This window comes from Calonectris borealis, chromosome 11, assembly GCF_964195595.1.
Source record: "Calonectris borealis chromosome 11, bCalBor7.hap1.2, whole genome shotgun sequence".
NCBI lineage: Eukaryota > Metazoa > Chordata > Aves > Procellariiformes > Procellariidae > Calonectris > Calonectris borealis.
The window spans coordinates 21,931,848-22,053,421 of NC_134322.1; the positions used below are offsets into that span (position 1 = coordinate 21,931,848).

At 56.2% G+C, this 121,574-nt stretch overlaps 11 protein-coding genes across 27 annotated transcripts; 5 read left to right on the top strand and 6 right to left on the bottom strand.

The window, feature by feature from the left end:
* Positions 1-2,833: 2,833 nt before the first annotated feature.
* Positions 2,834-23,767, bottom strand: PPCDC (phosphopantothenoylcysteine decarboxylase). Of its 10 annotated transcripts, none has more exons than XR_012675265.1 (8): positions 23,590-23,767; positions 21,594-21,760; positions 19,874-19,933; positions 16,213-16,308; positions 13,698-13,826; positions 11,487-11,655; positions 10,043-10,119; positions 2,834-6,632 (listed from the first exon to the last, which is right to left on the bottom strand). XR_012675265.1 is itself a non-coding variant. In XM_075160489.1 (8 exons), the coding sequence occupies exons 3-8, from the start codon at positions 21,744-21,746 to the stop codon at positions 6,547-6,549; spliced, it is 693 nt and encodes a 230-aa protein (XP_075016590.1). In that variant the 5' UTR covers positions 21,747-21,760; positions 22,105-22,167; positions 23,590-23,764; the 3' UTR covers positions 2,843-6,546. The 10 variants fall into 10 exon arrangements, 9 of the variants coding, with proteins under 9 accessions (XP_075016593.1, XP_075016596.1, XP_075016594.1 ...); XM_075160489.1 differs by lacking the exon at positions 10,043-10,119 and adding an exon at positions 22,105-22,167 and having other exon boundaries at positions 2,843-6,632; positions 23,590-23,764; XM_075160496.1 differs by lacking the exons at positions 10,043-10,119; positions 23,590-23,767 and adding an exon at positions 22,105-22,162 and having other exon boundaries at positions 2,842-6,632.
* A 1,166-nt stretch (positions 23,768-24,933) lies between these two features.
* SCAMP5 (secretory carrier membrane protein 5) lies at positions 24,934-33,139 on the bottom strand. The gene is made up of 7 exons (XM_075160497.1): positions 33,027-33,139; positions 31,135-31,209; positions 30,698-30,826; positions 28,468-28,624; positions 27,604-27,705; positions 27,253-27,370; positions 24,934-27,133 (listed from the first exon to the last, which is right to left on the bottom strand). The coding sequence occupies exons 2-7, from the start codon at positions 31,139-31,141 to the stop codon at positions 26,939-26,941; spliced, it is 708 nt and encodes a 235-aa protein (XP_075016598.1). The 5' UTR covers positions 31,142-31,209; positions 33,027-33,139; the 3' UTR covers positions 24,934-26,938.
* Positions 33,140-39,622: 6,483 nt separating this feature from the next.
* On the top strand, positions 39,623-41,620 carry RPP25 (ribonuclease P/MRP subunit p25). Its single transcript, XM_075159532.1, has one exon. The coding sequence runs from the start codon at positions 39,960-39,962 to the stop codon at positions 40,608-40,610; it is 651 nt and encodes a 216-aa protein (XP_075015633.1). The 5' UTR covers positions 39,623-39,959; the 3' UTR covers positions 40,611-41,620.
* A 2,043-nt stretch (positions 41,621-43,663) lies between these two features.
* Positions 43,664-51,890, top strand: COX5A (cytochrome c oxidase subunit 5A). 2 transcript variants are annotated; one of them, XM_075160500.1, is made up of 5 exons: positions 43,664-43,874; positions 47,547-47,663; positions 48,819-48,940; positions 50,309-50,431; positions 51,724-51,890. In XM_075160500.1, exons 1-4 carry the CDS (start codon positions 43,793-43,795, stop codon positions 50,420-50,422), a joined length of 435 nt encoding a protein of 144 aa, XP_075016601.1. In that variant the 5' UTR covers positions 43,664-43,792; the 3' UTR covers positions 50,423-50,431; positions 51,724-51,890. The 2 variants fall into 2 exon arrangements, with proteins under 2 accessions (XP_075016601.1, XP_075016600.1); XM_075160499.1 differs by lacking the exon at positions 43,664-43,874 and adding an exon at positions 45,056-45,355.
* A 682-nt stretch (positions 51,891-52,572) lies between these two features.
* On the top strand, positions 52,573-57,609 carry FAM219B (family with sequence similarity 219 member B). 2 transcript variants are annotated; one of them, XM_075160509.1, is made up of 6 exons: positions 52,573-52,666; positions 54,480-54,582; positions 54,858-54,948; positions 55,365-55,442; positions 55,721-55,769; positions 56,326-57,609. In XM_075160509.1, exons 1-6 carry the CDS (start codon positions 52,592-52,594, stop codon positions 56,482-56,484), a joined length of 555 nt encoding a protein of 184 aa, XP_075016610.1. In that variant the 5' UTR covers positions 52,573-52,591; the 3' UTR covers positions 56,485-57,609. The 2 variants fall into 2 exon arrangements, with proteins under 2 accessions (XP_075016610.1, XP_075016611.1); XM_075160510.1 differs by having other exon boundaries at positions 56,329-57,609.
* Positions 57,610-57,927: 318 nt separating this feature from the next.
* MPI (mannose phosphate isomerase) lies at positions 57,928-61,829 on the bottom strand. Of its 3 annotated transcripts, none has more exons than XM_075160504.1 (8): positions 61,462-61,829; positions 60,918-61,045; positions 60,398-60,598; positions 60,173-60,314; positions 59,823-60,005; positions 59,527-59,700; positions 59,181-59,389; positions 57,928-58,728 (listed from the first exon to the last, which is right to left on the bottom strand). In XM_075160504.1, the coding sequence occupies exons 1-8, from the start codon at positions 61,475-61,477 to the stop codon at positions 58,510-58,512; spliced, it is 1,272 nt and encodes a 423-aa protein (XP_075016605.1). In that variant the 5' UTR covers positions 61,478-61,829; the 3' UTR covers positions 57,928-58,509. The 3 variants fall into 3 exon arrangements, with proteins under 3 accessions (XP_075016605.1, XP_075016607.1, XP_075016606.1); XM_075160506.1 differs by having other exon boundaries at positions 60,918-61,019; positions 61,462-61,592; XM_075160505.1 differs by lacking the exon at positions 60,918-61,045 and having other exon boundaries at positions 61,462-61,775.
* A 149-nt stretch (positions 61,830-61,978) lies between these two features.
* On the top strand, positions 61,979-75,085 carry SCAMP2 (secretory carrier membrane protein 2). The gene is made up of 9 exons (XM_075160508.1): positions 61,979-62,145; positions 67,459-67,539; positions 68,212-68,301; positions 69,302-69,419; positions 70,160-70,288; positions 70,812-70,971; positions 71,482-71,583; positions 73,285-73,402; positions 74,458-75,085. Exons 1-9 carry the CDS (start codon positions 62,089-62,091, stop codon positions 74,602-74,604), a joined length of 1,002 nt encoding a protein of 333 aa, XP_075016609.1. The 5' UTR covers positions 61,979-62,088; the 3' UTR covers positions 74,605-75,085.
* An 857-nt stretch (positions 75,086-75,942) lies between these two features.
* On the top strand, positions 75,943-80,656 carry ULK3 (unc-51 like kinase 3). 3 transcript variants are annotated; one of them, XM_075160502.1, is made up of 16 exons: positions 75,943-76,186; positions 76,485-76,625; positions 76,819-76,939; positions 77,054-77,158; positions 77,248-77,391; positions 77,491-77,573; positions 77,671-77,826; positions 77,908-78,013; positions 78,144-78,184; positions 78,304-78,406; positions 78,538-78,602; positions 78,723-78,801; positions 78,879-78,919; positions 79,000-79,047; positions 79,250-79,304; positions 79,573-80,656. In XM_075160502.1, exons 1-16 carry the CDS (start codon positions 76,085-76,087, stop codon positions 79,587-79,589), a joined length of 1,407 nt encoding a protein of 468 aa, XP_075016603.1. In that variant the 5' UTR covers positions 75,943-76,084; the 3' UTR covers positions 79,590-80,656. The 3 variants fall into 3 exon arrangements, with proteins under 3 accessions (XP_075016603.1, XP_075016604.1, XP_075016602.1); XM_075160503.1 differs by having other exon boundaries at positions 79,000-79,072; positions 79,201-79,304; positions 79,573-79,801; XM_075160501.1 differs by having other exon boundaries at positions 77,248-77,573.
* Positions 80,657-84,309: 3,653 nt separating this feature from the next.
* Positions 84,310-88,107, bottom strand: CPLX3 (complexin 3). Its single transcript, XM_075159533.1, has 3 exons — positions 87,297-88,107; positions 86,852-86,939; positions 84,310-85,458 (listed from the first exon to the last, which is right to left on the bottom strand). Exons 1-3 carry the CDS (start codon positions 87,455-87,457, stop codon positions 85,234-85,236), a joined length of 474 nt encoding a protein of 157 aa, XP_075015634.1. The 5' UTR covers positions 87,458-88,107; the 3' UTR covers positions 84,310-85,233.
* Positions 88,108-95,932: 7,825 nt separating this feature from the next.
* CSK (C-terminal Src kinase) lies at positions 95,933-107,359 on the bottom strand. Of its 2 annotated transcripts, none has more exons than XM_075160511.1 (13): positions 107,255-107,359; positions 101,447-101,524; positions 100,956-101,069; positions 100,014-100,126; positions 99,085-99,304; positions 98,572-98,665; positions 98,420-98,485; positions 98,174-98,273; positions 97,932-98,022; positions 97,609-97,682; positions 97,308-97,503; positions 97,016-97,102; positions 95,933-96,898 (listed from the first exon to the last, which is right to left on the bottom strand). In XM_075160511.1, the coding sequence occupies exons 2-13, from the start codon at positions 101,459-101,461 to the stop codon at positions 96,716-96,718; spliced, it is 1,353 nt and encodes a 450-aa protein (XP_075016612.1). In that variant the 5' UTR covers positions 101,462-101,524; positions 107,255-107,359; the 3' UTR covers positions 95,933-96,715. The 2 variants fall into 2 exon arrangements, with proteins under 2 accessions (XP_075016612.1, XP_075016613.1); XM_075160512.1 differs by lacking the exon at positions 107,255-107,359 and adding an exon at positions 106,111-106,129.
* Positions 107,360-116,395: 9,036 nt separating this feature from the next.
* On the bottom strand, positions 116,396-119,813 carry LOC142086865 (cytochrome P450 1A5-like). Its single transcript, XM_075160514.1, has 6 exons — positions 118,959-119,813; positions 118,405-118,531; positions 117,763-117,852; positions 117,551-117,674; positions 117,062-117,148; positions 116,396-116,840 (listed from the first exon to the last, which is right to left on the bottom strand). The coding sequence occupies exons 1-6, from the start codon at positions 119,796-119,798 to the stop codon at positions 116,534-116,536; spliced, it is 1,575 nt and encodes a 524-aa protein (XP_075016615.1). The 5' UTR covers positions 119,799-119,813; the 3' UTR covers positions 116,396-116,533.
* Positions 119,814-121,574: the final 1,761 nt, after the last annotated feature.

Consider the following 121,574-nt stretch of genomic DNA (forward strand, 5'->3'; position numbering starts at 1 on the left):
GCCTGGGCGCAGCGTCGGCGTCCCCAGCCACGCGTCCGGCGGGCACATGGCGCTGCCCAGCAGAGCGAGGGGACGAGGGGACGATGCTTCCCTCGCTTCCCACTCAAGGTTGCTCCCAGACCCCACGCCAGCTCCTTATCCTGGGGGAAGCGGTGCGGTGGTCTGGAGGGCGGCCGCAGCCCCGGGGGGGTCTGTGGAGCACCGCCAGCGCCGTGTAAACGCAGCAGGGCTCAGGTCATCAATTATTCCCTGTTACAAAGCATCCTCCTGCTCGGCTGACCCATGCCCGTGGCCTCAGAGCTGCAGCAGATTTGGGGGACGAGAGCCTGGGCAAAGCAGGGATGGGCGGTTTCCAGCTATTTTTGTGGGCAGATGTTACTGTTTTGCCCCTTTTTACGCCTGATCCCCCCTCCCGGGGCTTCTGCTAGCCGCAGGCTGGGCTTTCTACCGGTCGCATTCCTTTGGGTTGACGTGGCTTTTCTTTCTTTCCCCATCCTTATCACACTCGAGTTTGTGAATCATATTTCTCCAAAGCTATAAACCACCCAAGCGACCCGTGTAAATCAAGCGAGACAGAAAGCAGAGCCAGGCACGGGGGTTCGGGCTGCTCCGGGGGCACGGCTCTCCTGGGGAAAGGCTCTTCCAGCCGCGCAAGGAGCCATGCGAAAATCCCTTTATTAAAGCTTTTATCACTGCGCTCGGTCCCCCCAAGGCCACGTATTCTGCTTTCCCTCGTTTCGGTGGTGGTGGCAGGAAGACGGGGCGGCACGCTGCCTGCCCTGGCACGCTCGCCCGCTGTGCCAGCGGCGCCGGAGGGAGGGTGCGGGGGGATTTTCTGGCTACCTCTACCTTCGGCAGGGCCGGTGCCGGGGGGCTGAGCGGGTCCCGGGATGCTCATCCCCCTGCAGCCCCGTGCGGGCAGCCCGGAGCTGGCACCGGCCGTCGGTGACTTGCCAGAAGCTGCAAGTCGCCCGTCCAGGGGCTCGGAGGACACGGGGCTCTCCCGGCTGTCAGACTGGGTTTTTTTTGCCATCGCACTTGATGGAGCCTGATTTTATGAGTCTCCTTGGCAGAGCCGATCTCTCTGTACTGCCTCCAGAGAGCCCAGGAGCCTGCGGTCAGCAGCAGATTGATTTTATCTTAACTGCGATGACTACACGCCTAAAAGTCGCCTTTATTCTTCATCTCCCTGGCCAGCATGAAGGCTTTCTGCTGGTTCTGTCCCCTTTATCCTCTGTTTTCTCCCCAGGGAGTTGGAAAAGTGAGGTAACATGCCAAAGCCAGGATTCCCAGAGCAACAAAACCCAGTCTCCATCCGAAGGACAACATGACATCCCAGGAACAAAAACCCAAGCAGGGTTCCCCAAGCAGGCAACAATGCCCCGATCCCATTATTTCTCTCCCCTCGCTGTGCACCTCTGAGCATCTTCAGCCCCTGCATGGCTCCCGACAAGCACAGAACCACTGAGCAGCACAGCCCTGGGGAATTCAAGCTTCTAATTAAGCTCAATTACTCCTGGAAACAATTTTTAAACTATCCACAGAGGCTGCTGGCCAGGGCAAGAACACTGCACCTGCAAGTTTTAATTGCAAGGTTGTCACCGCCGAAGCCAAGCTATCAGCACGGTTGGTGCCAAGGAGTCTGTGCCGAGCAGTGCCGGGTCCTTCGGCACCCTCCTTATCGCAGGCTGGGGCGGCTCGGCTGCTTTCTAACGTCTCCCGACCCGGGAGGGCTGGACAGGCAGAAAAACCGATGCAGACGGAAAACAAAACCACGAGGGCAGAGGCCAGGACGGCCACGATCCCTTCGGATCCCTCCCTCCGGCTCTGCTTGCAGCAGAAGCACCCGACGCCCAAGGGGCAGCGGAGCAGGAGCCTCGGTGAGCCGGCAGAAAGGGGACTGTAGCCGAAAACCTCAAAGCATCTCCCCGGCGGAGATAGAGCGCTGACCCCCCCGAGATCCTCGGGGCTGCCGGTAGCACCGGCGGGGCTGCGGGACCTGCTGAACGTGACCAGAGACTCGCAGGGAGCTGGATTTACAGCTACCCCGGGCTTAGTCTAGGAAGAGATGTTGGGGAGCCGGGGGGTATCGTACCCCTGCTCGATGGAAGCAGCCGCCCGTGCGATACCATCCCGTCGCGGCGAGAGCGCTGCCGAATGTCTGAATCACGGGGGGCTAACCGGGAAGCGAGACGGCGGCTGATGCTGCGAAAGGCTCTGCAAAGGCCCCGACTCACCCATGGGCAGGTTAAAATCAAATATGTACGATTTTATAGCGACCTCTCTCCCACGCCCGGTGCTCACCCTGCATCTTTCTCAGCCCCCCCGGCCCTGCCACAGGCTAACGGGGTGGCTTTGAAGGGGGCAGGCTACGAGCTTCGGGGCGGACAGGATAAACCCCAAAGCCGGCTTTCTATAACACAACAGGTTACAAATAGGTGGATCAGCAGTTCCTTTGCTAACAGCAGCGCTTTGGAGCCTGAGCCCTAGGAACCACCTCCCTTTTCCACTAAAAAAGCACGGGCCCATCACTCAAAGAGAGGGCGAGGTCGCTCGGCTGAGGTCGGGGAGCAGGGCAGGGCTGGGGGCTGCAGCCCCGGAGGACCCTGCAGCTCGCCAAGCTCGCCACGGTCCAGCTTTGCAAGAGCGTAACAGTAATCCCCCGCTGCTAGAGTCTTGCAATCTCTCTATAATCAATAATTAGTCTTGCAATCTCTCTATAATCAATAATTAGTCTTGCAATCATCACGTAAACTTTACGGAAAGAAGATTCACTTATCAGGGGTTTATTTGGGTATTTTTAATTCTGCCAGAGCAGGGAAAGCCCACCTGTATGAGCACCCCCACGTTCTCACTTGCCACCACCCTCCGGCAGCCACTGCCCTCTCCCAGCACCCGGCCCCGCTGCGGTCAGGGAAGAAAAAATGCTTCCTGCCGCCCCGCGCTTTCGAAGATACGAAGCAGGCAGCGTCCCCGCTCGCCGGGCGGGCAGGGCGGCCGGCAGCACCGCGGAGGTGCGAACCCCGCCGCCCGGCTCGCTGCAGGCAGGTGTCAAATCCGGAGCCCCGGGTGTGAAGCCGCTGCACGCAGGCTGTCAGAAGCAGGCGCGTCACAGAGACGTGACTGCTTAAAGTCTAAAAGCGGGGAGGTTTTGTCACTTTTTTTTTTTGTTTTATTTGAGTTTTTTTCTGCAATCTGTTCACGTGCCTTTTCTCTTGCTGCAGGCTCCCAGGCCAAAGGCGTGGGATGGGACAGGCGCGTGGGATGATGCACCCCCCACCCCAAGGGACAGCGGAGGGACTTGACATCCGGGGAGCCAGCTCCCGACCAAAGCACCGCGCTCGGAGCCAGCCCACCCGGACGCGAAGCAGCACCACGGCATCTCCGTCCTCCTCCAGTGCCCCACAGAGCCAAGCAGCAAAGGGATCACATCAAGTCTGGGATGCGGGGAAGCAGCCGGAGAAATGGATGCTCCGAGTCACGTCCGAGCCCGGGCGAGGCTGGGTCTAAGCGCAGGAAAGGAGGAGGGCTGCTGCCTTAGCTGAGCTTTTGTCCCAGCTGTTTATCGCTCCCAAGCCAGTGCTGAGAGAAACAATTTCAAGCAGCATGAATGAAATTGCAACGCAGCGGGTTCCACAGGGATGCTGCCTCGGTCATCAGCGAGTTTCGCAGAAAAGCGAAACAAAAAATATGTGCGGCTTAAAAAGAAGAGCTGAAGGAAAAGAAAAAGCAGGCACGCAGCATCTCGGGCCTCCGCTGCAAACCTGAAACACACGCAAAACTGCAAGGGACAGAGAGGTCACTCTGCCTGCCTCGAGGAATTCATCACTCGACACCTCTGGGTGACCTGGGTGGCTGAGCGGAGCCCGGCCGTCTCGGCTGGGCGGCGAGGCTGGCAGTGCCCATTTACCGAGCCTGCACAAAGCCCTGGGCTTGAATCAGGTCCTTCGCTCATCGCCCCAAGCCTCCTCCTGGAAAGGCATTGTCCCAAAGTCCCCTCCTAAAGCCGAACGACTCGTGCGACGGCGGACAGGGCTTCCCCCGGCTTCTCGTTCTGCCGCTTTTCCGGAGCAAGCAGCCAGCGAAGCGTTCCTGCCCGCGGGCTGCCGGCGCCTACCTCGCCGTGGGTGGGGACGCGTGCCCGCGCTGGGGGTGGAAGCTGCTCTTGCTGCAGCCCTCTGCCTCTGAAAAGGAAGGTAACTGTTTCTTCTATTTGCCCCGAAGGAAAGGTGGTTTGGGCACGGGTTTATCCCAACCTGTAATGCTATCACGACGTGCCTCCAATTAGAAGTCACAGCACTTAGGCAGAGGATCATTTAGCGGCACAATTAGTACCTGCTTCTGCAGCAGAGATGGGACCGACCCAGCGTGGTGTCCTCTGCGGAGGAGCTTTCTCTGTGGGTTTTTCGGCCACTGTGAAGTGCTCCCCTCATTCCCTCAGGCTCTGCTCAGCTATACATTTCTATTGCTGCCCTATATATTTGCAGGAGGAAGAATTAGCTCCCTTTATTCAGGCATCTGTAAGTTCTTTGCAAGCCTTAATTTAAGCCTCTCCACAAGCCTGAGAGGCAACTCCGGAGTCTTGGCAGTTTCTTTCTGCCTTGCAGATCAGCCCGCTAAGACTGCTGTCAGCTCCGTGTGCTACCAGGCGACCCGGCGTAAGCTCTGGATCTGAAAACGCCACGTTACCCCCTCTCTGCTGAACCGCCAGAGCTCGCGCCCCGCAGCGTACGCTGTACACCTTCTGGTCCGCTCCCCAGCGCCAGGAGAAGCCAGACGATACCCGCCAACGTTTCTGGAGCAGCTTGAGCCAGCAAACCAGACTCATAACAGACGAACTCTCTTAAGAAGGACACGGTGTTTTGACCTGGTATGAGGAACCTTACTGTCGGGTTTTCTGCATTGCCAAGTCACGGACTAGGAGGAAGGATAAGCAACTCCAACCACACAAGATCTCCACGGCAGAGCCAGAGCAGAGCCCCAAGGCCAAGTTACGGTTGCAACTGCCAGAACACATATTTCTCTGTAATTAGGAGAAACGACGTTCACTACAAAACTCATGGAAACGGAGAAGCATCTCTTCTACTGCCTTCGATAAGCTTAAAGTAAGATCCTCTGATCCTTAGCTTTCACCGTGCTAAGAACGTGAGCAAACGACGCAGGTCACACCACAGAGACTTCACTGGCAAAATGCAAAGTTCACGACCACGGCACCGCTACGGCCCTTCGTGTGAGCCACAAGCGCTGCTCACACGAGGATCCTTCCGACTTGATCCCCAGAAGCTCTGAATCCCCGGACCTCTACCAGTGGAAGAGCCAAAAATGGGAAAGTTCAGAGGTTTTTATTTGTGTGGAATAGATAAGGAAAGCAAACATACCCCGATAACCTCTTCCCTCGTGCGCAGCAGTCTGAAGGTTGCCCCCATAGGCAGGATGCACATTCTGTACCGAAGGCCTTAAATTTGACTGGGTCTAGTTAAAAATAAACTCTCTGGGTCAGCAGCGCTCTGCTACAGCGACATGTTCAACAGCCCCAGTTTTCTCCCATTCCCCTCGGGAGCGGGATCACATTTCCAAGGAAAGGCTGGACCGGGGGAGCCCTGGCTGGTCTGGCCCACAGGGTCACAGGATTTCCCAATTTTTTGATGCCAGTTGGTTAATTTTCAAGCCGAAAAGGATCATCATAAGCAAAGTTTGACTTCACTGCCTTGGGAAACACCCACCCTGGCTTTCCACAAGGGCCCAGCCTGTTCATTTCCTGACTGGAGCACCCAGACGGGCAGGTGTCATTCTGGTTCACAGTTGACGTCTGCATCCCTATCCAGTCAACAGATACAAAAGGGCAAAGGCTAATTTGGGGACTAGATAGCTTCTTTCAGTCAATTTTTTTCCCATCTCAGATAAAAACCACACGCAGACACAACGATTTAGCAATGATGTGAGGTGCAAACACCCCCCCCAGCAGCTACAAGAGGCAATTCTTCAGGGGCAGAATTAAAAGCTCTCTTTTATTAAGTTTCCAGAGGGGAAATGCTTTTTGGACAGTGACTCCTGCTGGAAAGGCGAAGCCAACACAGCTACGGACCAGGCGTTGGAGAGCAGGGATGTCCCCACACCGACAGGCTGGAAGGGGCTGGCGTTGTCCCCAGCACCAGGACTTGCACAGCACTTTCCTCTCTAGCAGGTCTCGGGGGAACCACTGGACCTGAAATACATTGGCAATTCCTTCTGCAGCCTCCTCAGAAAGGAGCACGTGTGCAATACCGGGGGCCGAGGGGCCCAGTGGAACTAGGGTGGTGGATCTATCTGTCTCTGCGAGATACCACAGAGTCTTCCCACACTAAAGAAGCACGGTCTTGGCTTTGGTTTCTGAAAGCCTGCAGTGATGTACCACATTTCGGTTTGGCACCAGCTGGAAGTCAACCGTTTCACTCCTTCGGTTGAAGGGCACGCTATAGGCATGCATGCCATCTCGACTCAGCTTCCTGTCGGTTTTATCTTCAAATCATCAGGGAGGCACACAAATACAATTTCCACGCCAAATCATCAGCTCTGCCTTGGCAAGTCCCGTTCTTCAAGGATCCTTTTCACGCTCTCCACAATGGTCCACACTTCTGCCATGGCACCTCGACCTGCAGGGTAAGAGCAAAACCACACGGTGAAATCCAGGTCCCAGAGAGACAGCACGAGACACATGCTCCCCCTGTCCCACCACCCCTCCTCTCCACGCACCGCACTGCTGCGGAAAATTAGATGCACAATGGTGGCACAGCACAGCAAAGCTCACCGCGTATCCCCCCATGTTTCCTCGTGACTCGCCCAAGAGAAAGCAACTGTGGAGGCCAGAGGATCTGCTCAGTCCACCTGGTTCTGCAGGGGTTTTGTGGCACGGTTGAATGCCATCAGGGGAGGAGAGCGAGAAGAGTATTCACGCTAACGTAGCTTGGCTTGTAACTCAGAAGCCCAAGCAGGAGCACAAGCTCCTCAGACAGTCAATGGAGGGAGGCAGGAAGCCTCAAAGGGCAACTCATATGACCTTAATAAGTACCTCATGTTCTGAATCATCTCCAGAGGTGTCTGCATCTAACCCTTGACCACACAGGGATTTACTATCTCAGCTTACACTGCCCTGGGGGCAAGTGTGCAAAAGTGCCCCAAAAATACGTGGGTATTTTCACCTCCTTTCACCAGCGTAAACATTGTGTGTGTTCCGTACCTTTTTGAAATGGCCTTTGCCTATAAAAAAGACTTGCCGAATTCATACCATTCCCATGACTCTGCAGTTAGACACACATTAGAGAAAGCTGTCCTGGATTCGCACCAGCTTGAATCTTGGGAGTAATTCTTGGAGAAGACTGAGTGCTGGATAGAACAAAATGTAAAAGCTTTTCCTTTTGGACTGGTTAGTTGCCAGATGAACATCTAATCTACACTGTGCTGTTGCTTCCCTCTGAAATACTTTTTAAACTTAGGTTCAGAATTTTAAGGCCAGACATCATTAAATCATCTTGTCCAACCTTGTGTACTGAACTCAGCGGTCAGAACTTAGTCCATTCACTCCTGTAATTTGCTTGGGGCTGAGGAAAGATACTTCTCCCGGCAGCGTTTGTCTCCTGGAAGATTGAAAAGGTGAGGTCTCTATTCATCTTTTGTCCTGCTGGCTAATTGCTCTAATAATTTAAAATACGTGCCTTATGGGTCATCAGAAAGTAGTTCTGGGAGGTTTTGTTTTCCTGTTTTTTTCTGCTCTGCTGCCACAGCTGGGTTAGCGAGCGCACAGATGAACAGCTAAACTAGCAGCCTCCACAGAACAGTAACAACTTGAGGGCAGGCAAGACACAGAGGGCAAGTGGAAAGGCCGTCCTGACCAGCAGGGAGAGGTGCTCTCTTGTGGGCAGACCACAGCCCTGAATCCGCCCGGACCCTCAGTTTTCCAGTACAGATGAGCCACCCGAGCCTTGTCTGGGACAGATGGTGTAATGGGATATAACTGAGATTTGCGATGAAGAAGGATACTTTTGGAAGGTCAAGAAAATTGGGTTTCCCTGCAAAGTAAGGCTCATTCTCCACTACGCCTCTTTCAGACCTGTAAATCCCAGGAGGTCTGAAGCATCCTGTGGACAAGCTGCAGGCAGATTTGGGCCCTTCTGATCTCCTAACCTCAAGGAGAGGAGCTGCAGCTGACAGGTCCTGCTAAACAAGAGAAATTCCCTGACTGCTTCTGCACCGTTTGGCAGAGCTACACTCTTCGAGAACATTTCCAAGGCCTGCCTTTGTCCTCCACCACGCACTTCCTCAATCTTTGGCAATTCACAGCCAGATTTTTATGTTTAGCAGAGCAAAATCCTGCTAAGCAGCACGTCTTACAGCACAGCTCATGCCTACAGGTAGAAATCTTCCAGTGTACCAGGCTCCAGAAATCCAGCCAAGGATGATGAAGATACTGGCAGTTTGGAAACGCTTTTGCAAAGACAAATTGCTGCAGGCCCATGTGTGGTACAGCACCTCTCAAAGCTCTCTTTATATCGTGACACATGGGTATCATCAAGGCCAACAGCTGGTAGTTTACGTTTAACTATGCAATTAAGGAAACATTTTAATTGTCAACTCAATTTAATTTGTTATTTTAACTCTCTTTTAGCTGGACTCTATGTCTAAAAACACCCATTTACTGAGGAAGAAAAATTAATCAGGTAAAGCTTGTAAGGGAGAAACTCGGTGGCAGTCAGGATCTGGCCCATTTCAGGTGAGACCCCATGAGGTGAGGAAGATAAACCTCTCTTACAGCAAGGCAAACCACAACGTCAACAGACAAAACTGGTGCAAACTGAATCTCTTTTCTTCTGCACCAGATGTGTGAGCTTTGCTACCTGCTGCTTGGGTGGAAGCTGGGCAAACCCCTTTGTGGATGAAACCCACAAAACCGAAAGGAGTGTGGAGGAAGAGCCCTTGGGGTGAAAGGCCTGAAAAAAGAGGGGAAGAGAGGAAAAAGTCAGTGGTGGAGACTGTCTTGGGTCTTCGGAGACCTGGAGTCCATTACTGCTGTGCTGGTTTTGGCTGGGATAGAGTTGATTTTCTTCATAGGAGCTGGTGTGGGGCTGTGGTTTGGATTTGTGCTGGAAACTGCGTTGATAACACAGGGATGTTTTTGTTCCTGCTGAGCAGGGCTTACACACAGTCAAGGCCTTTTCTACTCCTCGCTCCACCCCACCGGCAAATAGGTTGGGGGTGCACAAGAAGCTGGGAGGGGACACGGCTGGGACAGCTGACCCCAGCTGACCAAAGGATATTCCATACCATATGACGTCATGCTCAGCAATAAAACGAGGGGGGAGGTTGGCAGGGGGGGCTGCTGCTCGGGGACTGGCTGGGCATCTGTCAGTCAGTGGTGAGCAATTGTTTTCAGTTGCATCACTTGTCTTTCTTGGGTTTTATTTCTCACTCTTTCTTATTTTCCTTTTCCTTACAATTTACTATTATTATTTTGTTTCCATCATTGAACTGTCTTTATCTCAATTCACAAGTTTTCTCACTTTTCCCTTTCCGATTCTCTCCCCCCTTCCTGGCTGTGCGGTGCTTTGTTGCTGGCTGGGGTTAAACCACGACAACTGCTTTGCCATAATTTTCCTACATACTGCCAGGAAAATCCTGGCATTTGCCAACAGGAAAATCACGTTGTGAATTGACTCACAAACACAAGCGGAGTCGAGTCAGATGTGGCTACCATTGCCTCGGCTGTCCGTACCGTCCCTCTCCTACAAGCTCCTTCAGGAGTTTGTTCTCACAGTAGAGACAGCTGAGCTGAATATGAAGCAGCTCCCAAACGGCTGCTGGTGTAATGAGGCAACTCCCGATCCACGCTGGTTTACTTTGCCATTCTGAGCTACAAACCACAGCAATTCACATGCTGCTTCTCATGTGGCTCTCGCATCCCTGTCGCAAGGGCGGCAACCCCCAGGAAAGGGGCAGGGCAGAGCAGCAGAAGGTGGAAACTGTGTTCACCATCCAACTCGAATCCATTTGGGCTGGTGAGTCAACTCACACGGCCCTTTTGCATCTCAGATCCCCATCTGTGAAACAGGGATGACAACAACACAGCTCTGCCTCAGGTGCAGGAACCTGCACGAATAAGCACATCGCCCATTAAGAGGCATTCAGCTGCTGACTACAGGAATAGAGATTCTATACATGTACTAAAAAAGATGAAGGGAAAAAATAAAGGACGAAGAAGCTATGCCAGATGGCCTTTCCACTTCTGCCAAAATGTCTGCACAGAATGACCTCTTTTGGGCGTTTTCCCTTAACATTAATGCAAGTACGTAAGATATTCGATGTAATCAGGTCTAAAATCCCAGCGGAAGGATAATTGTCCAGGATATTTCAACTGATGCCCGAGTTACTTGACTACACTTACCTAACCGTAAATATTTCTTAGTCTTCAGCTCCAAAAAAACATTCTCTAGAAGCACTGCATCTACCTAAGAATTCAGAAACTAAGCCAGCCCTAGAATTTAACCATGAAAAACATTTTAACATCCTGTCTTCGCTACAGACTTTTTATTGAACTATCTGACAGAGCAGTTGAAAGCCTGCTAGAGTTGGGTTGTTAAACAAAAGTATGAGTATACTACTGTGCAGTTAATAGCACATTTGCTATTATGGCTATAACTGGGTGACGTTTTACAGACAATTTGTCCATGAAAATTTTGATAAAAAGTGAATGCATTCATCCAAATTGCTTGTATAAAAACCCTTCTCAAAACCTCCCAAAAGTTAAAATACCTCAATTTAAAGCAGCTCCTAAAATACAAATGAGACCATTTTAGTAGAATTTCTTAGCACTGCAAGCTAAGTCTTTTGAAACTGAGCGTGACAACTTTCCCTACCCCGCTCTTTCACTTCACAGATAAGTCTGATGTCAAAACCCCAAATCAAAACTCGATTGGGAAGCTGAAAAGTAACCCAGGCAACAAACAACAACAAATGTTAAATGAACGTCCAGCTACACCCTCAGCCACGTCTGCAAAGCGCTTATTCTCACTGTCTGCTCTCAGGGATAAGATATTATCCCTATGCTAGAGATGAGGAACTGAGGCGTGATGAAAACAACCCACAGTCACAGTCTAGGGCAAGGTCAGGACACCCAAATCCCAGGCTGATAACGCTCACCACAAAGCCTTCCTTCTCTTTCACCTACTCTCTTCTTGAATGAGTATTTCTTTTAAATATCAGGCCTATCTAATGGCTCATTTGAAAGCCTGGCTTGGATGGTCTCTTAAGACTACTTAAAAATTAATGAACAAGAATAATAGATATCAGCTAGCACAGGGCAAAGCTTCAGTTTGTTTATATAAAACCTGGCAGCGAGCACCTGCTCCCCGCAGTCCAACATCTTGAAGACCACACGGCAAAAGAATGCACATCCCTTCAGGATAAGAGCAGCAGTCGTGCAGGAAACCAGTCAGAGGACATGCAAAAGGACTGACCTTCATCTCCACACACTAGTTTCTTCACCACGCAGGGGATCTCTGTGTAGCCAAAGCCTTTCAGCTGCTCCACCTGCTGAGCTGTGATGGGATGCTCCCACATGGCCGTGTTCATGGCTGGGCAGAAGAGCAGAGGTTTGCTCAGATCCCAAGCACGGATGACACAAGTCTGCAAGAGAAGCCAAGAGGTTCAGCTCTGAGATGGGTTGTCTTTCCTCATTCCTCCTCATCACTGCGCTGCACAGAAGCGCTTTCCCAGCCTGGGTGTCATTAGAGGGCCAAAAGCCTCAATCTGTCAGCGCAGCTGGACTAGCCCACAGGCAGATCCACAGGGCTGCTACTAATTTGTATTACATTCCAGCAAAGCTCATCTCTGACAGGCAAGAAAAATGCGGGAGGCTACAAAAAGGATAGATCCCGTCCTACTCCGGCTTGGGGCCAAGGAAGCAGCCCAATCGCTGGAGCAAACCAAGCTGGAACACGATGCGTGCAGACTGCCAGCCCATGTGGGAGACCGAGAGAAGCTGAGGGGTGGCCACAGATCGTATCAGCTACAGAGAAATCCCCAGGCAACACTTCAGATAAGCCAGCTGTAGAGCTAAACACAAAAAGTTGGCAAGTGAGTCTTTTTTAAATGATATGCCAACTGGATCCGTAACTCCTCACAAGGGAAGCTTCCAGGATACAAACAGAGGATAACACGAACACATCTGGGCTGTTGCAGAAGATGCTGGCAGATTACAAACCATTTAGCGGCTCTTGTGTGCTACAGGGAATCATATCTGACTCCTCAATAATACAGAACTTCCAGATAATCCAGTATCACCTCACCTCCCCAAAAGATAAATGCTGGTTGTTCTTAATGCAACGTCCATCAGTTTCCCTAGGCCTAGCAGCATTTCAATCATGCAACGGGAGCTTCCCAGGTAGCAACAGTCCCTGGTGCAGGGTCTCTGCTCAGATTGTAGAGTACTTAGGAGAACCCTGCCCATCCTTTTTTATGCCCTGTGATTTGAACCCTTCCCAGCACAGGAAAAGTCTGCTAGAATCTGTTCTAACTTGCCAACCAGCACCTCCAGCACTTGCTTTCCTTTGCTGGAGCTACCTCTTACCTCCACAAGGCTCTCCGAAAAGACTGGCAGGAGTTTGTGAAGCCATGCGTCCCTAACATCCCTCCTGAGCTCTTCCCTCTGCTACCACCATCACATCTGTAGTACCAAGGGGATCCAGAAGGACAAGACACTGCTTGTCCCTCCCACAGCTCTTTCTGGCTTCTCTCAGATCTCCAGTGATCTGCTCAGACAAATGAGGGCTGTTGCTCCGGGTGTACTTTGTTCATTTATATGCACTCCCTCTTGCCTGAACGACTAAGTTGGTCATGCAGGGCTGCCCGGCCAGGGCTGCTGCGCTGCCCTCCACCCCTAGTTCTAGCCTCCTTGCATTACTGAAGGGTGATGCACCACAGCAACACTTGCAGATCTGCAGCTTCCTGGCAGATCTTTTGGGTGGTTAATGCTTATGACTTCTCCTAATGAAGACCTAATGCCTGGACACAAAGCATTCAGCGCCGCTGAAGGTCCCCATCACCCAACAGAGAAGCACACTCTCTTTTAATACACTTTTCTGATCAGCCTTTGAGCCAGAGCACTTTTAATACCAGAAAAACAAGCCTGAACAAGCAAAATGTAGCTGAAACGGGAAGGTAAGTAAGTGTGAGCATGTCTGAATTTCTGTGCTATGCACTTAGGTGAGGGAGGAGGTGAGGTAGCAGGAAGTAAACAATTTTATCTGATCTCACAGGTGTCTTTCCAGATTGCATCTAAAAAATGCAGAGAGGAACTCAGAAGTGAGTATGCGCATGCGTGTGTGTGTACATGCATGACAGAGAGAGGGTGGAGGTAGAAAAAGAGAAATTCCGCCCATCAGAAAAAGCAGGAAAGGCACAAAACAGGGACTGGAAAATAAGGGAAGAGACTGACAGAGCCGAGGAATGGAAAGGCATGTAGGTCAGGGAAGGAAAGAACAACTGTTTGAGAAGGAATAGGGAACCACGCTGGAGGAAGAGAGAGACAAGCATATGAAGTGGGAGCAGAACATGCAAATCTCACTCTTCTTGATGCTGTAGAAGCACAAGAGTTTCCATGAAAGAAAGGTCAGACAGTCTAATGCTGGGAGGTGAGAGGACTCTCAGGCAGAGCTCCAGTTACGCACCAGCAGGTTGTCACAGATGCCATTCGCGAGCTTTGCCAGCGTGTTTGCATCAAGAGGTGCCACCAACATGAGGTCAGCCCACCGTCTGAGCTCAATGTGCAGGACGGGGTCTGAACGGCCTTTCCACAGCTGTGGATGAGACAAGATCCAGATTACCGAACCCTCACAATGAACGCTGTGAACAACAGGCACTTCATCAATCCCACATTAGTAACCACCACGTAAACTTAAGGGGAAAGAATTACTCTCATATCAAGCAGGATCTGACAGCGTGGGGAACCAAGGACTGCAGCCACACTGTTCACGTTTCTGACTTCCCTCCTCCTCCAGTGAAGGCCGTGTTGCAGCTACGTTTAGGAAGCACATTTAACAGACAGCACGTATCTGCTTGGTGCTCTACAAACGGGTATCCTTTCCCCACAAAGACAAGAATTCACATGTCCAACAACCACAGATTTCAACTCACAGGAGCGAGCTTTCCCCATTCACTTCCCATTCACATCATCCCTTAGCTTCAGAAATGTCCATAAGAGCTCCCTTTTAGCACACACAGCATATCTGAGCGGGGAAAAGAGCTCCGTCCTATCAGCCAACTGAAGCCAGACAGGACCAAAGCAGGGGTCACATTTCCTGAGGAACCCATGTGATTTAGACGCCTCACATTTCTTTAAAGTGAAGCTGTCCACTGGCTTTTAACGAGGTATAAACCCCTAACTGCACAAGTCACACTTCAATTAGGATGCACACCCCTACACATACTCACAGCAGCAAAGTAAACCCTTGTAACTACAGTAGGGAACCGTCCTGTTGGCTTTCTCTAGGCTGGACAAGGTTTACCCAACTGGGCACTTCCCTCCTATCTTGGCTCTTAAGTGAATATTTCTATTTTCACTAAAGCTCTGAGTTGCCCGAGAGAGTCCTGGTCTTTTCTTAAGAGCGCAGTTAACTGGGAAAGTGTCAAGAGAAGCAGGAAAAAGCATCAGGTGCTTAATCCCCAGAGGACACACACAACCACAGGCCAGCAAGAGGTGCATCAGGGCCACAAACTGTTCCTTCTTTGAGTCACTGGAAACCACAACAAAAAGACAGTATCTGGAAAGCCGGTGCTTCCTGACACCTTTCCCAGCTCCTCCACTTGCTTCTATTTTTTTCTAGAAGCACTGAAAATTTTAGTTTTATTTTCAGAATAAAATCTCTCACAAACAGATGCTGAGCTTATTTCCCACCCTTCTGTCAGAACGGCATGTTACAAGGGCTCCACGCCTGCTTTCCAGTGGGCCAGCAGACCTCAAAGCCTGACCCGCTCCTCTTCTATCACTCCACCGAGGGTTTCTCAGATGTAACTTTGCCTGGAGCTGTAGCACCCTGGGACCCAGCAGATCTCCACCTATCTCCTAGACCAGCCAGAAAGCTTCCTGGCCATTGCCATTAGCAGGCCTCCCTCCACGTAAAAGCAATGCTCGTGTGTGAGTGCATTGGCAAGGGTACTGGTAAAGAGTAGATCACCTTGTACTCAGATCAGTACTGCAAAGCAGAGATAAAATGTATCGAAAAACAAATGCTGATGTTTATACAATGAACCTCTTTATACTCGGGGACTCTCAATGCATGTCAGCAGAACTGTAATCAAGAGAAAAAGCCATTTTACAGGGTCTAGAGATGTTCACAGCCCTGACAACTGAGCTATGCCTTACTGGAATGGCTCTTCTACGTATGCGCACGAGCACAGATGCGGACAGCTCTGAGATAAACACCACTTCCACCAGGAGCACCCCTCTTACTTCCAGCCACCGATTACATGGTGCACGACATCTCCAGGTACTGGCCTTCCTCTGCACCGCTACACCAGGGTGGCCCTACCAGCACAAGGTTACCCGGTCAGACACCAGGCTGAGTTTTAAAGCAGCGTGGGTAGTTTTGTGAACGTCAGAGGTGTCTGTAGATTCAGAATACGTAGCGTTAAGGAGAATTTGTGACAAGTTTTGCCTTTGTGACAAGTATGACTCATGACAAGCGCCAAACACCTTCACCGAGACTCTGCAGTGGCTTTCTTGACATTTCCTGATACTCCTCTCAGAGAGCCCAGGGTGGTGAGAGACCACTTCTACCCTCATTGCCTGCTGCAAGTCTGCTAGGGCGGTACAAAACCCTCCGGTACAGTCAGGGCAGCCTTTCTTTTCTTCCTCATTGACAGCACAGTTAGAACCACGTTCTTTGAAAGTCATATTCCAAAGCATACATTACTAGAACAAAGAAGTGAGTCTTGGCCCAGGATTAAAAAATAAATGAATGTGGTCTCTCGCAAAGAAACTTAGAGGAACGCTTCTATTTGCTGTTCAGCACTTGAACAACTAAGTGAATCTCCCAGGGAGCCTGCTTTTTCCTGAAGCATGACCCATTGGCCTTCTGGAAGTAGAAGGCATGACTGCATGACAGAACTACTTGAATTACAAAACGTGTGGCTAGTGGGGACAGGACAGAAGCCCTTGCAGTCTCCAAAGGAAGAACAACTCACCTCCCATTCATCTTCATCGCTGTAGAGGGTGACAGGAATCTCCTGGGCATTGTAGAAATGCTTTGCTCTCTCGGTAGTGACCACCTTCACTTCAAGCTAATCAGAAAATAAAGAGAAAGATAGACTAATAGTTAAGACTGGAGGACAATCCTGTAAAGCTGGGTAGAGGAGGAGGGCTCGAGCGACAAAGATTTTGAAAGCTGTGCGGATTCTCAGAGAACTACCGTGCACATGTGCATAACTGTACCTATTCCCAGCTGAAAGGCCAGGCCGCTGCAGTGTTCACGGGAGCCAAAGACTCATTTCACTGCCACCCTCAAACGGGCAGGTGACTAGTCATCGCCTGCCAAACATGTTCACATGGCCAGTTCACAGCGGGGACAGCAGAGAGGACACAGCAGGTCAGAATGAGATGCAGTTCTGCACAGAACTTCAAAGAGACAGTAAGAAGCAGCAAACCAAAGCTCTGTGGAAGATGCCCTTTAATCTCAAAAGACTCCTGCCAAAGGGAGTAGGAGAGCAGTAGAGCATCTTGCTTCAGCAGATCCTCTTAATCACAGCACAGAGGAGTGCCGAGGGGTGGCATGCCTACACGGCACTTGCAGGATCGCTCTTCCCACACTCGGAGCCAAGAGGAAGCTCTCTGCCAAGAGAAAGCACAGTGCTGAGTGATCAAAAGTCCCGCTGAGGGACAAGCTGGCTAGCTGGGGCTCAGCACCACCAGCGCAAAGCAAGCCCACCTCTGCTGCACAAGGCTTCACAAGAAAGAGTGGCTTTGGAAGACGGAGTACGATTTCTTGGTCGAACGGACCATGTCGTGCACCTCTCTGTCTTTTTCTGCCCCTGCCTCTCTCTCTCAATGATCTCCTGGTGACAAAGGTAGGAAGGAAGCTACAGACTACTGGATACTACTTTTTACAACTGTGTTAATCAGACTTGCTCCAACCAGGGGTAAAAATACCAGAAGGGAGTCGGGGTTGTGTCTTCCAGCTATCCTTCCTACCAAGGTAAGGTGTTGGAAAGAGGAAAACCTCTGTGTAGGTATGTTCATAGCACAGGGCTTCTGTGCAGCCAAAACAGTAAACCAGTGGCTTCCACAAAGGTAAAAGAGACTGGGTGAAAATATACAAAGGTTCTCTCCGAAATCTTAGATAAACCTGCCTGTCTTGTTGAAAGCCAGGGGAACCTTCAGTTATATGGTATATACTGGGGAAATCCTATCATGTCCCTTGGACGTTTGTTTGACTTGCACACTTGTGAGGTGCTAAGATGCCCTACGACATGAGATCCTCTCATTTCCTCCTGCAGAAGTCTTAACAAGTGGAAAAGGGAGGGGTTTCCCTGATTTCTACATGTCGCATGACCTGCTCAAAGTTGTAGGTCTGACAAATGTCACAAGCAGCTGCTGGCCACGTGCAGTGAAGCGGAGGTGCTCTGCACACCCCGGGATCAGACGCAAAGCAGAGCCAGTATCGGAGCGGCTCTGCATGCGCTGATCGCCCACGTGGCACATGCAACCGTACTTCCATCCGCAATTCCTCCCAAGGATGTACCTTAAAACCAGGCAATAGACAGGCCAACACATGGAAGGAGTGCTCCGAAAAGACTGTTACTGTGGAAGATGCAGCTCAGGCCACCAATTACAGTGAAAAATAAGCCTTTTCCTCGTTATTGGCCACTTTTGACCACAGTCTGCTCCTTCAAGCAGTTCACAGTGCGACCCACTGCATGGTTCTATTAGCGGAGAGAGATGGGGAGAAACCAGCCTCACCAACAACTGACTGAGGTACAAAACTGATGAAGAACTCGGTGTGCGCACTCTTGCTAAAACAGACTGCCGACAACCTCCAACCTCCAAGAAGCTATCTTCAACAGCAGCGGTTGAAGTGACAAAACATATTAACCTATCTCCCCAACACTATCTCTTCGTCTGGGAATGGAGCAGTGTTGATTATCTGCACCCTACATGACTAGAATAACAGCTTGGAGCAGTGGAAAATCCCAGCCTTAGCATATCATGGTATTTGGTAATTTTTCCCATTTCCTGAAGAAAAAGTAATGGGAAAATATAGCTGCACATAACACCAGTATTTGGTACTATACGTTCGGTTCTTTGCCTCTTCTAAATGTCTGCTCTTTTTCAAGTGACCCTAACTTGGAATCACAGCTGTGTTTCTAGTGCTTTCGAGTGTGAAGATCATATTCACAGCAATCAACCGTATTGTTTCCATATTAACCTCACCTCACAGGAAGCTGTTTGGAGCCAAGCAGCGACACCCACGAAGGTGCTAATGCTGCTCTCTGCTATGCCATGGGCTTCAACGAGGTGTAACCTCGCAGTCTGCAAGATACTATTTATTTGGTGATTTTAAAAAGCAACGTGAAGTTTAAAGGGGCATGTCTGCTCTCTGAAATGGTACCAGTAGGCCAGGTCTGCATGAAAGGTTTTCAGCAGTAATGTTTGTTAGTGGTATTCTTATTTTACAGTCAGCCATAATGATACAAGGATTTTTAGGTGATCCAACTCTATCTATCTTATGACATATTTTGTCACTTGCTACTTCGATTCCGTAGCAAAAAATTATTCAAAATTTTCTAATCTAGACCAGAAATACCTATCTAAGGCTAAAGGAGACACAAAAATCCCCAAAAGACACTCTGCTTTTTTTTTTCATTTTTTTAAGATTGTTTCATAACCATCTCCAATCTTAAAAAATACATATTTCTTCAAAGCATAAGCTCAGGAACAGGGAATAGCTGGCTATCGAGTACTGCATCCAACCCACTAGAGCATACCAGAGGGATATATTCAAGGACTCTGAGTGGTGGTGTCTCCACCACTCCCCCAAGAAACTCTATCAGTTAGAACTCTATTAGTTAAATATTCTCCCTAATTAAGGTTTTCTGCTGGGGTGGGCTCCTGGATCCCTTGTTCTGAGCAAGTCCTTCAAGTCCCTCCAGCTACGTTGGAAAGAGATCAGTGTTCTCAAGATCACTTTAGCCTACATAGTTTTTTCTTTCTATTTACCTGGCACACCCTCTGTTTGCCTGTGGTTAGATCTCTGCTTAAACAGTAAAGTCAGTCTAGCCACACTCAAACTCCTTTACTGGAGACAGTTTAGACTAGTTAGAGTTCCTTCACTTGGACCATTTCAGCCAATTCTCCAGAATAAACTTTACCGCAAAACTGCTCTCCTGTGTTCACACAATATTGTTGGCCTCTGTTAGAGGATTCTGCTGTCACAGCTGTTTCTGCTTGGGGTAAGGGGGTGTGTGTATGATTTTTTTTTTTTCATACTTTCCCAGTTTTGACAGCAAAATCTTTACACACAGACCAATCTTCGGTAACAACTGCTGCAGCAGAGAATGAGTAGCTCCTCTGTTAAACGGCACCTACAAGCTGACATAGAGGCTACCTGGCAGGAGCGCAATGAAATGACATGACAATGTGATTTAAACCTAGAAGTCCAGGTGACATCCTGTAGCTTCAAGAGCAATACCTTTCACCCACAGAAAAGCGTGCCGTTTCCTTTCTTTATGACTAACCAATATCCTGCCGATATGATTTTTGTCATCGTCTTCCTGCCAGGCCATTCAAAAATCCTAGGAGTCAGCCTGAGACAACGTGTGTGAGTCTAGCACAACCACGAGAGTTACCCACCTTGTCCTGACGAGACACTGTGTGCTGGCTCCCCACAACACCAGGTGCAAGGGTAATAACCTGAAAGGCGTAAGCTGATGCCGTATAAATTTCCTAGATCTTCAAAGCGGTTAAACAAAAGGCAATAAGATGTAGTCACATCCATTACCACCCGCAAGGAGATGTTAAAGTTTAACGAGTGCAAAATCACACTGCCAAGTTGTTCACCGAGGATCATTTTAGCCAAAACATCAATTTAAACTAACAACTCTGGCTTCAAGCCTCTGACCACATCTCCTTTGGTATCAAAGCCTTCGTCTGCTCCTGCCCTGCCTCCACCGATGGCTTTTGAAAGTTCTATTCCATCAGTAAAGAAATTGATGCAACAGGCTTGTGCAGGACTTAACAAACTCAATGAAATAAGTTACACTGACTCAGCAGGCTTCAGATCAGGCCTTGAAATCACATCAGAAACAAGTAGATAAATAATTTTAATTAACAAATTAAGTACCAGAAGCTCCTGGACTGGATACTTCACTTTCACATTTTATGCAACGAAAGCCTAAAACCAGTGGGCGCAAAGCCTGCAACAAATGTCACAGAACCTACGGGCCTTCACAGAGAATTCAGGTCCAGCCGTCTGCAGTTTTTAATTATGAATCAAATGCTCAGAGAGAAGGAACGCGTTTGACCTACATTCCTACAGTGGATCATTTGCATTCTTCCTGTCACCTGCAGAGAAGGATGTTCCAAGCACCAAGAGCAAAGGAAAAGCGGCAACAGCGAAGTCAATCCGAGAGACAGAGGGTTAGGAGATGCATATCCTGCATCTCTTACTGCAGAGTTACTCGGGGATTGCACCTCTTCTGGCTCTGTGTTAATGTATCTACAGGTAAAGTCTCCTAAATCATCCAAAAGGATATCCCTTAAGCAATCTAACAAATATATCTGGATATGTAAATGCACCCTCTTGCTCCTGCCACTCTTTCATTTCACTGCTCCAAAACATTTGCTTCATTTCTTAAAAGCTCAAGGTTTTCTATGTCTTCCTCTAACTTTACTCTACAGCAAAAGGTAGCACATTCCCCTGATTCTAGTCACTAGTGGCCTCTGCTGGACACCTCTGTACTCCAGACAGTAAACTCTAGTGAAAAAGAAAAAATAATGCACAGACACATACAGCAGCTTCTATTTTCTATTTCTGTTTCTAAAAGATCTGGTTTCCCTTTGTTGGTCAGACAGCAGTGTCCATCTTTGCCAACTCCACACCTCAGCTATGGAAAACTGCAAGATCCTAATTAGAGATTTCAAGTTCCAGAAAGCATCCACCTGTGTCTGCAGCCATATCTGATAATTCGACGGACAAGGACATATTCCAGAAAAAAAAACAAAGCAAGGGCCTATTCAATCATTTTTGAGAGAATGAAGCAAGCTGAACTGAACAATGCTACCTTCACATTCCAGAATCTAAATGTCTGCCTATGGAAATATCCAGGAACAGTTACCGCCCTTAAAACCTGATTTAAAGCTAACGCTTAAGTATAAAGAGGTATGAAATGATAGGAAAAAGTATTAATTGATTTTTAAAACCAGGAGGATCCCTCCTCCAACAAATTTTCAAACTAAAGGGCTCAAAGCCCAAAGGAACTTCTCATTTCAACAGAAGCCATGTAATCTCTCCTTGAAATAAGAAACAGGATAAAACCAACTTGACGAGACTTCTACCGATAGATTTACTCACCCCAGGTATTTTCAGCAATTCCGTGACGAGGAGAGGCAGTTTCAGGGCAGCCACACTTCCAGTCACACCCACCAGGACACGGGATTTTTTCTGCAGCACGGGTGAGCTCTTTTCTGCAGGAAACCCTGGTTCTGGCGGCGAGAAGGGCTCCATGCTCCGATCAAGCTCTACAAGCACAGAAAAACAAAGCCACTTGACTACCGGTGCCTCCGACCGATGCTAGGACAGCAGGGCTCCAACACCAATGTATTCCCGAGGGCACGGATTTAAGACTGTGCAGGACCCAGAACAATTCTGTCTGAGGATGAACACAGACTCCGAGCTGCAAAGCTCTCAAGCATCAGCAGTAGCCTACTCCTCCTGTTTAATTACAATTTTCTCTCGGACACTGGTAAACAGAACGCTAAAACCTGCACAGGGAGGCCACAAGGATTCTGGTAAAGCCCACAGCCCCAAAACAAAGATACACTCTCAGGTGTTGAACGTGGTCCAGAATTCACAATAAACGTACCTTTTACTGTGACTGCTGGGAAGACATGCAACCCCCGCCTGAGTCGGTCTCCCTTCACACTCTCTGTTGAGTAACAATTGCAGGGAGACATTTTAATAATTAAAAATTTTGGGGCCCTGAGGCAATATTACCATCTTACTTCCTATTCTGTCACTACATATTTACAGCAGCGCTAGAAATGACTCCCTAGCAGACGGGGAAAAACCCAAAACAGCGAATAGGAGGTAGAAGACAACAGCCACCGAGTAAAAACACCTTCTCGGGGACGTGAAAGTCAGAACCGCTCGCTCCCCCGCCAGCGCTGAGCAAAGTGCTCCGCAGGCTGAGGCAGCCGCTTCCGAAGGCAGGCCGAGCCAGCAGCTTTATCTCAGGTCTCCCGCCCCCTCCCAGCTTCCCGGAGCCGCTGCCACACCGGTAAATCAAAAGAGACTGTTCCAGTCAGGAAAAGCAGAATCGACGCAAACTTCTCTGCTTAATGAGTAATTAGCAAAGAATAAATTCAATTCTTAAAAAATCTGAAAAATGTGTTTCTAGCGAAGACACCAGGATCCAGTAAAGTTTGTTCGATGTTACCGACATCCGTGTTAGTCGGAGGAAGTCGCCTGGAAGTTTTGGGTAGAACAAAAAGGAAGAGAGAGACGTTTACGCTGCCCTTATTTTCCGTATCAACTCGGATGTTGGAGTGAGGGGGCTGGATTCCCGAGAGAGAGGAATTTACCCCTTCGGCCGCTCCCCAGGATGATTCAGCAGCAGGTTTAATTTAGGACCCTTGGCGGGGCGATTCAGATCACGCTTGTGCAGCAGCTCCGCGTCAGTCTGACCTCCGCACCCAGCCGCAGAGACGCACGAGCAGAGACATCCTTTCTAACCTCCTCGCACCCATCAGCTGCCACACAAGGGCAATAACATGTTCTTTTTCCACGCTCCGCTTGGAATTAATACGTTTAACTCGGCCCATGAGGTTTCTCAGTGTGCATATAAAAAATTGCTAGGATAGGAGCACGTTATCAGCTTGAGCGTCTATGCACTGATTAGCATGCATATTGGCTAGGCGATTTCAACGCTACTGCAACACTTTACATGTTTATCTATACCTAATTATAATTAAGTTAACGCCATCACAGCAAGGAAAACACCCACTTCCCTTATGATTGCTAAATGACAATTAATTCACCGAAGCATCCACAGCCTAAAGCCTGGGGAATAAGACATAATTTTTTAATTGGCAGCTTTCAAAAAAGGCTATTAGTGATAAAACAAAAGTGCAATGTTCTGGGCCGCGCTTTCCTCTTACCCAAACACAGCTCTGAGGAATCAGCTAAGAAGCCATTAGAAAGCAAGCAGTTCACGGGCCTACTTAGTTATTTTATTAGCTTTTTAACTCGGCAGTTACGCTGCAAACAGCTTCAAGAGGCCGCTATGGCAGAGAACAGAACCGAGAGACCCTGGGGATTTCCAAAACGTAAACAAGCAACGTTTATATACCGGTAGAGACACGACGGAGCCCGGTCAGGAGAGCGATAACCCCCTGAGCTCAAGCCTCGGCGACCGCAGGGGCCGGGCCGCGGCCTGCTCCCGCGGAGACCTCGACCCGCCTCACCGCCCGCCGTCGCCCAGCAACGGCGGCGCGACCCCTGCGCGCCCCGGAAGGGGAAGGGCACGCTGGGAAGTGCCCCCCCCGCGCTGATTGGTGCTGGCTGCGCATGCGCGCCGCGGCGGGCGGGGCGCGGCCCTGAGGCGGCGGCATGGCGGCCGCGGCGGCTCCCCCCCCGGCCCGGGCACCTCCCTGCCCGCCCCGGGGCCCTTCCCGCCACCGCGCCCTGCCCCTCAGGCACCGCCAGGCCTCGGAGCGCTGGGTTTGGCCGGCTTCGGCTCCGCTGCCGGCGCCTCAAGCCCCGAGAGCGGCTCTCAGGCCTCGCATCGGGGGTGCTTGCTCCCCTTGGCAGCCCAGTAACACCCAGCCCACAGCGCTGGGGAGCAAGAGCCCACGCAAGGGATCTCTGCAAGGGCAGGCGGTGGTTTCAGGCTCCTCAGAAAGCTGTTTAAGGGAGGATCCTAGCTCACGGCAAGGTTTTAGAGATGTCAGAGGGCAACAGAAAACTAGGGGGAAAAAATGGGGGGGGGGGAAACAGGGTTAAGAAGAGGAGAGTGTCCGAGGGGTGCAGGGCCATCGCCTGCTCCTGATCCCCGCAAGAGGCGGTGGGCAGCTCCCAGTGACAGATGAGCCCAGGGAGGCATTACAGACCAGGAGCGAAACCCTTCCTGCAGGATTCAGGGCAGCCGCGGAGAGCTGGCAGGGGGAAGGCGGGTTAGAGGACTGCTGCTTCGCTGTCTGAAGCAGAAGCACGACAGATCTGGAGCAGCGCGTGGCGGGTGGTCCCCAGCCCTTCCCAGGATGCTCTCTGGGCATCTCCCAAATGTCAGCTACAAATAAGCAGCAAGAAAGGCAAGAGGCAGAGGGCTCTGCCTTGCCGACTCTGGGACATGAAAAGCAACAGCAGGACCTCACTAAAGCAGCGGAAGCCCATCAGTAAAACCTCAAGCGCGCTCTATCCCGGAGCTGCCTCCTCACCCAGCTGCAGGAACGCCCAGCATCGGCTCTCCCACCCTGCGGATCATTTCACAACCAAGGCAGCCCCCACCTAAAGCGGTTGCAGATGAAGAATAAGCGTGGTGAGAGCAGGGGTATGGCACCCTGCCCGGCTTTTGCTGGCAGGGTGGGAAGGCTGGAGCGACAGGGGCAGGTTTCAGCGGTCAGCACTCACACTCGCACGTTCAGGAGACAGACCGGAGAGGAGGGTTAGATGCTGAAGCAATGTCTGTTAGTTATAGCTTGTTACAGTTATTATTTATGCATCTTGTGGTAAATGCAAAAGGTGAAGTCACTTAATCCATCATTTCTCAGACATGGATGACAGCGCGCGTGATTTGGCATAGTAAGTTTTAGGCTAGCTATAAATGAATTGCACAATATTTAAACCTGATTAAGTACATAATAGGCTCAGCAAAGGATTACTTTTCTCCTTACATTTTATACATATATATATACACACACACACACACAGAGACAGGCATTTTATCATTAGCTGCATTTTAGTCTTGTCAAGAGAAGCGATATCCTTAAAAAGGAAACTATTCTTGGTGTGCTTTGCTGGAAAAGAGAAGTTCCTCTCTGGGGTGGTTCTCGTGGGTAGGAGTCACAGACAAGCATCACCGGACAGCTAGAGGGGCCGGGGGGCGAGGGGCCGGGGACTCGCACAGCTCTGGCTAGCTGTGGGCACGAGCGGTGGCACGCTGAGCTCGTTGCCTGCAGCAGGCAGGAGATATTTGAGCCAAGGGGCTGGATCGGATTCTGTTTGGGCTGCTTTTCTAGGACTTGGAGAAAGATTTGGCTTATTTAAAGTGCATTTAGAGTCTGAAAAGAATCTCTGAGAAGGAGCTTTCCCTACTCCTGCCCTGCAGCATCCATCAGCTCCCATTTACGAAGCGATCTTTTCCAGGGTTTACTGGTCACCTTCCCCTGCTGCCACAGCCCAAGAGGTGTTAGTCTGAGCTCAGCTGCCTCCCGCTAAGGTGCAAGATCATTATTTAAAGCCCGACCTCCCCTAACTGGGCAGGGGTTCGGGGCTGACAGGAGCAGAGATCTCTGCACCAGGAAAATACACGGCCACGTTTCACTGCGCTTTTTAGAAGCGCAAGTGAGCAGGAATCCTTCCCACCAGCCTGGAGGTTTCCTAAAGAGCCTTAAATTAGTGCACGCCTCAAAAGCTAACAGGGACAAATCTCGGCCTCGTTATTTACATGGTCAGTGAGACTGGCTGTATGTGCTTGCATACAGGGTGGCAAGATTTGACCCAGAGCCTTAGCCAAGAATAGGTCCTCTGAGAAACGCTCTGCCAATTTTACAGCCGCTTTTCAAAATAGAAGCCTTTAAAAAAACAGACTCAGGATGCAGAATCTGGAACGGGGCGGTTGTATCCTGCAGGGAAAACCTGTCTTCGCTCCCCAACACACGCACACGCACACGCACAGTGCGCCGGGGCTCCTGCCCCCAGTCACGCACGAATACTGGTCTTCCACGTCAAAATGTGAACTACTCATTTACAACACCACACACTGAGAGAGGTTGTAGATCCTGAGCCAGGGTGTAGATTAGGAATCTCTTGGCTTCCAGCATATCAACAGCAGGATTTAGGGTTTCTTTTTTTTCTTTTCCTCCTGAATTTTTTTTTTTTTTTTGAAATGCTAAATCAGCCAGCCACCTGCTAGTTAAAAAGCAAAAGAAAAGGGAGAATTCCCGGGATTGCTTGCTCTTGCTGAGACAGTGGCAAGTGGCTGGACACTACCAACTGAAAGAGAAAACTCACACACGTCGGAAACCTGTGGTTCAGCGCTTATTCCAAGAGGGGAGATGGGTGCTGGTTGCTATTTTTATCTTTCCCTTTTGTGGCGGGGGGGGAGGGCTTTTGGCTGATGTAGTTCTAACGTACACCTATCACCACAGTAATTAAAAAACCACCACCATACACTATTTCACAGGGAAAAAGAAGACACGTGAACGTACACTTACTACCACGCACAACAAGAGCCCTGCAGGTCAACTCACAGCCTTTTCAAAATGAAAAATAAAAGAGAAAAGAAGAGCTCAAGACAATAACGGAGGGGGAAAAAAAAAAAAGAAAAAATCCAAAACGATCTGGTTACAAAGAACAGGAAAAGAAGAACCATTATGGTACACTCTGACTTTCTGAAATAGCTGCAGAAACTCGGCTCAGCATCCTCCTCCTCCTCCCTTCCCCCCCAGATCTTTCGCCCGAGGACAGAGTCCTGCTGCTCACATCTCGTTGGAGTAGGTGTAGTTCGGGGTGGCCGAGTACTGCGTCTCGTGCTGCATCATGGCCCCCTGCGCCGCCCCCATCGCCGCGCTCTGTGCTGCCTGCTGGACTTGGGGGTTCTTCCACGCCCCCGTGGTCCACTCCTCCTGGGCTTTGCTGAAGCTCCCGCCGCTCCCCCGGTAAAACTTATGCACCTGTAGCAGGTTGGAAAGAGAAAATCCAGAGGTGCTGAGCGACTGCAGCTCGCGCTGACCCTCCAGGGTAGCGGCAAGGGCTCCCTGAAGCAACGCGGCACCCCCGTCCCCTCCCGTACCATAGTGAGAGCGATGAAGGAGAAGACCGCCATCCCCGTGAACAGGACGGTGGGGATCAGCATCACCACGGCCGACCCCACGTTGGTCCCGAAGAAGGAAATCGCTGCAATCCAGCCACTGCAAGGAGATGAAAACAACCGGTCCGTTCAGCGGCCTGGGGCTTTCCCGGCTGGCTCTGCACACCACAGCCTGCCAGCATCCCGCCCCTACAACCCTCCCAGCTCCTCCAACCATCTTCCCCAAAGAGAGAAGCTACTGAAGCAACGAGGATGTTAAAACACCAAGAGGCCACAGCACCAGCTCAATGGTGACGGTCCTTGCACCCAACACGAGAGCAGCATCTTCCTTACCAGACGCCCCAGCCAGGGATTCCCACTGCCTGGATGATGCTGATCACCAGCTGGGCCATGAAGGTGAAGAAGAAGGCCATGAAGCTGAAGGAACTGTCTGTCCTGCAAGAGAAGGCTCGGTCACTCCCTACACCTCCATCCCTGCTGCATTGCAAAGGAAGGGAGATGCTCCCACATCTCAGACCCTTTCGGGGCAGAAGCAGCTGTGGTTAGTGAGAGGGTGGTGAGAAGCAGAGCTGCCTGCAGACAGCAGGCACCGGAGCAAAACTATAGGCAAGGGAAAAACGGTGAGAGGCTGAAGGTGGTGAAGGGGCACCTGGCAAAGCCACGGGGCGTCAGACCCTCCCCACGGCTCGGCCAGCTCTGCGCATCAGGCAAGAGGGCATCTGTGTTCAGACACGGCTCTCGGCTCACACCGCCCCACCATCAGACTCAACCTTCCCGCACGGGGAAGAAATACACCCCCAGTTTTCTAGATTTGGGGGTACTGCTCTGGGGATTGACCTCAGCAGCACAGATAATCAATATAAGCACCTTGAGGACTCATGGAAAAATATAAAAGAAGTCTCAAGGAGGGGTGGGAGAGGAGGGAAAGTTGGCATCCCAACTGCATCCTCGCCACTCCCCGTGACGCTGCACAGAGGCACACGTAGGGTGCCTTTATATCCTATGCTTGGGGTTTTGGCCCTCAGGAAATCCCAAACGCCCTTGCTTTCAAGGTTAGAAAGTAAAGCTAAAGGGCTGGACAGAAAGAGCAGAAATTCCCCCAAATATTCAGGCAATGCCCCAAGCTCAGCGCTAACCGTTTAGGAAGGAAAACAAAAAAAAGACCATAAGAAGCCGGGCTCAGGTGTGACCACTTACTTGAAAGCTTTGTAAATAGGTCTAAACCAGCAGACATAGGAGCAGGGCGTAAAGAGAATGAGCCAGAGAATTGCCAGTCCAAAATTAACAGCTCCACCGCCTCCAATCAGCCATGCGAGGCAGCCAACGAGATTCACCGCCAAGGTGATGCTGTTCACTGCAAACACACACACACACACACAGAGGGAGCACAGTAGCGTGTACGCAAGGACGTCGGTGCGATACGAGAGACCCCGACCCCAGGGATGCCCATGCGGGGCTCACCTCCAGCGGGTTTGGCCAGCAATGCGTTACTCTAGCCGGATTTCCCTTAACTTAATTTAAATTAAGCTGGCTCAGTCTGGGGAGCGTCCCCAGGCTGGCTCAGCCAAAGCGGGTCTAACCTCAGCTGAAGGGGCAGGAGGAAAAAAAATATATGGCTCGGAGTTGTAATGCCTTAAGCAAGCCCAGGGCTGGTGGGGCCCTGAGGACAGGGAAGAGCCGAATCCTCCTGGTGAGCCAGGGCACGTTTCCACCAACAGAAGGAAACTGGAGGAATCGAAGTGAAGCTTTTTCGCTCGCCTCCAGCTACAGTTTTGCTGAAGGAGCTTGTGCAAGAGTTCCCCGAGCTAACACCCCCCTGAGCTGAGAGCTGAAGTCCTGAATTCCCGGCCCCTGCCTCGCCAGTTCACTGGGGTCGCGTGTTTGCTTCTCCCACCCCTGCTCGGGGTTAAGCGATACAAGGGCTATTACTATGAGGCCCAGCTTAGCAGACACAGGACAAAGCAGAGAAGGCTCATCTGCATTCTGACGCCTCCAATTTTTGAGAATGATTCATTATTCCGATGAGAATTAAAACCCTCCCACCGCCGCCTGCAAGAGAGCTGCAGCTGGCAAGAAAGGGAGCTCAGTTAGCCGGGCTGACCGGGCGCTCGCCGCTCCCTAAAGCCCCCAAGGACACCGAGGGGACCTTTCAGCCTCTCTGTGCTTGCGTCTGGCTGGGTGTTTGTGGGGGAGTTGGGGAGAAAATGATCCAGAGAGGAGCTCAGGAGACAGAAACCAACAGACAGGCGACTGGCTCAGAGAGCCGGTGCTTGTGTTGTGGGAGAAGCTGGAGCAAGAACTGCCCTCTATTAAATTAAGCGGAGCAAGAACAGCCTGATTGAGATGGGGAGGGGATTTAACACCCCCAAGACAGCTTCTCCAGGGAAGCACAAATTTCCCCCCCCCTTCATAGAAAAGCTACGCTAACCCTCCTGACGTGATGGGGGAAGTTACCCTAGGGTCACCTTCCCAATGGGACATGGTCCCCAAAAGCCGAAGCAAGGCACCGCCGCAGGGGTGCCAGCCTGGCGCCGTGCCGAAAGCAGAAACGCCCGACCTCTCCGGTGCCAGCTCGGCTCCTCATAACCTGCCTCCAAAGCACAGGGCACTCCCTGGGCACTGATTTGCTTCCAAAGTTCAGGGAAAACACCTGATTAAGGAACTAAGTTCTAAATAAAAATAAAACGATGGTGCCAGCTTGCCCCAAGCTGCACACAGCAATTAGCATCATCTTCAGTAACGTTTCCACATACGTTGGGGCGCAATCTGTCCCTCCGGCTCTTCTCCCCGCCTGGGGTTGGTAAGCAAGAGACATCTGGGCTAGTTTTAAGAGTTAGAAGACGGTGACAGCTCTGTTAGCACAGCACGGCACACAGAGGCATGCAAAAGGAACAGGCAAGACCCGGCTTCCGGGGAAGCCCCGGGCTCCCCGGTTTCAGGGAGCAGGCACCCTGGCCCTCCAGTCCAAGCGGCATCTCGGCCTCGTGCCGCTGCGGAAGGGCTCATGAAAAGCTTGGGGTGGCAGAGAAAGCCCTTCTCCAGCCCGGCTGCCCAAGGAAGCCAGCGGAGGCTTGGCAGCTCTCTGGCAGGGCGAGGCCAGCAGCCAAGCAAGGCAAAGAGGGGAGTAAATCCTTTGTCAGGAGGACGTGTGGGTGCTGAGCCATCTCCTCCTCGCAGCGGGCGCCAGCGGGACATCAAGGTCACCAATGGCCCTCAGATGCCAAGCCAGCTCCACACCTCCATCCTGGAGGCTGCTGCAGCCCTCATCCCATCCCCAACGGGTTTTAACAGCAGACACCAAGGCCTGGAGGGACAGAAGGACTTCCCCTGATCTTGCTCTGCTCTTTCAACCGGTGCCTTGCAGAGGAGCAGCCTTCGGAGAGGCAAACGCAAACCCACCCGAGCCCTTCCCTGCCGAGCGACTCACGCATCCAGAGGTAGTAAAGCCGCTTGGCCATGGTACGGTGCTGCGGCGGGATCTCCGCGTCGAAGTCCTGGTAAAAGCATGGCTTCAAGGGGATGAACCTCGGCAGGGGAGGGAAGTTGTTCACTTTTTCTGCAATAAAAAGTTTCATCAGCATTAGACACTGCACGGAGCTGAATGTAAATCAAGAGCCTTTCCAACTCGTCTCATTCAGAGCCAAGAATTGATGAGTTTCACGCAGGAATTAAGGATTTCCCCTCATAACCACCACCAACCCACCCACAAGCATCAAGACAAATCTAGCCCTCGCTGGCCATGTGGATCCTGCAAGCGTGGACACCCACTACCCCACTGGGGACTAACAAGGTGACGTTATGGCCAGTAAAGCCCCAGATGGGCTTCAGAGGCGAGGGGCAGCCCCACCGGAGACCTCCCCGTACCTGCCATGCCGGCACACGCTCAGCCTCTCCGTTTCACAGGACAAGTAGGGAAAAAACCTGGGAGCTTTACCAAAGCTGGAGGAAAACGAGAGAAAAAGTGATGTGCAGCGGTCAGGTACCTCCCCGAAGAGCCTTCACCTTCCCACTGCTCCAAAATAGCTCAAGGACAGCACTGTAACAGGGCAGTTTGCTTTGTTTATGCAGACACTTTCCTCTACAGTATTCACACGTCCAGGCTTACTGCCGGCACCTGGCTGGCAGCAGAATAAATCCCGGCTCCTACGGCCCGAGGCTTACGCACCAGTTAAGGCAGAAGATTAAGAGAAGATCCAGCGATGTGGGGCAGGGCACAGGCTTAACCTCCCACTCCCGCCTGACCTACATCCAGCCCCAGGAGAGGGGCTAGGCTGGATGGGAGCGATGCAGCCCTACCAGAGGCAGCTGTGGGCAGTTTGAAATCCTCAAGTTCATTACCTGGCCCAAAACCATTTTTTTTTTTTTAAATTTTTCTTTTTGCAAAGAGTTCCAGCACAGGGAACTACCTGGCTGCCTCCTGACGGCATCACAGCTCCCATCTCTACAACCCCAAGCCAGAAACCAGGCCAAAAGGGAGCAGGGAAATCAGCTGAAAATATCAGCTGGAAAAAAAAATAAATCAGTGGTGATTGTCACTAATGAGTCATTTGAGTGCTGGCTTAACGATTACTCATGTCATTTGGCACCTTGAGTGGTATCTTGCAGGTGGGAGACGAGAGCGCTCAGCATCCCAGGACAGCCCCAGCCCATGCCATGCTCAGCCCTGTTCCAGCAGCGAAAATTAAGCAAAATTAAAGCAAAAATTAAGAGCTGAGGTTTTAAATACAAGCGTGAAGATGGCCACTCTGCGTATCCCCACCTGCCCGCACGGCTCTGCCGGATCCTGCCTGCAGGTTTTGCCCTCTCCCAGGCTATCTCAGGCAGAGGAATGGCAGCGGTGAACAGGTTTCTCATGACGTGGGGTCGCAGCGGCCAGTGCTTCGGGCTCTCGGGAGGATTTGGGGGCCTCTTCCAGGAGAGCCCCCCTACAACCATCACCCAGCACCAAAGACACCGGCCAGGCAAAGCACACCCCCACGGCTCGCCGGCGTGCCGTCTCCCGACATCCGACGGCCCACGGACGACTCCATCCCCCCGGCGCTATAAATACGAGCTGCCTGCCTGCGCGGCTGACGTTTCCCCAGGCAGCGGCTCGGCGACGCGGCCCCCACGCACGTGTGCCGGGAGCGGGGACACGCGGCCGGGCGTGCCCCCCGACCCGACACCTGCCCCGGTGCTGCAAGAGCTTTGCAAAAAGAAGGGGCTTTTGCAAAATTTGAGGAGCTTTTGCAAAATGGGGGGAGGACTGCAAATTGGGGAGGTTTTTGCAAAATGGGGGGAGCTTTTGCAAAACGGGGGGATCTTTTGCAAAATGGGGGGAGCTTTTGCAATGCATCACATGGGTGATAACACCGAGGAGAAACTCCAACATCCCCTCCGGGTGCCTGGGGGGCCAGCCCTCCAGTGCGATGCTTAGGGAGGGCAAGCAGGGCCCGGCCCCGGCGGGGATTGCTGCCCGTGGGTTTCCACGGGCAAAGGGCCGCGTACCCCACCGCACCCCCCCCACGGCCGGGTGCTGGCCTCCCAGCAGCGGCCTGGCTAGGGGAGGACAGCAACTTGCCCCACGCTCGGGCCCCGGCAGGGGATTGCACCCACGCGGGTGCGGGTGGCCCCGTGGGCGCCTCCACGCCGCGCACCCCCCCCCATAGTGGGGTGCAGGGGGAGGGGTCGGTGCAGAGGGCGGTCGCTTCCCTCGGGGGGAGCATCCGACCGCTCCCCCCCAGGCAGCCCCCCCTCCCCACGGCCCCGGGACTCACCCGCGTGGCGTGGCGTGGCGTGACCCGTCCCGCGGCGGGTGGCGGCGGCCGCCCGCCCGCCTGGCGCTGCTCCTGCCGCAGCGGCCGCGTTCTCGCGAGACTACAGCGCCGCCGCCGGCCCGGCTATGGGCAGCCCCGAGATCTCGCGAGAGCAGCCACCGCCGCTGTCCAGGGTCCTGCTGCCGCCGGCGGGGAGGGGCGGGGCCGCGGGAAGGGGGCGGGGCCCCATAGGGTTGGGGGCGCTCCGTGGGGTCATGGGGTCTCTACGGGGCTGGGGTGCAGTAATCCCCACCTCGGGCAGGGTGGGCATGGGTCTGGTAAGCTCCACGTGGATAGGAGACCCTCTACGGGGCAGGGGAGACCCTCTATGGGGCAGGGTGGGCACGGGTCTGGTAAGCTCCACGTGGATAGGAGATCCTCTATGGGGCAGGGTGGGCATGGGTCTGGTAAGCTCCACGTGGATAGGAGACCCTCTATGGGGCAGGGTGGGCATGGGTCTGGTAAGCTCCACATGGATAGGAGACCCTCTATGGGGCAGGGTGGGCATGGGTCTGGTAAGCTCCACGTGGATAGGAGACCCTCTATGGGGCAGGGGAGACCCTCTACGGGGCAGGGGCTCTGGGGGACAGACCCTGGCAGGGCAGGCAGGCCTGGGTCAGCGCAGGCTGCCCGTGCCCAGAAGGCCAAGGGGAGCCTGCAGGTCCCCCCGGCAGGACCAAATTTAGGGGACCCCATGTCCACACCCTGCTGCGCTCCAGGCCGGGGTCCCACAGGACCAGCGTCTGCCCACACTGCCCTGCGCTCAGCTCTGTGTCACAGCTGTCACACTGTCCAGCATTTTGGGACTATTACTATTTTTTAAGCCACCTTTTTCACCCTTTAAGCACAAGGGAGCTGCAGCAGCAGGTAACACACCCACACGCAGCTCACACGTGTGCCCGGGGGCTTTGAAGCACGCACCCTGCCAAACACACGGGAGCCGGGCTTGCAGGGTGCGGGCTGTTTGCCATCGCCTGCAGGTGAGGTCAGGGTAGTTGGTATTTTAATGAGAAAACAGTCTAAGAAAACCCAGGCGGTGCAGCGAGCATGCTGGTGATACAATAGGGGTTATTTCTCCCTCTGGGTCACCACCAGTCCCACTCCCAGGGCTGCTGGAGGAGCTGCAGTGCTGCTGTTTTTCCCATCTCCCAGCTCAGGCATGCAGCTGCAGGGCTGCTCGCTGGGACATCAAAAATCCCACGTCACTTTTTCCAAAAGCAGGAAGTTTCCCACTGTCCCAGGCAGGTCTGAAGCAACCACCCCCATTGCCCTGCCTGGGTTCCCACGGTGGTCTGCCCCGTGCAATAATTAATCAATGGCTTGCACAAAGGGCAGAGGATATGTTGATTGCTTTTGCCAGCGATGCCGAGGTTGGGAGGCAAAGGGTCTGGATTGACTCGCAGGTGGGCTAGGACAGAGACAAAAAGTTCCTAATGGGGACATAAATCCCAAACCAGCCTGAGGACTCCAAGCAACATGAGGAGGACTCCGTAGGCAGTGTCCCTTGTCCTCAGTGTCATCGCAAGGGGCCCTGTGCGGACCACTTGGACCTCCTGCCTCAGTGCTTGTGAGCATGTCAGTGCAGTGTCACGAAACTGGCTTTATTTGACAACTAAAGCGTCTCCCTTCCCAGGGTCCAACCTCGAGCACCAGCACGCTGTCATGCTTTACTGGGCACGGAGGGTCAGCGAGGACAACGTCCCGCTATGGGAAGGGTGAAGAGCAGGGCAGGGAAGCAGCTAAATCTCTCTTTACACCAGCGAGCCCTGGCGCCAAACACCCTTAGCAGATGAACAGCATCGCTCTGTGGGGATGCGAGGAAGGAAACCTGGCAGAAACAGGGAAAACACCTATCTCACAGATGGTGAAATAGAGGGAAGCAGGAAAATAAGCGTGCCACAGATGACCCCGTATCCGAGGGCCCAGCTGTCCACTCTAAGCACCTTCTGGGTCTTGGACCCTGAGCTGCCGCTCCCTGCGGAGAGCGGGACCCCCGTGCATCCAGCTCCGTCCCCTGCACAACAGCAGGAGAGCCAGGGGCAGGAACACCAACAGCAAAGGGAGAAGGGGACACGGTTGTGGGTCCCCACTCTCGCCGAGCGTCGCTGCTCACCCGTGTGCGAGACCTCACGGGGGTGCTCTGAGACTTGGAGTGCTGCGCTGGCTCTGCCCTGCCTGCGGGCATCCCTGTGCCCTGCAGGCACTCAGCACCCCGGGGGTTTGAAGCTGGCCACAAACCCCAGCCCCGCTCCCTGGGGAGGATTTCTCGGCAGACTCAACCCTGATTTTACCATCCTTATTTCTTGTCTCTTGAGCTTTCTCCGATCTGGATTTGCTCCCTACCTGCTTCTTTGCCTGCCTCAGGTCCCTCAGCACCCTCCCATCTCATTGAGATTTTGGGGATGGCCAGCTGCAGAGCTGTTCCTTGCCCTCAGCACCACATTTCCATCTGCCTCTAGGCTTTACAAGAAGAGATATTCAGAAATTAAATGGCTGTGTGCTTCCCTTGCTTGTGGGGGATGTCTGGGGGGGCAAGGGAGTAACACAAGGCCAGGGTAAGAGCCTTGCTGGCCAGTGCCTGGCCCACACTACCTGAGCAGGACAGGCTGCGGAGGATGGTCAGGTTCAGCCAGGAGTCCAAATCAACCACCAAGTTCAAGCAAGCAGACAGGTTCAAAGCCAAGCCATGAAGTCAATTGGCAGGTCAGGGCCAGGGTCAGTCCGTGGGCTGGGGTCCAGGGCAGCAGGACCAGGCATGAAGATAGCTGTAGCTGAGCCAGACACCAGCCACAACATAGCTCAAACTAGGACTAAATGCCCTGGGCTGAGCTTAAATAGAGCTCCTGGGCTGCAGACAGGGTGTGGGTGCAGGGTCCCAGGTGGGGCTGGTCAGGACCATCAGGGTTTATTAATGCCCTCAGGGCCCTAAGAATGTTCTTCTGCTCATAGTGCTGCAGCTTTGCAAAGGGGCTTGTCCCATAAAAGGATTTTTTCCCTTTTCTTTTACTGCCTGCCCATTCAAAATGAAGATTACCTTGAGCTCTGCTGTTTATGGTAATGACAAGGGGTTTCTCTTGCTGGCCCAGTTAGTGGAGAGCTGGTGCCACCCTAGGATGCTCCTAGGGTTCCTCTGGCACCTTGAGACAGCCCCAGCACCCTGGGAAGACTGGGGTTGCATCCTCTGGGGGCTGGTCCCGGGAAGCAGCAGGTCCCAGACCCTGGTTAGGATCGGGGCAGGGGGGTCCCTGCAGCTCGGCACCCCAGGGATCCATCCGCATCCCTCCCTGGGGCTGCAATCAGCCCCGGCATCAGCCTGCCGGCGAGTGCAATGCGATGAGCGCCTGAGACCTGAGCCGGGCCGATGTGACGCAGAGATGGATGGCGGCGCCGAGACTTTCCTTGTATCGGATGCTTCGACTTTCCGACCCACTCCCATGCAGGGCCACCTTGGATGAAAGAAAATATAGAGAGGGCAGGTGGAGGACAGGGGCTCGGGTTACTGCTCCTCTCTAGCTGCCCTGCTCTCCGTTAGGAATATGTTTCTGGGGTTTTTTTCCCCCTTTCCCAGGCTTGGCTGGGGCTGCTGTCATGGTTCCGTGCTGTCCCCTGCAGCCCTCTCCATCCCCGCCACTGCCAGCGCTCCCCTCTTGGCTCCTCTGCCAAACGGCCCTTCCAAGCTCACACCTCCTGCAGGGCCAGGCAAGAGGGTCCCGCAGGGATGGGGAACCCCCACGGGATGGGACCTCCAGCTCTGTGGGGTGCTGGCAGCGCGCGGCACTGGGACGTGGGATGCTCAGAGAGAAACTGTAATGGGGAAAGGGAGGAAGAAACTGGTCCCTGGGTCCCAGTGTGACCAGAGTGGATGCTCAGAGAGGACTGACAGACAATACGCAGGGTGTGATTGCTTTATTCCTATTTTTTCTCCATTCCTGCCTCTACCATTTGCCTCTTCTCCATTTTAAATGACTCTCCATCCTCTTTCCCAGTGTTTCCCAGTTCCCCATCCTCTTTCTCCACGGCTGGGGCTGTCTGTGCCTTTGTGCCCCCATCCCCACTCTCCTCCCTCTCCCACCCCGCTGTTCGCTGCGGCTGAGCTCATTTCAGATATTCCTTCGCTTGGAATAACTGATCCACTCTGTTGTCCTCCACCAAATAAGCTGACAGGCTAATGAATGGCTTCAGATGGTAATTAGCAATGGAGTTGCTAATAATGAATTTCATTTACATTTTAAGCACTGCAGAGGAAAAGCAAGACCCTGTCATTAATGCCCCCCCGCCGCAGCCTTTGCCTTGGGGGGAGCGCACCCTCCGCAGCCCTTTGAGGGATGCAGAAAGGCTCGGCCGTGATTGCGCCTCGTCTGCCTCCATTCCAGAGGCTGCAATAAGCAGAGTTTGTTAAGCAGCAATTAGAGGCGGGGGGGGAGAAGCTGCTGCCGCTTCCATCATCCGATGGGTAGGGAAGGCGCCCTGACACCATGAAAAATGGGCCACGGGAGGCAGGAGCTGGTCCTGAGCCAGGAAAGAAGGGCTGGAATCCCAGCACCAGGGATTCATCCGGCTGCAGGCTCGGCACCGAGCAGCCCTGACTCGCCTGGGCTCACGTTGCCAGCCCTCGGTGGCCACGTAACCCTCCCGTGCTGCCGGCGGCTGTTTGCACACCTGAGTAACGACTCAGAGAGATTTCTCAGCTCCCTCAACCGCACACGCTCTGCGAATGGTTGCTAAAATCTTTCCCAATTATTTTTCTAGGGTTTTAGCATCTTTTGAAGGCAGCAATTTCCCTGAGAGGCTTAATCCATCCCTGCCTGCCCAAGGCAGGAGCCAGGCGCCTTCTGCAAGGATGCCACAAATTGTCATCAAGGGGAAAGGGGGAAAAATGACGTAGTTTTGTCTCGTACGAGCGAGGGATTCATGGTGGAAGCGCAGCGACTAGGCATGCTCGCTACTGCAGAGCGCCAGGCGGGACTTTGGGGGATGCTCAAAGCCTGAATCTGCCGCCGGTGCTGGGGGTGAGCCTGGGAGCGTCGCGTGCCCTGCCTCAGTTCCCCCCTCTGTGCCAAAGGGGCCGCATGGGGTGTTAGCTGGATCGGGAAAAGATGCTCTCCATCCCTTTGGGTTTTCCAGCACAGCAGGGCACTGCTCGTAGGTGGAGCATCCCATCCCATGTGGGTGAGACCCCGGGGTCCCAGTCTGCTGGTCGGATCAAGGGGGTGTCCCATACCCGCCCCCCATTTAGGGCAGCGGTACCCACAGAAAGCTGCTTTGGGGACCACAGGGATGCAGGGGTTTGCCCCGGCCGGGAGGGGATGGCCGCATCCTGCCTTGCCACAGCCTTCACCTCTGCGGGCATCGGATCGATTGATTTATTTATGTATTTCACTCCCTGCTCGGAGTGAAAACAATCCAGGGGCCTCCAGAGGCCAATAAGATTTGACTGCAAGTCAATACTCGGCATGTCTTTCCACTGTGCAATGATCCCCCAGCCAGCGGGGCGGGAGGCTGGAGGTGCCGGGGGCGGGCAGGGGACAGGCAGGTGACAGGGGCAGGCAGAGGGCCAGCCTGGGGCAGCGACACTGCCTCTGCCCGGGGAAGGGATTGGGGGCAGAAAGGGGAGATCTTCTGGCCTGCAATAGGTATCTCCTGGGATGTATTGCCAGTAAATATGATGGTGACCCCCCAGCAGGCAGCTCCACGTTGGGGACGTGGAGATGAGCAAGGGACAGGGTCTGGGAGAGCAGCGGGGAGAGGGAGGGATGGGGAAGGAGGAGCAGGGAGAGAAATCACCCGTGAAAACCAGCTCTGCCGTGACATCTGCTCCTCGGGGCTTTTGGGACGGAGAGGTTTTCCTGCGGGGAGAGCCAGGGCTGAGGCTGCGGGGTATCGGGGGCAGCAGAGCCCCAGCACGCTCGGTGCATGCCCTGGCCCCACCGCCGCTCGGCAGGCAGCCGGGCATGGCCGCGATGCCATCTGCCAGGATTTCTCCTGCCTGCGGGTCCCAGGGCTGAAGTAGCTTCTCTGGTGGCTGATAAGGATTGAGTTGGGGCTGCCGGCTTTCCCAAAGTACCTCCTGCATCTCCGTGCCATCCCTGGGACTCCTCATCCCTCTGGGGATGCTGCCGGGGCGAGGGTGCAGGGAAGGCAGGGAGGCAGGCAGGCAGGCAGGCAGGCAGGCAGGGAGGCCGGCTGCCCGCACTCTGCTGACATTCCCAGTTAGCAGTTGGCGTCCTTGAGCGGAGCAAGCGCCAAGAGAAGGGACCAGGTTCTCTTTAAGGGGGCAGGACTCCGGGAGCATCATGAAGGCAGGAGTGAGCTTCTCCCTCTGCCTTCCACCTTCCCATCCCTTCCCTGCCCTGCATGCTCCCGGCCGGGGACCCGGGCTCCCTGCCCTCCCCTTCGCCTTCCCCGGCTCCTGCTGGGCAGGGATGAAGGCAGGAGCTGGGTGCTGGGATGGGAGGCTGAGCGAGGGGAGGAGGAGGAGGAGGGGAGGAAGGGGAGGGAGAGGGGGAGGATCTGCTAATTACACAGAACAGCTCTGGGGGCTGCTGAAGTCCAGAATGAAGCAAAGAGCAGCAGAAGCGAGTGCTGCAGTGGGAGCGGAGGAGCCCAAGCATCACCGAGAGCCGGAGCCGGCCGTTGTCCCCACCGGGAGCAACCGGGGGCACCCAGGGGACCCTGCAGCCCGGCCCCCCCGGGGCACAGCCTCTGGCACAGCCACCAAGCCCGCTCCCGGCTCCTCCGCAGCCAGCCCCGGGCGAGGAGAGGGGAAGGGGCTGGTGGTCCCGGGGACACAGGGACCAGCCCTCCTGCGGGCTGGGCTGGAGGGCAGCGGAGCCAGCCTTGCCATGGTCCCGGGGGGCTAGGAGTCCGAGAGGATCCGTCGGGAAAGGGCGAAGGATGGCTACCGAAGGAGGGGAAGCCAAGCCCATCACCCAGTCCGGGATGGAGAACTTCCGAAAGGTGAGGACCTCGGAGGAGGAGAGCCCCTTGCCCTTCCCCGACCTGCCCCCAGATGTGGTGGAGATGAAAGTGAAGGAGGGCAGCAAGATCAGGAACCTGATGAACTTCGCCATGGCCCAGATGGAGCTGAAGGGCAGCCGGCAGATCGTCTTCAGCGGTTGCGGCAGGGCGGTCACCAAGACCATCACCTGCGTGGAGATCATGAAACGGAAGCTGGGAGGTCTTCACCAGGTCACCAAGGTGCGCTACAAAACCTTGCTGGAGGTCTGGGAGAACCAGGACCCACTGCCTGGCAGCCCAGCGCAGAACCTGACCGTCCACAAGAACGTCCCCTCCATCTGCATCCTCCTCTCCCGAGACCCCCTGGATCCCAACCAGACGGGCTACCAGCCCCCGGAGCCCCGGCATGCGCTGGGGACGCAGCTCGGTGAGACAGGAGAAGACACATCCAGCTCCTCCACCAAGGGGCTGAAGCGGCCCCTGCCACCTCCCCGTGAGGAGCTGCTGACCAAGAAGCTGCAGGTACAGGTACCCGACAGTCCCAGGGGCTCGGGGACCACGGACCGCCAGCCGGACCACCACCACTGACCCACCACCTCCCGCCCCGACCAGCCGAACGCCGCGTATATAGGCAGGAATATGCCCTCTATATAGGCGGGAGATCGTATGCTGGAGAAACTCTGGGGTTTTTAGCTGCTTTGCTGTGGATAAAGGCAGTGCCGTGCTTGCTGCGGGGTCACCGGTGTGCTGCAGGCTCCCCCCGACATGCTGCCGCTGCTCCAGGTGATCCCCGTGCATGGGGGCTTGCTGCTGGGGGGGGTACCATGTCCCCAGATTTGGGGTGAGGGTTAAAGGGTTAAACCTGCCAGCCCTTGGTTATGGCCTGAAGCTGGGGGGACATGTTGGGGGGAGCTGCTGACCCTGCACTCGGCCACCCAGAGGCAATGCCACCACCAGCCACATTTCTGCAGTGACTCCCACGGAGCCAGAGCACCCGTTGCCTTTCAGCGCGGGGTGCCCGGGCCGGGGAAGGCGGCTGCACATCATCGCTCCCCATTGCGATGTCTCACCCATCAGGAGAGACGGTTTTGCCCCAAGCCCGTTGGAGTAATACCTTCATTATCAAAACCGCTGCAATTACACCCGGCGAGGAGCTGTCACGTTTATTAATGCCGGGCTCAGCGCCCCGCGGCACCGTGATTCATCCCGAATAAAACACGCAAACAAGCATACGCGTCGCTCCCTCCCCGTGCCCACGGAGCCGAGCGCTGCGCTGCCTGCCTGCGGGACAGCAGAAGAAAATAAAACAACCCTTCTTCTTCTTCCCGCATCAATATTCGGGTGTTTGCTCCCCCGGAGGGTGTTTGTAGGGTCTGGAGCCGGGGTGAAGCCCCGACGTCGGGAGCCGGGGGCAGTGGGAGCGTTAGGTGGGTTGTTGTCATGGCTGGATGCGGTGCCCAGTGCAGGACGGGGAGGTTTTGGGATTGTGGGCTTGGCTGCAGAGCCCTCGCCGTGGGCTGGCTCCTTGGGAAAGCCCTTGGGAGCAAAATCCCTGCTTCTTTCAGGCGGTAAAAGAGAACGAATGGAAAATAAAAGCTCTTTAGAAATAGTTGAAATATGTCTATGGGAAAATGGGGGGATCATCTTGGCTGCCAAGCACGGCACAGGGAGGATGGGACTGTCGCTGTCGCTGAGCCAGGACGAGGGGATCCCAGCCAAACCCTGTCCCACGGGGGGACGGGATCGGGACCAGTTTCTCCTACGTGCCCTGGCAGCAGCCCGGCCCCTGCCAGCACGGCAGAGCCTGGCAAAGCCCCCGTGCCAGCCCCCCTGGCCGGCACAGCGGGGACCGGGGCGATGGGAGGAGGGCAGGGGACCCGTTATGGGAGGCCAAGCAAGCCCCGATCCACCTGGTTCCCCTTGAACCCAGGCAGGCCCCAGGCGCACCGCAGGATGAATTAAATCGGTATTAATGAGCGTACCCTTCCCAAAAGTCGTCCAGGAGAGATGCTCCGGCTGCAGCTGCGTTACCTCCCCGCCTCGTTCCCGCTCTCGGGGGATGGCAAACATCCCCTCTTTTGTCAAGGGCTTGCTTGGCAAGCGCTTTGCTTGGCTGGGAGCGGGAATGAAAGGAGACAAGGGGAGAGAGGAGCAGGAGGAGGAGGAAGCAGGGGGCTGTTTTGTTTGGCAATGACCTTGTTATCTCCCTCAGCAGGCAGCTGCTCCTCCGGGCCGAAGGCTCGCACTTATCTGCCCTGCCAGAGATTGATTCACTTCACTTATCTGCCACTGTATAGTTGAATATTAATTTCCAATTGTTATTTTTTTATGATTGTTTTTTGTGAGTTTGGGGCTGGGAAAGCTTTGGCCTCCGTCTCACCCAGCGATCGCTCTTGCCAGCCTCCTCTCTCCGGTGCAGACACCATTCAGGTTCAACCCTCTGCCCCGCATGCAAGGGGAGCACCGAGTACGGGCTCCTACCCCAAACATACTAAAAATCATGCTAATAAATAAAACTTTCTGTAAACGCTCTGATCAGAACCTAAAGACTCACGGCCACGCAGCTGAGAACTAACAGCCCTTCACCTCCCCGACCCTGCCCCGCTGTTACCATCTCACATTGCTCCCAGCAAGGAGAAGGAGAGGAAGAAAAGATTAGTCATTTCTCCTTATTATTTTGTTAATGTGCAAAATTATTTTTAATTGATTTTAGATGCAGGCAATTTCCAATCTTGGAGGCAACAGGAGACTGGGTATGGTGCACTCCTCACTTTGTTGGCTGTGGACCAAAGATTTCCTGCATGAGAAAATGGTTAAAAAAAATAATGACTGTAACCCAAAACATGAAGCATTTAAAATAGCATGATGGCATCTGGCTCCACAGGGTCCGAAGGGGACATGGTGAGCAAAATTACCACGATGATCTTGTGCTGCATTGCTAAGGCACAGCCCCAGGCGCCTGTGAACAATTTTCGGAGTAATTTTGTGAGCCCAGCGGTGTCCCTCATGGCAGCCCGACAGCTGGTGGCTTAGTCAGCCCTACCTTCCTGCTGGGACATGGGGCATTGGAGGCTGAAGGCAGCACGCTGTGGTCAGGGTCCACAAGGTTTGGGAACAAGGATGATGGAGATTACCATGCCAGGTGCCAGGGCTGGCACTGGGGCAGAGCCACACAAAGCCTTGGAGAGCTGCTGGATACTGCGGCCAGAACCAAGCTGGGTCCCATTTTCTCCTCACTCACTGGGAAAAAGTCAGGCAACTTTCCCTTGCCAGAGCTGGTGGCAGGCAGTGATCACAAGCAGGGACAGGGACGGGCCCCCCTCACTTCCCTGTGGCCCCGACCCATGAAGGGACATGCATGGGAGCCCACACCGGGGCCATGCCCACATAAACTCGGTTAACGGGGCTGCCAAGCCCCACCCGGCAACAGCGGCAGAGCAGGTGCCGCAACACCACACACACACTAACCCTAAGACACCCCGAGGGCCGCCGCTAGGGCCTTTTATGAGGCGGGAGAGACCGACAGCGGACCACCACCCGGGAACAAAATGGCTACAAAATGGCGGCCGGCACCGCCCCGCGGGCGACGCGCTAAGCCCCGCCCCCTGCTGCCTTCCCGCCGTCACGCGGCGGCGCGGTGTGTCCCCGCGGCGCCGCCGTAGCCGCCGCCGCCTCCCTCCCTCCCTCCCTGCCCGCCCGCAGCGCGCGCGGTCCGGTGCCAGGAGCGAGCGGCGCGCGCCCCCGCTGCCCGGTGCTGCCTCCCCGCCGCCATGCTGGCCGCCGCCGCGCTCCTCCGCCGCTGCGCCGTCTCCGGCCTCCGCGCGGCCGTCCGCCGTCCCGCCGGCCCCGCAGGTGAGCGGCCGCCCGCGTCCTTCCCGTCCGCCGCCGCCTGTCCCGACCCCACCCCGGTTCGGCTCGGCCCCGAGGGGCCCGGCCTCGGCGGGGCCCGGCCGCTGGCGCCGTGTCCTTGTAATGACCCGCCGGCGTCACTCGAGGGCAGGCCGCGCCTGCGGCCTGGTGTGCGCCGCCTCCGCCGGGGCCCGGCCGCTGCCCCGCTCCCGCCGCCCCCGGTGACCCCCCGCCGCTGTCGGCCCCGCCGCCTCCTGGGGGGCGCCGGGCCCCTTCCCGGGGGCTGTGGCGGGGGGGCCGGCGGCGGCCTCCGCGGGCCTCCCTCGAAGGTGACATTGACGGAGGTCGGCGGTGACCTCCGCAGCCGGGCAGCTCAGCCCCGGCCCCGGGGGCGGTCGGGGCGGGCAGCCCTGCTCCCGCTCCTGGCCTCCTCTCGCCCTCCTTGTTAATGCCTTAATTAATAGGAAGAGGAGGAAAAGCAGCCACAGACAGTGCGGTGTGAATGCTGACCAGGGAACCAGGGCTAAAATACCGAGGCTGCAGAGAAGACGGCGTCTGTGCATCACAATTAAAAGCTAATTAACAGACAGTGATCATGTTTAAAACGCTCGGGGTCCTGTGTGTGCCTCTCCTGTAGCACGCGTGAATTAAACAGTTGCTGTAGGGATTGCTGCATTTTTAAAAAATGCAAAGTAATAAGTGGTGGTCGTTCTGTTTGCATGCTGGGATTTCTTGGATACCTCTTAAAAACTCTTTTTTTAAAAAATCCATTAAAATTCCTTGCTCGCAGTGCCTTTGTACTCCTGCTGCTTTGTACTCCTTTGAACCCCGGCTGGTCCTGGCCCTCACTTCTCCACACCTTTGCTAACGAGCAGCCTCCATGTTCTTCTTTTCTAAGGTCTTGTATTACAAATGCCGCGCTTAACACCTCTGACCCAATTCGCCTTTGCTGGTGGCCTCGGGGGTTTGTGTTTGGGCAAATGTAACGCGCTGGGTTCATCTCGCGAGCCCGTGCTCTGCTGCTCCGCTGTGGGTTTAGGTTTACATTATGTAATGCTGCAAAACGTTCTGCATGTAATGCACATGGGCTTGTCATTGCCAGTCTGGCCTTCTTCAGTAAATTAACGCTCCTCTTGATGCATGTTTTTCTTCTGTGCTCGTTAGCAGGGAAAGCTGGCAAATTCTGGCACTCAGGGAAGATTTAACACGAGTTTGTGTAATATCAGATGATTTTAGGCTTCTCGGACTCTTGAAGCTTGTTAAGTTCTCTTGAAAACGTGCCTCTGCAAACATACGTGCCCTTTGGCTCTTCCTTGAGTTGGGAATCTCCACACGGATGCATTGTGTGTGTGACGGTGACCTTGATGGACTCCACGTGAAACGCGAGGCACCCGGCTGGCTCCTGCGGCCCTTCTGCTTTGCCAGGGTGGCTGGCAGAGTCTGCTCTCCAGTAAATGCTTCCAGTCCAGTATACAGATGTAAATGTTAGTATGGAAAACAAAGGGTGGTAAAGAAACATAGCAGCAATTGAAAAATGCCTCCTGGAAATCCAGAGTTCAAATTCTTGTGGTCTTTTTTATTTTTCTTCAGGATCCTTTTATCTAACCAGGTCGTTCCGTTCTTTAAGACTAAAGGGAATGGTTTTGTTGAGCGCACAGTGGAAAGAGACTTTAGTTTTTCGACTTAAAGATGGCATTCGAGAACTTCAGTCTAGGCTTTTCTCAAACTGAGATTTGCTGTTTCTCTGTAAGATTTGCTTTGTGTTTAGGGAAAAAAGTATTCTTCCCCAAATGGCCAGCATCTGAGGGCTTTTCAGCAGTGTCCTCTCACTCCTGCCTGGGTGCAGGAGCATTCACAGAGGAGTGCCCTTGCTCTGACCTCAGTTGTGCACGTGATTTATTGGAGAAAGCAGGGTCAAAGATCTGTTTTGGGGCTGGGGAGAGGATGGGGAATCTCCCTACAGAACAGTAAAAGAGCATTATAGCTCTGGCCTGGCCTGTCATTTACTCTTCCCTTACCGTTGATAAAACAACGGAAAACATTTTCATGGTTTGGGAAGCATTGCATACACCAGAATTGCAGCTGAAATGTTGGACCACGTTAAATTCTGGTAAAAGTCTGGACTGCATTCTGATCGGGCTGTCATTTAATGAGACTAAAGCTATCCCTTGAAATTGTTGTGGTTTGTTCCATTCTATTTTGTGTAGAATTAGGATGCTGCTCACTGTGATCTTCAAAGTAGAAAAGTATATCTGTGAAGGATGCAAAAATGCAACCCAGGTTGGGGGTTTCTTCTTTTAAATAAAACTTCGTAGGTGGTCGGCGTGAGTAGTTCGTGGTAGGTTAAGAAAGAAAAAGTGACTAGCTATATCTGACTTCTCTGAAGTGGGGCCTCAAACTGGCAAGGTCCCGTCTGGTGTATGACCTCTCTGCAAATATTAGTGGTTTAAATTGCCAGCGGGGAAAGGAAGCGTTCCCTAGCCAGGCTTGTGTTCTGTGGGTAAGGCAGCTTGCGGAGCGCTCGGACTTCGCAGGGAGGACCCAGTACAGCTCTGAAGCGGGTGGAGCTGGCTGTACCCTAGGTTGTCGTTTCTTTTGGAAAACTTCCAACCTTTGTGGATAAAAGAAAAGACAAGACCAGCAAAAAAAAAGCAATTTGTGATAGTGTTGAGGGAGGAAATGAGTTTATAATCATATCAGCCTTGTTTGCCCATTGGAGTACAATCCACTTCTGTGCTTTATTAATTATCAAATATTAATGCAGTTAAAACCCTGAGATTCAGGAGTTTTATCTTGGATAGATACAGAGACAGCAGCAATTTTGGTTTCTTCAGCTCTTCAATAGCCTGTAATAGCTCTTGTCCCTTTGTACTGTTGAGAGCCTTTATAGTTGGGCTCAGCTCATTTTGCACAGATCCCTAAAACCACTCTAAAACAAGTCTTCATCAGCTCTGAAGTCATGGTGGAATCAAAGACCTGCAGCTCGTTGCTATTGAGTCATCCATCAAAGTCAGTCTGTTGGTTGGGAAATCTGCTTTTCCTGGATTACAAAATGAGTTATGGAGCAATTTCAGGAGTAGGAAATTACCCAGAATAAACCAGCATATTCATCTTGAGTGGCTAACGGTATAACTAACAGAGTATAGGATTTTATTTCCGGAAGGAATGCCACCGAAAAACTGATTCGCATAGCTAAACTCACTGCACGGACAAGTGCTGTGGTTGTGAGAAGGGTCGAACGTGGGGAACAGAACAATTGTGCTACTTTGGAGCGTCTGTTCATGAAGTACATGTATGTTTCTCTGGCTTGCTTGGCTCTGGAAAGAGGGAAAATTCCTGTATCTTACAGAAACAGGGATCCCAGAAAACATCTCTTAAGGACTGGTTGTACAGAATTGTTTTTCTCTTGCATTTCCCCCCTCCCATTAAATAATCCTGCTCTGACCAAAGGGTCTGGGAACACTTTGGGAGTCTGATGTAGAACAGAAAATACACGCTTTGCCACAGAACAAACCACTGGTATTTAATAAGCGATATTCATCCAGTGCTTATCCAGGCTGAGGACTGATCCAGACTGGCTGTAGTGAGTGAAATACATATTTTATGGCTTGGTCAGGAGTAAAGTACAGTTATTTTTTGTTTGCTCAAAGTCTCTTCCTTTCGTTTTGCTTTCAGCTGTACTGCATGCCCGCTGCTACTCTCATGGGTCACAAGAATCAGATGAAGAATTTGATGCTCGCTGGGTGACGTATTTCAACAAGCCAGATATTGATGCCTGGGAGCTCAGGAAAGGTATGTTGAATGAAAAGGGAAGAGTAACATGGACTAAATGTGATTGCTTTGGAATAGTTTTGTGACCAGAAATAACAACTTATTTTTACTTGTCTGTTGGAGAGCAAAAATAGTTCAATTTATAGAAGTGGTAGAGGCAAGAACCCACTGTTTTTGCAAACCGTGAAAACTGGGAGTTTGGTGTAGGAGAGCAATCCTGTAAATACCCAGTCGGGGCAAGGCACTATGTGAGCCTTACTTTATCTGTTCTGAGTCATCTGGCTGTTCCGCCTGTGCCTGTGGTTGGCGTGCTGCTGTTGGCTCAGCTCTGAGCCTGCTGCGGGAGGTGATGGCACCTCACCAACCAAACGAGCGGATTAGAAGGAACTACAGCATGCAGAATGCGGGAGAGTGGGGGTACAAGGTGGTGGGAGTCCAGGCTTTGTAAATTTTAGTGCCCCAGAATACGTATTTTAACATCTGGATGGGAGGGAGAGAAACGTTTGCTCTGAGGAAAGTGTATTTGAGCTCAACTGTTGCTTAGCGTATAACCACACACATTTTTCTTTGGACTTTGACTTCATGGCGTGGCCATAACTCACTGTAGACTGTTTGTCTGGTTGTCTCCAGTTGTTATTTGCTGTGGAGTTGCCAGCTCCTATTAAACTACCCCAATTAGGGCTTAAAAATGTGTTTGCATAACAGCCAGAGGGATCATTCCAGCATCACCTGGATGACTAGGTGTTGGACTCTTCCCTTGGAAAGGAGAGAAAGGGAATAGACAGCAGCTCGAGTTCTAGTTTCATTACACCTGTAGGAATGAAGTAATTTGGGTTTCTTAATGATTCCATAACTGATGTGCCGTGGTACAGAGAATGACTCCTTTTGGAAGCATGGATGAAACTGGCCCACCGGGACTTAATGAAATCCACTTAAAAACTTAAAATCTACAGGAGTGAGCAACAGTGAGAGGGAGAAGAGCAAAAGAAAACCCTTCGCTGCGTGTGTGTGTCCCCAAAATAGCACTGAACATTGTAATCAGCTTCTAGTGGCGACTGGTATTGTGGTAATGCTTAATTCTTTCATGAGGTGGAGCAAAATAATGCTCAGCAGGTTCCTTTTGATAGCACGATGAGCTGATGCCAAGTTCCTCTTGGTGTTTCCTTATATTCACAGGCATAAACACCCTTGTGGGTTATGACCTGGTTCCGGAACCAAAAATCATCGACGCAGCTCTGAGGGCATGCAGACGGTTAAATGACTTTGCCAGTGCTGTCCGCATCTTAGAAGTTGTAAAGGTGAGTGAAATGGCAGCCGAGGCTGCAAGTGCTGTGTTCGCATTGCTGAGAGCCCAGGAGCGTTTTTCTTGGCTTACTGTTAGCGGTGCAAAGGGAAACCGCTACTTCCTGCTGCCAGAATCAATAGCTTCATTATGAGCACGTGCTCTGTGGCTTGAAATAATTGTTTTGAGCTAAGAATACTCAACAGCACAGCTTCACAAGTATAACATTCTTTCTTTCATGTCTTCCTTTCCTGATGCTAACTCTGGCGGGAAAGTCTTTAAGGATTTTTCTTCCTTTTTTTTTTTTTAATAAGCATTACTAGAAATATCTCAAGCGAAGGCAGTTTACTGGCTTCTTAAAGTACTGAATACTGAGCTGGCTGGAGTAGTAACTCAGGAAGCTCCATAGGCTTGAAAAACAACATAAACCAGCACCCTGAAACCTGAGTCTCGCCTTCACTTAACGGGGAGTTAAAATGGGTGGGGATGGAGGCAGGAGTTCTTCTATTTCAGTCGCAGAAGCCAGCAGCTATGCTCTTCCAGCTCCTCTTACAACTGAGGAGGTCTTTGCTGCTAGCTGTTAAATCCACTTGCTTCAAACTCCACTCCACAATCAGTTGCTTTTCAGTTTGCCATTTCTGCTTTCTGCAGTCTTCTGTAGAACTGAAACTCTTTCAGTGGTTTTAGAGATGTAAGACCAATGGAAGAATCTTCGTATGTTTTTCTTATTTCTTTTCTTTTTTTCATGTCCTTTTGTCCCCACCGTCTAGGGGACAATTCAATTTATCAGAACTTGGGGACAAGTGTGTGCTCTTCCTGGAGCTCCACCTAAATATTACTCAAGAGGTGATGTTTTTCCCCTGATTTCCAAGCAAGTTAAATTTTCTCCCAGGTCTGCCCAAAAGCTGATTTTATTTTTCCCGATTTACTGATTGGGTATTATTTTCATTCTGTTTCCTAAGGTGTAAGCGGTCTTTGGGCTGGTTTGCAAAGCATCCCTTGTTCAAGGAGCTTGGCTTGGCCTGTAGTTTTGTGTGGTGTGACACATGTGTCACGGGTCACGTCAGCCTGATGTTAAGTGAGGGAAAGATGTCAAGTGTTAAGAATAATCTGCAAATCCCCCAAAGGGGAGTTCAGCATTATTCTGGGGTGCTTTTCAGCCGCGATCGATTTGTAGGAGGACTTTCCAGCAAGCTTTGTTTACGTGATGCACAGGTAAAGCTGGGCTGTGCTGTCCTGTCCGGCACGATCCAGCCTCGTCAGCAGTAGGTGGATCGGGCCACGGAGCGTTTGTGAACACACATCTTGATTGCAAACCTGGCCGGTGTACGGTGGGCCTTGACAACAGCTTGCTGCTGAAATAACGCCATTCTTTTTCATTTAGGACAAGGCAGGACCTCACAAGGAAATCTATCCTTACGTTATCCAGGAACTTAGACCAACTTTGAGTGAACTGGGAATCTCCACTCCAGAGGAACTGGGTCTGGACAAAGCATAAACCTTATCGGTAAGGGATGCGGTCACTGCCGTGGCTCTTGGCGTGGGACTTCTGTTCCCTAAAAATCTCCCGGCGAAGACAGAGTCCTCTTCTTTGCCTCCATGGGTCTGTGAAAGGCTGTCAAGTTCAGGCTCGTAACGTGAATCTCCAAATATCTCTACAGGTCTCCTAGAAAAGGTAGTAACCCTTTTCAAAGAAGGCTTAGAAAAAAAGAACAGTGCAGTTGCTTGAGAAGGGATAGGACACCCAACCTCCTGGAAATGTCTAGGTAGCAGGTGCCAAGACAACGGGTATTGCAGCACTTCGTTGGCAGCATGTCGACCTTTGCTCCTCATCGGCTTTTCCCCCAGAAGCATTTTTAGCAAATGGCAGGATCGTTTCCTCTGGAAATGCGCAAACTTTCATTTCGTTGTCACAGTGTAGCCAATTTAGAAAACTGGGAGACACTAATTACTAGCTTATGCTAGAAAATGGGCCCCACTGACGGTAGTCACCCAACAACACTGAAGTTTCTTCAGGTTACACTTAAAATAGCATCTTTTTCTGTAATTAAACACTAATTTGGAGGGCCCCTTACAGAATAAACAGATCAGCTGTAACATAGCCGGAGCTTAACTCTCTGTGCGCAGAACACTCCTGAGCCTCAGGAGATAATTTCAGGAGCAGCACATGTAGTATTTCATCCCGATTGCAGCGGCCTCAAGTCTTGGAAAGCCGCTTGTTTTACTGTCTTTTTAGAGCTGAACTTCTGAGTACTTTCTAAACTTGAAAACAACTATAACTAAGATGTTTAGATCTACGTCATAAATACCAGGCTCTTGCATCAACCGCAGCGTATGACGGCATTGTTACTAAGCAGTAGCTTCTCTGGTTAATTGAGGATCTGTCATTAAGTGTAGGCAAGACCTAATGTGCTATAATCCCAGGCTAAAATGAAGCCCTAAATAAAATCCTCATGGAAGTGAAGTTATGTAAAGGCAGTCTCTTAACTCGGTTCCTTCAGGAGATGGCCAGTGTCATGTTTCAGCCTTTTTCTTTTTTTAATATCATGCTTAGAATAGAGCTATCAAGTGTCAGACTGCATATAGTACTGAATTCTGGATCTTTAAGTTCCTGCCCTTCTTCTTGCCCTGGGATATGAAGTTGGGAATGCAGTAATTGCATTTGGAAGCTGTGCGTGGTTAAATTGGGCTTTGAGTGTAAAAGCAAGCAATGAAAATAACACATCTGAGACCCCATGGAAACTTTGTGGAGGTAATGGGCTGCTGCTTTAACGGCTTTTCTGTTCTTTTCTGTTCCAGGTGCATTACTCGAGCATTTTACTGATGCTACCTGATTGTACACAGTCACCTGGAGACACAAATGTTAAAATATTACCTTATTTGAAATAACTTCTTCCTTTATTGAGTCACAATGTATGTGATGTGAAGTTGGACCTAATAAAGGAAAAAAAAACTGGTTTGACTGATGCGGTAGCGGTGGCTTCTGTGATTCTTTCTTTTTGCTTTTACGGGGAAAAGGAAGAAACAAACGGTAAATGTGCTCTCCCGAGAGAGGAGGTTAAGAGCTTATACATGACGAGTTGTGTCGGTGGCCTTGCCCCGCCTTGGGGAAGGGAAAGGCAAGGACCTGGAGGGCGCGGTGGCCCCCCTGCACGCACAGCTTTGGGGGGAGGAGAACCCGCCCTCGCGGAACGCTCCCTGCCCCCGCAGGAGCCATTTCCCTGCGATGGGGTCGGGGCTTAACGAAGCCTCCGGGGCGGGTGGGGGGTGCCTGGCGGGGCTGGGACTCCTCTGGGGCGGATGTTGCTCTGAAGAGCCGGTTTTGCACCTCGGCTCCCGCGCGGGCAGGGTTTTCAGCACAAAAAGGGGGAGAAAAGGCAAAACTCCCGTTATTTTAGTTTATTTTTTCCCCCAGGAAAAGGGAGTTTTTCAGGAAAAACATGAATTCGGGCGGGGAAGCGGTTCCCCGTTGCACAGCCGGTTCAGGCCGTGCGCGGCGGGAGGCCCCGCTGTCCCCGCGTCCCGCTGCCCCGGGGGGGGGGGGGGGGGGGGGCGCACTCCGCATGCGCGGCGGAGGGCGGTGCCACCTCCCCGCCTCCCATTGGCTGGGCCCCGCCGCCGCGCGCTGCCATTGGCGGGCGGCGCGGGGGCGGGGCGGCGGGCGGCCATGGCGACGGGCGGCGGCGGCGGGGCCGCTCCCGCTCCTGCTGCGAGCAGAGCCGGCGGGCGGCGGGGAGCGGGGGTACGTGCGGGGCTGGGGGGAGTATGGGGGGTGCAGGATGGGGCGTGTGCCTGGGCAGTATGTGCATGGGGGGTATAGGGCTGGGGTTTGTGCCTGGGGCAGTATGGGGTATATGCATGGGGGTGGTATGGGGCGGTATAGGGTGTGTGCGTGGGGGGTGGTATGGGGTATGTGCATGGGGGTGGTATAGGGCTGGGGTATATGCATATGGGGCAGTGTGGGGTGTGTGCATCATGGGTATAGGGCTGGGGTATGTGCCTGGGGCAGTATGGGTATATGCATGGGGGTGGTATGGGGCGGTATAGGGTGTGTGCGTGGGGGGTGGTATGGGGTATGCGCATGGTGGGGTATAGGGCTGGGGTATATGCGTATGGGGCAGTATGGGGTGCGTGCATCATGGGTATAGGGTTGAGGTGTGTGTATGGGGGTGGTATAAGGCTGGGGTATGTGCATGGGGGGTATAGGACTGGGGTATACGCATATGGGGCAGTATGGGGTGTGTGCATCAGGGTATAGGGTTGGGGTGTGTGTATGGGGATGAGATAGGGCTGCGGTATATGTATATGAGGCAGTGTGGGGTATGTGCATCATGGGTGTAGGGCTGGGGTATGTGCATGGGGGTGGTATAGGGCTGGGGTATATGCATATGGGGCAGTATGGGGTGTGTGCATCAGGGGTATAGGGTTGGGGTGTGTGTATGGGGATGGTATAGGGCTGCGGTATGTGCATGGGGGGGTATAGGGCTGGGGTATATTCATATGGGGCAGTATGGGGTGTGTGCATCATGGGTATAGGGCTGGGGTATGTGCACGGGGCCCTGCGTGGCTGGGGCATACGCACAGGAGCAATATAGGGGTAGGGCGCGTGCATTTGGCTGTGAGGGGGCGTGCTCATGGGGGCACAGCGTAGGGTAGGGGCAGTGCAGAAGCAGAGCACGTGCCGGGGGCTGCACAGGGAGGGGTACAGCACATACAGAGGGGTACGGGGGCGCGGGCAGAAGTTTGCTGCCTGCCCGGTTAATCCCGCTGGCCCCAGCTCCCTGCGCACAGTTACTCCCGCGGGTAAGGCTCTGCCCTGCTAATTCCCGTTTAAGACACTGACGCTAATCCTGGCTGTGCTGTACCATCACCACCCCAGGTCCTCTGCGTTGTTCCTCTAATTCCCCGTCCCTCCTGCACCGACTCTCTGCTCGTTTTCTGACTGTTCCTCTATTTTCTTTATTAGTTAGTGTATTTGTAGAACTTTTTTTCTGCCCGTTGTCATTTAGCAGTGCCGACTCTCCTTGATGATAAATGCCTTACAGACGGGGAGGCTTTTCCTTAAAGCCCTGACTCTCAGACCTGATTATATGACACTGCTTTCGTTTTAACGATTTGGTTTTATTATTGCATGGGGAGAAGCTTGAAAGGCTTAAAACCTGCGGAGAAATTAAAATAAAGTATCCTTATATTGTATTTGATGAACCCGCTAGTTAAATCTCCTCCATCGCGTCATCTCCCGAGTATTACTGGAGTTAGGCTTGCAAAGAAACTGCCGGTTGCCATGTGCGCTTTTAATTTAGCCTCGCCATTCCCAAATAATCCCTTCATCTGCTAATAGATCTGCTTATTCCCGTTCCTCTCCTTCCTCCGGCCGCAGCACAGGGCTGGGGAGGAGGAGCCGTCCCCTCCCACCTTTCTCCAGCCGACGCGGTGGCAGATTTCCCTGCTGATGTTGAATTCCCAAGAATGACCAGATGCTCTCCGAGATGACTCCGGTTTACTTCATCCCCATAGAGAGATGCTACTAAAATTGCTTCTTTCCCTTTTTTTAGCTGATTTGGACTGAAAACAAGAGGCTGAACACGGCGACGGATGCGGTGGAGAAAAGGGGACCGTACATCATGAGCAAGCCTCCCTCCATTCACGCCAAGCTGCGTAAGCGATGCTCGGTGTTGTCCCAGGGACTCTGCTGGGATTTGGGGAGACATCTGCGCCTCTCGCCCAGGGCGGGAGTGACCGAAAGCCTTTTTATTCCTTGGTGGGATAAAACCATTAAAAAAAACCCATAAAAACCCATAGGCGCTGCCTATGGAGAGCACTGCAATGCCCCCATGCTCTCCCTAGGACCTACCTGCAATGCCCCCCCAAAAAAAGAGACCCTTGGGGAGCACTCGGGTGTTTTTAGCTCTGCCCCTGTGCTTGGCTTTCAGAGAGGCAGCGCGAGCTGGCGAAAGCAGCGCTGCGAAGGCAGGGGCTGCTGGGGGGACCCGCGCCGCACCAGCCGAAGCCGGCGGCTAAAAGGTCTGTTCCCGTTTTTCTTTTCCCGGGATGTATTTTTCACATTTCTTGGGGAGACTGGGAAACTCGGAGGATTAAAAAATGAGTTTAGGACTTTAGTCCGCTGGCTCTGTTGAGGCCAGCAAGCCTCCGATATAATAAAAGAGAGCACTTTTCCTGCAAAAGTTAGGAGTTGCTCTAGCAGGGGCCATGCTCCTCCTTCTCTTTGTTTTGGGGATGGTTTGGTGTTAAGGATTTCATCGGGTGGCCTAGGTGCTTAGATGGAGTTTATTCTTAGCTGGTGGCGGCCCTGGACAATGCCTGGCTGGGAAGGGACGTTCAGGACCGGGATTCCTGCCCTGGCTCCTCAGTCCGTCAGCTCTGTGGCTGCATTTCCACACCAAAATATCTTACGGGCTCGTTCCTCTGCTTTCCGGCAGGTCGGTGAAGTTTAACAAGGGCTACACGGCGCTCAGCCAGACAGCGGATGAAAACCTGGTCTCCCTCGATTCGGACAGGTGGGGACTGGGTGAATATCCCGGGATTTTGGGTGGGGGAGTGCTGCAGGCTCAGAGCTGGCTTTTTTTGGGGATTGATTTTCCTTATCCCTTGTAACGCATCCCCAATTGCACTGGGCACTTCTCAGCAGCAAAACACTCCTGTTGTCCCAAATTTAACGAATCCCTTGGGGTTACGCTGCCGGCTCCCTTTTTCCTCCCCCTGAGATTCCCTTGTCTGTATCCCAAACAAAGACGCTGCTTCCCAGCTGGCTCTGACCGTTTCCTTCTTCTCTTAGTGACGGGGAGCTGGGATCCAGATGTTCCTCGGGCTACTCCTCTGCCGAGGCAAGTCCAGGGGTTTGACCCCGACGGCGCGGTCCCCGCGGGTTCCCTCGCCCCCGTTACACCTCGGGGTCTGCGCAGGGGCTGAAATGAAGCATCCCCCCCTCAGGGTGTGTTTGTGTGGGTCCATCCCGCAGAGCTCTGCTTTGCAAACTGCTGCCTCTGCTGCCCGATACGTTTAAGCCGTGCACAAATCTCTCTTTTGCAAGCCCCAGCCGGCTCTCACTGCTTTACCCTTTGCACCTAAAGCATTGCCTACCCCCAGACCCTGCAGCGGGGCAGCTGAAGAGCTCCATTATACAAGGGTGTCGCAGCCCACGGGGTGTTTTGGGGTGCACGGGGTGTGTGTCGGGGTGCTGCAGCCCAGGAAAAGCTCTTTGGTCTTTTGCTTTCATCTTCTCTGCTCTGGTTGTGCTGCTTCTCCCCATGCAAAGGCACTGGAGGGAGGATGCGATGCCCTTCTTGCTCGCAACCCGACCCTTTGCAAGCCCCGGGACCTAAATTTTGACTAAACTGGGACTAATTTTAACCAGTTCTGCCTCCTTTGTTCCCCCCCCAGCAGGTGAACCAGGACCTGAGCCGGCAGCTGCTGCAGGATGGGTACCACCTCGACGAGGTCCCCGATGACGAAGATCTGGATCTCATCCCCCCGAAATCCATCGCCTCCTCTTCTTGCCCTTGTTGTTTTGGAGAAAATCTCTCCTGCGTGATCCAGTAGTCGCCGCTCGGCCAGGGCCGAGCAAGAACAGGTCAAAAGCCAGCACTTTCTTTGTCCCGTGGGATGGCTGTTGGTGTCCGTGTCCCATGCCGGACGGTGACACAAGTACTGAACGATGCTGCGATGCTGCTCGTGGTGAGCAGCAGCAGGCAACCAACCCCGAAGGACTTTTCCTTACACTCAGCAATATCAGGGGGAGGTGGCACGGTGACGTTGAGGTGGCCTGGGTGGGACCTGTGGCCTGGCTGGGGTGGGGAGGGAGGAGAGGCAGAGCCCGGGCACCTCCATGGGGGTATAAAGGGAAGGAATTGGGAGGGGCAGCAGCAAATGCTCCTCGGTTTGCCCGACCTCCTCTTTTCCTCCTTTAATTGGCCACGTCGAGGATTAGGACCTGGCCCCAGACGTGGGTTGCCCTCCCTAATGAAGAGGTGGTCGATGGTGGGGTCGAACCGCCGTGGTGTGGGACCAGGCTGGGAAGCCCTGAGACCCCTTTTCTATTTATTTTCTCTTTAGTCACCCCCCGTCCCTGGCTGGCCGAGGCCAAGCCGGCGAGGTTGGGCTGGCAGAGAGCTGCTTCATTTACCTATCTCGTGCTGCTTGCAATTAATTGCTGCTGGGTTTCCTCCTCCCAAAGCCTGGGCTGACCTGAACCAAAGATTGCTGCTCTGGCAGAGAAGATAAGGTGGGGAGAAACCCAACGGAGCAGACTGGGGCAGGCTGCTGAGCTTTAAGCATCTGCATTTGTTATATCCACCAGCAGCTACCGCTCGGGCTGGGACCTCCTCGCTTTCCGCCTCTCGAGGGACCCGTTAGGTCCATCAGTTCTGGGTTTGTCCCAGTTCTCCCCAAAGCTGCTTTGATGCAGGCGAGGGGCAGCCCAGACCCCCCCTGCCAGCTCTGCGCAGATCCTTTGGGTGCGGATTTGGGGTGGCTGGGGAGTCTACCTGCTGTGAACCTTAAAAGCTGCCTTAAACCATGGTCCTGCTCTACTACATAGAGGACAATCAGCTTCTTATAAAGAAACCTTATTTAAATATTTCATCTCTAAAGACCTGAACTGGGGTTTTTTTTTTGTATTTTCCTTGTTAAAGGGAGCACTCAATAAACTGGATCTCGTTACTCGGAGGGTGCGTCGGTGCGGTGGTGGGGGGCTGCGCCCCGCTCCCCCCGGCAGCCCCACTCAGGAGGGCTCCTTCACCGACCCTGCTGCATTTTCAGAGCCATCCCGTTTCCCTCGTCACATTTTACCCCATTGTCCTGTTTCCCTGCGGAGCTGCCACGTCGCCCGGGCTGATGCTGCCGCGGGGCGATGCGGGCAAGGTCGCAGCCGGCGCCGGGGGGGTGCCAGAGCCGCCCCCAGCCTCCATCTCTGGTCCCCAAACCCTGCAAAACCCACGGCTTCTCCCCATCCTCCTCCTGCTCCCTACACCACGCTGCCCTGCGCCCAGGACAAAGCCACCACTTTATTCACAGCACCGGAGGCTCTCCACCTCCATCACCCCCCCCAAGCAGCCCCTTTTTACAGCCGGGGAAGGGGTGACGTGGCTCAGAGGACTGCCTGCCATCGGCCAGGCTCGGGAAGAGCCCAGCAGGCACCCAGGAGCAGCAGAAAGCCTCAGCGTCACATTCGCAGGAGGGAGCAGCGGCTCCTAGAAGCCGGGCAGAGATGCGTGAGATCTGGGGTGCAGACCTCGGGCCTCCCTGCTGCTTCTGGGCGAGAAGGAAGGGGAAAAAAAAAAAAATAATAAAAGGAGTCTCCATATAGCATTAGCAGCACCCGGAGGGGATGATGCTAAGGGGACGTGGCTAACGAGCTGCGAGGGGAGACGATCTTCCTCTGCCCGCTCTGCTCCACGCCACGTCCAAGGAGTCGATTCATGGAATTGCTCTTGCTATACAGTGGGTGCGGGCTGGTTTTGGGGTTTAATAGATGGAGGGGAAACTTCCAAGCGAGATGACTTTGCCCAGGCCAGTTTCTATCTACTCAAACGTGGAGAGATGAGCGGGAAGCGTCCTGGGTCCTGCTCAGAGGAGGCAGCAGGCTCGGAAGAGCAGCATCCCGTCCGGCGAGGAGAGGTGGAGGGAGATGCTCTCGTTAGCGGAGATGAAGAGCACGGAGCCGCGCCGCAGTGTCATTTCGGAGGCTGCGGCTGTGGAGGTGCCCGTGGCCGTCCCTTGGATCACCAGCAAGATGCTGGCAGAGTCCACGGCGGAGACGAGGTAGAGCTTGATGGAGGGGGGGATCTGCAATGGAAAGGGTCACCGCGGCTTGAGTCTCCCCCAGCTTCGCTTCTCTTCGGAGAGCTGGAATGGGGACATCCCTGTCCCCAGCCTGCAGCCGCCTTTGCTGTGCCCAGGCCACCCTGCGCCTGCAGCAGCCCAAGCCCAGGGACCTCGGCTTAGCTGAGGACACCCGAGCTGCGCCCCTGAGACCTCCTCCTGGTCCTCCCTCTGCCCGGAGCTGCCGGAGAAGGTGAGCGAGCTCTAGCCAGGGGGAAGAGGGCAGGGAGAGGAGCCTGCAGTGCTGCCCAGAGGTGACACCAGCATCCCCAAGCATCCCTCCATCCTCCCTCCACAAGGGCGAGCAAACCCAAGCCAAGAAAACCCCAGCCAACACCGAGATGTCCTACCAAGAGCACAGCCAAGACGAGGGAAAGCCGGTGTTCCCCCCCCGCGTCCCCAACGTCACCGCTCACCTCTATCCTCATGATGGCGAAGTCTGGCACGGGCGGGTCGTAGAGGTAGACGCTGGGGTCGAGCTGGCTCTGCGCGGCCGGGAAGATCTTGGAGCTGCTGGGCGCCGGCGTGTAGTTGAGCATCTCGCACAAGGTGAGGACGTCGATGAATTTGGGGGTGAGCCCGGCGCGCACCGTGTTATCCGAGCACGCCATGCACTCCACGCAGTCTGCGGGGACGAGGCAGCGCTGTCAGCCCACCCCAGCCCTCCCGCCCGTCTCGGGGGGGGGGTCCAACCTTGTGCAGGAGACCGCGGCCACCCTGGGGGACGGTCCCTGGGTGAGGAAAGCCCACCGCGATGCTCACCTCCGTGCAGGTAGGCGTGGGGCTCGTTGGCTCCCAGGAACATGGCCTCCCCCGGCTCCAGCCTCACCAGGTTGAGGAAGTAAATGGTGAAGCAGCCGATGTCCCCCGGGTACTGGGAGTGCAGCCGCAGCAGCAGGTCCCCGTTACTCCCCGAGGTGTCCTTCCCTTCCGCCGCTGCGTGGGCAGAAACCAGGTGCCACGCTGGGGAGGGAGCTGGGGGGGTGCCCCGGCCCCTCCCCTAAACACAGCCCCCCCAAAACCGTTCTGGGGGGCCGCGGTGGGCGGAGAAGACCCACCTTCCTGGGAGATCCTCTTCACCAGCATGTTCAGCTGGTCGACGAAGAACTTCTTCTCGCTCTTCATCAGGCGGGTGAAGCAGACGCGGAGGGCGGCCGAGACACCGCGGGGGTCGTCGCTCCCGCTGCGCTCCAGCTGCTCCGCCGCTACCTCCCCGATCAGCGCCCGCAGCTCGGGGACGGCTGCCGGGGTGGCCAGCCCAAGTCATCCCCAGCGGCCGCCACCACGGGGGAGCCCAGCACCCCCATCCCAAGGTATCACAGCCACCGTCCCCACCCCGAACCCACCGCAGGGAGGGAAGGTGGCAGCGGGGTCCGACCTCGCGACCGCCCTCCCTCGCCATCCTTACCCTGGAGGAAGGAGACGATCTCCTCCACCGGCCGAAAGCCGCACAAGCCCTCGAAGGGGGTGAGAGCGATGGCCATTTCGGGCTTGTGGTTGGCGTCAGGGTAGTGCTCGGGGAACTGGGTGTGCAGCTTCGCCGCCAGCTCCTGGAGAGGGGAGCAGAGGAGCTGGGTGACCTCCCCAAGGACACAGGGTCCGGCCGGGGCTGCCCCCCCGGGGTTCTCCCTACCTTGTTGGGGTGCGCCTGGATGGAGAGGGCGGTGTTGACCGACAGCACCTTGAAAAGGAAGGGTAGGTGACCCTGGAAGGCGTCCTTCACCTTGGCCCCCAGGCAGGCGGGGTTGTCGGCGATCCACTGGCCCAGGGTCTTTTGGGGGATGCGGTTATCCCGGATGACGGCGTCGCCCCGGGGGTGCGCACCCATCCAGAGCTGCGGGAGACAGACAGACAGACGGAGCCCTGAGCCGGGCAGCCAACGGGATGACTTGGGCTTTTCTGGAGGCTGTTTGGCCCCGGAGACGATCGATGCAGCCAAGGCAGCTCCCTCGGGGGCTGAGTCACGCCGGGCTTCTCCTCTCCTCCCCCCTCCGGGCAGCCCCGCAGCCCCCCGGGGCTATAGGGGACTGGGGACGGGCAGGGGAGCCGCATCCCTCCCTGGGCCACCCAGGATGGGGAAAGCGGCAGCCGGTTGGGATGGACAGAGGGATGGGACGGACACATGGCCAGGACGGACATACGGACGCACTCACCTCCGCGTAGGGCCGGTCGGGCTGGATCTGGACCAGGGGGTCACTGCTGGCCAGCAGCTTGGCCACCTCGCTCTCCAGCCCCACCTTGCCCCAGGAGTAGCTCTGCACGGCGCAGGAGAGGGGGAACACTGCGGGGGGAGGCCAGACGTTGGGGGGGGGGCAGGAATAACCCTCTGCCCCCCAAAACCCTCCCAGGCACCCCGGCGGTGGGGCCGTGAGCTGGGCAGCCCCAAGCCCTTTGGGAGGGAGGGTGTATTTTGGGGGGGGGAGGCAATTTAAAATCATCATATAGGGGGGTTTGGGGATCCCCGGGCTGCGGGCAGGGGGTCTCGGTGCCCCTGCCCCACCGCCATGGGAGTCCCGGGGGGGGTGTCTCCATCCCGGGGGGGTGTCTCCATCCCGGGGGGGGTGACATCCCCCCCCAAGGGTCCCCATCCCCAGGGGGGTGCCTGTGGACAGCCCACGTGTCCCACTCCCCCCCCCCCGGGGAGGTGCCCCCCGCCGGGCGGCCCCCGCCTCCCGCCGCCCTCCGGGCCCCGCTCACCGCGGATCTCCGCCATGGCTCGGCCGGCAGGGCAGGGCAGGGCAGGCCGGGAGCCGTAGTCCCGCGGCGGCGGCTCCAGCACCGCCTCCCCCGGCCGGGCCGGGCTGGGCGGGGCAGCGCCCTACGCGCACCCTATAGCGGCCATAGGGGTATGGGGCTGCACCGGCGCTGCCCGCCCGCACGGACCTCCGCGGGACCTGGGGGGGGGGGGGGCTAGACAGGCCGCTATAGGGAGTATGCTATAGGGGATATGCTATAGGGGACGGGCTATAGGGGATATGCTATAGGGGACGGGCTATGGGCCCTATAGGGACACTCCCTGCACAGCCTGCCCCTCCTCCGCCCACCCCATAGGCCCTTCTATAGGCACCCCCCTATAGAACGCGGCCCCGCCTATAGGGTAATACCCTCCCCTCCTCCGCTATAGGCGGTGGCCGCGGTTGTGACGTCACGCGGCCCCACCCCGCGGGCGCGGCGCGTCCCGGCGGGGTCAAAGCGCCTGCGCGGTGGGTGGGTCAGTCACGTGGCTGGCGGCGCAGGCGCCCCGGCTGACCCGGAAGTGCCTGGCGCGGCGGCGGCGGCGGCGGCGGGAGCGCGGAGCGAAGCAAAGCAGCGGGGACTGCGCCCATGTCGGGCTTCGACACTAACCCGTTCGCCGACCCGGTGGACGTCAACCCCTTCCAGGTGGGCACCGGGCCCGGGCGGCCCCTTCCTCCCCCTCTCCTGCCCGCCGCCGGCGGCGGGACGTGGCACTGACTGAAGCATCGCTGGCCAATGGCGGCGCCGCTTCTCCACGCCGCGGCCAATCAGGGAGAGGGGGTGGGATTAGGGGGGGCGTGCTGACCGGGACCGGGACCCCCCCCGCAGGGCCGTGCTGCGGGGCCGGGACCCCCGGGACCCCCTGGGGCCTGCCCGCCCCCGCCCCGCTTATCCCCCTCTGGCTCCTCCTTTCTCCGCGGCTGGGTGTCCCGGGGGGGTCCCGGGCAGCCCCGGGGGTCCCCGCTCCCCCTCCCCAGCCCCCCGCAGGGGGGGTGTGATCCAGGCGGGGTCCGCCCCAGCTCTGCCCGCTGGCGCTGGGAGCCCTTCCCGCCGTCGCTTGCTCGAAGCCCCCATTTCTCCCCTCCTCCTGTGGAGGAAGGGTCTCACGTCGTTCTCTGCGTCGAGCCTCAGCTGCCCCCCGCCTCTGCTGGCTTTGGGGAGGGGGGCTCAGCGCCAGCGGCCTGCCCCTGCCTCGGAGGATGCCGAAACGGTTGCGGATGCCCAAGTTGTAGAGGTCTTAAAAATAATGCAGCCAGAGACCTCTCTTGGCTGCGCTACACGGCGGTCTCGCCGACTGTTGGGTCCCTTTGGGGTCTGTTTTTAAGGTGCTGTAGCGTCGGCTCTTAAAACTGAGCCCGTAAGGCAAAATGCATCCTTTGGCTGTGGCTTTCAGGGGCCAAAGCCTTCGGGGTTCTCGGAGACTTTGCTTTCACCGGGTTTCTCCTCTATGGGATTAACCTCCGTGCTCGGAAACGTGGGGTCGTTTACGCAGGGAGTTGGCCGGGAACGGCGTCTTGGACCTGACTGATGTGGCGGTGGTGTGAAAACGAGTGTCCGGGCTTTGACTTTCATCAGCGAGCGGCTGCGGGTGCTGCCTTACCTTTGCGGTTTGGCTGGGACGTAATCTGCAGGAAGGGGTGATTTCCTGACCTCTGATTTCGTGGCCAAGCCGAAACGAAACTGTTTGTTGATCAGGCTCAGTGTTTTGAGGAATCAAAATGAAATTGGAAGAGAAAAATCCTTTCTCTTCCTCACCTTCATTTTAATGCGCTCCCGTGTGTCTCGGGAAGGGTTTGGATGACCGTGTTCCTGTAATATTCCCTCCGTGGTGGGGGAATATAGGGTGGCTTACACATACAGTCGCTGTTCCTGTGGGGATTTATTGCTTTGGCACTGAGGAAGTAAATATTCTGTTGGTCTAAGCACGTTATAGCTGCCCCGGTATCTGACCGAACAGGGCTGTGCTCGTGCTTTACTCACTGTTTAAACAACACAGATTGGACGCAATTTACAACAGATAACTCTGACGTCAGGCTCATTTTTTTGAGGACAAACCTACGTCGCACCGTGGCTGCCCCTGTGATTGTCTGACGGCTCTTTGCAGCTATAGCTGGTGGCAGATTTTGTATCCTCCTTCCGGGAGCGTGAGGTTTTGTGTTCACCTTTGTCCCTTTTTTTTTTTTGAAGAAAAATTTCCCCAGTCATCAGCAGCTGGGCGTGAGGAATCTCCGACTGCTGCTGCCCGCAGCCTCGAAGCTGTCTCTCCGATTTGAAAATGGTATCTCACGATGTAGGACGGCGCTGCCCCGGTCTAGTAAATCTGACGAAACGAGCCCGTTCCCTGCCGGGGTTTGGATCCACGTGCTGGCTCGGGGCTGTGCAGGGCTGGGGGGACGGTATGCCTGCCCGGCAGGCGCTGACATCCCCTTCCACACGCTCTGGAGATCTTGCTGAAAGACTAGAAGCGTCCTCACCCTCCCAGCCTTGTCAGGCTGATGAATATCTCTTGGGCAGGGTATCAGGGTTGTCTTTCCTTGTTGTGGATCCCAGTACGGCGCTTCATACTCGGCGAATCCTGACATAACTGGGGATCTTTGGCTTTTAAGGAGACTTTGTTCATGATGTTCAATAAGCTTGGTATAAAATAAGCTGGTTTGGTCCTGTTAAAAATATCTCTGGCTGTTCTTTCTGTTACTTATTGTAACCGGTTAACGAGAGATGGTTAACGGCCTTCGTTTATTCAGTAACCTGCTATAAGAGGCAGCTGCCTCCAAAACTTTGATGCAAGCTTCAGACGGGGCTGGAAACTTCCATCCTCTTTAAAGGTATCGATAATAAAATCCTTGAGGTTTCTCTCAATGCATCTTCCAGGCAGTGGCAGTGCTCTGAGGTCCGCGCTGGTGGCTGACTGCAGGACTGGTGATATTTGGGGCCATTACTGTGATGTTTAGACAACCGTGTTAAGTTCCAGGTGATTCTCGTTTGAGTTCTCTTGCCTTGATCTCATCTAGAGAGGCATCTCGGTTTGTTTTGTTTCTTTAACCTGTGGGAACGGAAAGAAATGGAAGAATATCCTTTCTTGCACAAACCTGTTGTATCAAAATCTTCCAGCAGCTCTGCAGGCTGGCACAGTGCGACAGCAACTTTGTATTTGCATTAAACACTGCGTTTGAAAACAGTTCTAATCTTCATGTCAGTAGCATTTGGTCCAAATACAAAATTATTCTGCACTGGGGAATTTGAAGTCATGAAAAATGACATCGCGTATCCCTGCCGCTTGTGGAAGCGATGGCAGGAAGGGCAACAAGCGGGGATCTGCTCGCTGGCATTCTGCCGATCGATCCAATAACTGACTTGTGAGCACGAGGTTTGTGGCTGGCTGTACTTATTTAATGGAACGGAATAGCTGGAGAAGTAAGAGAGCCTTCAGGTCCTCCTGAAGCAGGAAACAAGTTGAGAGGAATTGCTCGAGTCTAACTGGGGGTGCTAACAACTAAACCCTCCGAAAGGAAAGGCACGTGGGGCCTTTGGAGCAGAGCGCAGAGCGCCGTTACTTCCTCGGAGGAGGGACAGCCGGGTAACGTGGCTTCGAGTGGTTCAGTGGCTGAATTAAGTCCCCATTTCCCTGTCTCACAGCATAAAGAGTCAGGCTTGTTTCAAGAGGGTCAACTGTCCTTTAGTCTGTAGCTTGCAGAAAATAACTGTAAATTGTGAAGGTTGCGGGCAACTCCTCATTCATCTCCTCTGCGTTGCTCGTGCTTACTCATCCTTCACGCTGTGTAGTCCAGGCTGGCGGAAGCTGGTGCCTTTATATCGCCCTCAGTTTCACAGCCGCTGTTTTCCTTCCTGCCCTAGGCAGGGCACAGAGACACACGTCCAAGCACACTTCAGCTTTGTTGCGAATTCCCTGCTCTTTGTAGATCTATTTTAGACACGCTTGCGCAATAACAGGCAAGTTAAGCTGAGCTGCCTTGCCTTGGCCATACTGCCTGATTAATTTTTTTTTTTTTTTTCTTTTTTAAAGCTACGCAGTAAGATGGGAGGTCGTCTCCCTTTGGAATCAAACAGTTCTGCAGCTGGAAGCAGCGAAACGGGGGTGCTGCTCTCCCTGCCCTGCTTAGGCCACTGGCAGCCTGCCCTTTCGATAGCAGTGCTGCGCTGGTGGGCCTCCGCTTCGTTCAGGGGCTTTCTTTTTGAATGGAGGTGAGCGAGGGGAAGAAAGAAATGTGTGTTTTGCCTCAGTATTCTAGTGTTTCCCCTTATTTCTGAGCACTTTCCTCCCAGCCTGACCATTCAAGCTCTTAAAGTGGTTATGCAGCCTTTGCTTTCCTCTTCCTGTACCTTTAAGGGAGTTTCTCTTCATTGTGCAGTCGTCTTCTGCTGGACTTTAGTCAGGCTGGGACCTCGCCTGGTCTGGATTAAAGGGTATCGTGCTAGCACGCAGTAGCTATCATGCGTTAACTGACTTGTAAGCTTGTGTCGACGGCCCATGCGTCCGCGAAACTGGTTAAGCTAAAGCCTCCGGAGGAGTGAGTGGTGAAACAAAACCTGTGCCTTGAGTCCTTCCAGCCCTTCTTTCCAGCGTGGCCGTTCTGCTGGTGCTCCCCACTTCTTACAGCCCTGCCTGGCCGGGGAGTTGTACTTCATCCAGCAGCATCCGAAACATCGTCTGAGATCCCTCAGCCTGGAGTGATTCATAAACTAGTGCAACCTGTTGCGTAGGGAGTGCCTGCTATCGAGGAGATGTGTGAAGTTACTCATTAACTGTTCTGTACGCCTCTTGCTCAGCAGAAGGCTGCGCTAAAACCCCGGGGAATGGCTCCAGCAGGTTGCAGACAAGCCAAATGATTTTTCTGCAGCGCTCGGACTCGGTCAGCCTCTGCATGCCTCGATTGCTCACTCTTTCCTTGTCGCAGCCTCAATTGCTTCTCACCCCATTAATCACAAAATTAAAATGACTGATCTTCAGACACGAGTTGCTGGGGGAGGGAGGGAGGGATAAAAAGCCACTTTTTCTTTTTTTTTTTTTTTACCCAAACCCAGCTATCAGATTGCCAGACTCTTCTCGCAGTAGGATTTCAGAGTTCAGAAAGTACCTTGTTTCTCTAATAACTGGGGAGAGAAACGCTCCAGAGGTCCAAGACTGGCTATTAAAGAGGGATCTTTTATGGAAATAGAGTGTATAAAAGAAGAAATAAAAATAGTTACGTGCATTGCAGGTGAGGGAAGAAAGGCGTTTTTGGCAGAGGTGCAGAGCGCCTTTTTTTAAACAATCGCAGTGTTTGATGGAGACAAGTAGGAGATGCTGTGAGTACAGGTGAATGCAGCTGTTATGCCGGCAGAATTAAAACCTCCAAAAGTAATTGGTGTCACACCTCCAGCTCAACTTTCCTGGGTGTTTCGCCTTTTCGGAGCAGTCGTTGGCATTTTAGCTTGCTGGTCCAAACGCTCTGGGTGGCAGCTGACACCTATCAGCCAGGACCAGTCGTACCTGGAAACTCGTTTTGTGAGGCTCTGCTGTGCTTTGTGGGTCCTCACTCGCTTTGTGGTGCGGGTGAGGTTTGGGAGGTGGTCCCAGGTGTTCAGCACCTCTCCGACTGTGGGTGAATGAATCCGTGTCCCGCTTCAGGTCTCTGGAAATGAGGAATAACTTGCTGTAGGTAAGCGGTAGGAATCTGCAGAAAGGGCTCCTGTGCCCAAAGCTTGTTGTAGTTCTTCAAATGTACCTCTTGGCGGAACAGGAGGTTACTTCTGCCCACAGACCTTGCCTTGCCGATAGTCATTGCCTTGGTTATTTAAATTCCTTGCCAGCCAAGGCCATCCACCTGTGGCGGGGTGCGTTTCACCCCATCGTGTTCCCAGTTAACAAGTGGATGGAAGGCAGGCAGCGTGGATAACGTATAAGCTAATGATGACCTGTATCCGATGCTGATTTGTCTTTGCTCTCTCTCCTTTCAGGATCCCTCGGTGACACAGCTCACAAACACTAGCCAAAGTGGCTTGGATGAATTCAACCCCTTTTCTGAGAGCTCCCAGCTGGTACGTGCCATGTGTCTTTGCACTAGGTATCTTGGTGGTGGCTTTAGCAGTGTAGAAGGTCCCTTGGTAGGTGCAGCTTAAAAGAAGAAGAGTGAGGCGTTCGCAGCTGATTTCCCCACGGACAGTAGTTCATTGCGTGCGTGGCAAGCTGCAAGGAACGGCTCCTGCACTGGAGCACTAATAAACTCCCAGCTGGAGCTCTCCACTCACGTGGAACAGCTTCTCTCAAACTCGCTGCTGGCTCATAGTAAAGCTATATGAAGTGTGAAGGGGAAGATGTTTTGTGGCAGGACGCATCAATATTTATTTGGTTTCTGGGTTGGGGGCTGAACTACCGTGGCGATATCATTGATGGGTTGCCGCAAGAACTTCATTCTTATTTCCTGGCTGCTCTCGTGTTGAGATGGGGAAAAGGAGAACAGGAAACTAGCGTAAAGCAATATTTGCAGTTCAGGCAACTGATCAAAATCCCTTTTTGTTTGTCCTTTGCCTAATACCCGTAATCCTCAGGTGCTGCTCCCCCAGTGCATTAAGGAACTAACAGAATTTTGCAAGTGCAGAATTGCTTCCTGCTAGTGCTTTCTGGTTTAGTAGTGCTAAAACTTGAACTATCCTTTGCTAAAAGAAGCCATATGTAATGTTTTTGCCTTGTTGCTTGTGATTTATATGCAGACAAATGCAGCACGGACGACACCAGCCACGCAGCCCTCTGGCCGCTCGCAGCCTGCTGTTCTGCAGACGTCCGTGGAGCCCACTCCCCAGGTATGGCACCCCCTCGCTGCCGCCTTCCCAAGAGCTGGGCTGGAGAGCGTGAAGGGGCTCCCGTGGGCCTCTGGAGGCACGTGGGAATAGGAGGGGAATGGGATTCTCTGGGGTTGGGTGTGGGAAGCTGCACCTGATCTTTTAAACTTGCACTTGTACCTGCCCTCTGAAGCAGATCTCTGTAGGGAATACATAACGCAATTCTTTTTATGCCTTTTCCCTGTCCCTCTGGTGGCAGAGCTCACTTTGCCTTGTATCCTGTATGCTCTGGCCTCCCTCTGCAAACACTGAAACCTATCCTGCTAATGCTTTTAGCTCAGTTCTGGTGACTGGTCAGGCACGCTCGGTTCCAGGAGTGTAAATGCAGTCTAGCTATACGTTGCAGCCGTTGCTTAGACTGGCTAGCAAGTACCCGACTGCCAGGACCACCTCACCCAAAGAGCAGAGAAGCCGAGGCTGACAGGAGAAAGGATCGGTTCTAAGAATAGTAAACAGGTAGAAGAGATGCTTAAGAGGTGCGGTAGACAGCCGTCTTGCCTTTCCTTTGAACCTCCGCTCCTAGCTGGGAAGGGAATTGTCCTGGTAAACTCGGGAGTCCTGCTCACTGCTCTACTGCAAGGCACTTAGGGCGATGAGGCAAACCGGGAGATAGAAGAAGCCGCAAGAAAATCGTAGCTTTGCTGAAAGGGAAGGGCACAGAGGATGGGCAGCAGACTGGATAGCCTCTTGAGGACTCTTCCAGCCCTATCTTCCCGTGGGATAAGACAGGAACGTCTGGGTGGAGTTCTGCGTTGATCTTGATTTTTGTCCTCCAGCAGGTAAGGCAGAAAGCCTCAAGATGTCTCAGATCAGCCACGGGTATTCAGCTTTCAAGTTGTCCTCAACCCTTGCTATTGAATTGCCTTTGCTTCTGCTCCAGTTTGGCATCTGGTGTGTTTGCTGGTGGTATTGCCGCTGCCTCCGTTAGGGAAGGGCTTACCTTTTTCTCCCCCTACTTTAGGCCGTGGCTGCGGCAGCACAGGCTGGGCTTCTTCAGCAGCAGGCAGAATTAGAGAGGAAGGCAGCTGAGTTGGAGAAGAAGGAAAGGGAATTGCAGAGTAACGCAGCCAGCATTAATCGTGAGTAGCGTTTCCTGCAATGCCCTGCTCGCGATGAGTGTGATGCCCAGGGAAGCCTGGCTCGCTTGGTTTGTCAGGGTTTGATGAAGGCTCAGCCTGTCCAAGTATGTGCAGCTTTTTTAGAAGCTGTGTGTGTCTCCTCTAGTCCTTCGCAGCTGTGGCAACCCTCTTGGGACTGTACCTGTCATCCCATAACTTACAAGATGGGACGTGAGCTGAGAGATGAGGTGCTGGAGACCAGCTCTGGTGGGTCTCTGCCCTCGAGCGCGCTCTCAGCATCTGCATTTGGCCATGTTAAGTTCTTCAAACACCAATTTTTTTAGATGTGTCTGAGCTGTTGTGTGGTGCTGCCACGTTAAGGCTTTTCACTGAGAGCAACAAAGCTTTTTTTTCAGTCTCGAGGCTCTCTCTAAACCATATTTTCCCCTAATCTTGGTTTTAAATGACTGAATCTGGACTTGTGGTGCTGCGTGGCGATGGTTGTGATAGCCCTTTGGCCATTGCAGGGGAGTTCTGCCTCCCGTGGAGGAAAGCCCTCAAACTGGGCTGGTCTGCCTCGCGGCTGCCGGCAGAGTTAACGCGTCCCTGCTGCGCTGCCTGCTCAAACCTGCCGAGACCGAGCCTCCTCCAAGGCCTTAATGTCAGTGCGAAGGAATGGCTACTTGCAAATTATGGCGCGCGAATGAATCTTGCAATGAGAGAAGAGCAAGTGAAGAACTGCTCCTTTCTCCTTTCCGCAGCGAGGCAAAACAACTGGCCACCTCTTCCCAAGAAGTGTCCGATCAAGCCGTGTTTTTATCAGGATTTTTCTGCAGACATCCCAGCTGACTACCAGCGGATATGCAAGATGCTGTATTACTTGTGGATGTGTAAGTAATAACGTGAACTGCAATAAAAATTCTTTCTAGGAGATTCTGTATCAAATGCTGAGCTTTGCCCTTATAGTAAATTCTGTAGGTGTTATCTGCAAGGGTAAAATAATGTCTCCCTTCCTTTTTTACGAAGGCAAATGTAAAGGACTCCAAGTTTGTGCTTTGGGAACAGCTCATTCATGACAAAATTTTGCTTGTTGTTTAATGGAGACTTTAACAACTCTCCTGAGACTCTGAAAGACAGCGGATAGCGCAGTTCAGAGATTAGGTGCAAAACAGTCTCAACCGTATTTGTCCATTTTGGTGCTCTGAAGAGATTTAAGATTTGGTTGTAAGCAGCAGGATCAGATGAAGTTCTTAGGTTAAGCTCCGTTTTCCTTTCAAGGGAGGCAAGGAAATTAGATGGCCCAAAGTCTCCTTAATTTCTGCAGAGGTCCACGTGTTCAGTGAGAGATTAGGGATGCTGCTGAGTTTTCCAGGAACTTACTGATGGTTTTTCTCTCGCTCCCATGCCGAACAGTGCATTCGATTACCCTGCTCCTAAACCTGCTTGCTTGCCTGGCGTGGTTCACAGTCCAGACGGAAAGAGGAGTAGACTTTGGTCTCTCGATCCTGTGGTTTATTTTATTCACCCCTTGTGCCTTTCTCTGTTGGTACCGACCAATTTACAAGGCTTTCAGGCAAGTACTATTTTCTTCCATAACAGGGATGTATCTTTTAGTGGCAGGACCTTTGGTTTTATCTGTTCCGATTGTATATTGCCTGCAGGATTTTTCCAGCTCTTTGCATTGTTAAATAGATTAAACCCACTTGTTCCTGAACTTATTAGAAGTATCTGATGGAACTTAATTATGGTGGTCCTTTTTCATCTTGAAATCCAAGCCTAGCCAGTCATAGGGTCCTACTTTTTTATTAATTTCTGAGAAACTGTTTGGTACAGTGATGTGTTGAGCACAGCGCGTGTGTTAAGGAAGCTGTCTTCACCCCATCTTGTGCTGGGGAGAGCGGTGGTTTTGCGATACGCAGTGGACATGTTGTAAGCTGCGTAAGTTCCTCCCGAAATCGCCTCCCCTTCGCAGCTTTCCCCTGGAGAAAGGAGTTCGCTGAAATTGTTTCCCTCCCCTTAGAGAAGGGAGTCTGTGCAGGGATCGTGTCCCTGGGTTTCACTCCTGCTGCTGTCTCTCCTGCAGGTCTGACAGCTCCTTCAGCTTCTTCGTCTTCTTTTTCATCTTCTTCTGCCAAATAGCAATCTACATCATCCAGGCTGTCGGCATTCCTGGCTGGGGAGACAGGTAAGCGTGGCTTCGTGTGCTGCCGTGTCACAGCCCTGCACGGATGCTTTTTCTCACCAGGGCTGTGACTGTCGGCAGCTTCGGGGTCTGTTTCTGACAGCTGTCTGTTCGTTCTCCCGTGGTTTTCCTCTCTCGCCTGATAGGCGGCTTTGGCAGGTCCCAGCTGGGCTGCCTCTCTCCTCCGCTCTTCCTGTCCTCGTCCCAGCAAGGGCACCTACCTTTGCTGCTGCGCTGAAAGGAGTATCTGAAACCTTCCGCGCCTCCTCTGCTGCCTTCCCCCTCGCTTAATACACATGATACTTATCCCTTCTTGATGCTGAGCCTCTGGTGTTGACAGCGTCTGCCTTGTGTTAAAATAGAGGCTGTAGCGTGGGGGATCTCTGACCCGGAGTCTGGGTACGGCTTAACTCGATCCTGCTGCTAGCAGCCTGATTCTGTCCCCAAACTCTTCCTGAATTTCTCTCGAGTGCGTTGTCGGTGAGCTGTGCTTCAAAAAATAAGCAGAGAGGGTTTTATCCTCACCCGTCCTTGATGGCATTGTACAGAAGGGTGAGGAGCCTGGGCTTCTGGCGTGGGTCCAACAGGCCTCTTGTCAGCAGTTCTCCCCGGCAGCCAAAGCACTGGCTTTCTTTTCACCTTGCTGTGTTGATCAGATTCCCGAGTTACCGTGAACAGTGAAAAGGTTAACAGCTAGTGGTTTTCTCCCGAGGGGGAGCCTTCAGGTGATGAGCGCGGTGAAACTGCTGTCTATTTTTGCCTGCTGCCTGCAGAACGGCTCATGGGCAAAGCTGTCCTCGTGCTCCCTCCCCTGCTAGCTGCTGCCGCCTTAGTCACGGGGGACGGGGAGGGGGCAGTCCGTTTTTAGTCTGACTTCGGAGAGCGTGTGTTGAGCTTTCTGCTACATTTCCTCGAGCCAGACAGTGCGTTTATTTTTGGCTGTCGTGCATGGTGTGCCTTTCCGCTTCCTTATAATGAGCAAGAAGTTGTGCGGCACGTCGACTGGGATGGTTTGGCTCACTTGATTCCCTCTCTCCTGGTGGCACACAGCTTGCTTGGTTTAGCAGTTGGAAAGATTCCTTTCTCCGGCACCCAGGAGGGTGTTTTGAGTGAGGCATCTTGGTATTTTTACCCTCAGCCAAGTGCTGATAACTCCCAGCATCCGTCCGGCCCCTTCCCTTCAACAACTGCCAGTTTCCTTCTTTCTGTAGCTCTTTACTTCATCCCTTCCTTCCTTTTCCTCCCCCTCCCAACACTTACATCCCTGGCCACGCAGAGCTGTCACGGTGACATGTAGGTCTAGGCTCCAGATCTGCCAGCTGATCTCTTCCAATTTAGATGTTCCAGCCTATCCTCCCGCTACTTGGCTGAGAGAAGGTGCCCGTGGAAGTGATCTCTGACAGCGCCAAGGGGTTTGATCGCTGTTTAAGGGGGGGTGGTCCAGGGGCCAGGGCTGTAACGCGGGTGGGGTGAGCATGGTTCTCTTGTGTAGAGGTGGATTGCTTCTAAAAATGAAGCCCCCAAACGAGTGCCTGGATGAGCTCTGGGTCCCTGTTTCCACAGCCGTCATGTCTGGGTTTGCGCTTCCCTGTAACCTTCCCCCGAGGCTCTTGTGCAACCCTCGGTGCCTCTTCTCCCTCTGCTCCATCTCGTCCTGTGAATCGAACGCTCGCGGAGCTCGCCCTGCTCTCCTCTCTCTTGCAGCGGCTGGATTGCGGCGCTGTCTGAGCTGCACGGGAACCTGGCCGTGGCTGTTATCATGATGGTGGTGGCAGGATTCTTCACGCTGTGCGCGGTTCTCTCGCTCTTCCTCCTGAAGCAGGTGAGTGGCTCGGAGGCAAGGCGAGGTCTCGGCTGAATTGCAGATCTGCAGGTCAGGCTGCTCCCAGGGTATCCTGGGGTTGCCACCTCCTCTCATCTCTCTGGGGATTAGCTTGCTTTTGAAGATGTAATCGGGGCACTGTCAGGTCAAGAGCTTTTAGTGAAAGTATTTTTTCCTTGCGCTTCCTGCATCGATGCCAAGTTGCTTGAACACGAAGGGGACTTGCAGGTGGGAAAGTAGCCTTTGGGGAGGGAACAAGAGGCACGGATGTTCAGTAAGGCACGCCGTTAACCGTGCACGGTAGAATAAAGGAGGGGGGTAGTAAGGCTTGCTGCATTGGCTGCTGCCCAGAGAAGATGGCCAGCGAGGTCCCAAACATCACCCTCGAACACGGACATCAAATTTCTTGCGCCTCCTTTAGCTTGAGTCTGTCCAGAGTTGGCTGAGCAGAGAAGGCCGTTGCTTTGTTCGGGTACCCAGGGCTTTGCAATCACTGTTACCACAATGTTGTGGGACTCTGCAAAGCCTGGCGGGATCCAAACGGGTGCCTTCCCGCTGGCTCCCAAACACAAGCCCCCCTTCCTCCTGCTGATCGACCACACGAGGGTTGCATTTCTGCAATTAACAGCAGAAATGTAGCTTTGGGGAAGGCAAGGACAGGCTGAACTGGTCCTGTTTCTATTGCTTCCTCCTCCTTTTCTCCTAAATTATCTTGAAGGAAATACCTGATGCTTGTAGTTGCAGGCACCTCCAGGTCCTGCCCTGCAAGTGTCTGTAAATGCAGAGGTTGTGTCCATACCATCTCAGTGCGGGGAGAGGAGTTTTTGGTCTGATGCTTGCCATTTTGCTGAGAGCTCTACATTTTACCACAAATGAGGGTCTCCTGAAATCTGCAGCGTCGTGTGCTGGGTGAGATGGAGCCAATGGCTCCAGCCCACCCTCTCCAGCTGCCAAGAGAGCTGGTTAGCGACAGGGCCGAGGAAAAGCAAGCAAGGTGTGTGCAGCAACCCGTACCTGCAGGCTGATTTCCCCCCCCCCCCCTCTTTGTTTCCCAGGTGCATTCCCTGTATCGGCGCACAGGAGCCAGTTTCCAAAGGGCCCAGGAAGAGTTTTCCCAAGGCATCCTCACCAACAGGGGCTTCCAGAATGCAGCGGCTGGGGCGGCCTCCTCAGCCGCACAGAATGCTTTCCGGGGAAACTAGCCCTGCCCGGGGCTGCCTCCCCCTCGCTTCCTCCGCCGTCGTCACCCCAACCTTCGTTTGTTTTCTAAAGATGCACTTTTCGGGGGTACCATGTTAGCTCTGTGATGCCGACTCCAGATGAGAAGAGGTCTGGTTGTTGTGTTTTTTTTTTTTTAGCTTCAGCTGGCCTACGTTTATGACGATTAGTTTTCCCTGTCTTGTTTTAGGGTGTGGGGAGATAGGGGAGACATTCTCTGAAGCAAATATATTTCCCTATCCAGGACATACTGAGTGTCAGCCTCTCTTCCTCCCCTCGCCCCGCCTGTAGCAGGAAGGCGAGGGGAAGCAGGTTTTTGATTTTACTCTCTTCTATTGGCCTTTGCTATGAAGAATTTGATTATCTGCTGTTTTGGGGGGGTTTTGTAACTTGCATGTCGTTTATGTCATTAATTTTAAGAGTGGAAAGTGTACTTCTGGTTTATTACACTTACACGATGATGCATTTTGACCTCTTAACTGCTATGGCTTCCTGAGAGTCGGGGTAACGTGGCACGAAGGAAAACGCGGGAGCAGGGCGGGTTAGGGGGGGCGGGGAAACTTCTTTCTCCTTGTCCCCCTGTGCCAGATCCCCCCTCCGCTTCCACGAGGATCCTGCAGACGACGGCCCTCGGGGCTCCCGTGCCCTTTCGCCAGCACCCACGGCACGGAGAGGGGGAGAAGGGCTCAGCGGGGGCTGAGTCTTCATCATGGCCTTAAACTGGGGGAGGGAGGGGAGAAGGGGTGGTTGTTTGACTCGCCAGCTCTGCTGTTCGGGAGCAGCGGCGCTGAAGACGCCAGCTCAAACACCGCGCGGTGCCTGCCATGTCCTTCTCCGAGGAACCTTGAGCGCCTGCCAGCTGAGAGCGTGAATGAATTTGTCTCCAGGGACAGCTCCTCCCTGCCTTCCTCCTCCCGTTTTTCAGCTGGGAAGGAACTGGTTTGATGTGTGTTTTAGCTTCCAAAGCCGCCTCCCGAGCTGGGGGATGTCCCTTTGGATGTGGATGAGGCACCCGGGTTGCGGCAAGGTGCGATGGGGGAGAGTTTCCACCCCCCTGCTCTCCAGCCCTGTGTGGGTATCGATGCGGGAGGGGGTTTTACTTGCAGACTTGACTTTGTGCTGCCCCTTTCTGTCCCCCCTGCCCGGGAGGGGGGGCTGCGTCCTGGGCCCCGTCGCGGGCTGGCAGAGCGTGTGCTGGGGTGGGGGGGCAGCCAGCAATCGGCATTCGTACACACCCCTTCCTCCGGTGTTATTTTTTTTTTTCCTCCATCTCATCTTTTCATGTAAAAAAAAAAAAAAAATCAATAATAAAATGTATATGTGCTCAGAAGAAAATCCCCCTCCTGCCTGCGGGGGGCGTGGTGAGGGGCGGGGGGCGTGGCAGGGGGCGTGGCCAGGGCCGGGGCGCGCCGGGAAGGCGGAAGCGCGGCGGGGGCCGGGGCCGGGGCCGGGGCCGGGGCGGGCATGGCCGGGGCCGGCTGGGCCCCGCCGCGCCTGGACGAGTTCATCCTCACCGAGCGCCTCGGCGCCGGCACCTACGCCACCGTCTACAAGGCTTACAGGAAGGTAGGGCCGGGCCCGCTGCAGGGACCCCCTCCCCGGCGGGGTGTCCCCCTCCAGCTCCCCTAAATCTGCCCCCCCCCCTCCCGTAGGACCCCCCCCTTTTCACAGCCCTCCATATGCGGTGCCATCCCTATAGCCCCTATATGGGACCTGCTGCCCCCAGCCTGGGACCTGCCCCCTGTCTCCCCCTTGCCAGACCTTCCCACCCGCGACCCCTCTGGCAGGCTGGGGAAGGACCCCCCCCCCCCCCGGGGGGCTGTTTGGGTGGGTGGGGGTCTCCAGGGTCGGCTCCCCTGGGCAGAGGGACACGCGCGAGGTGGTGGCCATCAAGTGCGTGAGCAAGAGGAGCCTCAACCGGGCGTCGGTGGAGAACCTCCTGACGGAGATCGAGATCCTGAAGACCATCCGCCACCCGCACATCGTGGAGCTCAAGGACTTCCAGGTGGGGCTGGGGGCTTGGGACTGAGCCAGCATCTGTCCAGCTCCGGTCCTGGGGTCCATCCCGGCTCCCCGAGGGTGTATCCGTGGGGCTCAGCGCCAGCAACTGGGCAAACCGGTCCAGGCGGACCCTGTGTGGGTGGGATACGCGGCGAGACCGGCCGGGGCGGCGTGACGGGGTCCCCTTTGCCTCCCAGTGGGACAGCGACCACATCTACCTGATCATGGAGTTCTGCGCCGGGGGGGACCTCTCCCGCTTCATCCGGATGCGCAGGATCCTCCCCGAGAAGGTGGCACGCATCTTCCTGCAGCAGCTCGGTGAGGGCACCCTGCCTGGCGCCCGCACCGGCTCCGTCGGGCACCCTTGCCGGGGATTTTGGGGGAGCAGGGCTCTTGGCACCGGGGTTGCCACGTGCCCGTCTGCCTACCCAGCCTGCGCCCTGAAGTTCCTCCACGACCGTAACATCTCCCACCTGGACCTCAAGCCGCAGAACATCCTCCTGAGCGCCCCGGAGAACCCCCAGCTGAAGCTGGCAGGTGAGGGCAGGTCCCCAGGGAGGGGCTGGGGGTGGCAATTCCTTCTCCCCCCCCTCTCCCACGAGCTCTCCTCGTCCCTTCTCCGGCAGATTTCGGGTTTGCGCAGCACATGTCGCCGTGGGACGAGAAGCACGTTCTGCGGGGCTCCCCGCTCTACATGGCCCCCGAGATGGTGTGCCGCCAGCAGTACGACGCCCGGGTGGACCTGTGGTCGGTGGGCGTCATCCTTTACGGTGGGCTTTTGCTTTTATCCCCCCCGCCACCCCGGGGCTTGGCTCGGGGCCGGTTTCCCCCCCTCCATCTCCCCCCGCCGCTCCCTTTCCCCCCCACAGAAGCGCTTTTCGGGAGGCCGCCCTTCGCCTCCCGCTCCTTCGCCGAGCTGGAGGAGAAGATCCGCAGCGACCGGGCGGTCGAGGTAACGCGGGATGGGATGGGGCCGGGTGGGATCTCGCAGCCCGGCCCCGTGCCGGGGCTGCGGCGGGGCCGTGGCCTCAGCCCCCTTCCCTCCCCAGCTGCCCAGCCGGCCCCTGCTCTCCCCGGAGTGCCGGGATCTCTTGGGACAGCTCTTGGAGAGGGACCCTTTGAGACGCATCTCCTTCGAGCGCTTCTTCGCCCACCCTTTTGTGGATATGGAGCACGTCCCCGGCCCTGAGAGCCTCTGCAAGGCGGTGAGCGGGGTGCTGGGGTGCTGCTCCCCGGGGATGCAGGGGGGCCGAGCCCTGAGCCCCCCCCCGCCTTGTCTCCCCCAGACCAACCTGGTGGTGGAGGCGGTGAAGAAGGATCAGGAGGGGGACGCCTCCGCTGCCCTCTCCCTCTACTGCAAAGCCCTGGAGTATTTTGTGCCGGCTCTGCACTGTGAGTCCACCCCGGGGGGGCTGCGTGGGACCCGGGCGGTGCTGGGTGCATTGGGGGGGGGCCAGCACCCTGGGGGAGACCAGTTTGCAGCCCCCCCACCCCGGTGTTCGGTCGCTCTCCCCCCCCGCAGATGAAAGCGATGCTCGCCGGAAAGAAGCCATCCGCGCCAAGGTGAGCCAAAGATCCCTGGGGAGGTGGGGGATGGCATCCCCTCGGCTTAGCTCGGTGAGATGCCCCCCCCCCGCCCTCTGTCCCCCGTGGCGGGGGTCCTCACCCCCCGCTGTGGGCAGGTGGGGCAGTACATCTCCCGAGCGGAGGAGCTGAAGGCGTTGGTCACCTCCAGCAACAAGAACCTCCTGCAGCAAGGGAACCCAGCCCGAGAGCTCCTTAAAGGTAGCGGTTTTTGGGGACCCCTCCCTCCCCCCCCAGCATCGACGGAGCAGGAAGGGGGCACCTGGTGGGGTTTGGGGCTGAAGGGTGGCTCTCGGGGGGGGGCTCCCCAATGCAACGTCCCCTTTTTGCAGAGATGGCCAAGGACAAGCCTCGCCTCTGCACTGCGCTGGAAATGGCTTCTGCCGCCATCGCTAAGGTCAGTCGTGGATTTGGGGGTCCCCTCTCCCCTTGAGTGGAAGGGGAAAGAGCAAACCCGGGTGGGGAGGGAGCCGGCGTATCCCCCTGGCTGCAGCCCGACCTCCGGGGTCTCTGGCAGGAGGAGGAAGGCAAAGACGACGGTGACACCCTGGAGCTCTACCAGCAGAGCCTGGGGGAGCTGCTGCTCCTCCTGGCCGGTGAGTGGTGGCCGTGGCGGGTGCTGCGGGGCAGGGGACGTGGCTGATCCGACGGCGCATCCCTCTTCCCTCTGCAGCCGAGCCGGCGGGGAGGCGGCGGGAGCTGCTCCACGCGGAGGTGAGTGCCAGCCGTGGGACAGCGGCTCCGTATGTCCCCGTTGGGACGGCTTTGAAGGGACTTTCCTCTTTCTCCGCCAGATCCAGACCCTGATGGCCCGAGCTGAGTACCTGAAAGATCAGATGAAGGTACGGCTGCCTGGGGGGCTCTGGAGCATGCTGGGGGGGCTCTGGAGCGTGCCTGGGGGGCTCTGGAGCGTGCCGGGGGGGCTCTGGAGCGTGCCTGGGGGGCTCTGGAGCGTGCCTGGGGGGGCTCTGGAGCGTGCCGGGGGGGCTCTGGAGCGTGCCTGGGGGGCTTTACAGGCTGGAAAACCCTCCTCTCCGCTTCCAGATGCGGGAGGCGCAGTCCCTGGGCAAGGAGGCGCTGGCGGAGCCCGTCCGGAGCAGTGAGTCCCCATCTCCGTCCCCTCTCGTCCCTTTGGAGGGGGCTTGGTGGAAAGGGCCTGGGGGAAGCGTCCCCCCTCGTGGCTGCCGTCCTGCGGCGGGGAATGTCCCTGCAGCTGCCGCAGCCGTGGGGATATCCCTGCCCGTGGGTAATCCCGACCCCGCACGCCCTCCTCTCCCCCGGCGTGGGGTCACCCGTGCCCGGGACCCCCCCGGGCTGGGTGATAGCGTGTACAGCCGAGTGAGTGCCCTCTGTGCCCGCCGGCACAGCCTGTACTTTGCAGTGACGCCCGGGAGCCGGCCGGCGGGATGCCGCTGGGATGCCGGCGGGATGCCGCTCACCGCCCCGGCGCTGCCGTGCAAAGAGATGCCGACGGCGGGGTGGAGGAAAGATGAGGCTTTTGTCCCGACCGCTTCAGGGTGACCGCCTCGGGGGCTCACCCTTGGGCTTCCACCCCCGGAGGGTCCCACGGGGGGTCCGCAGGACCATCTGCCCCTCTGCCTGGGCGCTGGCGTCAACTCATTTCCCAGCCCTGCCTCGACCGTCTGCTGCCGCAGCCTCCCCCGGCCACGGCGGGCGGGTTATTCCACTCTAATTCCCTCCACTGGCTGCGACGGGCTGGGTATTTTTATCCTGGCACCGGGCTCCGGCAGAATATCCCCCCTGCCAGCCGCATACGTTTCTTGCCTTTTCGGCTGGATGTTCCTTCCACCTCCCAAATTCTTCAGGGGGAACCCAGACCCACAAAACCCCGCCGGTGGCTCCAGGCTGTCGGTGACGGCAGGGGGTCGGGGACGCTGCCTGCGCCTGCCCTCCCCTGTGCCTTTCTCACCCGGCAACTACCTCTCTACACCTCGCCCAGCCTCGAGCACCCGATTGCGCTCTCCCAGCCCAGCCATACCTCCCTCTCGCTGCTGGAGCATCAGGGTTGAGGCTTTTGCTTCCTAAACCTGCCTGCGCCGGAGCCTGGCAGGTAGCCTCTGCGGTCATCATTTGTGTCACGAGGTGTTACCGGTGCTCAGCGGGGACTAATTGATCACGCGTGCTCCTCCGCGGGTACAGTCGTTGAATAAAACAGATGAGCAGCAATCAATCGCCTTCAGGGACAGAGTCGCAGGGCTGCAAACAGCGATACCTCCCCGAAGGCAGAGCGCGGCCGTCCTGCCTGCTCTGCTCCTCAGGGCTCTGACAACCCCAATATCCCAAGTGTATTCCCAGGAGCCCCCCCAGCCCTGCAGAAGTCATTTATCCGGGGTGTGAGGTCCTGCAACGCCAGGGACTTTTCTCAAAATCTACTGTATTTCAAGGGAATCTAATTTATTGTCTTTAATAAACACTTACTTTGTTTTCTCCAATTACTCCAGTCTCGGGTTTGTGCTTTAAGACCCAAGAGGGGTCTCCAGCCAAGCCCAGGACCAAGAGCCAGCCCTGGGGACCCCCCATCCCTGTCCCCCTGCCCAGGCCCGGAGCTGGGGGGTCCCCTCCTCTCCCCCCGCCAGCCCTACCCCCCCGAGCTCCCTGGGGACGCCAGGCAGCCACAGCAAGGGTTGACCTTGTTTTCGCTTCAGAGCTGCTTTCTGAGCGTGCCTATAAAACATGGAGCGGAACACCACGGAAGATTATGTAAAATCACATTTTCTCCTATAGATTTTGATGGGGGGTGAGGAACGGCTGGGCTGGGGGTGGGGGGGAAAGGCAGAGGGGCTGGAGCAAATGATGGGGTGATTTTGGGGGGGGGTCCAGGGGTGGTCTGAGCCGTGACCCCAGCACAGCTCCTCCTGAGGCTGCCTTCGCCCCGCTGCTGCCCCGTAACGTGGTTGCTTCCCCCCGCAGCCCAGCCTTTAGTCTGTGCCCAAGCCGTCGGAGAGCTTCCCGGGCAGATGTGGCAAGGCATCTTTATGACTTTTTTTATTATTATTATTATAATTATTATTATTTTGAGCAGAGATTATATCCTGAGGCTTTAAAGAGCTTTCAAACCCGCTGCCCTCCCCCGGCCCGTGGCTAGCGGAGGGCCGCCGGGGATGGCAGAACCGGCTGGCTGCGGCAGCCGGCGCGGATAATCGCATCTGCCTTTACGCTCTGCCGAAGACGCGGCCGAATCCGGCGCCTTTTGAAGCGGGGAGAAGCTCCGGCGGCTTCCCCGGGGGCGATGGAGCTCGGGGTGCCTCGGCTTTGTGTCGGGGGGGGGGGATGCGAGTCTGTTCCGCGGCTCGCAAAGCGCTGCCCAAATGTCCCTGCCCAGGGTGAAGGGACGGAGGCACGGAGCGAGCAGTCCCCAGCCCGGCAGCGCGGGGCCGGCTCCGGGCTCTGTCACCCGGCATGGCTTCGGCTCCGGCTGCCTTCTCCCATCGGTGTCACGCCAAAATCCGGTGGGTGCCGAAGCGGTCCTGCCTCCTCCCGCCATCCAGCCCTTGCAAAGGGCTCTTCCGACCCGGAGCCTCCCGTGCATCGCCCACGGGGCGGCTCCTGGGTCCAGATTGTCACCCGGAGAGGGACACAGGGGTGGCAGATGGGTTTGTCACCCGCCACGTACCAGCCCGTGGGTTACTCAGTGGTGGGAGTTCAAAGGCTTTTAAAGAAAGAGAGGGTTGGGGAAAGCTGGGGCAGTGCGTGGAGCCCAATCCTGGGCTCTCCAGTGCTCCTTAATCCAGTTTAATCCCAATACCCGGACCAGCAGTGGGATGGATGGGGCCATCCCTTCCCACAGCAGCTCCCGGGCAGATTTAATTGCCTGCAAAAAGAAAAACGAAGGGTTCAGCGGAGATCCCCCCATCCTTTGACGGCGGTTCATTTGCTTCGGCGCTTTAACGATTGCTCGTTTAATGCTTTGGCCGTTGGGGAAACGGCTCGCACCGTCCCGCGCTCACCGGCAGAAGGGAGGCCTGATCCTGCCGCGTGATGAGGGGCTGGAAGGGGGGAGCTCCGCTGCCCGCTGGCCGGCTATTTAGAAGCTCCGCTGCCTGGCAGAGATCCTCCAGCACCCAGTAAGGGCTCGCTCGGACAACTCCACCCCACACCTGGCCCCATAGCTTGGGGAATTATATAGGGGTTTATAGTGTGGAAGAGAAAAAATAGATTTTCTGCTTTAATCCATGCTAATTCTTTGCTTTACATTTTTTTTTTAGCCTGGGTATTGATGCCCGGGGCGGTTGTATGGCAAGAGCTGGCGAGGGCGAGCGGGCAGCCGGGGGTGCTGGGCTGCGGGGCTGCTCAGGGACCCAGCGGCGGGGGATGCTGGTGAACGGGCCGTGTCCCGAGGGGCGGGGGGCCGGGCAGGAGGAGGGCTGCCCACCCCTGCTCCCCCCATCCCAAACTCTCCTCCCCTGTACGGGCACCGGGCCAGCGATGGGAGCAGGGCTGGGGGCTCGGATCATCCTCGGAGCTCAGGCTGCTTTGCCGGGAATGCTTTGCTGAGGTTTAACACGTTAGGGAGCCAAGCGGGAGAGCGCGTGCTGCTTGCTTTTCACATGCCTGGGGGTCATGGTGCCTCCTAAAATAAACCCGCCGAGCTTCACGCGGCCTTTCGTGGCGGCACGTGGGCCGGGAGCGAGCGCGGAGCGAAGCCGAAGGTCCGTGGCTGGGGGTTGCGGGGAAGGGGGGCAAAATAAAAGGTGGGCAAGAGGGTCCGGGCTGTGTCCTGGTGGGGTTACACCGGGTACGGGCCGGGAGGAACCAAAGGGCTGCATCCCCCAGCCCCATCTCCCTGCCCCTGCTCCGGCGGCGATGCCACCCACTCACCCGTGGGATGTTTTATTGATCAAGCCTTGCCATCAGGTGGGGATTTAAAAGCCAAGCCTGGCTGGAGGGCTTGGCTTGGTCAGCGCCTGCTCCCCGCTATCCCTTTCCTGGTGGGGGATTAGATGGGCTTGGGCTGATCCTCATCAGGTATGATCGCCTTTCAAAGCTAAAGCTGCTTCTGCCAATCTTCCCTCTCCGTTCTCGCCAGCCTCCAGTGCCGTGCGGGGCTGGGACAGGGCTCTGCCTGGGGCTGGGGTCCCCGCGGGGCTGGGTCAGGGCTCTGCCTGGGGCTGGGGGTCCCCGCGGGGCTGGGTCAGGGCTGTGCCTGGGGCTGGGGGTCCCCGCGGGGCTGGGTCAGGGCTGTGCCTGGGGCTGGGGGTCCCCGCAGGGCTGGGTCAGGTCTCTGCCTGGGGCTGGGGGTCCCCGCGGGGCTGGGTCAGGGCTGTGCCTGGGGCTGGGGGTCCCCGCGGGGCTGGGTCAGGGAGCTTTGCTCAGCCCAGCAGCCCCAGGCATGGCCTGATCCAGTATCCTTACTGCAATAATAATAACAGTAATAATAGTAATAATAATAGTAATAATAATAGTAATATTAATAATATTAATAATAATAATAATAGCAATAATAGCAATAATAGCAATAATAATAATAATACCAGCTTCCCAGCACCCTCCCCTGCGTTTTCCTGGATGACCCACCCTGCGAAAGCAAATTGCAGTTAATCAGCTCCTTTGGGATTTGGAACAGTACATTCCCAGCCTGTGCCAGCTCTTTCCAGGAAGCCTCGCTGCGGGAGCCCATCACCCGCCGGGATGCCGGCAGGCCGGAGCTGCTCCGGCTTGAAGTCACACCTGGACTTACCAGGGTCTTGTCCCTGCAGGGACGTGTCCTTGCTCGGAGCAGCGCTGCGGACATCCCGCAGTACCCATGAGACTGAGGCGGGGAGCTGGTGAGTGATCTGAAGGCTTTTTACTAAAATAGCCAAAAATCTGTGAAATCTGAGGGGGTTTGTTTGCTTTTAAACCCGGCTGCTGACAAAGAACCGCTCGTAGCATCCCCTGGGTACGAAACGTGGCAAAACCCACCCGACCACAACCAGGCGGGATGGTTTCTTCTGGGTGCTGCTGCAAGAGATTCCTCCCTCGAGCTCCCCTCGCCGCTCCCCCCTGCCCTGTAAAGGGGGTGCGCTTGATCTCTTTACACCCCTCCTACTTGGGGCACCCCGACACTTTTATCAGGAAAGCACTGCTCGAGGCGAGAAAGAAATGCATAGACATCTCCTGGTCTTTATTCCACCGGTTATAACGGTACCATGGCACGGGGACAGCACAGGAGGTGGAGAGACACGCGACCCAGCACAGCGCACGACTACAGCACGACAGCGGAGGAGGAGGTTTTCCCTTCTCACTTTGTTCTCCTCCTGGAAGGAACAAGGACACGAGTGGATCCCACTCCCGGGAGAGGGAGGGTGTGCCACCACCGCTCCGGGGGAGAGCGGCTGTGGGGCCGGGGGAGCACCGGGGAGGGGTTTTATTCCGCTCTGGCATTAATTCAGGCTTCAGCCCTCTGGTCCTCAACACCCCCCTTCCTGCTGGGCTAAATGGGATCATAGAGCAGGTCCTTCCCGGCTGACTCCTTCGAGAGGGGCCCTCGAGGGCAAAGTGCCTGCACGGATGGGATGTTGTTTCTCACGGGATGCGGGGCGGGCGTTTCGCATTGCGCCTCGTCCTTGCAAAGCAAATGGGAGCCTCCCTGTCATTGCTAGGAGGCTCGGTCGAAATGTGTAGGCAGAGACACGGCGTACGGCCACCGCTCCGCTGGAAAGCCTTCGCCTTCCCCTGCTGACGTGGTTCAATAACACCCCAAGGTCACTCGGGGCTTTCCTTCCCTGCCACCCCCCCCAGCTCTCACTCAAGACACCCACCGCCACGGGCAGAGGAGGAGGCGTTGGGGTACGGGGGGGACATGCTGGCTCTTTGCTCTAACCTCAGACCGGAGAACAAAACAAAAACCACACATCAGGGACATCTGGGTCAGGGACTCGAGGCTTCACACGGCTCGGAAGGAGGACCCGACTCACACGAGGCAAGGGTGACAACATCGGTGGGGTCCCCCCTGCAGCCACCCCCAGACCCTTCGCTGCGTCCCCTCCCTTCTCCCCCACGTTGATGGGGAGGGGGGGGCAGCCGGGTCACATCACGGCGCATTTCTCAGCCGTTTGCTTCAGGTCCTCTAGCGTGGCTGAAGCTTTGTCTTTCAAGGAATCAAGGTCCAGGTTCTGGATGTTGCTGAGCTGGCCGATAACCGAGTTCTTCTCCTCCTCCTCCTCGTTGTCCTGCTCGATCATCTTGGCCAGCTCTTTGGGCAGCTCCACGTCGCCTCCCACCAGCTGGATCTGGTTGTCATCCGTTTCGTTCTGAAACGGGCCAGGAGAAGGTCAGGCGTGAGATGCTGCAGGTGGGAAGGGGGGCTTCTGGAGGTACTAAAGCACGTGTGAGGTTCACAGCGGTGTCTGCGTGGGCTTTGGGCTGTCTTCCCATTTTAGGGTCCATGTGGGTTGGTCCCTGGGGCTCACAGTCACCCTCGTGCTGTGGGTGGGATGGTGCCCGTAAGCTCCATCGCGGCTGAGCCAGAGGGGACACGGCTGAGCGGCGCCCGGGCACACACCAACGGACACAGCAGGAGCTGAGATGATAACCCGAGTGTGCCAGCATCAGTATAAATTGGCTTTCAGCTCGCACTGGAGCGGCTGGGGAGGTTTAGGCACCCAATTAAGCTACACGGATGCTTAATGACTGCGCCCACCGGAGATCAAGGTCAGCTCTGCGCTGGAGAGCCACGGGGAGACTCTGCAAGAGGCAGCCCGGCTGCCAAGCGGGATCAGTAATGAGCAGAAGAAACTTGTCGAAACGTTAGAAGGGACATCTCAAGCATGAAAAAGCAGCAAAAGGATCGGGGGGCCAGATCTGAACAAATCCCCCTTTCCCCTGGAGAAAAAAAAATCTCCATCTCTTCTTTTTCTGCCTTTTCTTGCTTTTGGCAGGGGGAAAATAAATTCTCCAGCTGTTTATTTCCTGGCAATAAAAGTGGTGTGAGAAGCAGTGGGGTGCGCATCCAGGCTGGCGGAACAATATCAAACAATCTGAACAATATCACTTGGCTTAGCTGACCTTTCTGAACTAAAATTAGCCCGGCTCCAATTTAGACTATTCACCGCTGAGAGACTCTTGCTAAATAAAGGGTGGGTTTGGGGGGGAGAAGAGCTTGCGGCAAGTCCAAGAATGGCTGAATTATCCTTGATTAAATTGTTTCTAGTGAATCATTCATCATGTGGAAGCTCCAAAATAGGAGTTTAGCTGGGAAATATTTGCCAAATAATCCGGGGAGAGGAGCTGGCTAATCCAGCCGGGAAGGTGTAACTCGGGCTCCGCTCCCAGCCACGGGGCTGGGAGTCCGGGGTGGAGGCAGCTTTCCCTCGTCCAGCTGGATTTAGGGGATAAAAGGGAGGAAGAGGGGGATCAAGGTAGAGGGTGTGTGTCGGGGGTCCCACTGTTTTGGGGCTGGTGGCTTGTGGTGCTCAGGGGTGATAGGAAGGGGCCAAGATTTGGGTGCTTTTTAGGGGAACTGGTTTGCACTTGGGCTTTGTAGCTCAAATCCCCACCCAGCCCGGGGGGTCCAGTGCCCCTTCCCCTCCCTGCAGAGCAGGGGTGCTGTCTGTGCCCCCGTGGCCCCAGCCACCAAGCCCCCCACGAGGGCTGTGCTGGGGCTTGGCTCCCCGTGTGCCCCCCCGCTGCCCCCCACAGCCGTACCTTGGGGAGCCTGTACTTGTCTCGGAAGTGGGACCTGAACGTGGCCCTCTCCGCCTTGCGCTGGGCAAACTGGGCATCTCTTTCCATCCTGCGAACCACACAGGGCAGTTACCCGTTAGCTGCTGCCCCCAGCCCCTGGGTTTGAGCATCTCTATCACCCTCCCGCCAACCCAGGTACCCCGCATCTCCTCTGCAAAGTCCCGGTTCCCCACAATTTCCTCCCCCCACCGCAGTCTGAAAGGAGAAAACAATCCCATCTCCTGGGCGAGGAAGCGGATTAAGGGATTAGGGGGTTCATTAAACTCCCTCATGGTCCTGCCGCCCCAGCGCTGTCTCCCCCCAGCCTCCCATGCATGGGACGGGGGGCTGCAGAGGGAGCGCCCTGTCCCCCACCAAGACCCCGGGGGTCCAGCCTGCCCCGGTAGCCGGTGCCGGTCGCACTTACTTCTCCTCCACCAGCTGCCGCTGATATTCCTCATACTCCTCACGAGTCATGCCCTGCGCCTCGGCTGGAGACTTCTCACCCTCGCTCTTCTCCTCGCCGCCCAGGCCACCCGTCAGGTTCTTCAGCTGCCCCCCCACCATGCTCTTCACCATGAACGCCATGGTCGCAGTCCCGGGGGGCCGGGAAGCCTAGATGCCGGGGAGCTGGGGTGCGGAGTCACCACGGAGCTGGGGTGCTGGGAGAACTGGGGTTAATGAGGAGATGGGGTTCTGGGGTACTGGGTAGTGGGGCAGATGGGGATGCTGAGTTACGGGGAGCCCGGGGAATGGGGCTAAGAGTGAGCTGGAGTGCCGGGGAGCCGAGGTATACTCGGTGCTGGGGTGCTGGGAGTAGGGAGTTACTGGGAAGCTGGGGTGCTGCGGGTGCGAGTTCCCGGGGAGCTGGAGTACCGGGTTATCGAGGAGCTGGGATCAGCGCAGCCGAGTTCCCAGGATGCCAGAGTACCGAGTTCCCGGGGAGCTGGGATCTGTGGAGCTGAGTTCCTGGGGCGCCGGAGTGCCGAGTTCCCGGGATGCCGGGGTGCAGCGGGGCCGAGTTCCCGGGATGCCGGAGTACCGGGTTATCGAGGAGCCGGGATGCTGCGGAGGTGAGTTCCCGGGATGCTGTGGAGCCGAGTTCCCGGGATGTCCGGGCTGCCGGGGATCAGCGGGGCCGCACCGCCCCGTCGCCCATGGCGGGGCCGGGCTGGCCGGGGAGCGGAGCCCGAGCGGCGCGGAGCGCTGCAGCACCGGGGCGCGGACAGCTCCGGTGTGTGCGCGGCGGGCGGCGGCACCGCCTCCCGCCCGGCCCCCGCCGCCCCCCGCCCGCCCCCCCACCGCCCCCCGCCCGCCCCCCGCCCGGCCCCCGCCGCCTCCCGCCCGGCCCCCGCCGCCCTCCGCCGCCCCCCGCCGGCCCCCGCCGCCCGGCAGAGAGACGAAGCCGCCGCCGCCCCAAGCCGCTTCGGGGGCACAGAGCGTACCGGGATCCCCCGGGGGAAAATCTAGCGAGGAAGGAGCCCCCGGAGCCCCCAGCCCCGCAAGCAGCAGCTCCCGCATTACCGGCCCCGGGGCACCGGGGGTGGATGAAGGCAAGGTGGGAGCTGCCGTGAGCCCTGCCTGACCCTCCCAGCCGCCGGGCCCTCCTCTCCTCCTGTTTCGGGGACAGCCAGCGATGATGCCTGGCTGTTTTATCCCATCGAGGGGCTGCGGTGGAGCAAATCCACAGAAACATCTTTTTTTCCATCCTTTGGGTCTGGCTGGAGGAAAAGCCGGGATTTAGCACCCTGTAAAAGCCATATGTACCACAGACGAGTCACAACTGTTGTTTGCTTGGAGATCTAAGGGCTGTCGTGCCCAAAAGCTTGTTCCTCTCTTTCCTAGTGGCTTTAATGATATTAATTAATTCTAATAAAAGCTGCTATCAGTCCCCAAAAGCGCTGATGTACCAGAGCTAGCCCAGCGACCCACGCGTTCATCGGCCACCTAAATCAGGAGGCCGAGGACAGAGCAGGCATTGATTTCGTTGCGTAATTCCCTCGGTCCCTCCGGCTCTCCTGGCTCCCATCCTACCCCCACTCCCACTCCCACTCCTGCTATTTCCTTTGACTGCAGCCGTATCGCAGGCCTTGGGGAGGGAGCAATTAATGGCATCAGAAACGCACCTCCCTTCCAGATGGCCAGCCTGGCTTTAACATACATTTCTCCCTTTTTTCTTCTCCGCTCATGAAAAATGAGCGCTGATCCAAACCGCAATCCCGGCTTGCGGGAAATCATTTCATTTCTGAAATTTAAAGACAATCTCCGCAGATTAAAATGATGGAACAGCTGTGAAGCGATAGAGTAAAGTGAAAGAGGGAGGGGGAACTGGCCCATCTTCTCCCTTCCCCCCTTGCCCAAGGTAGCACCAGGCAAAAAATTGTCTTAAAAGGAAAATTTTTTAAAATACTGTCTTTTTCTTGGAGAATAATCCGGTCAGCAGTTAGGCAGTGACCACTGCTGTTAGGGATCAGAGCCCACTTTCGGAAGTGACACAAGGGGATTTGTCCTGGAGAAGGATCTCCGGGGCTACAGCTAAATCCCAGCGGAGCAGAGCCCCCTGAATGATGCCGGCGGTTCCCCTGCTTTCATCTGGATGTGCAAATTGCCTTTCCACACAGCCTGGAGGCTGAGGGAGACCCACCCGAGGCACCGCTTGGCACAACTCAGCATCACCCACAGCATCCCACCGCCGCTCAGATGCCGCTGTGGCTGCTGCCTGCCCTGAGTCGACGCTGAGCTGGCTGCTGACGACTCCGACCAACTGTTTGCAGCGATGATTTTCACTTGTCACACCGATCTGCAGACCCCCGAAGCATTTTCCCACGGACAGCCCATGGAAAATTAATTTTAACCCACAATGAGCTTTCACAGCCTGCTTAGAAATAGGCTGAGAGCCCCAGGCACTCTGCAGACCTCCCACCGCCAACTGCGCGTTCAAGTCAGAGAAGGACTGGGTGAAAAAGAAGGGCCCAGAGGAGGAAAAGCATCCCTGCTTGTGTCCCAGAGCCGCTTTGCCCTTGGATGCCGGACAGATTTGAGCTTTGGGTCGGTTCAGAGCAGACTTCTGATGTGGCTGGTCCTGGGAGCTTTGCTCAGTCCGGATTTCTATCTAAGCGTTCACTAACAGTAAGAGACTTGAAGTCAGGACCGATTTTTTCCAGCTGGGTTAGATGGGTCAGCTACCATGGAGCCTCCCTGTCTGAGAAACTAAGAGAAAACAGCTTTTGATGAGCAGAAATGCTTGGCCAAAGCAGCTAGGTGAAAATTAGCACAGGATTACCAGCAGCGGCTGGGACGCAGTCGCTCGTGGCAGGGATGCTCGCTCACCAGGAGATGGACGTGCCCCACGGGGAGGGACCATGAGGTTGTCCTCTGCAGCCTCTTGCAGCCCGGGGGGGCTGGGGAACTGGTTTTATAGGGATGGAGCAAAAGGCAAAGGAAAGGACCTGCAGCGAGGTCTGGCAGCTGCCGGCAGCTCTCCCATCCCTTTGGCTCCTTGGGCCGTGTCCCGTCTGGCGGGGGAAGAGAGAGGGAACTCAGAGGGTGCAGAGGGCTGGTGACCAAGCCCACGGCGATGCTTCAAGGTGGTTGATTTCCCATTTGCTTTTCTTTGGGCAGCTGAACTGTTCCTTATCCCTGAAATATATTCAAGTAAGAATGACTCATCCTTCCTCCCAGGACTCTAACCTGCAGTAATGAGATGTAAATCCTTGCATGACCTATTATATTAGCTTATGCTATATCACACATCTCCGTGGATTAGACGGGAGATGAAACATCCCCCAGTAGCAGCCAGCCTCAGACAAGCCCGTGGAAGTTAAGAGGATCCTCTCTCAGCATTGACACCTGATTTGAATAGCATGCAAGCGGTTCCATTCCCTTTGCCACGGTGAGAGGGATCATTTCAGCTCTTCTTTCCAGGTAACGGGAGAACTGGCTCCAAAGCCGCACCTGGAAGCTCTCCCCTCAACCAGGGTTTCACGGAATGCTCCAGACATCCCTGAAGGGAACCAGAAATGGGATTTCCTGGAGTGGCTGGTTCTCGGAGCTATCCCATAGATTGCACAGGGGAGGGGAAGGGGCTGTGACTTGCAATGCAATAGCAATAAGGCTGTCGAAGGGCAGCGACCTGCTCCTTGTCAGCCTGAAATCCAGGGGACCACAAAGGTTTAAACCTTTGAAGACCCTGAGTAGGTGAGTTAATCCTGGAAAGACGTGTGTGTGTGCTGGAGACGCGACCGGGGAGGAAAAGGGAAGGCGTTTCTAAATAAAGCAGGCAGCCTCTCTGCTGGGAGAAGTCAGGCTTGCACTTGGCGGGTGATTGTCACTTCTTGTGATGGGGACAGACACTGCAAACACAGGGACCTCCGCGCTCAGCCCCTCAGCAGAGTCACCTCTGCTCTTCCCACCTGCGGATAGGGATGCTCCAACGGGATGGGGTCGGGGATACCCATCGCTGCCATGCCTGGTCTGGGCACGGGGATAAGGCCCAGTGACATCCATCCCGTGATGGTGGCATCTGGAAGAGGCCCAGGAGCTGAGCATCCCCTGGGCAGGGAGCTGCTGCCAGCGGTGGGGTGGCTCTTGCCTTGGGGACAGCGGGGGACAGCTGCCCCCTTCCTCTGAGGTCTCCACCAGCAAAAAAGCAATAGAGCAGCCACCGGTGAAACCTCTCGGCTGAAACATCTTCTTTTTTTGGCCATAGACCAGCCAATGAAAGTGTGTTGTGTGTCCTCACCGGCGCAATCAGCTTCTCCGTGTGAACTCCTTAGCTGTCAGAAGGGAGCTATTACTCTGGGACGGTTATTAAGAAGTTATTAAGAAAACGCTGAGGGGCTGAAGCACTGGGATCTGGGGGGGAATCACAGAGGGACCTCAGGGGGGGGACAGCCTGGCCGGAGGGTCCTGGCGCTGTTATGGACCCCCGCAAGCTTCAGCTGCCAAAAGTGGAAGAGAGAATGTCCTGTGGTCTTGAGGTGTAGCATCCCTTCAAAGGGCAGGGAGTTCTCTTCTGCCCAGCACTCGCCGGGGTGAAAGTGCCACCGTGTCATTAACATGGGGAATAAAGAAAGTTTAGGGTAAGGGTGCTGGGAACGATCAAATAAAATGACTCCCTTTCATGTTACTTGAATGTCACTAAATAAAGCTAAAAGCGTCTGGAGTTTGTCTTGGCCGAGGAAGATGAAACGCGACGCAGCCGTCAGCTTTGTATGGAAATGAAATCAAAGCTGCCTTTTTGTGACCTAGGGAAGCCATTTCAATGTAAAGCCTTCCTACTCCTATAGAGCCAAGGCTTTAAGTTCTGGAAATCTGTCATCATCGCCTAAGGAGGAAGAAATCCCATAGAGGGGGGTTTATTACTGGTCTTATTTGATATTAAGCCTTAATTATACTCAGGGAGAGCTATATATCACATAGGCTCTATGTCACATGTTGCATCATGTAATGAATTTGTGGTTTTTAAAAAACCTTGTGTTTAATTGCATCCCGAGCTGCCCAGAGAGGTTTAATGCCAGCCCAAGGAAAGGCTCAGCCCCCCCGTTTCTTTCTAGGCAGGAGGAGATGCGACAGCCAGGTCAAACCCGGCACCTCCGGCACCCCGGGGTGGCCTGGGAGCCCCCAAAGGGTACAGTGGGGATGCTGCTGAGGTGTCCCCCCACTTTCCTCTGCACCCCCTCGTCTCATCACGGTGTCTGGCAGACCAGGGGGCTGCCCAGACTCAGGGTGAGGATTTTGAGGGATTTGGGATGGGTGGGATGGGAATGGTCCTGCCAGAGCTGTGTGGAGGGGGACAGAGAGCCTTTGCCCCATGGGGCAGGGGGGTTTGGGGGTGCCGTGGGTGCATTACCAGAAGAGGCAGGGGAGCAGGTCGCACAGAGCAGGGGTGGTTATAACCCCTGCCGGCACACGTGCTGGGAGGAGAGATGCTTGTTGGGGGGGGGGTGAGGAAGAAGAGGGAGGTGATTCGGGGTGGGGGGGCTCCCATGGCAGATCTGCACCCAAGCAGTGACACAAATACACACGGACGGAGACACAGAGCATGTAAACAGGCACATGGGGAGACCATGTGCTGCTCTGCTGGCGGTGGTGGAGAGCAAGCCCGGAGCAAAGGCACACGCCAGCCGAAACACACACACGGCCGCACGCACGCACAGTTTTCCCACGGGGGATCTTTCCAGCCTTGCCTTCATTTCCTGGAGCACTCAGAAGGAAAAGCCAGAGAGCGGAGCTGGAGAGGTGAACGACACCGACCGGCGATGGGAATGGCTTTGTACATCACGCTAAAAATAGTCCTGGTGATAAAGTCGGTGGCGGAGGGGGAGGAGGTGCAGGCAGAGCGCAGATGCTGGCGAGGTCTGCCAGGAGTTCGGAAGCCCGCACATCAAGGCTGGAGCAGAAGGAGCCTCGTTGGGCCGTAATTAGAGCTGGTAATTTGCTCCAAGCAGCACTGAGGGAATTAAGCAGTGGGCAGTTTGGGAGGGGGCCGGCCCGGGTACATCACCCCCCCCCTCTCCTCTTGGGATGGATGGTTTGCAACCCTGGGAAATGGGAAGCAGGGAGCGATTGCTGCAGCTGGAATTGCGCTGGGAACAGATGGGCGCTCTGCTTGCCTTTGAAGGGAGTCTCAGTTTTGATTTGTTTGGAAGAGGAAGGCTCTCCGCATCTCCGGGGCTCTCGGGGTAAGGGGGAGAAGGCAGGCGGGGGCCGGGACACGGGGAAGGTGCTGGGGAAGAGCCAAAGCCAAAGGAAAGAGCCCCCATGGAGAAGGGAGAGGATACCTGGAGGGAGCGGGGGGTGACGGGGCAGGGACAGGCTGCACCCACAGGGAGCCGGAGCTGGCGCTGGGGGAGATGCTCCGGCCAGGGGGACCCCCGTGAGTCCGTGCAGGGGGGGGCAGGCGGAGGAGCCAGCAAGGTGAGGGATAGGGAAAGAAAAGCAAAGGACTTCAGAGATCGTCCTTTCACCTTCTGCACACCAAGTCAGCGCCGGTCCCAAGCGCTGCCAGCCCCCCCGTCCCAGCAGCAGACACCCGGGGGATGCTGAGCTCCAGTCCAAGCTGGGATCCCGACCAACGGTGCAGAGAGGCACCAGCGCTTCCAGAACCAGCGGCTGAATTTTCAGGAGTTTTTTTTAAACCAGGACCAACCTGTGTCTCCATCCTCCTCGCACGCCGTGTGGCAAAGGCGTAGGGAGAGGCGAGGTCCGCCTGTGCCGCGGCACGGGCACCCCGGCGTTCGGCAGCGCTGGCCTGGTGGGCGGCAGGAATAACCCCCTGCCTGCTGTTGCCGATGATGATTCACGCTGCGATCTTGAGGCAGGCTGGGAGCTGACACAACTGGGCCCGGTGCCGATCTCCTCGTCGCCGACGGGAGGAGGAGGAGGGGGACGTGTTGCGAGCCAGCACTCGAGAGCCACAGTAGCCCCTGGGTGTCACACGGGAGCCGGCAGCCCGTCCCCCCTCTTCCCAGGCGAGCGGCGGGGGGCAGAGCTGGTGCGGAGCCTGCGGATGGAAACAGATCCAAAATCCCTGGGGAGAAATCCCCTAGGGATACAGGCTGTTCTTGGCTGAGCGTCACCCAAAACGGGGGGGGGGGACCCAGAGACGGGAGTCAGGGAGTGAACAGCCCTGTATGGGGGAAACTGAGGCACGGACACGGGCGGCAGGAGGGGCTTGGCAGGGTGAAGCTCCCCGCTTTGCAGCGCAGAATGGGATTTCTCACAGCAGTCCTCTCTCGGCACCCTCCAGCCACATCCCGGAGGATGCTGAGGACGTCAGCACGGCACCGAGCACCCCCTGCCCGAGGGACCAGGCAGGAGATCTGGGATGCCAGAGATGGGCAGCGCGGTGCCATCGAGAGGAGCACCAAAGGTCTAAATGAGTTGCGGGTTAGGTTTTCTCCTCTTTTTTTTGATGGCTGGCAGGGTCCGTCGGCCAGCGGTAACGCAGGGCAAGGGGACCGGAGGGGATGCGCTGGGGGAGCAGCCCAAACCTCCCCCCCCGCTCCCCGATGTCTACCATCACGTGAAGGTGCCGGGCGTTCCTCCCCATTTCCAAAGCCGTGTTTCTTGCAGGCTTTGCCTGTAGATGACTTTAATCTTCATAAGCCCGAAAAGTAAAGCTGCTTATACGGCTGGGGCCTGCCAGAGCACTAGGAGGAACGGGGGGGATGTGGGGAAAAGGGGGGGTTGGTCCGGGAGAAATGAAACCCTGCGGTGGATCAAGCCCCACCGCATGCCTGTCCCGTCTCCTCCGGACACCCCGAGATCTCAGGGGAAGGGGTGGGGAGCACTCGACCTCTGTAGCTCCTGCCATCTCCCCTGCGCTCCGGAGGGCTCCTGAAGGCTGTGCCACCCCGTCCTCCACCCCACCTCCACCTCAGCTGTGCCGCTGTCCCAACGCTCCCCGTTTTTTCCTTCAGCCCCCCTCCCCAAGAGGAGTCTCGGTCCCAATCCCGGCCCCAAACGGACCCAGAGCTCCCGACTCCGGCTTGCGACCCAGGCGGCCGGCGAAGGCGATGCCCCGCGCATCGTTTAACGCTGAATAATTCTCCCTTGGGCGAAGGGAACTATTTTAAACCTGCTGAGCCCTGCGTGCCAGATGTCACCTCCACCCAACTCCCTTCAAGAGAGCAGGGACTCCCTGGGGACACCTCCGCTGGGGTCGGGGGGCCAGGACATGGGGGGGGCCCGTCTTTAGCCCCTTGGCTGAGTCAAGCAGGGCAAGGAACAAGGTCCACAAGGTCCAGGGATCGGCCCCAAGATGCATCTCCAGCTCCTGGTCCGAGCACCTCCAGATAAAGCCTGGCCTAAAGCGAAGCGTTGCCGTCACTTGGCAGCTTCATCACTGTCACAACCTCGCCAGTTCTCATGGCTGGGATGGAGCCAAGCGATGCCCGGGCTGCTCGTCTCAGCTATGTGGGGACCTGGGGCAGACACGGGGGGGACCGGCCCCGCCTTGCACCCTCGATCCCACGACCCCCAGGGCGCTGTGTCCCCCCCTCACAAAGGCTGCATCCCATGGGAGCCGAGCCAGAGACAGAGGGGCGGTGAGGCGGGATGTGCCGCGTCCGTATGGAATGGTTTTTTTATTACAGTTTTAATCTCACAGTTGGTAGCATTACATGAGAATAAAGCACTGGACAGGACTGGAAAAAAAGGCCTCTGGAGACAGCATGCAAACATTGCAACGAGTTTAAAGCAAAACAACCCAAAAAAAAGCGTCTCGCGGGGACGCGGCCGCGCTCTCCCGACCGGGCGGCGAGTCCAGCGTCTCCCCTTTAACCATCACTTCTGTCGCTGGGGTTTCCTTTTCGTGTGTCCGTTTCATTGGTTTATTTATTTTATTATTATTCTTCTTTTATTAACCTTCTTCTCTCCTTTTTTTTTTCTTTTTTTTTTTTTTTTTTTCTTCTTTTAATTACATTAAAAAATAAGATTCGTACTTTAGTAAAACGCCCAGTGCTCAGCTGGGCCCTGCTTGAAATAATAAAAAACAACCAAAAAAAAACAACAAAAAAACCCCCCAAAACTGAGAAAACAAAAAAAACCCACCCAAAAATCCAAAAAAAACCCAAGCCTGGGAGATCAAAAAAAAACCCAAAACCTGACAAAAAAAAAAAAAAACCAAACAAAAAAACCCCAAAAAACCCCAGACTGATTTGGAAGTTCGGAAGTGACCGGGAGAATTGCTGGGGGAGGGGGGGGGGGGGAACAACAACACCCCCCCGGGGCTCCCTTCCGGCCGCTCCTGGTGCCGGGGCCGGGCAGGGGGGGCTGCCCACACCCCGGTGTCCCCCCCAGCGTGGGTCCCCTCCGGCTGCGGGGGTGGGTGAGCCCCCCCCCTCACAGGTAGAGCTCCTTCTCTTTGATATGCACTAGCTGTTCGCGGAGCTGGTGGAAGGACGGCCGGTGGCCGGGGTCCAGGGTCCAGCACTTCTTCATCACCTCGTAGACGACGGCAGGACAGCCGTCGGGAGCATCCATCTTATAGCCCTTCTCCACGCGGGGTACCACGTCCTTCAGGGGCTGGGGGGGGGACAGGGGATGGGTTTCAGGGTGTGGGGTTCCTCCCCCCCAAAACGGGGGCTCAGCCCCCCCAAAAACCAGCCCTGAAGGGGGGGGGAAGGGGCGCTCCTCACTTACGATTCTCGGATAAGGCACTCGCCCGAAGGAGTAGATTTCCCAGAGGAGGATCCCGAAGCTCCACACGTCCGACTTGGTGGAAAATTTCTGGAAGGGGGGAGAGAGGCTCCATGAGCGGGCACAGGCAGGGATGGGGGGGGCAGCAGATCTTCCCCACCCTCAGGGCAGCTGGTTTTTGGGGGTCAGACAGTGGGAACTGGGGCTCAAGCACCGTCTCTGCGTGGAAAATTGGGGGCGGCTCGGGATGTGCCCCCTTCCTCCAGCCTCCACCACGTCCCCGCAGCCCACCCACCTTTTCTCTAAGTGCTTCTGGCGCCGTCCACTTCACCGGCAGCTTCCCCGTGTCCTGCGTGGAGGAGGCTTCCTTGGTCAGCCCAAAATCGCTGACCTTCGCGATGTTGTCCTCCGAGACCAGGACGTTCCTCGCCGCCAAGTCCCGGTGGACAAAATTGTTGGCTTCCAGGTACTCCATGGCTTCACAGACGTCTCTGGTTGGGATGGGAGGAGAAGAGGGTTAGCGAGGTGGCTCCAAAACACCGGTGGGTGCTGTTGAGGGTGGTGGGCAACCCTTGGTGCCTTGTTGTCATACGTACAAGGAGAACTTCAGTAGGCAGTCTGCACCGAGGACCGACCGCCCGCGCGACCGCAGGTAGTCTACTAGGCTGCCCTGGAGGGATGGAGAGAGGTGGTGCCACCAGGGTCAGCACCCCCAGCAGGACCCCGGGATGATGGCCCTCCCTCGGAGCCAGCGATGTCACCTCCAAACACCACGGTGGCCCCAGGGAGACGTCACCCAAGCTGGGATCACCCAGCTGGGTCTGCCAGGGTGAAGGCCTGGGACCCTGGGGGGATTCTGGGGGCGGGGGGTGCAAAGGGGACAGAGCGGGGGGGCAGGTGCGCGGGGTGGGGGTCTCACCTTGGCCATGTACTCGGTGACGATGTAAAGGCCGCTCTTCTCCTCCACGATCACCCCCAGGAGCTGCACCAGGTTGCTGTGTCGGAGCTGCCTGCGCGGCGCGGGAGGGCTCAAGGCAGGGTTTTGGGGAGAAGGGGGGGCTCCCAAGGTCCCTGCAGGGTGTCGGGGACCACCCGCCTCTGCTCGTACGGACAGAGGTGCCCCCTCCCTTCCGTTGTCCCCCCCACCCCGGTAACACTCACGTCATCACGGATGCCTCCGCCAGAAAGGCTTGCGCTGTGGCATCGTTTTTAATGCACTTCACGGCGACTTTGTTCCCCCGGTAATCCCCCAGCATCACGTCTGTGGGCCAGGAGAGACCGGCACGGGAGGCACTGGGAAGCATCCCGGCCTCCCGGGACCCCACCATCACCCTGGGGGGGGGGGGGGCTGCAGAGGAGCCCCCCCCCAGCTTAGGGCCACCGCGGCGCTGGGGACACGGGGCTCACCTCCAAATTCCCCTTTGCCAATGATCTGCAGCAACTTGAGGTCCTTCATATTGAGGGCCCAGCCGCCTGCGCGGGGGGAGAAGGGAGAGTGAGGGGGTGCTGGGGGCGGGGGGGGGGTCCCCAGGAACCGGGGAAGGGGCACGGCCACTCACTGCGGGAGAACTCGTCCTGCGCTGCCACTGTCCCCTCCATCACCTTCGGTTTGATGAGGCGGGTGCAGAGCCCGTCCGCGTCCGTGGTGTAATGCTGAAGGGGAGGCGCGGGTGAGAGGCAGACCTGCCGCCGGGGTGCCACGGCCACGGGTGACGGGGGGTGATGCGTGGGTGACACCCTGGGGTGGGGGGGGGTCCCCGCCAAGGCGATGCCGGGCTCTGGGATCCCACCAGGTGGCAGCACGAGGCCACAGATGGGACCAGCGGGGGCTCGGGGGGGGGATCCCTGTCCCTCCTCCTGGTCCCTCTGTCCCCTGCGCATCCCACCTTGCCCATCCATCCCCCCCCTCCATCCCACCCCCGTCCCCCCCCCTTTCCCCAGGGGTCTGTCCCCTGTCTGTGACCAGAGCAGGTCCCACCAGCCCCGCAGCCCTGACCCCTACGTCCCCATCCCAACCTCAAACCGATGGTCCCCAGGTTGGGGCCGCGGAGCGGTAGCAGCTCCCCTCTCACCTCCACCAGCTGCATGAGGTTTTCGAAGTAGACCTCCTCGTCGATGCTCAGCTTGCTGGAGGAGTAAATGATGCGGTAGTGCTCCACCTTCCCCTCGCAGCTGACGCAGAGGGTGTAGTCCCCGGGGTAGTTGGTGCTCTCCCGCACCAGGAAAAGCCCCGTCTCGGGTGGGTACAGCAGCCGCTCCGCCTGCTCCCGCGTGATCTTCCCATGAAACCACCTACAACGGGGCACGGAGGGCAGGTGAAGGACCGGGGATGCGCTGGCCGCACCCCCGCGGGGTTGTGTTTGGGGGGGATGGGGATGTGGAGCCTTCATCCCTGCCGGCGCGCGGCCAGCTTGCCCGTGCTCCTCCTTGCTGCCCCCATCCACCCCCATCCACAGCTCCCTCCGCGGTGTCCTGCTCCCCTGGTCCCCAACCTCGGACTCAGCCCCTCCGCACACCCTTGGGGGGCTTCCTCCCCACGGCAGCCCCGGCTCCTCCAGACTGGGGGGCACTGGTGGCTCTGGGATGCAGCAGGGACACCCAAACCATCTATCCATCCATTTATCTACCTATCCGCCTGCCTATCTCCTATCCCTCCCGTACAGACCCCATTCCAACCCCCCTTCTTTCTCCCAGCAGCCTTTACAGCCACAACTTTGGGTAAAAGACCCCTTTGGAAATACAACCCAACCATCCACCACCTTCCCGGCTCCGCAGGCAGCTCCAAAGGCGCTCAGACCTTTCCCCAGCAGCGGCGGCTCCCAGATCAACGCTACTGGGAAAGCCCAAGCCCCTGCCCCTTCTGCCTCTCAACCTCGCTAAGCCCCTGCGAGGGATCCGACTTCTGTTGGGGGTGCAACCGGGTCTTTGGTCTGGCTGTGGGGATGCTCCAGACCACGCCAGCTCCCCCCCAAATTCACCTCGGCAGAACCCCGCTACTCACGGCATGAGGCTGAGCTTGATCCCAGCTTTCACTCCTTCCCGCTTCTGCACGTAGTTAGCGGGGATGATGCCCTCCCGACCCACCTTGTTCTTCGCCTTGTACCAGTTGGGATCCTGCGGGGATGGCAGAGGTGTCCCCATCGGCCCCCTCCCACCCAAGGAGCCCATGGCGGGTGTCAGCGCTGCCCCCCCCCTTTCCCAGCCTGGCTGCAGGCAGGGCGGTTGGTGCTGGGGCCAGCGAACCCCAATGCCAGTGGCCCCCGCGGAGGTCGCTGCTGGGGCCAGTAAACCCCGACGCTGGTGGCCCTGCGGAGGTCGGTGCTGGGGCCAGCGAACCCCGACGCCGGTGGCCCGCGGAGGTCGGTGCTGGGGCCAGCGAACCCCGACGCCGGTGGCCCCGCGGAGGTCGGCGCTGGGGCCAGTGAACCCCGACGCCGGTGGCCCCGCGGAGGTCAGTGCTGGGGCCAGCGAACCCCGACACCGGTGGCCCCGCGGAGGTCGGCGCTGGGGCCAGCAAACCCCGACGCCGGTGGCCCCGCGGAGGTCGCTGCTGGGGCCAGCAAACCCCCAATGCCGGTGGCCCCACAGAGGTCACTGCGGTCCCCCGCCCAGGCTGCTGGGCATCCCTGAGCCCCCCGACCCCCGGCCTCTCTCTTTTCTCCCCCCGGCGCCGAGCACAGCATGGCTGCCCGATTGCGAGCCTCTCCCCCCCTCCTCCACCTCCCGGGAGGCACTCGAGAGGCTTACATTTCGGAGAAACCTTAACTAACGAGGCTGGGAATTAATTAACCGACTGCATGGCCCGATTCCTGCCCCGCTGGCTCGGTGGGACTTCCAACGGGACCAGGGGATCCACCGCCGTGTCGCGGATGGAGGGATGCTCCCAGCGTCCCACGGAAATCCCGGCAGCCCGGGGGGGTCCGTGGGGAGGCGATGGCCTTACCTTGGTGACAGCGACAATGGTGAGGACGTCTCCTTTGCTGAAGGGCAGGTCCTGCTCGGCGGTACCGTGGAAGTTGTATTTGGCGATACATTCTGTACCGGACGGCCAAACGGCCTGGCCGGGGAGAGGGGGACGGTGTCAGAGCCCGGCTGGGGACATCTCCCACGCCCGGACCCCCCTGACCCACGGGGACACCCCCCGCCACGGTTTGCATCCCGTCCCTCTGATGCAAACCCAAATGGGTTTTACTTCAACCCCCAGTTTGGGGGATTTTGGGCAGCCCTGGGAGCTCAGACGATGTTTTTCAGCTGGGGTGGGGAGAGGGACACGGAGAACTGCAGGTCCCCGTGGTGCTGGGCTTCTGCAGGGGCACGGGAGGATGGGGACAAGGGTCCCCAAGTCCCTCCTCAGCCCTGGGGCCATCTCTGAAGCAGATGGAGAGGCTGGAGAGCCCGCTCCATCCCCGCTTCTCCTCCCCGCCCGGCGCTTACCTGCATCCCTGACATCTTCTCAGGAGGTTGGGGGGCACGAATCTCAGAGCGGGGACACGTCACTTGGCACCATGAGACCTGCGGGGGGAAAGGACAACTGAGAACCGGGAGGGCCGCGTAAGGACGAGCAGCCCCAACGCAAAGGATGCTCCCCGGGCCACGCGAGCATCTCTTCTACCGCCAAGAAGAACAGGTCTTGTCCGAGCCACCGCTTCCAAAACTTCCCCAAACTGATGCGAAAACTCATCCGCGGGAGCTCCGGGTCCGCTCAGTCCCTGCAGCCGGGGACCGGAGCAGCGCGGAGCTGCTCGCCCGGATTAGAAGGTATTTGCACGGATACTTGCTGCATGGCCACCACGGCATCTGCATCAACCGAGCGAGGAAGAATACGGTACTGTACAGAGGGACGGCGATGCCCGGGGGTGGGAAGGGAGCAGAGACGTCCCCCAGGAGCAGCCGGAGCCCGTTCCCCAGCCCGGGGTGGTTACCGCACTGCGGCGGCCGGGAACCGGCAGCGAGAGAAGCTTTAAACCCTCTGCCCGGCACGTGTACGGCTGCCTCTGCCTTGCAAAAAACCCCCCAGCCTCGTCCTGCAGAGCCTCCTCCGCCCATCGCCGGGGGCCGCCAGCAAGGCGGTTCATGGTCCCTGCAGCAACACGGGGGAAACTGAGGCACGGGGCGGCGAGGGGATCCGGCCAGCGAGGGGCAGCTCCCCCAAGCCCCAGGCTCCCACCTCGGCGAGCGTCCCAGTCCCTTCCCCGGCAGCACCGGGGGCTGCACAGCCGGAGCCCCGCTCTCCCACGGCGCCTGATGACCCACGTGTGGAAACATCCAGCCCTGGGAGCTTCCCAGGCCCCGGATCCAAAAGAAATAAAATAAATCTATTTCCTGCAGGATAAAACCCATTGGCATTCCGGGACACAGGAGCTCCCGCCGGCTCCTAAATCCCAGGGGGATGCACCGAACGGGGGTGCCGTGCTCCCCCGCCGGCAGCGCCCCGAGGTCCTGGGCTGGGTCGCATCCTGCCCCGGCGCGTGGGAGGGGAACAAACCCAGCTTTATTCTCGCCGCTTTGACCCCCGGGAAGAGATGAAGTCACCGGCCCCGGCATCAAACCCAGCTTTCTTGGGCCGGGGCGCTGGGGTCGCGCCGGGCTGGGGGTACGGAGCGGGATGCAGGCAGAGCATCCCTGCCTGCGCACCCCAAAACCCACCCAGTTATTTATTAATTCACCGTATTGATTCGGGGCCATCAGCGGCCACTGCTCCCAGCCCTGCTTGTCAGCAACTCAAAATATTTTGGGAAGGAGGAACTGAAATGAAGGGCAAGGCTCACAGAGACGGGAGGAGGAAGAAGATAAGGGGCAGAAGAGGGGAGGAAGAGAGCGGGTGCGAACGCAGCCCCGTTTCCACCGCAGTCGTGCCCAGAAACCTCCGGAAAAGGCGTCACGCTGCCACCACCTCCCTCACCTTCCCCCCAGAGAGGGGACATGCCACCAGTCGCTTTGGTTTTGGCATCAGAGAGGAGAAACCGAGGCTCAGACGCTCACCCTGAGTTTGGGGACACGAAGCCGAGCAGCAGGGTGTTTTCAGGGAAGCCCATCACCGCAGCGTCTGGGCCCCATGCGTCGGGTCGGTTTTCTTCCCCGGGGCTGGCGATGAAGCAAAGCCTCTGGAGATGGCACCCAAACCCAACTTGATGGCATCCATGAGCCAGGGAGGTGGCTGGGACCCACGGGAGGGCAGTGCTAGATGATGCTGGACCGGAGAGCATCAGCTGGGAACGCAGCCCCTCCGAAACGTCCCTGGCTCAAACTCTCTTTGTTTTCAAGCTGATTTGTGGTTAAATCCTGAATTTACACCCAGAATGGAGCAAAAATTTCAGGGTCTGGATACTGCCAGTCCGAAAGGCAGCCCAAGAAAAATAAGGAATAATCTACATCCCCCCACCAGTCCCTGGAGGGATTCGGCTGAAGGCTGGAAGGAGGTAGTTTAAGAGAAAGTGCCCCTGCGTCCCTGCTGAGGGAACTTCCCACTGCCGGGGTTGCCGTTCCCGCTGCCCATCCGGCACCCCGTGGGGACGCCGAGCAGGAGCCGGCCCCAGGTGCTGCTCAAGGAGCCGCTCGTCCCCAAAGCGCTGAGTCAGCGTTTCCCACCAGCCGGCCGCTCCGAAACCGCTATTTTAAAATAACCGAAGGAGAAAAAGCAGCAGGACGGAAGTTTCACCCGAGAAGTGACCCCAGTTGGAAAATCCCGGTTGAGCTTTGCCCACCGGAGCCGGGCAGGGACGCCGGGGAGCATCCCCTGGAAGGGATGCCCGAGGGTCCATCCCCGGACCGCAGCCCTTCCGGAGGCTGGAAAAGCCATTTTCCACCCCGTGCGAGAGCTGGATCTTTCCAATCCCAAGCCGGTTGTTTGGGCTTTCAGCTCACGAATGTCACCAGCATTTATATTTTATAAATGCAGAGAGGATACAAAATTTATAGCCTGCCTTCGGGCTTTCGAGCCTTTATAAAGAGTATTTTTTTTCTCTTTTAAAGAGGAAACTGTCCCAACAAATCCCACCAAGAGGAACACGCTCCAGCCGGTCCCGGCATTTTTACCTTCCCGGACCGTGGACATTCATGGTGGCATTGTTATAAATATAGCACAAGAAATTTGCTTATCAGTTTTACAGGGGGAGGCGGTTAACGGCACCGGGAACTGCCCTTTGCAGAGCCCCGATGCCCCCTGCTACATTTCGGCGCAGCCCTTCTTCCCCCCGAGGGTGACTTTTAAGAGGCACCCTGATATTTTTTTTTTTTAATCGTTACCTAATTTTTGCCTCAAAGCCAAGGCTTTCCGAAGAGGAGGAAACCACACACCCCCGAGAGCACCGAGCTCCGGGGCCGCTGCCAACCGGCCCCCCGAAGGCGCCGCTGCCTGCGGTGGCCTCATGTGACAGCCAGCGGTTCCTGCCGAGCGCGTCACCCGCCGTCACCCAGACCGGCCCCGACCTCGTGCCTGCGTTCGCTTCCGCCGTCCCGGCTCATCCCTACGGGATGCTGGGTTGGGAGAAGGATGGGGTGATGCCGGCGTGGATCCAGAGCCTAAAGGCAGCATCCCCTGCCTTCCCCACCGGAGAGCTCCGGGAAAACACCGGCATCGCCCCTTCTCTCCTAAAGCAGAGGTGCTTCCCCAAGAAGGATGCGTAGCAGCAGAAGTCAGCTTGAAAAAGATAAAGAATAATTAAAAAAATAGCCCGGGAGCAGCCCAACCGACTCGGCGGAGCCAAGTGCCAGCTTTGGCTATTTTCAGCCCTGCCAGGCGAGGGTTTCGCTCCCCCTGGAAACTCCCCATCCCCAAAGAGGGGCTCAGGAACGCAGCCGGGGTGCGCAGAGGAACCCACCAGCCTTTCCTCTGCCGAAAACCGCCTGCGTTTCTTCCCCGCCCCCCGCCTCAGCATCCTTCGAGCCGCTCTGCCCAGGCACCCTGCTGAGGGACCTCAGCCCGATGCTGCACCCCGAGAAGGGCCGGGGTACGCGCTGGTCCCCACCGCCTCCCTCCCAGCCCTGCTCCTGGATTTCCCACCGGGAAGCCCGGCTCGGCGGCCAAGAGCCGGGGAAGGCGGGCAGGGCAGGTACCGCAGATACCTTTGCCACCCTGATAATCCAAAGGGCACCGGGCAAACGAGCCGGGGGAAACCTTTCCTCTCGTTAATCACCAGCAATTCCTCCTCCTGCCAAAATAGTGCTGTGCCAAACCCGCAGGCAGGCTGGGACCGGTGCCCGGGGGGAATCTGGGACCCCCAGACCGAAGACCACCAGCACCGTGGGATGGGTTGGGGGAAAGATGCCGCGTTTCCATTTCAAACCCAATTAGCCGGAGGGAAACGGGGAGCAGACCCTGCCTGGCACCAGCTAAGGATGACTCTATTTTAAATAAAATTGAGTTGTAGATGGTAGGAAGGCTTCATTCCCCTCGGAAATAGGCGCGCGGGCGCCATCCGCAGCCACCCCGCTCCGCCCATCCATCTCACCCTCACCAAAACATCTCCCAACGCTCAACAACCCCAGTTTCTTTAAACTTCAAAAAAAAAAAACAACCCAAAACCAGACAACATCCTCACTCTTTCCAAAAGATCTTATCGCCTGTTATTACAAGTAACACCTACGATTACTATAATCGAAAGAAAAACGTTCCTCCTTTATCTCATCAGCGAGCTGGCTGCGCTCGCAGGGAGGGTTTCGCTGCTGCTCCCCTGACCCAGCCTCGACTGCGTGCCCCGCCGGGGGAAGGGGGGGGGTCTTCCTTTTCTTTTTTCGGGTTTTTTTTTTAATTCTTTTAAAAAGAAAAAGAGAAGATGTCGCTGTTCAGACCGCAGAAGGTGCCTGGGGGATAGTCGGAGGCAGGTGGAGGCCTGGAGAGATGCTCCCAGCCTCCCCATCGCGAAGGGGTTTTCCTGGTCCTCCTCTTTCCTACAAAAAAGCTCATCGGGGCGATTTTCCCCCCTTGTTACCCCACAAACGGCCCCAGCATCCATCCCCTTCCCAGGTCCTGGAGGGTGTCAGGGCATCCCCGGGGACGGGCACGTGGCGCGGAGAGGAGTGGCTGCCGGTGAAGCTGTACCAGCGCGGGCTTGGGCCACGCCGGGATGCGGTTGAAAGGTTTTTTTGCAAACACCCACCCAAAACCAAAAAGACGGCGGGGAGGCAGCGGTCGCAGGGTGAAGAGCACCCCAAACTCCCTGGGGACAGTATCCTGGGGGGGCTTATCCCGGTGCTGCTCCCCACCGCGAGGCTTTGCTTCATCACCACCATCCCGCCGATGCTCAACAAGGGCTGGGAGGATGGGGACCTCCCGGGGATGCTCCCGAAATCTCCTGCATCCCTCTGCCAAGCTTCCTCTCCAGCCTCTCGCCGCCTTGCCAGGATTGGGACGGGCTCCTGCGTGGGTCGGAGGGAACAAACCCCACAGGAATGTGGGGGGCGAGATCCCCTCTGTCCTGGGAGGAAGGCAACCATCCCTCCCCCCGCCCTCGCACCTTTGATTTTAATTTTTTCTACTTTTTTTTCCGCACGATGGCACGGCCCCTTTCACTCTCGATAAACCTACGAGCAACAGCCGCAGCTATAAATAACCCGTCACCGCCTTATTGACCAAAATAAAAAAAAAACAAAAAGGGAAAAAAAAAAAAAAATCGCTGCCAGCCCCTTTTGACGCCCGGACCCAGCTCCCTTCTTCCGCCCCAACCGCTCTCAAAAACCCCGCCAGCAGCTCGGGGCTCGGCCTCACGGTACCGAAGCGGCCCCGGCCTTTGTATCGGATGGGGATGGAGCGGGAGGAGGCTGTGGCAGCCCCCTTGCTGGCTAGCGGGCTTGGGGGTGAGGGGACAGCCCCCCCAGGAGAAGGGGATGCTGGTGGGCTCCGTCGCTCCAGAGCTGGAAGGACGCGGCCCCCCGGCTGGGGGACGAGGGGGTCCCTGGGGACAGCGGCTGAGCGGGAGCAGAAGCGGCCCGTGACGGGGTCAAGCGGCGTGGAGGCGGCTGCATCCCTCCTCCCCCCCCCCCCGCATCCCCCCGCATCCCCTCGCATCCCCCGGCCCCGGCCCGCCCCGCAGGCCCCATTGTCTGGGCTCCGCCGCGCTCCCGGCCCCCGGCCCCGCTCCCCTGCCGCGGGGTGCGCGCCCCCCAAACCCGGGGGGATGCGGGGTGGGGGGGTGGGGGCAGTGGGCGAGCACCACCCCCCCCCCGATGTCTCCCTCCCTCCCGCCCCTCCCGGGGCAGCGGGGGGGTCTCCGGTGCGGCGCGGGGGCGGGGAGCGGTACTCACCTCCCTCCGGGCAGGGGGCTCAGCCCGCCGCCGGCTGCTCCATGCGGCGCTGCCGGGGGCCTCCGGGCTCGGCTGGGCCGGCGGGGGGGCGCGGGGGGGCGGAAGGGGCGGAGGAAGCCGGAGCCGCCGGAGCCGCCGCCGCCCGGCGGGGCCGAGCCCGGTGCGGCGGGGTTCGGGGGTGGGGGGGGCGGGTGCGGGGGTGTAAGGGGGAGAGCGGCGCGTCCGCCGCCCACCTCGGGCCGGGCGAGGGGCGCGGGGTCCGCCCGGGGCGGCGGGGCCTGCTGGAAGGAAGCGGCGCCCGGAATCGGAGCGCCCCGAGCAGCGCGCCTGCGCCGGCACGGCTCGGCTCGGCTCGGCGCGGCGGGGCACGGCGCGGGGCCGCCACCTGCCGGGGGCCGCCGCGCCGCCACCGGCACCCGCGCCGGTACCGGCACCCGCACCGGCACCGGCATCCGCACCACCACCGGCACCGGTACCGGCACCGCCACCCGCACCGGCATCCGCACCCACACCGGGATCGGGACCGGGACCGGGACCCGCACCGGGACCCCCACCCGGCACCGTCACCGGGACCTGCACCGGGACCCGCGCCCGGCACCGGGATCCGCACCGGGACCCGCGCCCGGCGCCGTCACCGGGACCCGCACCGGAACCTGCGCCCGGGACCGGGACCCGCACCGGCACCGGCACCGGCACCCGCACCAAGCCATGCTGCCCACCCGCAGCCCCGGCCCCGGGTTCGTGCATGGGCCGGGGGTGCCTCCTCAGTGGGTGCTCGTATGAGCACAAAATAGGACTAAAATAATACTAAAAAAACAATAATAATAATAAAACAAAAATAAATAATAATAAAACAATAATAAACCGCTAAAATAACAAAATAATAACAAAATTATAATGTAATGTAACATAACATTATTATAATATAATATAATATAATACAGAATTGTAGAATCATAGAATCATTAAGGTTGGAAAAGACCTCTAAGATCATTGAGTCCAGCCGTCAACCCAACACCCCCATATATATTATATATATATAAAACATATAATATCATGTATCGTATCATATCATATCGTATCTAGATGATCTTTAAGCTCCCTTCCAACCCAAACCATTCTATGATTCTGTAATACAATATCAACAACAACAATAACAATAAGATGATGATGATGATGATGATGATGATGATAGGGGGTGAGGGTGCTGGGGTCTGGCTGCAGCGAGGGGGACAGAGGGCACCCCCCCGCCGTCTCCCTCCCTGGCTGGCTGCAGCATGTCAGCACCCTGGGGAGGCCGCGGGGTGTTGGGGGACGGCAGCACCCCGCTGCAGGCAGCTGCCTGACCCAGGGCTCTGCCGCCTGCCTGCAAATGTGCCTTTGGTGCCGGGGTCTGTTCTAGCAAGTGAACGGGATGGAAGGAGGGATGGGAGAGAGGAAACAGCAGCGGGTCCGGCAGGGACCAGAGATCCCCCCTTTCCGCTGAGAGGCCACGCTCGCCGCGGGCCGCTGGAACGCCGAAGCGCGATGGTGCCTCGCCGACACCGAGGTGGTTGTCACTTCCTGCCCCGGCGCTGCCGCGGCCATGTACTGCGAAGCAGGAAGCCTGGGCACCGGCCTCCCTCCGCTTTTTGGCTACCCCTCGCTTCTCCCCGTCCTTCGGCATCGCCCCGCCGAGGCATGGGTGATCAAAAATCAGCCGGGGGGGGAATGATGCCAGCAGCTCCGCTGGCCCAGGGAGGCTCTGAAGAATGCCATTGCGTGGGAAGAGATTGCGGCCGACTTCCCTGCATTGAGCGCAATACCCCCAAGGATGTTGGGGGGGGGGGGGCAGGAACCCTTCCCACCCGCCTCCGCCCCTCTCCTGCTCGATAAGGGACTTGGAGAGCTCAAAAAACAAGCCTGAGTCCTGGCCCTGCGTGGCTGGGAGGGGAGGATGCTCTCCCTGGGATGAGGGGACCGGGAAGAAGTGATGGAGATGTCTGTGAAGGGGACAAGGGGACCGCAGAGGATGGGGAAAGTGAGGGGATAGAGCCAGGGAGATCCCAGTGGCCAAGGGAGCAGGTTGCAAAGCCTGGCTTATTTTTAGGGAGCACATCCTTCCTCCTACAGCACGTGGGAAAGAGCCTGGGACCCACTGCTGGAGCTGGGCACCCCAGGGCTTTGGCAGCCCCAAGCTTCCCCCGGGGCCTGGCGGGTTTGTTCAGCATCGGGGAGGTGGGGAACGGGCTCATCCTCACACAGCCCCCGAGCAGAGCGGTCCTGGGAGGAAATGAAACCAGCTTATGCTGCTGTTTGGACCAGAAATGCACCCACAGATGCAAGCCCAAACCCACCCACGCACGCATCAGTGCACCCACCCGGGCTTGCGCACGCATCAACACACTCGTGCACGCTCACGAGCACGGATGGGCATGCAAACATGCGTGCACGGTCTGTGCACGCACATGCCCAGTTGCACACCCAGCACGCACAAACCCAGCATCGCTGTTCTCTGCTCGGGGTAAAGGCGCAGCCCACCGGGCTGCCTGCAGCTCAGGGCCAGATGCTGCCTGCTCCTGCCTGCCCTCTCCCTGCCAGATCTCACCTGCTGGGACCGTGACACAGCCCCCCTGGCTGCCCGCGCCACTGCAGTGCAGACCCCCACCCGGGTGGGCTGCACCCTGGGGTGACACAGCCATGGACGGGGACCAGAGACCGAGGAGGAGCGGGGGTGAGACTCAGGTTTTTCTCTCTGGGTGTTTGCATCAGCGGGTGGGAATTTTGAGCAGATTTTTTGTGTGACAGTAACTAGAAGTCCAGAAAGACCCTTCCTTGCCCTGCCAGGTCCGGGAGTCCCCCCTCCCCGGGGCTGGGGAGCAGCACGGGGCTGGTGGGTCTCAGCTCTCGGATGAAAAGAGCAGACATGAACCTAACTTGGTGGGGAATCGTGCCCAGGCCCACGTTTTCCCAGTCCATCAGACCTAGGAATAGGGAAATACTCCAACAAATGCACAGCCACGAATGCTCAGAGCTGCTGTCGGCATTTTTTTCTCCTCTCTGAAGCCCCAAGACCATCAGCATCCCCAGGGATGGCTGGAAGGGTCATGCAGATGATGGTGGCTGAGGCTGGGCCGTGCAAGAGACCCAGAGGGGAATCCTCTGGTCGCAGCTTGCTGCAATGTCCCGGCTGGGGTTTTTCCCAGGAAGGGTCTTGGCTTGAGGGTGGGTGATCCCCTGGCTGGAAGGGAAAGATGGATTTGGCCAGGCCAGGAGGAGACGTGGATGCTTGCACCAGGAGAGGGGGCCCTTCAGCTGGTGGGAATCAATAGGAAAAGGGAAAATAATAGAAAGGAAAAAAAAAAATGCAACAGAGCATGTTGTGGCCAAGGAGGAGCCGAGAATAAAATCCGGACTGGGCGATATTCCTTTGCTTAAGGGAGCAAAGTATGGGCGATCACCCGCCCTGTCGATCTGCCTCTGCTCTGCATCCCCTGGCTGCTTTAGTCCCTCTTGGGCAACTGGTTTGGTGCCTCCAAGGGATTCAGGCAGCGCAGGCTGGATGAGAAGTGGTGGGCAGGGAAAGGGGAGGGTTGCTGCCTTGGATGTATTAGACAGCGGAGAATCTGCAGGCAGTGGCTGGGAACATCAGAGGAAAGCTGGCATAAAAGCTCCCAGTTCATTCGACCCTGGAGAATTCCCCTTGGAGCTGAAAAAACCCCAAAGGAAACCAGGTTTGGCTGGTTCTGCGGCTCCCAGAGCTACAGGGGCGATGGGGGATGTGGGATGCTCTGCAGGGGGGTTGGTCCCCTATAGATCCCCCTCCCCACATGTGCCTCCCCCCAAAAACCCCTCGCTCCTCTGTGCTCAGCAGCAAAAGGCACTCCTGGAGCTGGTGTGACAGATACCACGGGAGGGCGTTCATGTCCCAAACCCCAGCGAGAGGGGACAAAAATGCTTCGGAAACGCCAAAGTGAATTAGGATCCGGTCGTGCCCCCCCCCAGTGCTGGCAGCTGGCCCTGGATCTCGGGGGGCTTCTCCCCCCCCGTGCCAGCCCTGAAAACCCTCTTGGGTGCAGAGGGCAGGCTCATTTCAAAGCCTCTCCTGGGGAGCCCTCGTTTCCAGCATGGTTTTAATTAAAGCAGAAGGGGAGCGGGTTGGGGATGCTGCTTCTCGGTGGGTGGCTTTTCACCTCCAGCGTGGGATCAGGCTGGACCCCCCCTGCTCTGCCTGTGCCCCCCCCGGCGCCGGGGGGGTCAGCACCAGCCCTGTTTTACCTACCCTGATGGAGTTCAGGGAGCTTATTTTAGGGGCATGAGACCAGAGCAGTCAACTCGGACCCCTTATTATGGGGCCAATTAGTGGGGGGTCTATGGGGGGACATGAGAGCCCATCCCGCTGTGTGACCCCCCCCCAGATCTACCCTGCCACCGGCAGACGCAGCACCAGCTTTGGGGACATGGAGGTGACTGCCAGCCCTGGATGCATCCTGGCTGTCCAGCCTGGGTTTGAGGAGCACCCGAAATCCCACAGGCTTTGGGCTCACACTGCCAGTGCTTGCGGGACCTGGTGGCCCCCGCCTCCGTGGGGACATGTCTCCAGGGCTGCTCCCCATCTCCCCTCTCTTTTCCTTCCCCACATGGAAAATCCTTGCCCGTGGCCACGCCAGAGCAGGGGGACAACCGGGTTTGAAGCCATTCCCAGGAGCCTGGAGCTTTTCTCCGGCAGCGCTTTGCGTGCAGGGAGCGGTTATCTCTGCATCTCCATTGTTTCCTTCTTAACCCGGGGACAAACTCCATCCTTACCCGCTTTCATGTGCTCTGATTAACAGGCACCTTGTACCCCTAGTGACACGGGGCGATCGATCAGCCCAAACACTGTCTCCTTTCCAGAGGGAAGTTGGAGGTGAAGGGTGGGAGCCCTCACAGAACAGGGGCAGAGTCACTCACCAGGTTTAACCTGGCCAGCTCTGTCGTCTCGAGCTCTCCTCCATCCACAGGTCCAGCCTGGGTCGAGCAGAGGACCAGCATCTTCTCCAACCCACCGCAGAAGGAAACTTCACCAGAGGAAGGTCCCACCAGCTCTAGCACCCCAGAAGCTGCTCAGTCTTGGGGGCTGAGCAGAGATTTTCTCCCTCAAAAGGCAGAAACCAGGCGTCATCCCCGCTGCGAAGCGGCTGCTCCTGGGGTTCAAGGCACAGGGGAGCCCGGCTCTGTCCCAGAAGTGGAGCTGCGAGGAGAAAGGTGGCGTTTGGGGGTTTCCTTCTCCATGGGAAGGAGCTCCCAAGGCCTGACGGTGCAGCGGGGCAAGCAGGACACTGGGGCAAAGCCCACCACACTTAGAGCATCAACTGCCACCAGCTCAGAGGGAGGTGTCCCCAAAACCACTGGCAGAAAGAAAGCACCCGTGGCTCAGAAATACAGAGTTTAAGGTGTGATTCAGAGCTTTATTTTAAGCTCTAGGGCATCAAGAGATAATATTTTTGATGTCCAGGGACTGTCACCAGTGTTGGGGACAAGCAGCAAAAGGGAGACACCCAAGAGTTAATCCCCGTGGGGAGATGATTCCCAATAACAGATCTCACAGGAGAATAAACAAAGAGCCAAAGGAAAGAAGTTAGAAATACAGGATGCGCTTCTAATGAGGAGGGTCATTAAGTGGTGGAGCAACTCCCCTCTTCCCTCCATCCAGGAAGAAGAGCCACAAGTGGTTCCTCTAGCCCATTTTGGGGCTGGGCACAGGCTTTCCTGCCGGGGAGATGCCACCACCCCGAATGCCTGCACCAGGCAGGTGTTTCGGCCCGAGGGAGAAGGTGTGTGGCTGCCTGGACCTTTCCCGGCAGGAATGAGGGAACTGGGAGCGTCCCCCGCCTTCGGAAGCGGAGCTGGAGCCCAGCTGCCATGGCTGGTCTGCTGACTCATTTTAAAACCAACAATAAAAGCAATTGGCCGAGGGGTGATAAAAGCTCCCCTGGCTTATCACCACCCTGGTTCCAGTAATGAAATCACAGCACTTGCAAGCTACCTGGGAAGTAATTGGAGGGCTTAATTGCGGAAGATCGTTAGGGAAAAGACAAAGATAGGGGAGCTGGAGTCCCTTACCTACTGTGAGCAATTGGGGCTTTCATGACAATGATCGATGGATTTGTTTATCAGGAGGCAAGGGGGAAGAGGAGGAGGTGAAGAGCTGAGATCCTGCATCCCCGAAGGGAGCAGGGTGCCCCCGTCCCTTCCTCGCAGAGGGTCCCTGGGTGGGTGGGTGGATCTGGGGGTGCCGCTGGGCTCCAGAGCAAAGAGCAGTGCAGAGCTGGGGTACCTTGTTTGATGCTGGGGCCATGCTCGCTGCTCTCCTCCCTGCGTGCCGGGGGCTGCCAAGACACCTGGCAGAGAAAACACCTGGTGAAGGAGCCTGCTCAGCTTTGATGTTCCCACCGTATTGTCCAGGAGCAGGCAGGATGCCCGGGCTTGGGATCGGGGTGGCTGGGATTGAAGGGACAGTTTGATTGCAGCATGCCCAGCAAGAAAAGTGGGACCTCACCTGCGGTCACCGAACTGTTGAACGGGCTGGGATGTCCAAGGAGATGTGTGCATGCAGGGACATCAGACCAAGGTCTCAGAGGGTCCTCCTGCCTGTGCAAGCTGCCCGGAAGGGTCTTCTGCACCTGCATGGGATGTCTCCATGGGCATCAGGGGGAAGGAGAGATGCCAAATCAATATGGGGCTTTATAAAGTGGGGTGTTTTGCCTCCGACACCATGAAGAGAAGGGCTGTGTGGGGAAGGATAACCGCCTGCCCATTTCTCTCCCCTCGAGCCTCTTCCCTTCGCCTTCTCCATCCTGACACTGGGGTGACTTTTTCTCCCAGGTCTCTGGTCTCCAGACTGTATCCAATGGAGGCTGGCAGCGGTGTCCCCAGGAGAGGCAATCAGCCCTTGATAACTGTATCTCGGGGAGACCTTCCACCAGCAAGGGGCTGTTTCACCTCAGTAATGTTAATATTAATCTGCTTATCTGCCCTGGGGCTATAAAGCACTCATCTCCAAAGGGAAAAAAATTCCCACTGTTCTTTCTTTGTATCTGCCCTTGCTTATTGCGGGCCTTATCAGCAAACACAGCCAGCCTTCAGGGCAAGAGAGTCACGCAATGGCTCCAGCAAACGGGGCCTCTGGTCCCACACCAGCATCAGCACCGCGTGTTCCCACTGCAGCTGGAGTCACCGGGCCAAGTCCATGGGAGCTTCTCCACCCCACGGGGATGGTGTGACACACTGCTGCTGATCTGGTGCTCTTCTGAATCACCAAGTTAGGCACTGAGAGACCCAGATCCACGTCCAGGATCATCCCACCTTCCCCAGCAGTAGATGAATGCCAGCTTTGGGATGTCCCTTGTGGAAGGGTGGTTCATAACTCTATTGCCTTGACCTATGGCCCTTGTCATAGGTAGGGGAGATGTTATTTGGCTGATGGACTTCATGGGTTGTCCTACACCATCCTTCCACTTTTCTTCCAAGGCTTCTGATAGTCTGCAGCTCAAACCACGGTTTGGACCTCCCAGTCCTCACCCTTGCTTTTCCTGCAATATTGGGATTATGACATTGAGTGGTGAAGACGAAGCTGGTGTGACACAGAGTGAGGCTGCTCAGGCTGGTTCAGTGAAGTCAGGTGGGCCGAGGCTGTATCGTCTCAATGTTTCATCACAAATTGGTGACCGAGCAGGACCCGGACATACAGAGTTACTCCTTTTCATTCAGGCTTGTTTAGCGGGTCTGGACACCTCCCTGCTCTAGCCGGAATCTCCCTGAAGTCTTGGGCAATCGGCTTCCCCGTTTTCTTCTTGGAAGTTTTTGTGCAATGCATGATGAGTGATTGGTATTCAAACCTGAAAGGAGCTCTCATTGGTCAGGGTCTGGGGCTATGGCTGAGCAGATGCCACCCATGGGAACAGATTCAAGAGCAGTGCGTGTTGTACCGGATGGTTATACTTGTTCCTGTATCATTGCTTGCCAGGTACTGGGTTGGCTAAGATGTCTTTGCGTGCAAGTTGAAGAAAAGGAGGCATCTGGCTCTGCTGGCATGGGTTGACTGGCAGCCAATGTAAACTCTTGGGTTTGAGTTGGAGAAAGTCCTGTTCTCCTTCCCTGCCCCATTGTGAAAACACCCTTGCTCCAGCCCAGAATACCAGCAGCTTGACTTTCTCAATAGCAAGGGACTGTCTGTTGGGCTTGGTGGACCTTCTCACCCCAGGTGGACTGCAAAACTCGTGCCAGGTCCACGGTGGGACTGACAGCCATCACAGTCATGGTAAGACACAGCCATCACTGGCCCAGCATAGAAACACTTGGTGACTACAGTGACGGGAGGGGTAAAGGTGCTCTTCCTTGTGTCCTTCAGGGCCAGCAGGGTCTATGGTGGATGAGGCTTAAGGTGGCTGAAGTCCTCCAACACACTGGTCCCTCCAGGGAGGCTTTCCTCCAGCTCAGTCCATTTGAAGGACCCCTTTCATTTTTCTGAAGAAAGTAATCTGAGCAGCAGGAGAACCCCTGGTGCAAAGTTGTCTGATAGATTCTCCAAGAGGCACTAAAGTGCTTTGAGCTTCTCTATGGACAAAGATAAACCTCTCCTGAACGGGATCTTAGAATGACACGACAAGTCAGCTAGGCAATTGAAAACATAGTGTAGAAACAAGGGAACAGCTTATCCTTAGAGGACTTGGAGAAGTATTAGCGTTTTTCCAAGATTTCCAAGGGTTTTTTCCCTGCAGACACATCTACAGTGAAGGTAAATTTCAATCAGTGAAAATTTGTCCCCTGATTAGTCCAGAAATAGTGATACCGGCTGGACCTCAATAACATCATCCTCATCTCCAGCCAAGCTTTGGGGCATCACCTCAGCCAAGATCTTAAACATCGATGGAGGCCGTGGGAATACGGCACGGGTTGGCTGTCCTCCAGCTATCAAAGAGCGATTCTGAAAGAATACGGGCCAATGGTATTCAGATGGTCTGGTTTTGGGGACATTCCCTCTCCTTCTAGGAAAAGACAATTCGCACACCCCATAAAGTGCTTTGTGGTACTAAGACTAGATGTGACGGAATACCCGACATTTGATGGAATATCCAACACTAGAAATGCTGGAAAATGAAAAAGGCAAGAAATGCTACAAAGTGAACAAGATAAGACGGGAGTTTCAATGGCTTCAGTTTACTCTATCATCCCATGAAGTTGTTCCAGACCCAGCTGTGCTACAAGGACAGCCAGGTCTTTGCCCCCTGGCGATGGCTGGGCAATGGAGAAGCCCACTGCTCAGCTGATGCTCTTCATGAGGAAGCGCTGCTTGACCTGGAAGTGCTCACATCTTTTGTGCTTCAGGGACAGTCCATAGAGCGGCGTCATGTCCACTTTCTTGCCGTCGCAGACACTGAACTCCAGCTGCTGGAGCAAGGTGGACAGGAAAAGGAAGACCTGCCACCTGGCAATGGGTTCCCCAATGCACTTCCTTTTCCCCAGGCCGAAAACCAGCACCTTCTCCCCATCCACTTTGTTCACTTCGGTCCCTTCAGCATTGAGGAAACGCTCCGGGTTGAAGGTCAGTGGATCCTTCCAAAGTTTCCTGGAAGGGAAAACATCAGATGCTGAGATGGTGTCTGGAAGGTGGTAGCTCAGAGGGATCAGGGGGAGCTGCCAGTAAGAATATCCCTGAATTTAGTAGGTACCTCACCTGCTCCCTTTTCTCTTAAAGCAGGTTGACCCCACGTCTGCCCAGGAAGAAGACTGTGCAGGAAGGGGCCTGCATGTCACTGCAGGAGGCTTTCTGCCTCTGAAGGTACTTACTCGTCATGATTCACTTGCCACTGATTGACAAAGACGCAGCGGTCCTTTGGGATGTAGTAGCCATTCAGCACCGTGTCCCTGGTCGTGCTGGAGAGAGAAACGACTGTGAGAGTCTGGGAAGCAAAAAGGCTCTTCTGCATCCTCAGGGGACTATTAGTTTGCTCCCGATGCTGCTGAAGTAAGGAGGCAGCCCAAAGAGATGGCTTTATGAGGGGCAGTTGCATTGTCCGTGAGCTGGATTGGGCCAACCCCTACCTGAGCTGGGTGGAGTATCTTCAACGAAGTCAGCAGAAGGCAAGGATTGCTCTTTGGGAGCCCCCACATTGCCCTGCACAAGAGCTGTGAGCTCCCCGTGTCCATGATGAAGCCATCATTCTACAAGTCGGTGCTAAGCTCCCTGCCTCTCACCACACCGCTGGCGGCGTGGCCGTAACGAGATGCCTCAAGTCCACCTTGTCCCTCCACCTCCTTTGCCACCTCAGCACTTGCCTGTGCGGGATGGTGAAGGGCAGGAAGGAGGAGTGCCTGAACATCTCCAGGATAAAGGCTTCTGTGTAGGGCAGCGTGCCTCGGTCCGACAGCCTCGGTCTCCTCTCCCGGCCGATGGTCTGGTCTGCGGGAGGTCGAGAGGAGGGAGCGGGTTGGGGTCAGCCCTCGCCAGAGAGGTTTTGGCCTCGGAGGAAGCAGGCTCATGGACTCACCTAGTTCTTCCTGGATCTTCTTCTGGACGTTGGGGAACGTCACGAGATACAAGAGGCTCCAGGACAGGCCAGTTGTCACGGTGTCAAAGCCTGGTCAAAGAGAAAAGCGTGCAGATGAGGTCTGTACAACGTGCAGGGCAAGTGCCTTGGCTTGCTGCCTAACCATCAGGTGGATGGCTAAGAAGGCAGAGGACATCCTGGGCACACAGTAAGACCTGGGTTTCTATCCTGTCGGAGAAAACTTTGCTAAAATATTCTGCTCTCATTCATCCTGATTCACCCTTGGGTCATGTCAGGTTTGTATCACTTCCCAGGAATCGGGGGAGTTTCCACAGAGTAACTCGAAGATGAATCAGTCAATAGACATCTCTCTCAACCAGGAAAAGCCACCCTGGCTTGCGAAGCTTGACTGAGCTATAAGCTGTGCCCTTCGCTTTTCCCTGAAGCCTCCGTCCAGAGCTAATGTCCCATGCTGCTCTCTAGGGGTATCCCTGGAAGGTCCAGGAAGAGCAGCAAGCAGGAGAATGAGTGCTTAGACCTAAACTGGCTGCCTGGTGTTGGACAAAGATGGGTCAGACAGAGCTGTAACACGAGGAGCCTGAGCAAATCTGCAGTAGCTGAGGGACCGGTGGGAAAAGATACCTGCTCCAAAGAGGTCGTTCACGAGGTTGACGATCTTGTCCTTGGGGATCTGCGTGGCAGTATTTGCTTCCACTTTTTTCTGCAGGCACTGCTGAATGAGGGAGTCAGTGATGTCTCGGATATTGTTCTAAGAGGAAGAGAAGACAAGTCATGGCAGCAGCACCAGCAGAGGAAGGGGTGTTACCCAGCAACAACCTGATGCTGGGGGAGCCCAGGGTCATACGAGCTCTGGAGAACATAATCTTTTAAGCCCCATGGTCCCTACTGCTTTTGCAACCTATGAAAACCAGGAGATGGTTCTCCAGGGAACCTGTGGCACAGATCAGATGTTCAACCAACAAACTGGCCCTATCACACAGGGCCGTGGAGGAGAAGGAGGACTGCAGTGCTGGACTGCACGTGGGGAGACTACAGATGAGTGAGACTACAGCTGGACTTGCTAAATGCAGCGAGAACATAGATGTCCATTGATGCTTGGCTGCAAGAAGAAAAACAACTCGCTAATAGAGGGGGGCAGAGAGCGGGGTGCAGATGAAGGTCCTGCAAGCTCTTACCTTGTCATAGGTCTTGTAGTGCTCTTTGATAATCTTCTGTAGGAAATGGAGGAATCGCTTGTTGAAATCTTTAAATAAACTCATGGAGCGGCTGGGAAGATACTGGAGCACGGGGATGAAGTCAGCGGGGTTGCCAGCAGCAGTCACGTCACCAAACTGTTCACTTACATTCACTATATTGAGCAGCTCTTGGTCGTTGTGGTCGTAACGCTTGCCAAAGCACATGGCGCAGATGACGTTGGCCACAGAGACCACCAGGTACCGGTAAGGGTCAAAGCTCTTCTCCTCATCCATCAGCTGCAGGAACTTGGTGACCAGGTAGTCGGCCTCTTTGGAGACGTGCTCCTCCAAGAGGCAGGTGGAAGAGGAGGTGGGGCTGGGGGCGATGGAGAAGGTCTTCAGGGCATTTTGGGCCAGCTTTCTGCGGGCTTTCCACACCTCCCCTGAGTCGGGGCTGAAGCCCAGGCTCTGGCCATCCGCAACGTGGCGGAAGCTGTAGAAGTCAGGGCGCCCCATGAAGTCTTCTCCTTGCTTCACCAATGCTTGCCTGATGGTGTCCAGCCCGCTCAGCACCAGGACGGGCCGGGTGCCGATCCTGACCTCCATCACATCCCCATACTTCTGGCTCAGCCTGGTCAGGGCCAGGTGCGTGTCCTTCCTCAGCTCCAGCACGTTGCCGAGGATGGGGTAGCCTCTGGGTCCTGGGGGGCTCTTCAGCCCCTTGGGCACATGCTGCCGGAGGGACTGGATGAGCAGGAAGACCAGGCAGAAGACGGCAGCCACGAGGAGGACCTCGGTGGCCGACACTTGGCTTCCCACCAGCGACATCGCAGCCTTCATCACTGCTGGCACGTAGGAACCCTAAGGGAGTTAACGAGAAGCGTGGCAAAGAGCCAGGATTAGCAAGAGGTTGAGTCCCGCAGATGTTCCTCGTGGTGAGAAAGGACACCAAGTGCCCTTAAACAGTTCAGGGTGATGGAACTGCCTGTGCAGCACCTTGGGGCTTTCAAGGGACAAAAGTTGGAGACCTATAAACACATCCATCGCTTACGGGGGACCCCGGCCCCCCTGAAGCCTCTGAGGTCACCCCTTCCCCTGCAGAATACCCCAGCACCCGCTGGCACAGCCATGGCTCCTGCCCGGGGGACACAGTCTGTGTGCAACAAGGCACAGAAAACTGCAGCTCAGAAAAGCACAGGGAGGCAGGAGGAGAGGAACAGCAACTCCTCAATGAAGCTGGCCCCGTGTCCGCCAAATCTGTGAGGATTTATAGCCGGGAGGCTGGATCTGCTGGGTGGCCACCGGTCATGGGGACACGGGGAGCGGGGCTGCCATGGGGCTGGGAGGGGAGAGGGAGGGGAGAGCCTGGTGCATGAAGTTCTCCTTCAGACCCAAATAAGACCTTCCTGGTCCTATATCCATGTTCGAAACCACACACACACACACACACACGCGTTGTCTCCTACCCGCAGGTCCTTACTGCCCGTGGCTCCCAGCAAAGATAGGCAGAGGGGGTCTGGCAGCTGCCTGCCCTGGGCGGGCAGCGGGGATCCTCTTCTGCTGCCTGGACCTTCTTCTCCTGCCGCCTGGACCTTCTTCTCCTGCCGCCTGGAAGGCCACGGCTTTATATGCGCTCGCCTCGTCGCTCGGCTGGGTGCTTATCTCGGAGGGGTCACGGCACAAAACCGCTGCGGAGTAGCTACCCATTAACAAACGGGGCCGAGCCTGGCTGGAGCCAGCCCAAGAAGCCAGGGAAGATATTTCCTCAGCTCCTACAGGCTCTGGGGGATGAATGGTCATTTCTCCTCCTGCCCAGGGCACGTGCCCGCCCTGGAGCCCAGGACGGGGAGGCAGAAGGGGGTGCCTAGGTGAGGGAGGTGGAAGGGGGTCCCTAAGCCCTGCCCTGGGGAGGATGGAGGACAGGCTCTCAGCATGGCAGCCCTGTGGCTTGTGGGTGCCAGCATTTCCCCCAAAGACCTTTCCTGGGCTGACCAGACCGTTCCCAGCACACAGAGAGGGCTGTCACCTCCATGGCCACTCTGGAGGTGCTGGGAGCTGCAGGCTCCAGCAGCCAGGGGATGTGTTTGCAGCAAGGCATCCGTGGCCACGGCCCTTTCCATCCCCGGGGAATCATCCGGCAGGTCCCCGTGCCCCGGGACTGGCGGTGGCAGGACCTTCTTGCCCAGCGGCAGAGCCAAGCTCAGGTTAACGATTGCCCAGGTTCGCGTGAGAAGGCGGCTGGCTCGCTTCCCCCGGCTCCTCGGTGGCAAACAGGCAGCGAGGGAGAGGAGTGGCGGGGCAGAGGGGAGGAGGTGAGCCGGAGCGATAGGAGAGGTGAAAGGGGCAGCGCAGGGCAAGGCTGGGGCAGTTCGTCCCTCCGAAAACACAGCGTGCCAGCCGGCAGGAGATACGGGACCGAGCGGGGCTGCTGCTCGAGCTGGGGCAAAATTCGGGGCTTTGGGAAGTGCAGCCGGGATGAGCTGGGAACATTAATTAGCCATAAGGAATGAGCCAGAGCTTTGGGGTTCAGCCCTAAGTTTCATTCAATCTTTGAAAACTACAGTGGGAATTTGGCCCAGGTAAAAGCTGAGCTAATGTTTAATAAAGGCTTTCAAC

Coding starts and splice junctions, on each gene's coding strand:
- PPCDC (XM_075160496.1), bottom strand. CDS start 21,746: ATGGAGCCCTTCTCGCCGCCAGAACCAGGGTTTCCTGCAGAAAAGAGC. Junction 13,827..16,212: donor GCGATGAAGATGAATGGGAG/GTGAGTTGTTCT, acceptor TCTCATCCACAG/CTGTGGAAAGGCCGTTCAGA. Junction 6,633..11,486: donor ACTAGTGTGTGGAGATGAAG/GTCAGTCCTTTT, acceptor CTTACCCTGCAG/GTCGAGGTGCCATGGCAGAA.
- SCAMP5 (XM_075160497.1), bottom strand. Junction 27,371..27,603: donor ATCCCTGGCTGGGGCGTCTG/GTAAGGAAGATG, acceptor ATCTCCTTGCAG/TGGCTGGATTGCAGCGATTT. Junction 27,134..27,252: donor CCTTCATCGCTCTCACTATG/GTACGGGAGGGG, acceptor AACCTGCTACAG/GTGCATAAGTTTTACCGGGG.
- RPP25 (XM_075159532.1), top strand. CDS start 39,960: ATGGCTACCGAAGGAGGGGAAGCCAAGCCCATCACCCAGTCCGGGATG.
- COX5A (XM_075160499.1), top strand. CDS start 45,208: ATGCATTGTGTGTGTGACGGTGACCTTGATGGACTCCACGTGAAACGC. Junction 45,356..47,546: donor TCCAGTATACAGATGTAAAT/GTTAGTATGGAA, acceptor TTTTGCTTTCAG/CTGTACTGCATGCCCGCTGC. Junction 47,664..48,818: donor TGCCTGGGAGCTCAGGAAAG/GTATGTTGAATG, acceptor TTATATTCACAG/GCATAAACACCCTTGTGGGT.
- FAM219B (XM_075160509.1), top strand. CDS start 52,592: ATGGCGACGGGCGGCGGCGGCGGGGCCGCTCCCGCTCCTGCTGCGAGC. Junction 52,667..54,479: donor GCGGGCGGCGGGGAGCGGGG/GTACGTGCGGGG, acceptor CCCTTTTTTTAG/CTGATTTGGACTGAAAACAA. Junction 54,583..54,857: donor CTCCATTCACGCCAAGCTGC/GTAAGCGATGCT, acceptor CTTGGCTTTCAG/AGAGGCAGCGCGAGCTGGCG.
- MPI (XM_075160504.1), bottom strand. Junction 60,599..60,917: donor CCGACCGGCCCTACGCGGAG/GTGAGTGCGTCC, acceptor TGTCTCCCGCAG/CTCTGGATGGGTGCGCACCC. Junction 60,006..60,172: donor GATCGTCTCCTTCCTCCAGG/GTAAGGATGGCG, acceptor CCACCCCGGCAG/CCGTCCCCGAGCTGCGGGCG.
- SCAMP2 (XM_075160508.1), top strand. CDS start 62,089: ATGTCGGGCTTCGACACTAACCCGTTCGCCGACCCGGTGGACGTCAAC. Junction 67,540..68,211: donor TTTCTGAGAGCTCCCAGCTG/GTACGTGCCATG, acceptor ATTTATATGCAG/ACAAATGCAGCACGGACGAC. Junction 70,972..71,481: donor CCAATTTACAAGGCTTTCAG/GCAAGTACTATT, acceptor TCTCTCCTGCAG/GTCTGACAGCTCCTTCAGCT.
- ULK3 (XM_075160503.1), top strand. CDS start 76,085: ATGGCCGGGGCCGGCTGGGCCCCGCCGCGCCTGGACGAGTTCATCCTC. Junction 77,574..77,670: donor GCAGCGACCGGGCGGTCGAG/GTAACGCGGGAT, acceptor TTCCCTCCCCAG/CTGCCCAGCCGGCCCCTGCT. Junction 78,802..78,878: donor GCTGCTGCTCCTCCTGGCCG/GTGAGTGGTGGC, acceptor TTCCCTCTGCAG/CCGAGCCGGCGGGGAGGCGG.
- CPLX3 (XM_075159533.1), bottom strand. CDS start 87,457: ATGGCGTTCATGGTGAAGAGCATGGTGGGGGGGCAGCTGAAGAACCTG. Junction 86,940..87,296: donor CGGCAGCTGGTGGAGGAGAA/GTAAGTGCGACC, acceptor TGTGGTTCGCAG/GATGGAAAGAGATGCCCAGT. Junction 85,459..86,851: donor ACAAGTACAGGCTCCCCAAG/GTACGGCTGTGG, acceptor GGCCCGTTTCAG/AACGAAACGGATGACAACCA.
- CSK (XM_075160511.1), bottom strand. Junction 99,305..100,013: donor ATCAAGCTCAGCCTCATGCC/GTGAGTAGCGGG, acceptor GCCCCGTTGTAG/GTGGTTTCATGGGAAGATCA. Junction 98,023..98,173: donor GCGGAGGCATCCGTGATGAC/GTGAGTGTTACC, acceptor CGCGCCGCGCAG/GCAGCTCCGACACAGCAACC.
- LOC142086865 (XM_075160514.1), bottom strand. CDS start 119,798: ATGAAGGCTGCGATGTCGCTGGTGGGAAGCCAAGTGTCGGCCACCGAG. Junction 117,853..118,404: donor GAACGACCTCTTTGGAGCAG/GTATCTTTTCCC, acceptor CTCTTTGACCAG/GCTTTGACACCGTGACAACT. Junction 116,841..117,061: donor TGGCAAGTGAATCATGACGA/GTAAGTACCTTC, acceptor TTTCCCTTCCAG/GAAACTTTGGAAGGATCCAC.